Source organism: Peromyscus eremicus, chromosome 5, assembly GCF_949786415.1.
Source record: "Peromyscus eremicus chromosome 5, PerEre_H2_v1, whole genome shotgun sequence".
NCBI lineage: Eukaryota > Metazoa > Chordata > Mammalia > Rodentia > Cricetidae > Peromyscus > Peromyscus eremicus.
This window is the reverse complement of record NC_081420.1, coordinates 117,591,625-117,735,803: the sequence shown is the minus strand read 5'-3', so window position 1 is coordinate 117,735,803 and position 144,179 is coordinate 117,591,625. Positions and strand designations below refer to the sequence as shown.

Here is a 144,179-nt window from a genome sequence, read left to right as displayed (position 1 = left end):
AGCTCTTTCATCCTAATAATCTTGCTCTGTCTCAATTTGTAAAAGCTCACCTGCAGCCCACCTCAGAGGATTTACAGTTCTTAAGAACTATTACTGCCTCTTGTGAGATCTGCCAAAAAACAGATCCCAATACCAAGTACAGGAGTCAGCCTTTTCCCACCCACCAGGCTAGAGGTTCCCTACCAGGGACTGACTGGCAGCTCGATTTTACTCATATGCCCACCGTCAGGAAAGTTAAGTATCTCCTTGTGATGGTGGACTCATTTTCAAATTGGGTGGAGGCATATCCGGTTTCTAATAAGCGGGCTCAGACAGTTGCAGACCTCCTTCTCCGAGAAATTATTCCTCGGTTCGGAGTCCCTGCTTCTCTCCAGTCTGACAATGGCCCAGAATTCACTTCTCAGGTTTCTCAGACACTAGCTAAGGCGTTAAATATTCCCTGGAATTTTCATATCCCATACCGTCCTCAATCCTCAGGAAAGGTGGAGCGTACCAACCGGTCTTTAAAAACTATCCTTACTAAGATGTCACAGGAACTTCATCTCGACTGGGTAAGATTATTGCCTCTAGCTCTTCTCAGGCTCAGGGCTCTTCCTAAAAAGCCTCTTTCAATCTCTCCATTTGAACTAATGTATGGAAGGCCAGTTCTAACACCAGGTCTTTTATCCAAACCTCCAACTGTTCCAGATAGTCTGTTAACTCCTCTTTTATGTCACCTGAGGTCTATTCTATGGAGCTGTGCAGACTGTTCATTACCTCAGCCGTGTGACAATAATTGTCCACTTCCAATCCACATCGGGGATCAGGTTCTTCTCTTCCCTCCAGGCCAGCGCCCTTCACCCCTTTCCCCCAAGTGGCAGGGACCCTTCAAGGTAATTCTTGTGACTCCTACAGCTGCTAAACTCGAGGGCTTTCCTCACTGGGTCCACCTGTCTCATCTAAAACCTTTTATCTCACCTCCATCCCAGAAAAATCTCTCTTCATATACAGTGAAACAAACAGGGCCTCTCACTCTCAAGCTCCAGAGGACACCAGGATCCACTGCCTTGTCACCAATTCCAGAGGAATAAGGTATCACCCCTTCATTTCCCAACCAGGGCCACACAGAGCCGGAGGCAAAAAGGACCATCAATATCCAGGCGTTAAGGAATAATGTAATACAATAATCTATCATTCTTCAATACTCAGCAACTGATCACCTGCGTTTCCTAAATGCTAACCTAATAAGGGAAACAGGTGCCTTAAATAAACTACCTCTAATAAGGCTTGTCTCAGATAAAAATTAAGCAGAGTACTAAGGCCAGATCTACCTCAGGTAAATATCACATGTCTCTATCTGGACAAGCCAGATCTACCTCAGACAAATGCAAACTCCAAAATAAAATAATAATGATTCTTTCTCTCTAAGTCTTTTCTATGTCAACAGTATCTTGTCAAACAGAAGGTTCCTAGCCACAGCACGGAAGGTTCTCAGCCACAGCACGGATGGACAGCTGCAGAACGAGGGGACGGCAGAACTTTATTCCAGGACCTGCCCACCATCATTCCAGGACTTCACAAGATACTCTCTCATCCCCCTGCCCCCAAGAGCCAACCAACGCCCACTATTCAGCTGGAAGCAGTCTTTGAGAGAAACGTCGCCCCCATACCCAGTCAACCACAATTTTTTTCTTTTTTAAAAAGAAAGAGTCAGGAATGAAAGATTTACAACACGCCCCCACGGTCAGGCGTGTTCGCATATGCCTGGCGGACACTTCCGCCTAGCCAGGCCCAGGTCAGGATAGCCATTTCCGGGTCAGGGCATCTCGCGTGACCGAGATGCGTGACGTTTCACTAGCCACGTAAGCGCGCAACGTGGCCATGTGATCTACGCGCTTGCGTGTAGTAGTGACGCTGATCTGTCCACGCCCAGCCTTTAAAATCAGGCGCCATGTTCCCGGTTCCTCCCTCTCCACACACGTGTTTCCCGCAGGCCTGTTCACTCTCTGTCCCTTTACCTTTAATAAAACTCTTTGTTAGCGGATTCTGTCGTGTTTCGTGGCATTTCCTTGCAGGGTAAGAACACAATGCAGCCAAAAAACTAACAGTCAAAGGGGAAAGTTAGGGTGACATCGTGACTTCTTTAGGTTTACTGAAAATCTGGTGTTCTCAGCTTGAAGCTCAAGGTCACTAGAAAGCCAGTGTTGTCTGGTTTTGTCCTGGTCGGTGTTTCCAGTCTTTGCTGTCCTGTGCTGCTCATCTTGATTTCTCCTCATGCTGTGGCAACCACAGCTTCTTTCCAATCACGGCTTCTGCCTCCTTGAACTCTTCACTCAGAGGCCTTCACCTCCAGACCTCTCTCAGTCTTGCCCGATGCTGTTTCTCCTGTGTAGATACTCACTCTTCTGTCGAGTTCCTTATAGAGTTGGATTGGCCCAGCAATGCAGCGGAGTCTGTGTTTGGGAAAGGTGGTCAAACCTGGCTCTTGCTGGCCCTTCCTTGGCTAGCCTGACTGTTTGCTGCCTCTGGACATGGAGCCTGTTGCTGCCTAGTAAGCCTGTGACACCTGACAGGTTTGTGTGGAATTGCCACCTCAGCAGGGCTCGGAAGAATGGGGCCAGGTCGATTGAGAGACCAGGGACTTGACAGATTATGGGGCATTTACCCACCAACCCCACAGATCCCCAGAGTTTTCTTGAGTGTGAGCAGCAGGAAATATTAGATAGAAGGATTTATTGCAGAGATAAACAGATAGAAAATAAAGGATAGCCTCGAGAGGGCCTGGAACCTATTCCAACGGGCCCCGACTGTCTCTGCCCCAGGGTATTTATAGAGATGCCAAGGGGTGGGGCAAAAGACCTCCTCCCCACTGCACAGTCAAGTGCAGACCATCTCAGACACCTGCACTCAGGCCCGTGGTCCTAATCATCCTCTATGTGGACCTGCTGGGTAAAGCCATGAGGAACCCGAGAATGGGCTCCCACAACAGATACAAGCCCAACAGTTGTGCCGTAGCTTGCTGTGTGCATCTGTTAGTCTGCAAATGCTTTATTTATGGAAAATAACTGTTTTCTCCCTCATTCTATGAAGACTAGAGGGCAGACACACATGTCTATAGACTTGCGATTAGCACTTTTTAGTCTGCTTTTTTGAGATACAAAGCGTATCTCATGATCCATTTACTTAAAACATACAATTTGGTGGCTTTTCCTTTTCCTCCTCTGGTTTTTTGAGACAGGCTTTCTCTGTGTAACATCCCTGCCTGTCCTGGAACATGCTGTATAGACCAGGCTCTTTTGACGTTGATAATGTGTAGGGGTAGTACAGAGTTCATGCTTCAGTGCTCTGCTCAAATAGGTGCTCGCCTTCCCTAGACATCTTCCCTGGCCTGCCTATTTCAGCCCTTCTGTGTATCTCCTGGGGCGAGGTGATTTTTATGTCTGCTGTTGTCTGTTTTTCTAGGAAGGTCAGCCTTAGGGAGATGGGTCTGGGTTACAGTGTTCAGTGTGTGGTAGGTCATACTAAGCTGTTTGCAGGATGCACTGTAGAGCTGGTATCTGGAGCTGGTGAGGTGGCTCCGGAGACCTGAGTTTGATCCCTGAATCCAGGTAAAGGTGGGGGACGAAAACTGGTGCCACAGATTTGTCCTTTGACCTCCAGATGTGTGCCACCCCCCCAGTGATGTTAATTTTAAAATTTTAAAGCTGGTTTCTTCATTTTACTCAGAGGGGAAACTGAGGCTGAAAGATAACTGGCAGAACGAATTTATGCATCAAAGTGTATCTCCTTGCTTCTATTAAAAATACCGCATGAACTGTATCATTAGCTATTTTCTAGTAATCACTAGAGGAAGGTGAAGTGCATGTAGTGTGTCCACAACACTGCCACTTAGGTGTGCAATCAGCATGAAAGTTATGAGGCACTTTGTACAACCCTCCCTTTTCAGGTGGAATATTTGAGTCTACTGTGCATCTCTGGCTTACGGTTTATCTCCATACGTCGATGGTCAGTGTGGACAGTCGTCATTCCATACGTCGATGGTCAGTGTGGACAGTCGTCATTTCATACGTCGATGGTCAGTGTGGACAGTCATCATTCCATACGTCGATGGTCAGTGTGGACAGTCGTGATTCCATACGTCGATGGTCAGTGTGGACAGTCGTGATTCCATACGTCGATGGTCAGTGTGGACAGTCGTCATTCCATACGTAGATGGTTAGTGTGGACAGTCGTGATTCCATACGTCGATGGTCAGTGTGGACAATCATCATTTCATACGTCGATGGTCAGTGTGGACAGTCGTCATTTCATACGTAGATGGTCAGTGTGGACAGTCGTCATTTCATACGTCGATGGTCAGTGTGGACAGTCGTGATTCCATATGTCGATGGTCAGTGTGGACAGTCGTCATTTCATATGTGATGGTCAGTGTGGACAGTCGTCATTCCATACGTCGATGGTCAGTGTGGACAGTCGTCATTTCATATGTGATGGTCAGTGTGGACAGTCGTCATTTCATACGTCGATGGTCAGTGTGGACAGTCGTGATTCCATATGTCGATGGTCAGTGTGGACAGTCGTCATTTCATATGTGATGGTCAGTGTGGACAGTCGTCATTCCATACGTCGATGGTCAGTGTGGACAGTCGTCATTTCATATGTGATGGTCAGTGTGGACAGTCATGATTCCATATGTCGATGGTCAGTGTGGACAGTCATCATTTCATACGTCGATGGTCAGTGTGGACAGTCGTGATTCCATATGTCAATGGTCAGTGTGGACAGTCGTCATTTCATATGTGATGGTCAGTGTGGACAGTCGTGATTCCATACGTCGATGGTCAGTGTGGACAGTCGTCATTCCATACGTCGATGGTCAGTGTGGACAGTCGTGATTCCATACGTCGATGATCAGTGTGGACAGTCGTCATTCCATACGTCGATGGTCAGTGTGGACAGTCGTCATTTCATATGTGATGGTCAGTGTGGACAGTCGTCATTTCATATGTGATGGTCAGTGTGGACAGTCGTCATTTCATATGTGATGGTCAGTGTGGACAGTCGTCATTCCATACGTCGATGGTCAGTGTGGACAGTCGTGATTCCATACGTCGATGATCAGTGTGGACAGTCGTCATTCCATACGTCGATGGTCAGTGTGGACAGTCGTGATTCCATATGTCGATGGTCATTGTGGACAGTCGTATTTCCATACGTCAATGGTCAGTGTGGACAGTCGTCATTTCATACGTCGATGGTCAGTGTGGACAGTCGTGATTCCATACGTCGATGGTCAGTGTGGACAGTCGTGATTCCATACGTCGATGGTCAGTGTGGAGAGTCGTGATTCCATACGTCGATGGTCAGTGTGGACAGTTGTGATTCCATACGTCGATGGTCAGTGTGGACAGTCGTGATTCCATACGTCGTCGATGCTCAGTGTGGAGAGTTGGTTGTCACTTCATATATAGACGGTTGTGTCCCATGAAATCATCACAGAGGTTTGGCTCATAGGTGACTATTAAATGATGATTATTTCCTTAACCTCTAGGTATGCAAACCACTTTCTCTTTTCACAATTTATCAATGAATAAAAAATAAGTCTAACTACTAGGAAAAAAAACTGTACGAACTCCTTTTACCGGACAAACTTGTTTTCTGGCATTTTGAAAGTTGAGGTTATGGGCTGGAGAGATGGCTCAGTAGTTAAGAGCATTTGTTCTTGCAGAGGACCCAGGTTCAATTTCCAGCACCCATGTGGAGGCTTGTCTCATTCCAGTTCCGGGGGATCTGATTCCCTCTTAGTGGGCACCAGGCACATAGGTGGTACACAGACATACATACGAGCAAAACACTTATACACATAAAATAAATCTTAGAAGAAAGAAAGAAGATTAAGATCAGTTTGTCCACATTTATTGGCAAGAATTTTTCTGGGGTGGATCATTTGAAAGGTTTGTCTCCCTATTTTTCCCTGTTCAGAGAAGGGCAGAGGGACCCCGGACTGTGGACAGAGCCAGGGAGCATGCAAGCAGTTTTGTTCTGTCAGACTGCTGTTGTGTATAGGAGTTGGCGGGAGTAGAGGCCAGCCTGTCACTGCTTGTCACATTTCCCTGAGTCTGGAAACACTAGCATTTCCCCTTACATTGCCAGCAACCCACCCCTGAGACTGGGAACAAGCTGGCTTGTGGTAGTGGGGAAGAATTTCTTCTTCTCTTTCCAGTTACTCTTTCTTCTCTGAACCAGGACACTTTCCCATCACTGGGAGCAGAAGCGGGGAAAGTCCGCGAAACAGCAGTAGGGAAGGAGTTGTAGCATTTGAAGCTGGATTTCATCATGGAGTCCTGAGTCCCAGCTTCACTCCCGGCCAAGGCCCAGGTTTTTGAGGATTCCGGGTCAGTTTCAGCCATGTTAAGGAGGGCTCCCTTTCAAAAACAAAAAACAAGGCTGAGCCTGGCAGTGCGTGTTTGCACTGGGGTTTGAGAGACCGAAGTTAGTTAAATGGTGACCAGTTCAAAGTCAGACTAGTACACAGAGACAGTCCACATCCGATTGTCTCCCTCTCTTCCTGACCCCCAGAGTCTGCTCGGCTCTCCCTGCTCTGATACTGTCCCCACGAAGGTCACACTCCTGACCTCCTTGGATTCAGTGCTGTGCACACTAGCTGCTTGGCTTCAGTTCTTGGCAGAATTGGCTGCGTTGTAAGTCACTCCTTTGTTATTGAGCACTCTCTTCTATGTCCGGAAGGGCTTGGAGTGCTGATCCCCGTGCCCGGGAAGTTTAATCTTTTGCTCACTACACTCACCTCTTTCTTTAACCAGTAGCCAAAATGAAAGCCCATGAGGCTCTAACAGAGTTCTGGAATTGAGAGAGGAGTTTGAGGCTGCAGGGCCAGGTGGGATACCTTTCAGGGGAAGTACTATTACTTTTTTTTTTTTTTCTTTTGCTAACTGGTTCCTGAGAGACACTTGGCTGGGAATGTTTCAGTGAGTAAAGATGGGTGTAAACAGGATTAAGAAGGAAGAGTTTCAACATTGGAAACCTCCAGAGTAAAACATCAGCAGAGGGAGGAGCCAGAGTTTGGGGAGGTAAACAGGGATCATCCTTTGGCGTGGGTGGAGTGATAGGAGTGGGCGGGGCGGGAGCAGAGCCAGTGGCCTGCAGGGGTGAATAGCAGCTAAGGAATTGGGGCTGAGCTCACCAGGCAGAGGATGAGCCCCGATGGCTGGGGCGGGAAGGCAGTAGTTTGGTGTGTGGGAATAGAATGAAGTAAATCTCATTTGGTCTCACCTCAGTACCACCTCTAGGGCATTTTGGCTCATGTTCAAGCTTACTGCCTCCTTGCTTCCCTGGGATCAACTCTTAGGACCAGTTTCTTCTTCACCAGGGCCTCCTGGCCTCATGACCAGGACCATAAATCTTGTCACCTTGTGTACACGACCTAGGGAACCAGTCAGTGACAGCCCTGACTGTTCTGATAACAGGCACGCTGATAATACTAGAGTGACCATACTTCCTTCTGGGAAACAGTCTTGTCCTTGGGATATCGTGAGGAACAGGCCTTTGGACTGAGTAGCTGTGGTTTAGGAAGTGCATGAAGACCCTGCCTTTGATAGGGTTCGAGATAAAGAGAGTACATTTTAAACCCAACAATTTCCTTCCATCAAACTTGACGGGAATTTACTTTAGGTTTACTGTCTAACATGTGTCTTTTCTTGTCTCCACGAGCCTGACACACCTCTAAGATCTCACACCAGCGCTGCGCTCTTGTTTTTGGTTTTAGGGTGGGCACTTTGAAGCCTGTCCAAAGCCACGTGAAAGCATAAAGGAATGTGAGGTGCCTGTGTGTGCAAACCTCGCGGAGCCACAAAGGGCAGACCCGCCCACCTCACCCTTGGTGCCGACTCCTTCACCCTGTGCACTCAGCAGTGTTCTCTGTGTGTAATTTGAGCAGTGGCTAATAAATACTCTGTACCATCTCAGCAAATGTTTTGGTAAAAGTGGGGAAATGCATCCTGAGGTACTTTACTGTGAGTTGTAATTATCAGTCGTCTGGGCAGTCCTTACAGCATCAGGAAAGCCGAGCGTGCTTGGGAGGCTGATGTTTCCTTATTCACTGTGTATGTCTCTGTAACCTCTGGACAGTCCCTCACAGAGTCACATTGTCAGTTAACACAGGGCAGTGAGGTATAAGTCCTTTTGTAGCAGTGGTGGCTGCTTTCTTCAGCTAATGGCATTTTCCTGAGCCAAGTGACAGGCGCAGCTATGACTGCCTTTCGGAGGAGCGCCTCCCCCCCCCAGAAGCCCCACCTTTTTGTGAGTAAGCCCTTGAAAAGTGGAAATGGATAGAACTGCCATCTTATATTTAGCATGGTATAATTTTCTAAGCAATGTTTTGTGAATGTGTTTTTATACACCCTGGTGCCACCTGACTATGCTCTCCATATATTTTAAGTGAGAGGTGTGTCTATTCCTGATATATCTTATCTAGATTACCTGGACCAGACTCATGTTTTCTGTCATGGTGTAGGCAGATAACTGGCCATGTAGGGCCACACAGTTAGATGATATCGGAGCTGAGTCCTTTTAGATTTCCTTTCCCATTGGAGACTTTCCTAGATACATTACAGATCTAATACTAATCCAGAGACACTGGCACAGGGGCCAGGATTCAAATGGCATATGAGAGTCTTGTTGGCCAGGAAGGGCTCCCTTTCTTGTTTCTTGGGTTTCACTCTATAGCCCAGGCTGGTCCTGTGAGTCTCTGGAGTGCCGGGATTACAGGCATGCACTCCTGTTCACGTCAAGAGCTTTCCCAGCACCTCAGAAAGACCTGTTATTTATGAACAGAGAGCTCTTTTTATTTCAGGGCTGAGGACTGAACCCAGGGCCTTGGGCTTGCTAGGCAAGTGCTCTACCACTGAGCTAAATCCCCAACCCCCAGAGAGCTCTTTTTAAGTCCCATTGTCTTAGTCTTATCTGGATGCTATAACACAGTACCACAGACTGGGTTGGGTATGGCATAAAAGCAGCAGGCACTTAGCTCTTAGGATTCTGGAGGCTGGAAAGGTCAAGATCTAGGTGCCCTAATATGCTTGGTTTGGAGTGGGACCCCTTCGTAGCTCACATTCATCACTGTATCCCCCATTGAGGACACTAATTCCATTACTGTGGTGCCACTCTGCCCCTCTCATGGTGTCATTTACCTCTAACCACTTCCCACAGTCTCCATCCCCAATACCATCCCATGGGGGTGGGGTGGGGGGCGGTGTTTAGGACTTCAATTTAGGAATTTTGTGGGAACATAGACATTTGGTCCATAACTCCTAAAATGCCTTTTTTTTAAAAAAATTTTATTGTTTTATTTATTTATTTTTTTTAAAAAGCTGTCTAGTCATATGTGGTTGCATGTGCTTGTTCTCACAGCACCTAGCAGGCTGAGGCAATGGACTCTTGAGATTGAGGGCAGCCTGGGCCACGTGTCACAGAGCCTCTCTGGACAGCAGAACGTTGCATTATCTGGTGGAAAGTTTATTCTCTATTGACGAGCCAACCTGGTGTGTTATTGATAACTATTCATACAGATACTTAAACACACGATTATATATATTTAAAACTACATGGAGATGAGTAGAATAATGATTGAATCTTTTCCTAACTGCTTGTCCAGTTCTTTAAGCAAATACTTGGGCGTGTCTTGTGAGTGTGGCTGTGGCGCTCACATTCGCTAACTAGTTCTAACGCGACACACTAACAGTTTTCTTCTAATCCTCTTTTGAATAAGTTTTTAGTCAAGTTGCATTAATTCTTTTATTTTCTTTTTGATGGAACATTTTACTACTTGTGTAGAAAATTATAATGAATTCCCAAGTCTGCACAGATCTAAATATTTAAAAGATATGTGTCAAAAATATCTTCCCAGTATATGAGATGGACATCACCCCAGGCTGAAGACCCCTGGACATCCCCTTCTGTCCCTTTCTGGAAGAAGGAACCATTATCCTAGAATTGGGATGTGGCATTGCCACACATATTTTATACTTTTATCACACATACCTTTGTAAGAAATACAAATATTTTAAAGCTTTATGAAAGTGATAGCAAACTATATTTTAAGAGAAAAAGCCATGCTTTAGAAATGATCTCATTTTGACTTATCACTGGGGTATTTTTAAACATATCATTTCATTGTATGATTATTCTACAGTGTGTTTACCTGTGAGATTTTTAAGGCTGTTTCCAAATTTTCACTAGGGATCCTTTTGGTATGTTTCCATGTAGCTGCTGATACACATAGATGCGTTTCTCTGGGTATGCATTCCTTTACAGAGCAGCGGTCTATGATGTGTGATGTCACTGACCAGTGTCTTTTCACACATACATTGGCCTTTCAGTGTGTGTGTGCATGAGTGCATGTGTGCGTGTGTGCGTGTGTGTGTGTGTGTGTGTGTGTATGTGTGTGTGTGTGTGTGCAGATTTAATTATTTTATGTGCTTGAGTGTTTGGCTTGCATGTACATATGCATCATATGCGTGCCTGGTGTCCATGGAGTTCAGAAAATGGTATCAGGTCCCCTCGAACTGGAATTATGGATGGGATGGTTATGAACTGTATGGGTGCTGGGAACTGAAACTTGGTCCTGCGAGAACAGCAAGTGCTCTTAACTGCCGACTGAGCAGTGCCGACTGTGGATCCTTCTGTCCCCTTCCTCCGTGTGCTGGGATTACAGACGTGTCTTTTATTTGACTTATGCTGGGGGGAGGGGCATGTCACTGACTGAGCCATCTCCCCAGGCCCCGCCTCCTTTTTGATTTGTCTGTTTATAATGTCCGTGATGGAGTGATTCAGTACAGAGAACTGGATAAGTCAGTGATTTTTGACTTAGGACTCATGATCTTGGCTCTTGCTCATTTTTTACTCACACTTCTAATGCATTGAACTGAAGTAAACTCAGCAAAACTTCAAACTAACAACTTATAGTGTCTTGGATGTTATTATTGTTGTTTGATTCTCTGTGGTTTTTGGATCTTTCTTCAAAAATAATTAATGTCTTAATTGTAGTTTCATGACCCCAGTTCATTTATAAAGCTGTTTTATAATGTAGTAGTGCATGTACATGTGACACTGAAATACTGAAGAAAGAACTTACGTGATTATTTTTATCTCTTTTTTTTGTTATTAAGAAGTTTTCTATTCACTTTACATACCAACCACAGATTTCCCCCCTCTTCTCCCTTCCCGCCCGCTAGCCTTCCCCCCAAACCCACCCCCCATCCCCACATTTTCCAAGTCAAGGTCTCTCATGGGGAGTCAGCAGAGCCTGGCACACTCAGCTGGTGATTATTTAAATATACCAGCATAATAGATCTTTTTCCAACATAAAGAAGTCCCCCATATGAACTTGTTTGTATTTGGGAGTTTGTGTGTGTGCATATGTGTAATGTATCCCTCAGCTGAGCCGCTGCGTCTCTGCATGTTGTATTTCCAGAGGCAGAGTAGCTTAAATGGGAGCAAATAACCTGACTTCTTAAGGAATAAACCACACAGAAGTAGGTAAATACTAAAGGTGCTAACGTCTGATTCTGTAGATCTTTCTTTCCAATCTTTTAAGTGCAGAAATATGTCTTCTGGGTGTGTGTGCATCAAGCCACTTTTACCTGAGGCTGTTAGAGCTAAAGGATGGGCTATTGCTATTCCATAAAAAGCCTTGGGGTACGAAGATCTAAGATAGGCCAGGTGAGCTGTTTATGTCTTCAGCCTCACTGAAGAAATAGACTGGATTATCTAAGTCATGTGACCTCACGTGTTGACATTGGCCATCAGGTGTCTCACGTAATTCTGTTCTCTTCCTTCTTACATTGTGTGCTCTATCATTTTTGTAACTGGGGCACAGTGGGAGGCTCAGCCACTCTAAGCATGCTTAATGTACTTCATTACTATCTGAACTGAAGAGTTTACTCTCGTGCCACACTCAACTGATTGTTGCCTGTTATTATTACTATTTCATCACCTAAAAAGGAATCAGTCCAGCTAGAGAAGCAGGGAGGGCCTTGTCCTGCACTTCAGCTCACTGAGAAACGGAGCACCTCACTTTGGGAACAGGTCGCCACTCCTAGAGCCAAGCATGGACTTAGCCCCAGCAGGCCTTCTGCAAGCCTGCTTTTCAGCAGTAAGTTGTTTTTGTGGAATTTTAGCTTTGTAGTTTTTGGCTTTGTGTAGTCTCCCCTCCAGCTTCCTTCTGTGTGCGGTATATAAACCAGGTGTGCTGTAGGTCCTGGGACTTTGAGCAGTGCCGTTTTGTCTGTGATAGAAGGCTTCGTGTTTGCCTTGTGGAAGCTGCCGCCCTGTCTGCCCTCCACTTATCAGAGACACATTGATCAGCTGTGAGTTTTCTGGGAGTTCCTCCAGGAATGGACGATGGACAGTAGTGACTTGGGTATCTGTTGGGCGATCTCCCATGTGCAGGCCAGCGCGCCATGTAAATGTGCCAGTTCTTACTTAGGCCCTGCATTTCTTTATTTTTTGGATAAAAATTGCTGTGTATATGTGTGGGTACCCTTGCCATGGTGCTTGGGTGGAGGACTTGGTTCTTTCCTCCACTCTGACGAGGGTTCGGGGTCCTTAGGCCTCAGTGCTCTCTGCTCAGCCGCCCCTTTGTGTCCCTGGCCTTGCGTTTCTCGTTGCCACTGTTAGTGTGATGAACCCAGTTTTCCCGTTGTCTTCGGCTCATTGACTTTAGTGCTGTGTACCATTCTCCTGTGTGCATACTGCTGTCAGCTGACGGTGGGGTGAGGAGCGGGGCTGTTGAAGGAAAAGTTATTGCATGAACATTCCTTTGAAGGAATCTGAGTGTGTGCACGTGCGCATGCATGCATGCATGTGAGTGCAGGTATTCAGGTGTCATGCTTCACCCTTGGCCTTGTTTGAGAGGAGGTATCTCGATGCTCCAGGCTGGCTCACCTTTGACCTTCTGAGGCACTCTCTTCCGCTGCCTCCCATCTGTTACAGGATCCCTGGAATTACAGACGTGTGCTGCAGCGTCTAGCTTTACATGTGTTCTGGGTCCTCAGGTTTGTGTGGCAAGTGCCCTAAGCTGTGGACCCATTGCCCTAGTCCTGGACATTAATGTGTATTGTAGATTGTATAAAAACAATTGTATTGTTTTTAATATATGTCACACACGTGCACACACGCACACGCACATGCACACACAAATCTTGCTGTATGGCCTCTCATTTTATTTGGCCAGGGAGTGCTCAATGAGGTGTCTGATCTGGTGTTTAACCCCCCCCCCCCATACTAATTTATAGTCCCCTAAGCAATGAGCAAGGGAGCAGGTTGTTTTAAAATTTCTTCCCAATGAGTACTTAAATTTAGGTGTGTGATGTCCCTAGGAAACCTTTTGGTTTCGGTGGGTAAAGTGGCAGTACCAGCTGGTGTGGCGAGGTGGTAAGGGTTCACCTGAACTTATGCTGCGTGCTGCTGAAGGCTGTCAGGGTTTATGGAAGGAGCTGGACACTGGTTGGATGGCCAGGTGAGCTGGTTTGTATTCCCAGTCTTTGCTGATGTTTGGTCCTCGAGACTGTTCCCTTCTAAGTTCAGACTCTCTCTCAGAGGACTCTTTCTTCAGTTCAGAATGTCCATGGAGCTCCCTGCTCTTTGGCAATGTCTGTTCTGTTCTTGGTGGGCGTTTGACTTGTGTGCTTTTTAGTTAGAGATTTTGAGTTCAGACAGTTAAGCATTGTGAACTTGTGGTAGTGCTGTGAGGGTCTGGGTCAAAGGTGTTTTTAAAATTTAGATGTTTTGTACACATGGATGTCCGTGTGAGGGTGTCAGGTCCTCTGGAACAGGAGTCATGGGCAGTTGTGAGCTGCTATGTGGGTGCTGGGAATTGAACCCAGGTCCTCTGGAAGAACAGCCAGTGCTCTTAACCCCTGAGATGGTGGCACATGCCTTTAATCCCAGCACTTGGGAGGCAGAGCCAGGCGGATCTCTGTGAGTTCGAGGTCAGCCTGGGTTACCAAGTGAGTTCCAGGAAAGGTGCAAAGCTACACAGAGAAACCCTGTCTTGAAAAACCAAAAAAAAAAAAAAAAAAACAACAACAAACAAACAAAAAAAAATTAGATGTTTTGGTTTCCATGATATTAAACTATATTGTACAGTAGACATCATTTTGAATATGCAGTTGTTATTATTTAAAAAAAAAAGCAAAGGGGAGCTGGAGAGATGCCTCAGTGGTTAAGAGCACTGGCTGCTTTTCCAGAGGACCTGAGTTCAGTTCCCACCACATACAGGGCTAGAGAAGATCTATAACTCCCATCTAGGGGACCAGAAGCCCTCTTCTGAGCTCTGTGGGCACCTGAATGCATGTGGTGCACTGAAATACACTCAGTTCCATACATATACACACACTATAATGTAATAAATCTTAAAGGATACATTTCTAGAGTCTGACAGTCTAGGAGATGAGCACTGGAGTCCTAACTCCACTGTCTATAGAAGGAGTGGGCCTTTGTGCACAAGAGAGGGAGGCGGGCCCTCACGAGAGGGAGGCGGGCCCTCACAAGAGAGGGAGGCGGACCCTCACAAGAGAGGGAGGCGGGCCTTCACAAGAGAGGGAGGCGGGCCCTCACAAGAGAGGGAGGCGGGCCCTCACAAGAGAGGGAGGCGGGTCTTCACAAGAGAGGGAAGCGGGCCCTCACAAGAGAGGGAGGCGGGACCCTCAAAAGAGGGAGGCGGGCCTTCACAAGAGAGGGAGGCGGGCCTCCCATTAGTGGTCCCTCAGCCTGAGATGCAGATGGTCTGTTGGCTTCTTGCTTTAAGTGTTAGTCCCTCTTACTGCTGAGGTTCCGTAGGTATGTCATTCCAGTTGTCCGGGATCTACCCCTTCAGAGTTATACATTAGAGTGACCCAGACCTGCAGTGTCTTCCCCTTAGCAGCTAGCCTCTCAGAGTTCGGGAACCTTGTGTCTGTGTGTGTAGACTGAGTGAATGAGCAAACAGGTAGGAACACTGGCATTTTACCTATGAAGCAAATTGCCAGCACTTAGCCAGCAAGGTTGAGGATATTGTGTTTGTTCTAAGGCTTTTCCAGTCATTCTGTTAGCATATTCTGCAAGCGCAGGGTGGGATACTGCTGAGCATCTCCTGTTCCATGTTGGGAGTATGCAAAGACCAGCATGTGCTTGAGTCTTTGAGGGTACAGCAGGGCAGGCTGGGACATAATCATGGTGTAAGTTGTAAAGTCAGTGTCCTAGTTAACTTCCCTGGTGGCTTTGCTGTTACAGAGGTTGTGCTGTGCTTCACCTGGGAAGATGCTTCAACCAGCGAACACTGCCTGAAGCTGCAGAAGGGCAGACTGAAAGAGGGCCTGACGGTAACTGTGCGGCCACTTGTGTATCAGGCAGAAAACTTCAGTGTGGACTTAATTCTTGTAACCCAATTTTAGTTCATACAATGCAGATAATATTATAATTATCATTACCCCTACTTAAAATGCTTCTTACTGAGCTGTTCACGGTCCTAGAGGAGTGTGCCTACAAGTGTACACCTGGGTGGATTGTTACAAATCATATGCATCCTAGAGAACCGGAACCCAAGGCAAAACCAGAGCAAGTGTGCCTTGAAGCGTGTAGTACATCTGTATTTACTTATATGCACGTGCAGGTGTATTGCCTGCACGTGTGTCTGTGTATCACATTCGTGCCCGGTGCCCGTGGGGGCCAGAAGTGAGTGCCATGTCCCCCAGGGCTGGAGCTACAGAAGGTAGAGAGCTGCCAAGTGGTTCTGGAATCGAGTTCTGCAGTCCATGCTGTTAACTGCTGAGCCGTCTCTCCAGCCCCAGCACACAGTCTTTGGTCACGGTGAGTTAACTTTCCTGGGGAGACGTGAACAAATGTCTGCTCACTCTAGAGCAGTGGTTCTCAACCTTCCCGATGCTGCCACCCTCTAACACAGTTCCTCATGCTGTGGGGGCCCCAAACCATAAAATTATTTTCATTGCTACTTTAGAACTATAACTCTGCTACTATTATAATCATGATATAAATATCTGATATACAGGATATCTGATATGTGACCCTTGCGGAAAGGTTGTTTGACCCCCAAAGGGGTTATGACCCCACAGGTTGAGAACCACGCTCTAGATAGAGCACTAGCAATAGACGAAAGTAATGATTCCACTCAAGTCCAGTTTTGACTTACAGTAGCATGGGTAACTCCCTGTGGAGGGTTAAAGAAAATGGCCCCCAAAGGGAGTGGCACTATTAGGAGGCATGGCCTTATTGGAGGAAGTGTGTCACTGTGAGGGTGAGCTTTGAGGTCTCTTTAGTTCAAGCTTCCCTCAGTGTGACTGTCAGTCAGTTTCCTGTTTCCTACAAGACACAGCACTCTCAGCTCCAGCTCCACATCTGCCTGCTCCCCATGTTCCCCATGTTCCCATCATGATGATAATGGACTGAACCTCTGAAACTGTAAGTGAGTCACCCCAATTAAGTGCTTTCTTTAGAAGAGTTGCGTGGTCATGGGGTCTCTTCACAGCAATAAAACCCCCAACAAAGACAGAAGTTGGTACCAGGGACTGGGGAATTGTTGTGATTTGCCTGGACCATGTGTTTGTTTGGAGGAATTTGGACTTTGGTTTAGGAAAGCAATGGGTTGCTTTAAGCGCTGCTTAATGGGCCGTAGTAGTAGGAGCTTGGGAGTCCGAAACACTGAGAGTTGTTTGAACTGTCATTCAAGAGGTTTCGGAGGAGAAGAATTTTAGGGTGTTGCCTAGAGATCATTTTTGATATTTTGGTGAAGTGGCTGCTTTTTGCCCTTGTCTGAAGAGTTTGTCTGAGGCTAACGAGTTTTGGATTAATTCGTTGGCAGAAGAAATTTTTTTTTTTTTTTTTTGGTTTTTTGAGACAGGGTTTCTCTGTGTAGCTTTGGAGCCTGTCCTGGAACTCGCTCTGTAGCCCAGGCTGGCCTCGAACTCACAGAGATCCACCTGTCTCTGTCTCTTGAGTGCTGGGATTAAAGGTGTGTGCCACCACCACCTGGCTTTTTTTTTTTTTTTTTTTTGGCATAAGAAATCTTAAAACAACCTAGTATAGACTCTGTCGTGTGGTTTTTAGTTGTTAACTCTAATGAAGATTTATAATGAAAGGAGCAGGCTGAGCAGGGTAAATTATACGTGAAAATTTTGAGGAGACAAAGAGCACCAGGAAGTGGAATGGAGCCAAATCCTGTGTTCAAGGGGATAAATAGATTAAGAGATGGAATAAAGGGGGTGGTGACCTCAGGGCAGGATCCCACCCAGCTAAGTTTCCAGCTTGTGGAAAGGAACCAAGGGAAAGTTTAGTGCACACCTTTAATCCCGGCACTGGGAAGCCAGAAGCTGGTGGATCTCTGAGTTTGAGGCCAGCCTGGTCTACAGATCCAGTTTCAGGACAGTCAAGCTTAGGCAGTGAAGGACAGAAAGCTGGTGAAGATGTCATTGAATAAGGGGGCCGTGTTCCAGCCCCAGCAAGCAGCAGACCTTGGCAGCTTTGGCTTTAGAGTTAAGGTTAGAAGGAAGAAGTTACGGAATAAAGCTGCATGTGTCAGGGGTGTCCCTGAACGGACACCCCGTTGTGTGAAGCTGTGAAGTGGAATCCTGGATTGACTTGGAGAACCAAAGATGTTAGAGATGCCAGAGCCGTGGGGTACCTGCTGAGGAGAGCCACTAATGGAGTGGAACCAGCCCGAGAGAAAGAGTGTGCTGCAGTGAACGAAGCTGAGCAGAGTTGGAGATCTGCAGAGCGTGGTGACATCAGACATAAAGCTGCAGAGTTTGGAGTTTGTGCAGCTGGTTTTTAAGTCTTGCTTTGATCCAGTGTTTCTCACTATGCTCCTTTCCTTATGTTTTGGAATGGTAATATATATCCTGTGCCATTATATGTTGGAAATATGTGATCTGTTTTTGATTTTGATTTTATGGGAGATTATAGTTAAGAGATTGTATGAAATGAATCTCAAAGAGACTTCAAATTTTGGACTTTTAAACATTGTTGTGATTGTGATAGACTATGGGGACTTTTGAAGTTGGACTAAATGCATTTTTTATTATGGTATTGTTATAAGCTTATGGGTGCCAGGGAGTGGAATGTGGTAGTTTGAATGTAATTGGCCCCAAAATCTCATAGAGTGGCACTATTGGGAGGTGTGACTTTGTTGGAGTGGGTATGGCCTTGTTGGAGGAAGTGTATTACTGTGGGGGTGGGCTTTGGGGTGTCTTATGCTCAGGATATCACCCAGTGGGTCAGTTGACTTCCTGTTGCCTGCAAGAAGGAGGACTCTCAGCTCTGGCACCATATGTGCCTGCAGGCCACCACGCTCCCCACCTTGATGATAATGGACTGAACCTCGGAACTGTAAGCCAGCCCCTCACTTAAGTGTTTGCTTCAGAAGAGTTGCCATAGTCATCTGATCTCTTCACGGCTGTAAAACCGTAACTAAGACACTCCCCAACCACTCCCATCATTGAAAGTCTCACTCCAGGATGAGTGACAGCTTCCCCATAGCTACCCAGATAAGAGCTCACTCTTCTGTTAATTTTCTATGTTCCTACATGAGATCGCTTCTCCCTAGATCATGTGCTTCTGGGACCACATGGCCTACAACAAGGAGGGGTGTGAGTGCAGAGCCGATTGAGTGGCTGAAATCTCAGATGAGGGTCTCATGACCCTTCCTGTTTCCTCTCTCTGTGAGGGGACATTAACAGGGTCAGTCTTGTTGAAGGTCTTGGGGTAATCACAGATGCTGTGATTAGTATGGTAATGGCTACCGTGTGTTCTGTTACTGTGTGTCGTTGTAGATTGTTCAACCTATTGTGTTCTGTTGTCCCCAGTTTACAGGTGATGGAATGGAGGCTGAGAGTTCAGAATAGCTCACGGCTGCAGTGGGTAGCTCTTCTACCCACTTGAAGCACCGCCCCTAGTGAGGTAGCAGGTAACTGTTACACCTGCCTGGGACCTTGAAGTACACGCCTCTGGGGCGTGGCCACTTGGGACCCTTAGGACCTGGGCTGCACTAAGTGGCACTCTCTTCTCTTCCTCGTGGGACTTGGATGCTGGGACCATCTCAGGTGGAGGAAGAGCATGGGGCCGTGCCTCGCCCTTCCAGGATCCTGGGACACAGCCGTGAAGCGAGTGATGGATACAGCAGTGTCGGCAGGAGCTTTGGGCAGCGTGGTTTTCACTGTCCTTTCAAGTATCCAGGAACGCTGGAATTATTTAAGCAGACTCCTTTGATGGACCGCTAGGTTGTTTCCACCACATCACTGTTTATGTTTCACTATTAAAAAAATCAGTATTTAGAGCATGTCTTGAGGTTTCTTACCATCTGTGCCATTGTCTGTAATCTGTTCTGGGTAGTGCAGCAGCTGGCAGACTTTAATCTCCCCATGATTGTGGCAGCTTGGGGTCAGTATTGGCGCTCACAGATTTTATGTGCTGTGTACTTGACCTTCTGAAAGTACTCGGCAAAAGTGTGTTGCGTTCTTGCATTTCTCCTTTTATCCCACGTGTCCACAGCTACCTAGCCCACTATTTACCAGAAAACTTCCCGTGAGAAACATCTCAGCTCTGTTGCGGATTAAAATCACATCCCTTTGCCAGCGGGGTCCGTCCGTCTGCTTCGGGCCTGCTGGCAGATGGTGTTGACTTTGAGATCCGCCTTTCTGTGAATTCCTATAGTGTAGGAATTTACAAAAGCAACTTCTGGAAGGTGAATCCTTGAAGACAGGGTGTGCATCTTTCACCATGGTGTCTGGCACATGGAGGTACTGAGTGAATGTCAGGCAAGCAGAGAGGACCTGTTGGAATCTCACACTTGTCTTTTGATGGACCTTTGTGATGTGATCGATGCTAGAGGGTCTGATTGATTTGCTGTGTGCTGCACATAGAAGTGGAGTGTGTGGAGATGTTTGTGTTCCTGTTTTCCTTTTCTTGTAGAGGAGGAATGATCTAGGAATATAATAGAGAAAAGTTATCAATTTTATCAATATTTGTTGAAATTATACTGGTGCCGTCCAACAGAAAGGAAGTTGGGTGTACCAGTGTGTGTAATCCACAGCAGAGACCAACACGTGTGGTGTAGCAGTGTTGTGGTAAAGGATGTGCACAGGCGTGGAACGGGCTAGTGTTCATTGTCTGCGTTGAGGCAGGACACCTGGTGAAGTGTGTGGCGAAGGGAGCTGCTTGCCTCACATTGGCTGGGGGGAAGCCGGAGAGGGCAGGAAGGCCGGGGACAGAACCTTCTCAAAGCCACGCCTCCAGTGGCCTTCTGCAATCTACTGGACACCCTCTTCTAATGAATAGTCCATCCGACTACAAATTAGCCCACGTATTGATCCACCGATGAATTTAGAGTGCTCACGATCTGTTAATATCCAAAGGCCCCAATCCTGACCGTTGACGCATTAGGGAGCAAGCCTTCATTACTGGAGTCTTTTCAGAGACGTGAGATTTAACTGTAACACTGCGCTTGCATCCCTTTGCAGTCCTGGTTTGCAGACCTCATTCTTGTCTCCCCATGCTGCGTGGTTTGTCTTTGCAGGATTGTGCTCCGGATGTCTTGATGATGTCGTGCTCTTTCTCTCGTGTCCTGCTCATGTGTTGTGTGTTAAGCATGGAAGCTGGAGCCTGGCACTGTGGGGTTCTAAGATGCTCAACCGAGATGGACAGGACGAGCGCCCTGCTCTTCTGGCCTCGGCATCGTTTGGTTTTGTACGGCAGCACCAAAGTTACTAAAATGTGTGTGTGTGTGTGTGTGTGTGTGTGTGTGTGTGTGTGTGTGTGTGTGTTTTCTCTTTAAAATTTGTAGGCCGGGCAATAGTGGCACAATCTAATCCCAGCACTGGGTAGGCAGAGGCAGGTGGATCTCTGTGAGTTTGAGGCCAGCCTGGTCTACAGAATGAGTTCCAGGTCACCCAGGGCTACACAGAGAAACCCTGTGTCAAAAGAAAAGAAAAGAAAAGGGAGGAGGAAGGGGAAGGAAGTCAAGTCTTTCATTATCTCCTTTACTCTGCACTCCCCAGGAGTTCCCACTGTGATATGTCCTGTTTAGAGGGTTTTTTTTTTTTTTTTAAATCAACCTGACACAAGCCAGGGTCATCTGGGAAGAGGGGACTTCAACTGAGAAAATGGAGAGATGGCACAGACATTAAGAGCATTGGCTGCTGCTCTTCCAGAGGTCCTGAGTTCAATTCCCAGCAACCACATGGTGGCTCACAACCATCTGTAATGAGATCTGGCTCCCTCTTCTGGCGTGCAGGGATACATGTAGGCAGAACTTTGTATCCATAATAAATAAATCAAGGGGGGGGGGGAGAAAGAGAAGAAATAGGAGGAGGGGGGAAGAGAGGAGGGGAGAAGAAGAGAGAGAGAATATGTATCCATTAGATTGGCCTGCAGGCAAATCTGTAGGGCAGTTTTTAGATGGACTGCTGCGGGAGGGTCCAGCTGCCTTTGGCAATGCTACCCTTGCCGGTTGATTACTGGGTGCATTAGACGGCAGAATGAGTGAGCTGGGAGGAGCAAGCCAGTGAGCAGCACTTCTCCTTTGCCTCTGCTTCAGTTCATGACTCAAAGTTCCTGTGGTAACTGTCAGCTGGAAGAAACCCCTTCCTCCCCAGCTCGTGTTTGGTTGTGGTCCTTGTCCCAGCAGCAGAAAACAAACCAGGACATCACACCATTCTCATCCTTGGAGGCACAAAACAACTGTCATCCGTGAAATTTATGATAGTTATGAATTTCCCAGGAAGGATCTGCTGTATCTCCTCAAAGTCTGGTGACAAAGACCTCTTATGGTATCCATCTTATTGTCTCTCTTCCCCTCATGCCAGTGTGTGAGTGAGTGAGTGTGTGTGTGTGTGTGTGTGTGTGTGTGCTCGTGCACGTACATGCTCACACATGTATTTTCCTTTGTGTTTTTTTCATGAGGGACAAACCCTTTGAAAGCTCTGTTTTATGTTGTTTATTACTCAAAGCATTTTGCATGTGTCATGTCAATTTAGTAAGAGATCATCTATGTAGAAAAGTTTATTGAAATATGAAATTCTTTTTCTAATATTGGTAGCAACATTTTTAGTTTTTCCTCTTCTGAGTCTGTCCCCTGCTCTCAAAGGATAGTTTTGCTGGGTATAGAATTTATATTCATTTATTTCAGCTTTTAAAAACTCATGCCCTCTGCAAGATCACTATATGTCCAGCCCCTGAGCCATCTGTTGCCCTTGTGAGTCTGCTCAAAGAAGCTTTGCTTCTTTGCTGAGATTTTAAAAAATTTTCCTACTTCAACAGATTTTCTATATTTGATTGTTGAAGCCATGTTATGGTGGCTGCTTTAAAATATTTTAGACTTGATTTGCTCCAGGGCTAGTGCCTGCTGATTGGCTTTCTCATTCAGATGGTGCCTTTCCTGGCTCTTCTGATGGTTGATTTTCAGTTGTATCCTGGATACACTGCCTATGAAGATACCCTGGGTTCTGTGCAGATCTTGAGTTACAGCAGGTAACAAATAAAATAATACAAATTTTATTTTATCAAATAAAATAATACAAATCGTTGTAGAGCTTTGTAAGATGTATGATTAGTCCTTATTTTTGTTTGGCCCCGAAGAACTCCCAGGATCACACATGAAGCCAACTCATTGGACAGATTGAGCAGCTCTGTTCATTAGTCTTACCAGGTGCTTGCTTAGTGCCCAGCTGGTTTCCCAGGTTGCATGCATTTCTATATTTGTTTAAATTATGTCTTCAGACACCAAAGTTATATGTGTATATTGTCGCAGTTTCTAAACTGTTAGTCTCGTTTCGACTTTGTTAGTTTGTTCACTTGTATTTCAGTATTCTGTTACAGTAGAACCCTAAGCATCTTCAGCTCACCTATCTTCTGTGTTCTATCTTCCATTGACAATATGCTGATGTCTGTTGGGTTCTGACATGCCCTGGGCCACCTTGAGCTGCTGCTCTTGTTAGTGCTCTTCCAAGTGTGGTTGTTAGACCCTTGGCAATCTTCTCAGAGCACATGCTTGCCATGTGATAGAGAGTTTGCTTTTCAACAAGGAAGTTTTGTTTTCTTGTTTGGGGAAAAATAAAAGCCAGGTCCCCAAACAGCTTAGGGGCTCAGTTAACTTACATTCTGCCCGGATTCCCTGTGTAACCTGAAGGTAGGAAGGAGGCTGTGAGTGGTGGTGGACGGGTACAGAGGGTAGGGCTGGGGTGAGGAGACATGGGGAAGGGTTCCACAATGGAAGCCAGTATTCTTTATGCCAATAAAAAAATCAAAGTAATGAAAGATAACCCTCTGTCCTAATTTCTTGTCTCAAAGGAACCAAGAAAAGGTACCAAGCCACATGGCTAAGCATAGATAAGAATTATGGGTTAATTTAAGTGTAGGAGCTAGTCAGTAACAAGTCTGAGCTAATGGCCGAGGAGTTATAATTAATATAAGCCTCTGTGTGGTTTTATAGGTTCTGCCTTGTCATCTTGCTTCCTCTGTGTCTGGCTGGAGACTCCTGACTCAGCCTTCCTCTTTCCAGAATTCTCCTAGTCTGCCTATCCCGCCTATACTTCCTGCCTAGCTACTGGCCAATCAGCATTTTATTAAACCAGTGTACAAGAGCATTATCCCACAGCACCCCACCCCCACCCCCACCCCCACCCCCCCTCCCCCGCGGCTGGATAAAGTTTTTTGTTTTTTGTGTTTTTTTTCAAATAAAATACCCAGTATAGTAGTTTCTCATAAGTAAGAATTGTGAATTAATAACCAAAGAAAATCATAGAAAAGAAAAATAATAAGTATGGTTGATTATATTAGGTAACACAATTGTGATGATTAGAATGGTTGAAAATATGTTACATAACGAAATGATAATTCAAAAATCAAATACTTTTTAAAATCAAATTTTGGACAGAAAAACAATTGGAATAGTTACAAGACCCGGAATTTATACTGGAATGTTTCGGTGTGAATGATTTGTAGTGCACTCTCTCTACTTGTGGGTTTGCTGTGAAGTAACTTTAAGTACTTTTTCCTCTGATGCTCTCTTTTGGGTCGTACCCTTGAATTCTGTGTACTTTTAGGTAATGAAGTTGTTTTCCTTATTTTAAAGATGACAGCTTTCTGTCATTTTTACACTTAAAAACACATGCCTCATCACATCCCTCTCCAATCAGGGGACAGCAGGATTGGCGCTGTACCGATGCCTGAGATACTGACGTGAGTCAATCTCACAGGGAGTGCAGGAAGTGGGGAGACTCAAACACGACTTGCTGATTTACCAGAGAACACTTCCTTACCAAGCCTGACAGCCTAAAGCAATGTTTTGTTATTATTCCTGTTTGTAAGACAGGTTTTTTTTTTTCCAAGACAGGTTTCCCTCTGTAGCCCTGGCTGTCCTGAAACTCGCTCTGTAGACCAGGCTGACCTTGAACTCAGAGATCTGCTTGCTTCTGCCTCCCAAGTGCTGGGATTAAAGGCGTGTGCCACCACCCTGGCTGTGGGAGCCCGTTCCTGGGTTCCTCTTGGCTTTACCCAGCAGGTCCACATAGAGGATGATTAGACCACGGGCCTGAGTGCAGGTGTCTGAGATGGTCTGCACTTCGCTGTGCTGGGGGAGGAGGTCTTTTGCTCCACCCCTTGGCGTCTCTATAAAAACCCTGGGGCAGAGGCAGTCAGGGCCCGTTGGAATAGGTTCCAGGCCCTCTCGAGGCTATCCTTTATTTTCTATCTGTTTATCTCCGCGATATTCTCCGCAATAAATCCTTCTATCTAATATTTCCTGCTGCTCGCACTCAAGAAAACTCTGGGGAACTGTGCGGGTGGTTGGGTAAACGCCCACACCTGGCTTAATTATTATTTCGTTAAAGCATCATGAGCTGTCTGGAGCTCCATGCCCGGTGTTGCCGCCAGCTGCTGCCTCTGCCACCGTTTATGCCCTTCACGACTGTCTTGTCTCTTTGTTCTCCTTAAAATGTTGTTTGGCATTTCACTTTGATCTCCCTTCTGCAGGTAACTGACAGTTAAACTCTCAGGCCATGGCTTCATCTGCAGCTTCTTGCAGAATTGCTCCATTCTGCCGTTATGAAATGGCTAGCATGCAGTTCTTTTTCTGCACCTTACATTGGTTTCTTGTCTTTACTTCCTGTTTTCTTTTCTCCCACTTGTCATTCTGTTAGCCGGACAGGATAATTTAGTAATCCTTGATCCATTGTTTTACTTTCCTACAAGTTGTTGTAGAAACTTCATCTTTATCCTCAAGTTGACAAGGAAGAAATGTAAGATGAAAAGGACATTATGTACTCAAAGGTGCATGGCTAGGTGCTGCTGATACTGGTGAGGGGGCATAGGCTGACCCAGGACCTCTGTGCTGTGTTCTAGGCCAAGTTACTTTGTGACAAGGTCTTTCCAAAACAAGTAGCCTTACTTTTGTAAAACCTGCTTGAGATCGTCAGGGTTAGACTCCCGCTGCTGATGGTCATGCCAGCTGCCATGTGTCTGCTCTGTAAAGACTGTGTTACACACTTTCTTATGGACATAGAAAGGCCCCGCAAGTTACTAGTCCAGCTGTTTCAGTCGTTCTCCCCATTCTCAGTCATCATTGATCTCCAGATCTAGGACCTGGTAAAGAATGAACTAAAAGGTACAATCGATTGCCTCACCTTTGTGTCTTGTAAAGGACTTGTGTGGTACTTGTGTGCAGGTGGCGGGGAGCAGTCCCCAGGTAGAGGAGAGAGCAGCTTAGTCAGAATCTGTCCTGGGCCTGAGGTGATGGTGCACGGTGAGCGTGCTTGTGCAAACGCAAACCCACGTGCAATTGTGCCATCGCTCCTAAGAGGCTGCGGGTGATAGTTATCGCCCTGAACTTAGGCCCCGATCTTCAAGGACTTGCTCTTTTGAGGAAAGAGCTCAGGCTTTTGGTTTTCTGGACATTAATCTCTGGAGACTTCCTGGGGCCATCTTGCATGACAAATTCTGTCTTTTATTTTTAATTATTTATTTTAAAAAGTTTAAAAATTATTATTTTATGTGTATGGGTATTTTGCCTGCATATAGGTATGTGCACCACCTATGTGCCTGGAGTCCTTCCAGGTCAGAAGAGAGCGGGTGATAACCCTGGACTAGAGTTACAGATGGTTCTGAGCAGCCAGTGGGTGGTGGGAATTGAACCTGGGTCCTTTGGAAGAGCAGCAGTTCTCTTAACCACTGAGCCATCTCTCCAGTCCCTCCGTCACTTCATTAACAACAACAGTGAGCACCTACTCTGTGTTCAGCGTTTCATTCTAGACCTGGGATAGAAGAAGTGACCACATTTAATAGGCTAGTTCCAGACTTTTCAGATTTGCATTAGAGGGGCAGCTGGTCGACTCCGGGGCACTGTGTTCTGTCACCTCCTTTTGCTTCTTGGTTTGCTCTCTCCATCTACTCTTTCATGTGATTCTTAGTCAGCTCTGGATTCGTCTTCCTGACCAGTGTTCTGTAAAGTACAATCGCTTTTTGCAGTCCGCATTATCTCTTGTTGTTGGTTTCAACATTTCCTAACTCTAACCATTACATCCTGCCTTAATTAAGTCTGGCTGAGAAGTGCTGGGCCCAGGCCTTCTTCAGTGTCCTCCTGAGGAAAGTCCTCCTTCTCCTGTCCTCCCCTCCCCTCCCCTCCCCTCCCCTCTCCCCTCCCCTCCCCTTCCCTCCCCTCCTTTCCCGAGGGAATGCAAAATAAATATCAGGTGGTTATTATACTCCCCAGGCATTTGGGAGCACTGTTTGAAATAAATTTCAAGCTAGTTGTAAGTGTTAAAATGGCTTCATTGTGATGGTTAATCCTAATTATCAATTTGACAGGATTGAGACGTGCTCAGGAGATCAGTGAAGTGCACCAATGGTTATAGACTGTCTTCAGAGGGGCCTGACCCGGGGAAGGAAGCCCGCTTTCAAAGTGGGCAGCACCGACCCTGTAGTTGGAGGGAGGGGCAAAGGAGAAAATCCACTAGCCACGCTTTCTTTTTGGTTGTGCTTCTTGGCCACCAGGGTGTGTTACATGAGCTGCTTTGTCACTTGTGGCGTTCTGGTTATTCTCAATTTGTAAAAGGTAAATCTAAGTTGAGTGTGGTGGCACACACCTTTAATTCAGCACCCAGGAGGCAGAGGTAGGAGGATCTCTGTGAGTTCAAGGCCAGCAGGCTTGTCTCAACCCTCCAAAAGAGGTAAATCTGTAAATGGCAAAGCTTGTGTCTTGGCCCAGATCTCCTGCCCTCTGATGCACAGTCGATGTTAGACCAGTCTATCTGGAGCGATCGAATGCCTTTCTCCTCTTCATGAGCCACATTGCCCATCTGCTGATTTCTCTCCTATGGTGAAGTAGTTTCATTACATTATATTGCCTCTAAGATCAGGTTCCCACCCCAAATCCTTTAAATTAGGCCTGGACTTGAGAATCCGAATGCTGTTAGGCATTTGTGAGGCTGTTGTTGTGGAAGTATAACCAATGTTAGCATTTAGGCATCTGCACTGGCCTGCCCTTAGGGTCCTGACAGGCTACACCTCAGCTGCAGCTACTAAGAGTACCCCCTGTGTGCATTCACTATGTTTCCTTAGAAAAGGTGGGCCTTGTACACCTCCCATCTCTCTCTCCTTTCTCGTCCATCCGCAGGGACTGTTCCCTGCCCCCTTCCCCGCCCCCTTCCCTACCCCTTCTCTCTCCTCTTCCCCTCAGTAAACCTCCTACATGGGCCCTGTTGTATGGTGTGACTCCTTTCCGCCATTTTTAAAATACAACAACCAGAGCATCTGAGAGAGTCAGAAGGAAATTTAATGAAAGTAAGAGCCAAATAAATAATTCTGTAGGACCCAGTTTTTTAAGCCTGTATTTAGTTACTACCCTAGAATTGCCAAGTTAATTTTCATCAAGCAGTCTTGCCATCCTTGTTTATGATGTGCAATTGAACTGGAGACTGGGATTGAACTGGCCCATGCATTTGCCCCCAAAACCTGGCCGTGACTCTTTACTCCCAAACACATGTTGATTCTTCAGGCATGCATGCAAACACCTGAGTGCATGTCCCTAGCTGCCTGTCTTTGGGGTGTGCTCTTTGTTGGACTGTGTATCCTTTGCACACAGGAGTGCCTGCTCTTGCCACTCTGTACCTCCAGAGATTATGCCAAAAACCGCAAACAGTTCTGACATGCCTGAGCGAGAACAGGCCTGGTCCCTGGTAGAGTTCCCCTAGAATGGGTGTGTGACATTGAGTTGGTCACTCAGTGTGATGCCTTTGTTCCTTGGACAGTCAAGTGAAGATGTGTCAGGTGTTTTCAGATTGGGCAAGCCTCTGACCTCATCAGGGTCCTCTGGGAGGCGGCTACTGGTGGAGCCAGTCTGTCACCCTCCCTCCACCTGAGCAGCCTTTCTGATCTCTGACACTTCTCGGGTTATAGGAATTTGAGCAAGTGGCCGAAACTGCGTCTTCACGGTTGTGTGTGCGCAATGCACGAGCTGTTAGCTGAGTTGATGTAATAGCGCATGCCACACGAGCTGTTAGCTGAGTTGATGTGATAGTGCATGCTGCACAAGCTGTTAGCTGAGTTGATGTGATAGTGCATGCTGCACGAGCTGTTAGCTGAGTTGATGTAATAGCGCATGCCGCACGAGCTGTTAGCTGAGTTGATGTGATAGCGCATGCCGCACGAGCTGTTAGCTGAGTTGATGTGATGGCGCATGCCGCACGAGCTGTGAATGCAGGGTGGTCCTTGGAGCTCCTTCCATTGTGAGGGCCTGCACTTGAAAACTGAAGGAAAACCTTGAAGATGCCACTAAATTATGGATCCTGGATTGTCCTTGGGCCAAACACAGTTCTGGTGGGTCCTAAAAAGTCGCAGAAGGGCATGTGAGGACAGAATTCAGAGTGAGGCCATTGGTGCTGCGACCCGTGAGCCAAGGAATGTGGGCATCCTCTAGAAGGTGGGACCCTAGACCCTTCAGAGGGAGTGAAGCCTTGTGTGTACTTTGATTTTTAGCCCTCTAAACCATTGCATGACTCACTGCTTTTTCAGTTGTTAGAGCACAGGTTCTTGACCTCCATGAACTTAGTGATAATAAAGCCACTGTACTGTGGTCACTTTTGTAGTATCACTGATAGGAAACACGTTACCTGTTTGATCTTTGCGTGGTGTGTGTGTGTGCGCGCGCGCGCGTGCGTGCGTGCGTGCGTGCGTGCGTGCGTGCGTGTGTGTGTGTGTGTGTGTGTGTGTGTGTGTGTGTGTGCACGTGCGTGCGGGTGTATGGGCATGTGCGTGTGCCTGCTTTTACTATAAGTAAGGTTTTCTTTAACAAAAGAACCTGTCCTCCGACAGTTGGAAAGCCAGTGGCCTGGACGTTGCCAACATCCCTTTCCCGTTCGGTAGTTGGTTGTGGCAGAGGCTCCATTCTGCACCCAGCCATAGTTGCTCCTTCTGAGGAATGTGTACACTGCATCTGAATTGCACATGGTTTAGGGAAGATTGATGGTGCTATTTTTATAGGGGGACGTCCAAAGAGTTTTTATAACTAGTAGATTATTTTGTATTTGGTTGTTAAGTGGTATGCTAGGTTTTAAGTGTCCTCCTTCAGGTGTATGTATTTGTTTTGGGACATATGTTCCTTTGTAGGTTCAATCTGATGTCCCTTTACCCCAGCAGTGTGTCATTTCCAGTCATTCCAGTGACTTCAGATACTATTTATTCTGTGAATAAGAAATTCGTTCATAGACCACTCACACCACTCAGATTTCGGAAGTTAAGGCCATGAACACTTAACTCGATGTTACCAGATCCTGTTGGCCCTTGAGTGCTCTTAGCACAGTCTCCAGTATGGCCTTCAGGCCTAGACTAGCTCAAGAATGCATTGTGGGCTCACGAGGATGTTTGCACTATTATTTTTTTAAAGCTTGCAAAATGAGTTATTTACTTTCCTTTTTTGACTTGTAGAAAGAAGCCACAGTGCTCTTAGTGTATGGTGCTGCTGCTGTTGTCAGAAGACATGGAAGTTTGAAGGCAGCTCACAGTCCTGGAGGGGTTTTGTTTTACTTCCAAGTTTCATGGGTTAACATCAGCATTATTTCCTTGGCAAGAATCTGACGCAAAACTACCAAGTTCTTAGAATTTGCACCCTGTTCTATAAATCATACATCCGTGGATTTGGGTTCTGGCTTGAATGTGCATGATAGGCATCAGCTTCCTTGGTGGACTCTTATGCAATTGACAGTCTGATTGTTTAGGTTTCTATATGCCAAGGAATACAAGCTACTTCTAGGTGCAGTTTCTCTATTTAACAAGGGTGGTGGAGCCCGATATGATTTGTAAAATGCCTGCACTTTACTGAGTATCGTAGTCAGGGTTGCTGTTTTTGTGATGAAACACCACATCCAAGGCATCTTGGGGAGGAAAGGGTTTGTTTGGCTTATACTTCCATATCACTGTTCATCACTGGAGGAAGTCAGGACAGGAACTCAAGCAGGGCAGGAACCTGGAGGCAGGAGCTGGTGCAGAGGTCATGGAGGAGTCCTGCTTATTGGCTTGCTTTCCCTGGCTTTCTCCGCCTGCTTTCTTATAGAACCTAGGACCACCAGACCGGGGTGGCACCACCCACCATGGGCTGGGGGACGGTCCTTCCCTCCACTAATTACACAAATGCCCTGCAGGCTCTCCTGCAGCATGATCTTGTGGAGACATTTCTTCTCTCTCTCTCTCTCTCTCTCTCTCTCTCTCTCTCTCTCTCTCTCTCTCTCTCTCTCTCTTATGTATACAGTGTTCTGTCTGCATGATTGCCTGCAGACCAGAAGAGGGCGCCAGATCTCATTATAGATGGTTGTGAGCCACCATGTGGTTGCTGGGAATTGAACTCAGGACTTCTGGAAGAATAGCCAATGATCTTAACCCCTGAGCCATCTCTCCAGCACCCCTCCTTTTTTTTGTGACATTTTCTTTTTTTTTTTTTTTTTTTTTGGTTTTTCGAGACAGGGTTTCTCTGCGTAGCTTTGCGCCTTTCCTGGAACTCACTTGGTAGTCCAGGCTGGCCTCGAACTCACAGAGATCCGCCTGGCTCTGCCTCCCGAGTGCTGGGATTAAAGGCGTGCGCCACCACCGCCCGGCTTGTGACATTTTCTTAATTGAAGTTCCCTCCTAGATGACTGTACCTGTGTCAAGTTGACATAAAACTAACCAGCACACTGAGAAAAGCACGCTATACTCATTGTTCATTTTCTTTTCAAGTTTAGGATGATGGAGTATGCCATAGTTCTTCAAGCATCCCACTGGTACTTCAGATGTTAGGAGTAGAAGCTGTGGGAGATTTAGGGGTATGTGCTAGTCAGGTCTAGGTTGTGTCAAGTTGGCAAGAGATAACCTTAGTTTCTCCATCATTTTGGCCTGTGGGTGTGTCTGTGAATCATTCCTTGATTCTTCATGACAAGGGGGTGCCTGGCCCTGGGTGGGCGGTCCTCTGTTGTATGTGAAAGGCAGCTGCACAACCATGGAGAACAAGCAAGTCAATAACCGTGATCCTCCCCAGCCTGTGCTTCAGTTCCGCCTCCAGGTTCTTCTCTGCGTTCCTGCCTCGGCTTTTCTTCATGATGAGCTGAAAAGCCTTTCTTCCCCAAGTTGATTTTAGTTAGTGTTCTCTCACAGCAACAGAAACCCTCACTAGGTAGTGAGTCTTTCATGGCCAATGTCACACTTTGCAACTTCAGGGTTGCCTACAGGAGCCTAATCAGGGAGGCCAGGCTCTGACTTTGTCTGTTGTTTCATGGTTTTAACTAAACGTTGTTAATAAGTAGATGGATCTGCCATAAAGAATCACTTTTCTCATGTAGAAAGTTACCATTGGCACACAGAGGCCATCGTGTGGGGGTCCGGGGGCTTCCCAAACCAGATTGTGAGCTGAGGCTGTGAAAGGATTTCTTAGCAGTTGTTAAGAACAAATGTATATCAACAAGTGTGATAAAGGAGAGAAAACCATAAGCATTGCTGGACATGTACTTCTACCAAGATGAAATCCTGAAGGAGGAAACCTGAGCAGACACAGCAAACAGCCTGGACACTTGCATGCTTCCCAGTTTAACCATCAGGAAATAGAAAACCCGTGAGCAGATCAGTACGCAGCGGAAGGTTGAGTCAGCAATTAGAAACCACCCATCGGAGTGAATACCAAGAGCATGGTGTGGTGGGTGACTCAGTCCTGCGAACCTACTGTCAGGAAGTTGAGGCAGGAGGAATCACTGTGAGTTTTAGGCTGACTTGGGCTGTGAAAGAGAGATCTGTTTCTAAAATGAAATGAATAAATGTTAAGCCTTAGGGCCAGGCAGTTTTTCTGTTGAACATCATAAAAACAGTGAAGACCACTTCTTTAGTTATTCCAGGAAGTTGAAGAGGAAGGAATTCTTCTCAGTGTGTTCCACAGGATTGCATTCCTTTAACATCAAAGCCAGGCCAGGGCACAGGGATGAAATGGGCGGTGAGATGGCTCAGTGGGGGGAGGTGCTGTGCACAGTCCTGACAACCTGAGTGTGACCCTTGGATCCTGAAAGGTAGCAGGAGAGAGCTGACACCAATGTTCTAATCCCACATGCGCACCTGCACTCACACATGTATACTTTAAAACCAAAACGATTGAATCGATTCAAGAAAGAATAAAACTGTAGGATATTATCTTTGAACCTAGATGTGCAGATTTCAACAAAACACTACCAATTCCAGTCTATGGAGTATTACAAAGATATGCACTGTGATCAAGTAGAATTTATCACAGGCATGATTCGGCATCTGCAAATTAATATGTATATGAAATCAACCAGTGAAGAACAAAACTCTATAGTTCTTTATATAGAGGAAGAGCTTGGTAAAAGTCAGCATTCTTTCATGGTGAAAACAGCGTTAGATATTAGATACAGAAGCAATGTACCTGAACGCAATCCAGAAGACAGGCCGCAGCTGTCATTGTCTCTCATGGTGAAAACAGCGTTAGATATTAGATACAGAAGCAATGTACCTGAACGCGATCCAGAAGACAGGCCGCAGCTGTCATTGTCTCTCATGGTGAAAACAGCGTTAGATATTAGATACAGAAGGAATGTACCTGAACGCGATCCAGAAGACAGGCCACAGCTGTCATTGTCTCTCATGGTGAAAACAGCGTTAGGTATTAGATACAGAAGCAATGTACCTGAACGCGATCCAGAAGACAGGCCGCAGCTGTCATTGTCTCTCATGGTGAAAACAGCGTTAGGTATTAGATACAGAAGCAATGTACCTGAACGCGATCCAGAAGACAGGCCACAGCTGTCATTGTCTCTCATGGTGAAAACAGCGTTAGGTATTAGATACAGAAGCAATGTACCTGAACGCGATCCAGAAGACAGGCCGCAGCTGTCATTGTCTCTCATGGTGAAAACAGCGTTAGGTATTAGATACAGAAGCAATGTACCTGAACGCGATCCAGAAGACAGGCCGCAGCTGTCATTGTCTCTCATGGTGAAAACAGCGTTAGGTATTAGATACAGAAGCAATGTACCTGAACGCGATCCAGAAGACAGGCCGCAGCTGTCATTGTCTCTCATGGTGAAAACAGCGTTAGATATTAGATACAGAAGCAATGTACCTGAACGCGATCCAGAAGACAGGCCGCAGCTGTCATTGTCTCTCATGGTGAAAACAGCGTTAGGTATTAGATACAGAAGCAATGTACCTGAACACGATCCAGAAGACAGGCCGCAGCTGTCATTGTCTCTCATGGTGAAAACAGCGTTAGGTATTAGATACAGAAGCAATGTACCTGAACGCGATCCAGAAGACAGGCCACAGCTGTCATTGTCTCTCATGGTGAAAACAGCGTTAGGTATTAGATACAGAAGCAATGTACCTGAACGCGATCCAGAAGACAGGCCGCAGCTGTCATTGTCTCTCATGGTGAAAACAGCATTAGGTATTAGATACAGAAGCAATGTACCTGAACGCGATCCAGAAGACAGGCCGCAGCTGTCATTGTCTCTCATGGTGAAAACAGCGTTAGGTATTAGATACAGAAGGAATGTACCTGAACGCGATCCAGAAGACAGGCCGCAGCTGTCATTGTCTCTCATGGTGAAAACAGCGTTAGGTATTAGATACAGAAGCAATGTACCTGAACGCGATCCAGAAGACAGGCCGCAGCTGTCATTGTCTCTCATGGTGAAAACAGCGTTAGGTATTAGATACAGAAGGAATGTACCTGAACGCGATCCAGAAGACAGGCCGCAGCTGTCATTGTCTCTCATGGTGAAAACAGCGTTAGATATTAGATACAGAAGGAATGTACCTGAACGCGATCCAGAAGACAGGCCGCAGCTGTCATTGTCTCTCATGGTGAAAACAGCGTTAGGTATTAGATACAGAAGCAATGTACCTGAACGCGATCCAGAAGACAGGCCGCAGCTGTCACTGCACTCGGCAAATGCTGACAGCTTTCTAAGGTTTGTAACAAGTCACAGGCCTCTGCTCTCACCACTTTCATTGCTGGAAGTCTTGGAGTCATCAGAGAAGCAAAAGCAGTGAGATATTCAAGTTACAAAAGAGGAAGTCGCATTGTCACACTTGCCACAGGACCTTCGGTATGGAGAACCTTAAAAGCACTCTCGGCCTTCTTAGACCAGATACACAAATTCAGCAACATTGCAGGACATGACACTGGCGCCACAGTGCCAGGGTGAACGGTGGTGCCACAGTGTCAGGGTGAACGGTGGTGCCACAGTGTCAGTAGTGAACCTGCAGAAATGGAATCTGGGCCTAGGACCTGGGAATAATGTGAAATGCCTTGGAAGTTGAAATGGCGTCAGGAAGGGACTTGTGTGGAGGTCTGAGACACTCTGAGCAGTCCAAAGATGTCAGCTGCCCTGGTTAGGTTCCTGATCTATCTGTAAATCTTAATACGCCACACACATCAGTACCAGCCTGCCAGCTCATGAGAAATCCGTGAAATAATAGTGGAAGTCCGTGTCAGTAAAGGAAACTTTCCTCCAGTGGCCTCCTCCTGTCCTTCCCTAGTAGAGGACTGGAGCTGGCCTTTGTAACTAGTCATCAGAAACTGGTTGGGTTTCACATGTGCTGCTGCTAGAGAGAAAAAGCTTTTGATGGGCTACATTAAATTTACTAAACTGAAACCACGCCTTCTGTTGTTTGGAAAAGCAGCATAGATCTGAAATTGGAAAAACACATGAATTTAAAATGTTCTCAGTAGAGGTGGGGTGTAGTATGCACAAGCCCTGGCTTCCTTCTTCACCTCAGACAGAAAAAGGAAAGCTAAAATATTCTAAGCAGTGGAAAAGTAGTTACATTTGTAATTGTTAAAAAGAGCAGATTTTGATGTGGTCAGATGTTTAAATGGTACAAACATGAGCTCCGTCACTAGAAGATCAACCAAAACTGAAAATAAATTCGTTAAAAGAAAAAGAAAAGCCTAAATGTTTAACACAAGGAAGGTATTACGTTTGGGAGGAGCAATGTTAGATTAGCTATGCAAATAACATGAGGAATTAGAAAAAAAATTTTTTTTTTTTGTTTTTTTTTGAGACAGAGTTTCTCTGTGTTACAGCCCTAGCTATCCTGAAACTCACTTTGAAGATCAGGCTGGCCTCGAACTCACAGAGGTCTGTCTGCCTTTGCCTCCAGAGTGCTTAAAGGCATGGGCCATCACGCCCAGCTGGAATTAGAACATTAATGTTGCAAAACTGTTATTTAAAAAGTATCATTCTATAACATTTAATTCTGTCCTTACAACATACTGTCTTTAAATGGAAGACCTTTGCTCTTTCAGTGGTAATCTGGATATTGAGGAAACAGCTTCAGATTATATGTATACACGCTCAGATTCAAAGGAACATTTTTAACAGCTTAAATGCATGCATACAGATATGACTGACTTGCGTGATGCTCTTCTCTGTTGGGGTTGGATGGGGTTATGAGATAGTTTCTCTGTTGTCCAGTGTCCATGAGCTCATTGCAGTTCTCTTGTCCCTATCTCCCAAGTCTGGAATCATAGCCACGGGCCGCCATATCTGGCGCAGTGTGTTCTGACAGCTAAGTGAATAACAGAGGTGTCAAAAGTGAGGCTGCAGTCCACCAGTACTTAAAAGAAGTGCGTGGCATGAAGTAGAAGAGGAAGCCTCCATCATGTCTTCTCTACAGTGAGAGCGTTCTTCTTCCTCTCCCAGTTGTGAGAGTTACCTCCATGTTAGTCTTCTGTGCTTCACTTGTGCGGCTATGTAGGATGTTCGTTGTTCTTGTATTTGGTGCTGTTCGCAGATAGTCCCGACTCAGTTTCCAGGGATGAGTCTTTCTGAGAGTTCTCTGTTGCATACGGCAAATATCCATGTGTAAGAGTTTTATCTTAGAAATCTACCTAACTTTCTGGGTCATAGGACTTCATCAAATTTACCTGAAATTGCTAAACTACCAAAACAATTATGCCAATTTTGCCAGCGAGAGGTTAGTTTCTTCATAGACTTTGGCAGTTAGGAGACTCAGCTGTCTGAGGTCTTTGTTTTAGATTTCTGACCACTGAAGACGGAGCACCTTTTCATGTGGCTACAGGCCACTTTAATTTCTTTCACTTCCTCTTGTGATGTGCATGCTTTGCCAAATTAAGAAAAAGTTCAGTTTTTAAAGCAGTTATTTATATTTTGCGGTTGTATGCTTATTTTCAGTCCTCTTTAGAGTTTCGGCTTAATCAGCATCATTAGTCCTGTATTAGTCAGCTTTTTCTATGTGAGGAATTATGCCAAAACCTTGTTGGGGTGTTGGTAGTGGGGGGTTTTGGTGATGGCAGTATCAGTTCAGAGGATGTGGTTAGCTGTCTAGATCTTCCATAGTCCTGAGGAGTGCTATCAGATGGATGCTAATTACCTTGTGAACTTCAGAATAAATTCTGCCCTGACTGAGGAAAGTGCTGAGAGATGTGCAGTGATCAGCTGGGGAAAGCGGGCAGGGGTGGGGTTACGGTGGGTTTTCTAGTGTGGAGGGAGACAGGTGACCCGGGTATGTGCCAGATGGAGAGCGATGGGTTGGATCATGCCTTTTCACATGCTGAGTGGTGCAATCCTAACAGTCTACCAATCCCAACAGAAATGGATTTTGTGATAGTCCTTGGCTTTAAAGCAAGGGCCCTGTTCATCTCTGTGCCTTTCTTTCTAGGTGTTTCTGCAGCCCAGCGGAAGTTTGCTCATTCGCTCAGAGACTTTAAGTTCGAGTTTATTGGGGACGCCGAGACTGACGATGAGCGATGCATAGGTAAAAAAGGCATGAGGTCTGGTTTGCTTTCCTCTGCCACACTCAACACAAACTCATCATGCCTTTCTCCTTACAGATGCTTCCTTACAGGAATTTTCCAACTTTTTGAAGAATCTTGAAGAACAGAGAGAGATCATGGTGAGTATCAGGAATGTGAATGTACTGATTAGCAGATTTCTAGGAGGGGACAGTCTGGGCTGTGAAGCTGGACAGAAGTTTTGATGAACTTAGTGCTTATAAGGGGGGAGCTTTGGATGGGGTTTCAAAGCTCTGGTTTCTGGGTCCATGGTGGTTCTGGTAGTGATCAGTTCTTGGGCAAGGTTCTGGACCTCAGGCAGTCTTTTTTCACTTGTAAAGTAAAGGTGGGTGCTGGTTTGCCTTTTGTTAGCAGAGCCTTTGGCTTATGTAAATGCCATGCAGGGGCTGAACATACCCTAAAGCTGAAGGAAGAGATGTGCACTTGGAGGTAGAGGGAGTGGAAGGATGGTTTTGAGCCGTAGCTCTGGGTTTCTAGTCTGTGAGGGTGGACAGAGCTCTGGGTTTCTAGTCTGTGAGGATGGACAGAGCTCTGGGTTTCTAGTCTGTGAGGGTGGACAGAGCTCTGGGTTTCTAGTCTGAGGGTGGACAGAGCTGAGACCTGGCCGTCTCTGAAGTTCCTCTGCAGTGACATAGTGTGATCCTGATTCTAATGAGGGCTGCTTCTCCATGCAGCATACTCTGAGTGCCTGGTGCTTTGTGAATACCTGTGAACTCAGCAATGACATTTCAGGGGGGATTAGATGATATTTGCCTTTCTTGTAAGTTTGTGTGTCTTTTCCAGTTAAACAAAGGCTCACAGTGTGATTACTACCGGGTTTCCACATACTGTTCTCACTGCCCCCCACCTACCATTTTAAAATAATTAGAACTTGCAGAAGACACTGGGTTCAGTGTCCCACAGAAACAATATAATAAAATACCGTTCTTGGTTCTCCAGAATAAACACTGCCTAGAATTACGCTGATGTGTGAGTGGGTTCCGAGGTGATAACGCTACTGGTACTGAGCACGGTAACTGGAACAGTTAGCCATGACTGTATGCTGGCGTGGCTCTCAGCTATTTACCTCACTTTAAGTCTTTTGGTTATCATGCCAAGTCTGTAAAGAAGATAATCCCTCCACTCTGTTTTATAAACTGAGGCACATGGTCTGCCCAAGGTCTCATGATGAAGTAGGAGCTAGAACCCTGAGCTTCCCCGATTACCCTGTAGCCAGCTGCCCACCCACATGCTTTAGTTTCCCAGGTGGTGGCTAGTGGAGTTTCTGTCAGGAGCATGTGCGTTAGGGGCAAAACCAAAGGATGGAATTCATTTTGATTTTAGGAGTAGCACAAACACGTTTTCTAAAATCTCATAATTTGCACTATGCCCTACATTCTGAGATATTTTCTGGATGTTAAAAATTCCACAGAGGGTGGGCAGAGGTGGCATTTTATCCCAGCACTTTTATCCCAGCACTCGGGAGGCAGAGGCAGGTGGATCTCTGTGAGTTTGAGGCCAGCCTGGTCTACAGAGTGAGTTCCAGGACAGCCAGGGGTACACAGAGAAACCCTGTCTCAAAATGCAAAAACAAAAACAAACAAAATCCTCGCACGGAGCTGGGACGATGTCTCATTTGGTAAAGTGCTTGCCGCTCACATGCAGGAAGGCCAAGGGTGCATCAGTGTGCACATGCCATCCTAGTGCCTGAGGGGTGGAGACGGGAGGATCCTGGGGCTTGCTTGCTAGCGAGGGACTGAATTGGTAGTGAGCTGCAGGTTCAGTGAGACCCGCTCTCAAAAATGAAGGGGAGGAGGTAACGCCTGCCGTCAACCTTGGGCCCATGTACACATCTGTGTAAACACATGGATCTGCAAACAGGTGTGTACACCTAAGAACATGTACACAAACATACTCAGAATTTCATGGTGTGCATGTGAAGGTAGTGTTATCACATGGGCTTTTCCTGGCACACACTGGTAAGTTCAATTAGTGTTTGTATAATGTTATAGTCACTCATTTCTCAGCTGTTCAGTAAAAACTAAATATGACATTTGATCCAAATAGTGCCACGAGACCACCTTTCCACACTGTGAAGTGGAGGCATGTGGGGTGGTAATGGAATGTCTTTTTTTTTTTTCCTTTTGGTTTTTTTGAAACAGGGTTTCTCTGTGTAGCTTTGCACCTTTCCTGGAACTCGCTTTGTAGACCAGGCTGGCCTCGAACTCACAGAGATCCACCTGCCTCTGCCTCCCGAGTGCTGGGATTAAAGGCGTGCACCACCACCACCGCCCGGCTGGAATGTCTTGGTTTATGTTACATAAGAGCTGTGTGCATGTACTTTCTTTGATGTTTAGACATTCTTTTCTGGGATCTCGAGCATGTGGCCAGCATTTATTGACATTTTATGTTCTTTTTATTGGTTGGAATCTGAGGGCTAGGTAGCAAACTTTGTGAAGTACCTGCATCCACTGTTTTATTTGCTAGCGAGGGAGGTAATGAGTAAACATGTGCCATCAGGCAGTGAAGAGTGCTATAGTTCAGAACAGAGATGGGTAAGGAGCTGTGGGTGAGCTGGGCAGAGAGGTAGTGGTTAAGTGTTGAGGGCCTTTTTGGTAAAGGACTGTTAGATATCCTGGTGTGTGCAGGAACGGGGTTCTAGGTAGAATGGGGCTGGAGTTTAGACTTTTACAGAAATACCATGTGACCACTCTCCGCCTTGATGGTCGAGTTTTGTATTCAGTTTCTTGGAGTAAATCGATGAGGTCAAGAAACTGGAATGTGGTCTTAGATTCTGATGTAGATAGCGTGGTTCATAGAGATGCTGCTAGCTGACTGATGATTTAATCTTGGCTGTGGTGGCAGTTGACCGTGTGTCTGTCTGAGGTAAGAGGAGTGTAGGAAGGTTGGGTTCCTGGGGCAGGGCAGATGTCAGAGTAGGATTGTGTCTGTGGAAGGCCTTGAACCCCAGAAGAATGGTACAGCATGTTAAAACTGACATGTGGGCCAGGTGTGGTGGCGCACACCTTTAATCCCAGCACTTGGGAGGCAGAGGCTGGTGGATCTCTGTGATTTGGAGGCCAGCCTGGTCTACAGAGTGAGTTCCAGGACACAGAGAAATCCTGTCTTGAAAAATGAAACCAAACCCACCCAAACCTACAAAACTGAGACGTGGGACCGAAATACCTGCCGGAGAGGAAGCAGTGGGAAGCACAGGCACCCGACGATGTGACCAGGATACTCCAGTTTAGTTTGGGAAATGGAAAGCATTACTAGAATATAGTGTTAAATTACTTGTTCTCAGCACTCAGCGTCACATCTGATCCTGTTTATCCCGTATTCCTAATCCCCCTGCTGCCATTTTGACTCAAAGCCCAGCATCGGGTCATCTCATGTACGAACATACACATTTCAAGTACGAATACCTCAGGATGTGTGGGCGAGGTGCCACTTTAACAACAACATGGACAAAACGCCTTTATTCCAGGAAACAGTTCAGGTTCAGAGTCATCCCTCTGTGTCTCTCTCAGTAGCAGTTGGTCCCTCTGCAGCATCATTCAAATAGATGACATTTGATGGTAAATTTCCAAGTCACTGCAAATTTGTAGGGTTTTCACCTTTTCCCCTAACCAGAATTTATAATTTATGTGTTTTTGGGGGGGACAAGGCTTCCTTGTAGCCTAGGTTGTTCTCAAGCTTGTAGTCACCCTGCTTTCCCTCTGAGTGCTGGGAGATAGCAATGGATCAACACACGCAGCCTTCTGAATGCTGGAGGATAGGCATGCACCACCACATGCAGCCTCCTTAATGCTGGAGGATAGGCATGCATCACCACATGCAGCCTCCTTAATGCTGGAGGATAGGCATGCATCACCACATGCAGCCTCCTTAATGCTGGAGGATAGGCATGTATCACCACATGCAGCCTCCTTAATGCTGGAGGATAGGCATGCACCGTCACATGCAGCCCCTCCAGTGCTAGGCGTAGATGTGCACCATCACATGCAACCTCCTGAGTGCTGGGGGATAGGCATGCACCGTCACATGCAGAGAGCCAATACTCTCTACTGGCATCTTTAGAAGTAGAAGTCTCCCAAGTCACCATAGAGTCAGCAGTGAAGTTAATAAAAGTTGAAAGGCGTGTGCCATTTATCCAACTGACATTGAGTGATTTTCTGTGATCTTCTGAGATCACCTCTTTTGAAGCAGGAAAACTGGATAAAATCATCATGTGTCTTTGAGATCTTTTGAAAGCTTTTGAAGAAACGGTTGTGACATTTGGAGACCAAGGCAGCTGTAAACTTAGAATGAGAACAGATATGCAAGAAACGTTCAGTGTGGTCCTGGAGAGGAGCTGGTAATTAGCAAGTTAATTAAAATAGACAAAGGTATGAAGTGTGGTCATCAGGGAGAGGAGGTCAGCTAAGCCTGTGGCTGTTGGGGACAGGAGCTGTCCTGAAGCTGGGAGCAGTGGCCTGAGGCCCAAGGAGGTCCTTAGTGCTCTTGGGGCAGCAAGGAGGGGCCTGAGCAGCTAGACTGAATGCAGGTGCATTCTGGGAACTCAGAACAAAATTCAGTCTCCAAGCCTCTTACAGTTAGTGTAAGCTGGCAGCTAAAGGCCGCGGGTGGGAAAAGAAAGCAGAATGAGCCAGCTGTGAGATCCTTTCTGAGAAGGTTAGTGTAATTTTAGTGATTATTAAATCTTCAAAAATAATCAGTATTTTCCATTGTCTGACATTAATTAACAGTGAAGCATGATCATTGGAAAATAAGCATGACCATATTCATAGTTAAGGCTAAATCAGTAAAGGGAAAAAAAGTTAAAATCTGTAGAAGGCTAAGACCAAAGCCAAATGTTGTAGAAAGTTTTTTTACTGAACAAGTATTCTGTAGGACTTTGGGCTTTAAAGGGTAAATACACGTGTTTAGAAGTGCAGCCATCGGCCAAGAACCCCATCCGATGAAGCTGACGGCCATATGCTCTTGTGCCTTGTGTATGCCTAAGCGGGGCTGTGTTTAGTTCAGCCAGTACCTCTGTGTGCTTACTACATCCAGGGGCCGGTTGTGACAGCAATGACAGCTCTTCCTTGAGTAGTGGATATCCCCGGGAGATGGGCGAGAGCCTGTGTACTCAGTCATTTTGCAGTAACAGAGGCACAGGAATTCAGGGAGGTCTCCTGGAGAGCGGGTGATGAGCCATTAGCCAGTTAAGCCCAGATGAGCTGGAATGCCGGGGCCTCCTTGAGGGAAAACCAGTTCCACTTGGGAAAGAGGGAAGGCTGTTTGAGTCTGCCATGTCCTCTTCCTTTGCTACTAAATACATTCCTGAGATTGTGGGTGTGGCTTAGTGGTGGAGTGTGCTCAGTATGAAAGTTCAGTCCCTGGTCAAGCAAAACTAGGAACTGAAATCCAGTGACTCACTGGAAAGGGAAGTAGACAGAATACCGGTTTAGGAAAATAAGTCACTATTGGCCTCCACACCCAGGGTTTGGTCTCCACGAGTGGACATGCCCCACCCTCTAGACAGATATCACAGTGGTGTCAGGAGAGGGCTTCTAAGTGAGTAGTTTTTCTCCTAGTGTTTCTAACCTGACTGTGGATGTGAGGAACCTAAACTAGAGCTGGGCCTGACCCAGCCAGAGGCCAGCACTGGCAGGCTTGTGTCTGTGCATGCTGTGAGGGAAGCGCGGCCAGCATTCCTGCGCTGCTCCTCCGTGTGGCCTGACAGCACACGGTGTACTTATCTGAGGTGGGCAGCTGTCCAGGAGTCTAGGGACTTTTAAAATAGTGCTGCGGCATTTATGAGCATCTCCGAACGGCCCTTCACACTGTGTTTACTTCTCTGAGTAAATCCTTTGAACAGACTGATCTTGGTTTTCTTGCCAGCCTGCAAGGGCTCAGTTTCTGAGGATTTGGACAAATCAGAGTAAGGGTGTGGACCAGAGGGTTAGAAAAGCTTTGAGGAACAGTGCCTTTGGGAGATGGAAGGCAGAGCTTTCCAGTGGTGTCCAGAGGTCCTTAGACATCAGTGTTCAGTACCTCCTTTTTATACTGGAAGTGCGGGACAGGCAGGACAACTTGTCTACCTAAAAAATATATTCTCAGCTCTGCTACTCTCGTTTTTGTTCTAAACTATTACTGTTTTTCTATAAGAGTGTTTCATGATGTCACTGAAATAATGTTCATTAAAGTAAATGAATGTTTTTACTCTTTGGGAGAAAACTTGTTCGCATTCCTTCTTAGTGTGTGTCACAGCAGGTGTTCTCTACACATGGGGACTGGGCCAGCATCACCTTCCTGTAGTAAGGGCTGGTTTCCATGACAACTGGACAGGATTTGGAATCATCTAGGAGACCCAGCGGCTTGACCATGGGTGTGTTTCTAGAAAGGATTGACTGAGGGGGCAGTGTCCACCCTGAATGTGGGGCGCACTGTCTGTGGGCCCTTGACCGACTGGAGTGGGGGGAGAAAGAAGAGGCTAGCTGAGAGCCAGTGCTCAGTCCTGGGGGAGGTGTGTGTGTGTGTGTGTGTGTGTGTGTGTGTGTGTGTGTGTGTCCACTGTTTCATTTGCCTCCGTGCTTCTCCACGCTGCCTGTGCACTCTTACACCTCGAGCCACAATGAACCTGTTTCCCCACAAAGTCTTCTGTATCTTCTGTAAGATACTTTGTCACAGTATCAAGGAAGTGATTAATATCCTGGGGGATATGCTAGAAGTGCCCGTTCTCAGGCTGCACCCCAGACCTGATGAATTCCAAAATCTTCGGGGGTATGTTAGAAATGCCCATTCTCAGGCTGCACCCCAGACCTGATGAATTCTGAAATCTTCGGGGATATGTTAGAAATGCCCATTCTCAGGCTGCACCCCAGACCTGATGAATTCTGAAATCTTTGGGGATATGTTAGAAATGCCCATTCTCAGGCTGCACCCCAGACCTGATGAATTCTGAAATCTGAACCACTAGCCCATGAAATCTCCTTTGCCCTAGAGTTAGTTCTCTGTAAAAGTTAAACCATGGTTTTTGCTGGCCTTATGGCACCCGGGGGATTAAAAGACTCAACAGGTAAAGTTTTTATCTGTCGTTTTCAGAGGCTGGAAACTATACCCATGTCTGATTTGTCTTAATGCAGCAGGCTTCTACTTGCTAGTAGTTTCAGTGTTGCATGATAATGGTTAGTGTTGTTTATGCATGTGAATGTATGAGATAAGTGGCATAAACATCAGGCATTATCGGGCAGTCTGTGCCTTCTGTTTACTCTTACAAGTCATATTTATAATAACAAATGTGTAGTCCGTTCTGCAGATAAAAATGACACGTTTGTCTGTGATTCTGTTGGCAGGGATGTTTACAATGGGAGAAATCGTAGCTGTCCTTCATGAAGACATTTCTTAGTTTGCTTTAAGAGCTGCCCATGACAGTGCCAGGCATAGTGGAACACACCTTTAATCTCAGCACTCAGGAGGCAGAGGCAGGTGCAGATCTGAGTTTGAGGCCAGCTTGGTCTATAGAGCGAGTTCCAGGACAGCCAGGGTTACACAGAGAAACCCTGTTTCAGAAAACCTAAAAGACAAAACAAAAACAAAAATAAAAAGCCTAGAACTTACCCGTGACTTAATTTCACAAAGACTTGCTTCCTGTCTTTGGAGATGATCTTTACCATTTGATATATTTTATCATTTTATCCTGTAAGCCCATTACAGTCTAGCTAGATATGCATGCTACGCTGTAAATCCTGCTGCAGGAACGTCCCAGGTGAGGATTTATTTTTACATATCTAGAATACTTGAGGAATTTAAGAATTTGGGAGAAGCCTTGTGCCATGAGTCAGAATCCTCTCTGTTGATGACTCATCGTTGTCTGTGACCCTCCAGCCTGTCCTCCTGAGATTCTACTTCCCTTTTGGAGCTCACGTTTCCTCTATTTCATATCCTTGGGGTTTCTAAGGAATTGTTTTACTTTGGATTTTACATGCATACTCTCCTCTCTCTCTCTCTCTCTCTCTCTCTCTCTCTCTCTCTCTCTCTCTCTCTCTCTCTCTGTCTCTCTCTCTCTCTCCCACTCTCCTACTCATTCACCCACTCACCCAAAGAGACACCAGAATATTTCCAGTTCATTCCTATAATTGCCTAAACTTGGCTATTTTTGTGAATCAGCTGGAACTACTATTTCATGGCACGTACTTTTTGATGCGCTAGGGCATTTGGATCATGCATGAGTTGGGAAAATAGGAAATTGGAGCCCACTGAAGTGAGTGGTTTGTTATGCATCACTGAGTTAGGAACCACTGCTCTCTTTAGGACCCTCAGACAAGAGAAACCTTGTTTCTTCTTTCTCTTCAGCTGTTTGTAACTTTTGTCTTTTTCTGTTTGTAACTTTTGTCTTTTTCTCCACCTCTTTTGGGGGCGCATAGACTGGAGAGTGAATCCTGGGCCTTGTGCTCACTAAGGACACGTCCTCTGAGTGGTCTACATTGTCAGCTCCTTCCCTCCAACTTTGAACCCGAGTGAAATGTGTATAATCTCATCATGTGGCTGCCGTGAACCAGGCAGCAGCCTGAGGAGATGTGAGTTTGGGTATCCGCTTCTTGCCTGTGTGAACAACTGCAAGCTGTCAGTATTCCAGCTCAGTCATTAAATAAGGGCTGCTTACAGAGGGATGACGAGTCTCTGTAGCTGCTTGGAAACCTTGTTTAGAGAACTTGTTAAGTCAAGGAGGTTCCATAACTTCTGTCTCAAACGTGGGTGCTACCACCTTGGGAGTAAGTCCAGGATATTGAAGTGGGGTACACTTTAAAGAAGTGATATGCCGCCCAGGACTTCCCTTCTGAAGCACAGGTGAGTGCCCTAGCTTGCCCCCGACCCCATCCCTGGGCACCAGCCACTCCGGGGAAGACCTGCCCAACTTGGCCCCAGGTTCTGGTCCCCGGGCAGGTGCCCTTCTACCACAACCGGGAAGGATCCCCTTCTCCAAGACCCCTGGCAGACCCTGCAGTCTCCACGCCCTGCCCCCACGCCCATCTGCCTGAGCCCCAAGCCTCTTCCTGAGACTTAGAGGCCAGGCCCCCCAGCTCCCATCTTGCCCAGGACTTCCCTTCTGAAGCACAGAGGCTGGCCCCCAGCTCCCATCTTGCCGTGGATTTCCCATCTGGAGGAGAGAGAGAGAGAGAGAGAGAGAGAGAGAGAGAGAGAGAGAGAGAGAGAGAGAGAGGAGAGCACCCATCCTCCCCCGGACTTCCCTTCTGAACAAGAGCTTCCATCCTGTCCCGGACTTCCAATTTGGACAAGAGAGCTCCCATCTGGACAAGAGAGAGAGACTTCCTGAATCTGTCAGCTCTGAACCAAGTGTGCGAATAAGGCCAGGAACGAACCACAAGGAGATGGGCAGACGTCAAGGCAGAAACACATACAACAAAATGAATAGTAATACACCATCACCAGGCCCTAGCCCTCCTCCAACACCTAGACCTGAACATCAGAAATTGGAAGAAGCAGAAGAAAATAGCCTTATGAATGTCATCATGAAGAAGCTAGAGGCTCGTGTAGAGGAAAAGACAAAAAAATGTGAAGAACGCTGTAAACAACTAGAGGAAAGGGCAAACAAATTAGAAGAAATCAATAAAGTCCTGGAAGAGAACAATAAAATACTGAAAGAAAATCAAGAAAAATCAATGAAACAAATGAAGGAAACAGTCCAAGACCTGAAAAGGGAAATAGAAAAAATGAAGAAGACACAAACAGAGGGAATGCTGGAAATAGAAAATCTGAGAAAACGATTGGGAACTTCAGATGCAAGTATAATCAACAGAATGCAAGAGATGGAAGAGAGGATCTCTAGCGTTGAAGATACAATAGAAGAAATGGATTCATCAGTCAAAGAAAACACTAAAGTCAACAAAGTCATGAACCAAAATGTCCAAGAAATTTGGGACACCATGAAAAGACCAAACCTACGAATAATAGGGGTAGAAGAAGGAGAAGAATACCAACTCAAGGGCACAGAAAATATATTCAACAAGATCATAGAAGAAAACTTTCCCAACTTAAAGAAGGAAATGCCTATGAAGATACAGGAAGCCTATAGAACACCAAACAGACTAGACCCCCAAAAAAAGTCCCCTCGCCACATAATAATTAAACAATTAAACGTACAGAATAAAGAAAGAATATTAAGAGCAGCAAAGGAAAAAGGCCAAGTGACATATAAAGGCAAACCTATCAGAATAACACCCGATTTCTCAATGGAGACTTTGAAAGCCAGAAGGTCCTGGACAGATGTAATGCAGACATTAAGAGACCATGGATGTCAGCCTAGACTAATATACCCAGCAAAACTTTCAATCGTCATAGATGGAGTGAACAAGACATTCCATGACAAAGCCAGATTTAAACAATATTTATCCACAAACCCAGCCCTACAGAAAGCACTAGAAGGAAAATTCCAACCTAAGGAAATCAGATACAACCTCGAAAACACAGGCAATAGATAAAGCCACAGCAGTAGACCCCAACGAAGAAAAGTACACACACATCACCACCAAAAAATAACAGGAATGAACAATCACTGGACATTAATATCCCTCAATATCAATGGACTTAATTCACCTATAAAAAGACATAGGCTTACAGAATGGATACGAAAGCAGGAACCATTTTTCTGCTGCATACAAGAAACACATCTCAAATTCAAAGATAGACACTACCTAAAAATAAAAGGCTGGGAAAAGACTTTCCAATCAAACGGTCTTAAGAAACAAGCGGGTGTAGCCATCCTGATATCCAGCAAAATAGACTTCAAACTAAAATCAATCAAAAGAGATCAAGAAGGGCATTACATACTCATCACAGGAAAGATCCACCAAGATGAAGTCTCAATCCTGAACATTTATGCCCCAAACACAAGGGCACCCACATATGTAAAAGAAACATTATTCAAGCTTAAATCACATATAAAACCCCACACATTAATAGTGGGAGACCTCAACACCCCACTTTCACCACTGGACAGATCCCCCAAATCGAAACTTAACAGAGAAATAAAGGACTTAATTGATGTCATGACTCAAATAGACTTAATCGACATCTACAGAACATTCTATCCTAACAAAAAAGATTATACCTTCTTCTCAGCACCCCATGGAACCTTCTCTAAAATCGACCACATACTTGGTCACAAAGCAAATCTAAACAGATACAAAACAATTAGAATAACCTCCTGTGTTCTATCAGACCACCATGGTCTAAAGTTGGATTTCAACAACAACAAAAACTACAGAAAACCTACAATCTCATGGAAAGTGAACAATACCCACCTGAATCACCAATGGGTTAAGGAAGAAATAAAGAAAGAAATTAAAGACTTCCTCTTCCTAGAGATCAACGAAAATGAAGACACCACATATCCAAACCTATGGGACACTATGAAAGCAGTACTAAGAGGGAAATTCATAGCACTAAACGCCCACATAAATAAGCTGGAGAAATCTCACACTAGTGACTTAACAGCACACCTGAAAGTTCTAGAACAGGAAGAAGCAAAGTCTCCCAGGAAAAATAGATGCCAGGAAATTATCAAAGTGAGAGCTGAAATCAATAAAATAGAAACAAAGAGAACAATACAAAAAATTAATGAAACAAAGAGTTGGTTCTTTGAGAAAATCAACAAGATAGACAAGCCCTTATTCAAACTAACCAAAAGACAGAGAGAGAGCATCCAAATCAACAAAATCAGAAATGAAAAGGGGGACATAACAACAGACATTGAGGAAATCCAGAGAATCATCAGGTCATACTTCAAAAACCTCTATTCCACAAAACTGGAAAACCTAAAAGAAATGGATAATTTTCTGGATAGGTACCACATACCTAAATTAAATCAAGACCAGATAAACTATTTAAATAGTCCAATAACCCCTAACGAAATAGAAACAGTCATTAAAAGTCTCCCAACCAAAAAAAGCCCAGGACCAGATGGTTTCAGTGCAGAATTCTACCAGATCTTCAAAGAAGAGTTAATACCAATACTCTCTAAATTGTTCCATACAATAGAAACAGAAGGAACATTACCAAACTCCTTCTATGAGGCTACAATTACCCTGATTCCCAAACCAAACAAGGATACAACAAAGAAAGAGAACTACAGACCGATCTCCCTCATGAACATTGATGCAAAAATACTCAATAAAATACTGGCAAACAGACTCCAAGACCACATCAAAACAATTATCCACCATGATCAAGTAGGATTCATTCCAGGGATGCAAGGATGGTTCAACATACGAAAGTCTGTCAATGTGATACACCATATAAACAAACTCAAAGAAAAAAACCACATGATCATCTCACTAGATGCTGAAAAGGCATTTGACAAAATCCAACACCCCTTCATGATAAAGGTCTTGGAGCGATCAGGAATACAGGGAACATACCTAAACATAATAAAGGCAATTTACAGCAAGCCAACAGCCAACATCAAATTAAATGGAGAGAAACTCAAAGCAATTCCACTAAAATCAGGAACGAGGCAAGGCTGTCCGCTCTCCCCATACTTATTCAATATAGTACTTGAAGTTCTAGCCAGAGCAATAAGACAACATAAGGAGATTAAGGGGATACAAATTGGAAAGGAAGAAGTCAAGCTTTCCCTATTTGCAGATGACATGATAGTATACTTGAGCAACCCCAAAGATTCCACCAAGGAACTGATACAGCTTATAAACACCTTCAGCAACATAGCAGGATACAAGATCAACTCCAAAAAATCAGTAGCCCTCCTATATACAATGGACAAAAAAGCGGAGAAGGAAATCAGAGATACATCACCCTTTACTATAGCCACAAATGACATAAAATACCTTGGGGTAATACTAACCAAGCAAGTGAAGGACCTATATGACAAGAACTTTAAGTCCCTGAAAAAAGAAATTGAAGAAGATGTCAGAAAATGGAAAGATCTCCCATGCTCATGGATAGGCAGAACTAACATAGTAAAAATGGCAATCTTACCAAAAGCAATCTACAGATTCAATGCAATCCCCATCAAAATACCAACACAATTCTTCACAGACCTGGAAAGAATAATACTCAACTTCATATGGAAAAACAAAAAACCCAGGATAGCCAAAAGAATCCTGTACAATAAAACAATCTCTGGAGGCATCACGATCCCTGACTTCAAGCTGTACTATAGAGCTACAGTAATAAAAACAGCTTGGTACTGGCATAAAAACCGACATGTGGACCAATGGAATCGAATTGAAGACCCTGATATTAATCCGCACACCTATGAACAAATAATTTTTGACAAAGAAGCCAAAAGTGCACAATGGAAAAAAGAAAGCATCTTCAAAAAATGGTGCTGGCAAAACTGGATATCAACATGTAGAAGGCTGCAAATAGATCCATATCTATCACCGTGCACAAAACTTAAGTCCAAGTGGATCAAGGACCTCAACATAAATCCAGCTACTCTGAACCTGCTAGAAGAGAAAGTAGGAAGTAGTCTTGAACACATTGGCATAGGAGACCACTTTCTAAATAGAACACCAGTAGCACAGACACTGAGAGAAACAATCAATCAGTGGGACCTCTTGAAACTGAGAAGCTTTTGTAGGGCAAAGGAAACGGTCAACAAAGCAAAGCGACAGCCTACAGAATGGGAAAAGATCTTCACCAATCCCACATCTGACAGAGGACTGATATCCAGAATATATAAGGAACTCAAGAAATTAGACATCAAAATGCCCAACAGTCCAATTAAGAAATGGGCTATAGAACTAAACAGAGAATTCTCAACAGAGGAAACTCAAATGGCTGAAAGACATTTAAGGAATTGCTCAACATCCCTAATCATCAGGGAAATGCAAATCAAAACAACTCTGAGATACCACCTTACGCCTGTCAGAATGGCTAAGATCAAAAACACTGAAGACACCTTATGCTGGAGAGGATGTGGAGCTAGGGGAACTCTCCTCCACTGCTGGTGGGAATGCAAGCTTGTACAACCACTTTGGAAATCAATATGGCGATTTCTTAGAAAATTGGGAATCCATCTCCCCCAAGATCCAGCTATACCACTCTTGGGCATATACCCAAGGAATGCTCAACCACACCACAAGAGCACTTGTTCAGCTATGTTCATATCAGCGTTGTTTGTAATAGCCAGAACATGGAAACAACCTAGATGCCCTTCAACTGAAGAATGGATAAACAAAATGTGGTACATATACACAATGGAATACTACTCAGCAGAGAAAAACAATGACATCATGAGGTTTGCAGACAAATGGATGGATCTAGAAAAAATCATCCTGAGTGAGGTATCCCAGACTCAGAAAGACAAACATGGTATGTACTCACTCATAACAGGATACTAGATGTGGAACAAGGATGACTGGACTGCTACTCACATCACCAGGCAGGCTACCTGGAAAACAGGACCCCAAGAAAGACACAGGGATCGCCCAACGACAGAGAAATGGAATGAGATCTACATGAACAGCCTGGACAGGAGTGGGGGTAGTGAAGGGCGAGGGTCGAGGGAAAGAGAGCTTGGGTGAGTGGGAGATCCCAGCTGGATCAAAAACAGAGAGGGAGAACAAGGAATAGGAGACCATGGTAAATGAAGACCACATGAGAATAGGAAGAAACAAAGTGCTAGAGAGGCCCACAGAAATCCACAAAGATACCCCCACAACAGACTGCTGGCAATGGTCGAGAGACAATCCGAACTGACCTACTCTGGTGATGGGATGGCCAAACACCCTAATTGTCGTGCTAGAAACCTCATCCAACTACTGATGGATCTGGAGGCAGAGATCCATGACTAGGCCCCAGGTGGATCTCTGGGAGTCCAATTAGCGAGAATGAGGAGGGTTTATATGAGAGAGAATTGTTGAGACCAAGGTCGGATAAAGCACAGAGACAAATAGCCAAACAAACGGAAACACATGAAATATGAACCAATGACTGAGGGGTCACCAACTGGATCAGGCCCTCTGAGTGGGTGAGACAGTTGATTGGCCTGATCTGTTTGGGAGGCATCCAGGCAGTGGGACCGGGTCCTGTGCTCATTGCATGAGTTGGCTGTTTGAAACCTGGGGCCTATGCAGGGTCCCTTGGCTCAGCATGGGAGGAGGGGACTGGACCTACCTGGACTGAGTCCACCAGGTTGATCTCAGTCTGTGGGGAAGGCTTTGCCCTGGAGGAGATTGGAATGGGGGGCGGGCTGGGGGGAAGGTGAGGGGGGCGGGAGGGGGGAGAACAAGGGAATCTGTGGCTGATATGTAGAACTGAATTGTATTGCAAAATAAAAATTAAAAAAAAAAAAAAAAAAAAAAGAAGTGATATGCCTCCAGTATTCTTGGAGGCACAAAGATAAAAATATTTGTGGGGGAAACCAGATTTTCATGACTAAGATGGAAAGTGATTTAGAAGTGTTTGGGCTCTGAAGAAGTTTTAGAAATATCTTAATACAAGTAGTTTATTTCCTTTTTCATGTGTATACACAGTGATGAAAATAAGCCAACTCTCAAGGAACTCTTTCAATAAACTAAAATATAAATGCTGAGTTCATATATAATTAGACTTATTAAACATTTTTTTTTCATTGTAGTATATGAGATGCTGGAGTGTTTTCCACGTTGTGGTATCTGTAGTTGATAGAAATGGTTTTATATTGATGGTGGGGTTTGTTTGAGGTCAGAGGGATTCCCAGTGGCCATGATACTGTGGAGGACTCTGGGAATTTTGCCAGTCACTGGTGATGCAGGGAAAGGGAGAAGGTTGTGGACTTCATCGCGTTAGTGTGAAGGCCAGGCTTCCTCCAACTGCCCACAGCTTGTGACCACCCACTGCATCGCCAGGGAAGGGGACTGGGTCCTGATGGACAGCCTCGTTCAGCTTCTCCTGGAGATACCTTGCAGCCTGATAAGCACAGTTCAGCCTTCCTCTCTCCCTGTCTTTCTTGGGGTCAGATCTGTATCCATAACCCAAAGGTCTTCCTCCAGCTTTCTGGGCTCCCTCTTCTCTCCTTCTCAAACCCTTCCCCTAATACAGTTCTTGGATTTCTAAGCTTTTGTTTTCTGTGTCTTTGTATTAGAGGATTCTGACTAGGAAAAAAAAATTTTGTAGCAGAGATTTGTTCATGGGCACAGTTGTGTTTGTTATTATCAACATCAGTAGGACATTTTGTGTGTGTTCTTTAAATTGTCTAAGTTGCTAAAGCTTTATTCCTAAAGCAGATAGTTTAAAAGCCTGCTCTGTGCTTGGCCGTGTTCTAGCACCTGAGGATGCAGTGGGGAATTGGTTTCTTGTTCCGGACAGGTGCTTAGCTGGTGGCCACCCAGGAGGCTGAATACCAGGCTGGCCTTTCAGCCCAGGTGGTGGCCTCTTCCCAGTCAGGGGTGACCCAAGCATCCCAAGAGGTTGGAGATCAGGATCCTGTTTGTCATTGACTAGATGCTTTCTTTGAAAAGCTCTCTCTCTCTCTCCCTCCCTCCCTCTCTCCCCCCTCCCCCTCCCCTCCCTTTCTCTCTCTCATCTCTTTTTAAATTTAGCAGTTTGTTGCCTTATTGAATATGCTTCTAGCTTTGTCCATATTATCCCTGATTTAAGAAACTATAATTTTCTTTTTTTGACTTAAAACAGGAAAGCCCAACTTTCAAATTCTGTCTGATGATGCTTTTGTAGCCTGTAGCCTGACAGACTATTCCCTCACTTATTTCCGTGGTTTTAAATTCCTTCTCATAGTGTTCTGCCCAAGTATTTATTTTCTTAAAAAAATAGAAGCAGGGTCCTTACTGTCCCACACGCAGAGAGGAAAGAGGGCCAAGGTTAAACAAGGTTAACCGTCCCAAGTGTCCTTATTAGGCTCAGGCCCTCTTGAAGGCACAGCAGCTTTTGAGTTCCAGTTTTATTATTTACTAAGCCTAAGTTAAAACATTATTACCAACAAAGGGCATTAGGTTTTTAAAATTACAGTCAAAGGACCAGTTTTTTCCTTCAGAGTCCATTATTGATTTGCTCTGTTCCTTTCCCTGTTAGCCAACATTCGCCAGGCGTGTGTGTGTGTGTGTGTGTGTGTGTGTGTGTGTGTGTGTGTGAACCTAAAGACTGGAGAGCACAGACTCTAAAGGAATCTTAAACCTCGGTAATGCAGACTTGTCTTCCGTTTTCTCTTTTGCTGTTTTAACCTGAGCCTAGGCCACAGCCAGTGTCCGGGAAGTTGGTCTGGAACTGAGGCTCTCAGAACTTCAGTGCTAACCCTCTTGTTTTGTTGGTCTCAAGCTAATTGGGATTTAGGATTGGAAACTGACAAACATTCTCACTGGATACTTTTTGTTCTTTGTGGAATGCAAGCAGAAATGTGGTAATTGAACTCATTAATTGGGACCGTTCATTGTAGGGATGCACCCTGCACCGAGGTGGCCGTGGACTGAAGCCTTGGGCTTTCAGAAACGTTGTGTTCTAGCTCCTTCCTGATTTCCAGGTTGATACCCTGTTGAGTGTGCAGCACCCCTGTCCTTAGGTCCTAATTCTTCCTGTGAGCTAATTAAAATTCGCACCCTTTCGCCCTTGGTGGTGGTATGCACCTTTAATCCCAGGTAGAGGCGGGCGGATCTCTGAGTTTGAGGTTAGCTTGGTCTACAGAGTGAGTTCCAGGACAGCCAGGCCCACACAGGAAGCCCCAGTCTCAGGGAAAAATTCTCACTGGCTCTAATGATTTTAGGCTAGTGGTTTCGAGCTTTTACTGTACAACTTAATATTGTTTTTAGTTTGTTTTCCTACCAGGCCTAAGAGACCAGTTTAAGCTGACCTTAAAAACAAAATGCTGTCCTGGGATTTATTTGGCAGCTGAATTCCTTCCTGGGCAGCACTCTCTTTCCTCACAGGTGCGAGGTATGGAGTGCCCTTCCTTCCTTATGGTTGAAGGTATTTGGATAACAAAGGGAATTGTTTTCTCTGCGGTGAAAAGATAGAACTCCTTAGGGCAGAGCCAAAATCAGCCAAGGGCACCCTCCGTCCCCACAGTGGCAGGGCACTTTGAGCACTGCTGACATGAAGACTTTCGTACTCTCTCAATGCCAGTCTGTGACTCTGTTCTTTTATTAGTTCAACCATTTTGATATTCTCATGGAAATTTGGATGTACCTTGATAGGGAAAGCTATAATATAGGAGAGCAGCCAGCTAAATGGAGAAAGGGATCACAGCATGAGTGTGGATGGAGAGGATTGAACTGTTTAATAACGACTTGGTTCAGCTGGGGAATATTTGTATGGCAATATGTATTTCCTTGTATGGTTACACACGACAACACTCTGTGGGAAGAGGGGGACTGACACATGGGGCAGTGGAGATAAGGGAGGGGTGGAAATGACCAAGTGAGATGATGCCTTGTGTATGAAGGATGTCATAATGAAACCTAGTATCCTGTGTGCTGAGTGACGATAACACGTAAGAGCAATGTCGACTTTAGAACTATTTTACACGTGTTTCATAAAGAGTTGTCTAAGCTCTGATGCTTAGGCAGCAGCACACGAGTGTGCCACTGGCACACGTAGTCTGGCAGCACAGCTTCTGAGATCGCTGTGGTGGCCACATCTGAGGGTGTGCCTCCTTTTTGTTTTAAGGCACTCCACTTTCTTAAATCTTTCTGATGCTTTCAGAGGGAATATCCTCTGAAGCCCCAAGGGCCTATTGACAGCACAGGTGAACAGGTTGTTAAAACTGAGCCCCGAGGTGCATTTCCATGGTTGTCTCAGTGTACCTGCTAGTCTTGTTCCCTGTGTTTCAATCTCATATTCTCTTTGTCTCTGTTTCTCTCTCTCTCTGTGTGTGTGTGTGTGTGTGTGTGTGTGTGTGTGTGTGTGTGTCAGACAGAGAGAGGGAGAGGGAGAGGGAGAGAGAGAGAGAGAGAGATTTCACAAGCAAGTAGCCATGCATTTTGTGTGGATACATAGGTAGGTGCTGGTGGAGGGCAGAGGATAACACTGTTCCCAAGGAACCATCCATCTTGCTTTATTTGGTGGCAGGGTCTCTCGCTGGCCCAGAGCTGTGGATTTGGCCAGTCTGGCTGGCGTGCTTCAGGGTCCCTCCAGTCTCCGCCTTCACAGTCCCAGGATTATAAACGTGTGCCACCACACCTGGCCTTGTTCTGGGGATTGTTATATTGCTCTTGTTTTGTAACCCAATCCAATTTGTGATCTCAAAGTATCTGAAAGTAGATTTGATAGGCACTGTTTTGGGCTAGGGTTCTTCAAACAGTTGTTTGGTGATCCAAATAATGAAAAGTGGGATGGGCACTTGAAATTTGGGTTTGATCCTGGGGACCCACATGGAGACTCCCGCAAGTCCTCTGACCTGCACACGTGTGATGTTACATACACCCACCTCCCCAATAATACATGAAAAAAGAAAATTCAGTAATAAAAAGCACATTCCCTGGGGAGATTTACAGAATAAAGTCTTTAGATGTAGCAATCCTTTTTTGGAAAAGTATTTCTCATTTTGGGAAAGTTGTTTTGTTCAGATAGAGAAATCCTTGGCCCCCTTTCTTGAGGTTCTGTTTCCGGAAAAGTAAACACTGTCTCAGCTCAGTGGTTCCTTTGCTGCTATCTGTGACACTGAAGTAGAAAAGTGGAGTTTTCCCTTTAGTGCAATAAAACAAAGTGTCTGGAAGGTCGTGGGAGAAAACAGTGGAAAGTCTCTTATGCCCTCAGATTATGCATTCCTTTAGCGGTCACAAGCGCTTGGAATCCAGGCCTTAAATAATGAGGGCTGTGGGGAGTGAAGATAATTCCTTCTGGTTCTTTTATGCGCAGGCTGGCTAATAAGGTAGCTCCTTATTAGAAAGACATGGTTTGGTGTCTATCCCAACTGGTTCTCTGTTTCCCCTGGGCCTTGCTTTAGAAAATTGTTACTAATATTACCCGGGTATGTGCTTCCTAGTCACACCATTTTACTGTGTGTGGGTCTTTGGCCAGAAGTCTTATTCTCTTCGACTCTACAGCCTCACAGCTCACCTTTGATCGCCAAGGTGGGAGGAATTGCCAGCTGCTACGGAGGCTCCCGTGCTAGAACCCGGCCCTGTGCTCTGTCACCGTGCTAGAACCCGGCCCTGTGCTCTGTCACCGTGCTAGAACCCGGCCCTGTGCTCTGTCACCGTGCTAGAACCCGGCCCTGTGCTCTGTCACCGTGCTAGAACCCGGCCCTGTGCTCTGTCACCGTGCTAGAACCCGGCCCTGTGCTCTGTCACCGTGCTAGAACCCGGCCCTGTGCTCTGTCACCGTGCTAGAACCCGGCCCTGTGCTCTGTCACCGTGCTAGAACCCGGCCCTGTGCTCTGTCACCGTGCTAGAACCCGGCCCTGTGCTCTGTCACCGTGCTAGAACCCGGCCCTGTGCTCTGTCACCGTGCTAGAACCCGGTCCTGTGCTCTGTTATTATTAGCAGGTTTCTTAGCTCCTCTTGAGCTGGAAGGTTGCCCAAGATAAGTTTCCTTTTCCTTTTCTGTTTTTGACACAGTACTGTGATTTGATACTGCCTACCAGGTACTCCGCCATGGAACTACGTCCACAGCCATCTTTTTATATTACTATTATTATTATTATTATTATTATTATTATTATTATTATTTGGTTTTTTGAGACAAGGTTTCTTCGTGTAGCTCTGGCTGTCCTGGAACTTGTTCTAGAGACCAGACTTGCCTTGAACCCAGATCTGTATGCGTCTGCTTCCTGAGTGCTGGGATTAAAGGTGTGCTGCACCACTGCCCAGCTCATCTTTCAGTTCTTTGAAACTATTCAAGATTTTTAGAGCCAAATATCTAATGAGAAGAGCTCTAAAGCCAGAGTCCTCATTGGAAACACCACTGAAAAGTCTATAGTCATTTTAATCTTCACATTGTGCTGTGAATCTCTGAGTCTGGAGTTTGCTGTCTTGCGAAGTAACATGGAAATACGGTTTGTGTCTTGCCTTTCCCCAGCTCATCTAGAATCCCAGGATTGAGGATAAATTAGGACCTCAGGTTTCTTGGGCTAACTTTCTGTGGAGAAGGCCATGGCAGACATTGGCTGGACATTGGATGCTAGCTTCTTCATGTTTATATAGAGGTAGTTAGTCACGTCTCCCTTGGAAGGCAGCTGGGTCACTAGGCTCTTAATCAATTCTTGTAATGGAGAGACCAAACACGGAAGCTCCGTGACTCTACCCATTACATCTTGTTTTGCACTTTGAGCAAATCAAAATCTGTTTTCTTCCTATCATTTAAATACTCAAAGACAGTCTTTGTGTTCTTCTAAATGTTCTCTCTTCCCTGTTTCCATTAAACGCTGCTGCCTGTAGTTAGTTCTCTCCACCCACCTTGACTTGCGCAGCAGGTGCCTTTCCCTGCTGAACCATCTCACTGGCTGGATCCTCTTTAGCATCCTAATTAGGAACATCTCTGTGAAGTATTTTGCTGCCCTGTTGAGATGGGTTCTTTTTAGACGTAACTGCAGAGTTGAGCCCCATGTGTAGCAAGGAACAAGGTTTGTTCCTTCATCGTCTGATGGGACATGTTTGGTTAAGTGAACATTTTAGGACTCAAAACTCATTACTGAATTCACACAAACTCTCAAGATGTCCCGTACACTTGAGCAACTGCCTTTCAGCACTCGAGTCCAGCAGCTTTCTCAGACTTCGTGGATCACGTTGGAATCCCCTTTTCAAGTGTGAGAGGTACTGAACGGTAGTGCTTCAGCAGGCCTTCTGCTGGCCCCAGTGTTGGGTCCAGGGTCTCATAATAATGGGGGACAGACCACCAAAGTCTATTAAACCAGAAGCAAACTTTATTCCAGAAAATAAAAAAAAATAAAAATAAAAATAAAAAAAAAAAAAAAAAAAACACCGTGGGGCACAAAAGCTTATCAGCTAGCTGAGACTGCAGCCAATGTTGGAATTCTGGGGCTGTGGCCGTGGAGGTGGGTACTGGCCCCCTTTTATAGTATCAGGCATGGGATGCATGCTAGGAGTCACATAGAAACAACTATTAAAAGTTAACTTTGGTCCAGGCAGTTGTTGGCTATAAGGGCCAAGGGGGTTAAAAGTTAACCCCTGGCTGTTGCAGAGGAGCTGGCTGTAAGCAGACAGCCATTGTTAGCAGTTAACCTTTAGAGTGATGACTGTCAGCTTTCATCTCTTAAGCTTATAATTTTGTATTCCATATTCCCGGACCCTTCACCAGCCTCTGTCAGCAGCAAACGTGGGAGGCGTCTGTGGAGAGTACACGCTGATGGGGTGGCTCTCCAGGCTGGGTTGGCAGCCTGGCCCAGGGGCAGGTCCATCTTGCCTCCTGTGTGTGTGCAGGGTTGGCTGGGAACACAGCTGCTTCTGCGCATCACTTTCTGCCCGGGGCTGATTTTGTGCTCTGGTGCCAGGGGCCTCAGAGCTGCAGATTGTTGCCTGGCCTTGCATTGAAAAGGTTGGCTGGTTGCTGCTATCCGACAAGGGCTGAGTCCTTAGCATGTTTTGTGTTCCTGGGGTTGCCTTTTGTTTGTAAGACCATCTAAAGCCCTTCCCAAGGCTCAGGAATGAAGGGATTCTGCGATTTCTTTCTACCAGAATGATTGATTACAACATCCTTTATGTGCTTGTAAAATCACATTCTGTATTTGTGCTTTTCATCTCATTTTTGACACATGGAAGTCTTTCTCATTATCATTAATTCAGTTGTCTTTAATGCAGAAGGTGTCATCACAGATGGCCTTGGGAGCCGGAGGGTAGTCTGTTGAAGATTTAGTACTCATCTGTCTCTGGGGAGGAGCAGTGTTTAGTATTAGGAGTACTCATCTGTCTCTGGGAAGGAGCAGTGTTTGGTATTAGGAGTACTCATTTGTCTGGGGAGGTGTAGTGTTTGGTATTAGGAGTACTCATTTGTCTCTGGGGAGGAGCAGTGTTTGGTATTAGGAGTACTCATCTGTGTCTGGGGAGGAGCAGTGTTTGGTATTAGGAGTACTCATTTGTCTGGGGAGGAGCATGTTTGGTATTAGGAGTACTCATCTGTCTCTCAGGAGGAGCAGTGTTTGGTATTAGGAGTCCTCATTTGTCTGTGGGGAGATGTAGTGTTTGGTATTAGGAGTACTCATCTGTGTCTGGGGAGGAGCAGTGTTTGGTATTAGGAGTACTCATTTGTCTGGGGAGGTGTAGTGTTTGGTATTAGGAGTACTCATTTGTCTGGGGAGGTGTAGTGTTTGGTATTAGGAGTACTCATTTGTCTGGGGAGGAGCATGTTTGGTATTAGGAGTACTCATCTGTCTGTGGGGAGATGTAGTGTTTGGTATTAGGAGTACTCATCTGTCTCTGGGGAGGAGCAGTGTTTGGTATTAGGCGTACTCATTTGTCTCGGGAGGAGCAGTGTTTGGTATTAGGAGTACTCATTTGTCTCTGGGGAGGTATAGTGTTTGGTATTAGGAGTACTCATCTGTCTCTGGGGAGGAGCAGTGTTTGGTATTAGGAAATACGAGTAATACTCTACAGTGACAACGCTATATTTCTGTGAAATAATGAAGGTAACGTGAGATTCCATGGGGCCCCCAGTCTCTTTTGAGAGAAAGAAGAAAACAAAACAGCCCTTGTTCTGCGACCAGCAGTACTTACAAAAATGACTGTTGGCTTACTTTGTTCTTAAAGAAAGTATTTTAGGCTGTGTTCTAGAGTTACCGACTAGACTTTCCAGGGGTCGACAACCTAATGATGGATTTTAAGCTTTACAGAATGCTTTCAGTTAATGAACAAAACAAAGCCGAGACCCGTGTGTACTGTTGGCTGTGCCCGCTCCTCCTCTGCTTTGGGAGCTTGCTGTTGACTTCAGCAGGAAGAGGCCCCCAGACGCCTTCCATCTTCCTTTTTAGCTCCTGGTGGCCAGGCAGATGTCTGTGTATCAGACCAGTTCTCTAAAGGAAGGAAAATTCCATGACCTAAAATGACTCTTGAGCTAGCTTCTGGGTCTCCTTTTTTGAGGGGTGTTTGCTGTGGAGTCTAGGGTTTGAGGAGACTGTCACACACCCGTGTTACCGATGTCTGTCATTCCTGGAGCATTTCCTTGGTACTGTTTTGATGGTGACAGATGACATCTGATGTCCCTAGCCTCCTGTGGCCCTCTTGCATTAACACTGAACCGCTAGGAGCTCCATCCTCAAGCTGCTGTTTTTCTTTCCACTCGGAGGAGCTTTCTGAGTTTTACCTTTGCCTGGAAAGCACCTGTTGTCCGCTCTAAGCTTGGTCCCTGCTCATGCTCTCTCACTGGGGATTTCCTTCTTTGTGACTTGGAGATGCCTGCAGCTCAGCTCAGCTCAGCAGCATCCCAGGTACCCCGGCTTGGGATGCTGATGCATTTGTATCTCTAGGAAATGCTTCCATCTGGGATGAACCTTATCTCTCATCTTGTCTCTTCATTGTGAGAGAAAAATCCTACAATAAGGCAGGTGAAAACTCAAGCTCACTTCTCCAGCAGGACTTGAGCCCTGCCCAGGGATGTTCCTGGTTCCATAGGCAGTGATCCTCATTTGAAGCCTGCCTGCGCCCCACCCCCCATCTTCACATTATTCTCAGGCCTGAACTCTTTGTAAACGTTGTTGTCTTGTACCTCACAGAGAAATAACCATCTGTAGTCCTTCCCACAGCTCCTTCATGACGTCTGCAGACATAGGGATACTGGCTCTCGTTAGAAGGAAAGGAAAGATCTCAGGACAGGGTAGCTCCCCATGCAGTGTCAGCATTCGGGGGTCTTCCCATGTCCTGTGTAGCCTTTCAGCCTCTTTTGTGGGCTCTTCACAGGACATTTGCACATGCTCTCGTCTCTTATGTACTGATTTCCGTCTTTAAAGATGAAACAAAACACCCCAGGAGAAGTCCTACCTCTTCCTGTGTGCTCATAGTCATCATGGTTGTCCCTCTGAAGAATGGCTGTTCCCAAGATACTCCCACCTTTCCGTTACGATCACCTGCTGTCTGGCCTTTCCCATAGATATTGCTAACATGACTGAGTTTACACAGTGTCCTATAGACACAGTTATATGACATCTGTTCCAGCTTTTGTGTCTGGATCTATCCTACTACTGTGTCTGAACGACCCTATAGATTATATGTTTTCTGCAGAGGCTGGCATCTCAGGAGAGAAGTCAGCTCCCATTGTAGGCTGGTGTAACATTTAACAGATACATATGCTCACACAGCCACACCTCCTCCTTCATTTATCCAACACCATGCTTTAGCAGCATACTCTGCCTCACATTTTCACACGTTTTGGTTCATGACTGCTTGGCTCCTTTGCTTTCGTGCTGATGCTGAGCAGCGCATCATGGCAGGATGGTCAGGTGGAGCAGAGCTGTTCAATTTATGTTGAGCAGGAAGCCCAAAAGAGAAGGGGCTGGAATTCCAGTCTCCCCTTCCCAGTGACCTGCCGACTTCATCCACACCTCCTCTTGTTAAGGTTCTGCTAGTGCCTCTGCTGCTGGTGGACCCTTCAGCGGATGGACCTTTGAGGCCGTTAAGGATCAAAACAGTAACAGTGCTCTCAGGTAGCTGTTTGCTCATACAAAGTCTGGAAGCAATTACAGATACTTCCTTTTTTCCCCACACTCAGGTGTGTCTCAAATCTACTTGCTTCTTTTTGTGTCTACATCTGTGTGAGCCACAGTCCTGTCTTGTCTCCTGGGGAAACCTCCTGGGAAGAGTTTCTTCTTCCAGTCTCCCCCCTAAGTCCTTTGCTCAGAGCAGGGGATCTTTAAAACGTACAACAATCAGTCTATCAGTTCTCTGTTTAAAACCATCCAGTGCCTTCCATCCCCTGGGGTTCTCCCTGCAGGTATTCTGGCCTCTGCTGGCACTCAGCTCCCCTGTCCCTCCAGTGTTGTATGCCCAGCCACACCTCCCCTTTGACATGGGCTGTCAGAGGCAGTACTTCCTTTTGCTTTAATCCTGTGCCTCTGCTGGCTCCAGGCTGGAATCCCCTCCTCTTGATCCTCCTGTTCCCGATTTCCTCTCCTCTTTCAGCTCATAGCTTCTGTGCCACTGCTCTGATGAAGCTCATACTGAGCACATTCCTCCTATTGCCTCGATGAAGCCCTTGCCACACTTGGCCCACACTTTTCCACTGGAAATTTGCACGTGTTCCTCCCCCACTAATCAGCAGATTTCTTGAGGGCTGGGGGCCTTCTCATTCTTGTGTCCATCTCACAGCCCCAGTGCTCACACCAGGCTCTGGTAAGATGGCTCTCTTGGATGGGGAGTCCCCACTTGGGACTTTGACTGCACTGTTCTCTGGGGTTGTTGATCCCTGTATCTCTCATTTGTGACCATAAGATTTGTCAGCCTCTGTTACACTGGCGTGCTTTGCCAGGCATCCTTCTTTCCTGAGCATGTCAGCCTCTGTAGAAGATGTATTTATTATGTATGGGTTTATTCTGCAACAGTAATAGGCTAGATCTGGAGAGAGAAGCTTTTAAAATGACACAGGTGTCATATATATTTCCTTGAAAATTATACTTATTTATTCAATTTGTATGTGTGATGGAGGGGCGCACACATACCACTGTGCATATGTAGAGATCAGAGAACAATTTGGGGAGTCAGTTCTCTCCAACCATATGGATCTTCGGGATTGAACTCCGGTTGTCTGGCTTGGTGGCATGTGCCTTTGCAGGCCCAAGTATCTTAATTTCTGGAAATTGTCTGTGGATTGGATCACCTTGAAAACTGTTGGCAGATCCTCTGATGACTGCTTTCTGAGATACAGCATGGGCCATCCCAGACCTTACTTGGCTGGCCAGGACCCCTGCTCCATGTCACTCTGTGTCTGTTGTCTTCAGTACAGGATGCTCTCTGGATTGTCACTATTTCCAGTCACATGGTCCTAAGTGTGGAACATTTGAATTTAACATTCAGAATACTTAAAATGAATGCGTTTGGAAGATGAACCCATTCTGTCTCTGGACTATTCTTTTCCTTTGGGTCTATTACCTAGCTCTTGTGTAGCAAAGTAGCAAACTTTCCAAGTGGGTGAGTAGTACTCAGGAGGAGCCCTTGTGTTTGAAGGGACATTTACATATTTTGTATTTACATTGTATTAGGAGTGTTTACTTTAAAAGAAATCCTTATGAAATAAATGAGTGCAAAGGAGCCTGTGGTTAAATTAAGAATCTCAAGGCCAGGGAGTATAGCCCCTGGAAGAGCACTTGCCTAAACTGCTAAGGGTAGGGCAGGGTACTGGATTTGATTTCTGACATGTTCCTCTTAAAAGCATTTACCATTTTTTTCCTTTATTTTAAGCTTCAGTTCTTTTTCTCTTCCTTCCTTCCTTCCTCCCTCCCTCCCTTCCTCCCTCCCTCCTTCCCTTCCTCCCTCCCTCCCTTCTTCCTTCCTTCCTTCCTTCCTTCCTTCTTTCCTTCCTTCCATCCTTCCTTCCTTCCTTCCTTCCTTCTGTTTTGGAGGGGGCTTTGTAAAAGGTAGATGACACATTCTTGCATAGTGTTTTAAGGTCTTTCCATCATTCTGGATATTTCTGCATTTTGGAGTTGGAGGCTGAGAAAGCCACTGTTCAGTAGCATACTGTTACCAAGTATGCTTTCCTTAGGTAAATAATCCTTTTATTTGCGTTTTCAGCATTTTGTGGCTTTGAATAAAAAGCCTAAGTGAGTCAGGGTAAGACATGAGTGAGATTGTGGTCGGAGTGCACGTGGCCTGTCACTCTCCCTGATGTGACATTTGCCAGCATGCCTGAGCACTTGGTGTGACTTCTGCTAATGTACCTTCCACCCTCACCAGGACAGGAATTGTCAGTGGTGATGTCAGACTACTTGTATAAGAAGAATACGCACAGTTCTGAGTCTTTCCTTAGTGCGGTCTGGTTACCAGTGAAGGAACGTCATTGAACTTTAGATTTCTGAGGAGGAGGTGATCTCAAACACGAGTGTTCTTTCTGTAGTGGGTGTCATAGAGCCCTTTGTTCACTCATAGCTGGTCGTGGAGAGCTGTGGGCTGAGTTGCGTGTTCTCTGCCAGCTGCTTCAACTCTCTTCCCTGAAAACATTTACAGACATGGAGCTCTTTAATACGTTATACAGCGCCTTAGTTGTTATATTGGCAGAATGAGATCAAACAGCTAAACATGTTGTTCACTTTACTTTTGGTGGAGTGCAGGAGGGAAATGAAGTACTGTGTCTTCCTAATGCTGTGTTCTTTTGTTCTTTCTTCTTCTTCTCCAGGCATTGAGTGTTACTGAGACCCTGATTAAACCCTTGGAAAAATTCAGAAAGGAACAACTCGGAGCTGTAAAGGTTGGTGTCTAACTTGAGCACACTTGTAAACAGACCACGCTGGCGCCTTAGCTGCTTCTGTAGTCTTTATTCACGTTTGGCAGCGTGGCGGGCTTGCAGGGGAGACCATCTGTTGTTTGATGTTTTAAATGCACTTTTCCCCCTGGGGGAGGCGAAATTGAAAACAAAACAAAAACACCTGGATGCGGAGTAAAACAACTAGTCATCTCCTTTGCCTAAACCTTTCCAGGGAGCTCAAGTTTCCCTCTCTGGACAGAAGGCGCTCGCTCTGCTGTAGTCACAGCTGTGTGCACGCCTCTCTGTTGTAGGAGAACTGTGACCATGCCAGGCTTTGATTAGGGACTCTGCTCCCACAGGATGTCGTGAAAACTAGGAAGAGGTTACTGTTGTTGGGATGTGATTTCCCTGACTCTAGCAAAAGTTTATTGAGCTTCTACTATGTGCAAGTGTTTATTGTAACAGTGACCTACAGCTTCACAGGGAAGGATCTGGGACGTAGCCAGGATTTCCCGGAATAATATAGCAAGCAGCTTTGCCACAGCAGAGTCTGAATGTATTTAGCAACTTCTAGAGTTTGTGATCTCAGCCTTGAAGTTAACCTAGCAAAATAATTTCCACCAGTCTTTTTCTTTGTCTTTTTTAATGTGAGGGAGAAGAAGTACCCTTGTGTCTTGTTGGCCATTCTTGACCTAGACCAAAGAGAAGAGAATAACTCATTTTAAGTAGGGAAGAGAACTGTCTTGTTTGCCACTTTTCATAGGTAGAAAAAAGTCAAAATCCTTTGGAACGAGTAAACCTTGTACCTCAGTAGCTGTGACTGCACAGGTAGACCCAACACACTCCAGTATTTTTGTTTGCTATTTATAGACTCCTTTCTCCTTTAAGTCCTTTGTCGTATTGGCATTTTTATTTGGTCTGATAATGTACAGAAAGACTGTAAATTGAGGATAGTGGGTGTCTGGGGTGCCCCACCCCTTCTCCTGACAGTAAATGAGCTTTAGCTTCCTGACTGCAGCAGCTGATCGGATGCACCTTCCCACTCTTGGACAAATCCTCGCCTTTCCTGTCCAGTGAAGGACCTGGTGTCCTGCTCTCCTCTGGAGTCTTCTAGTTTGAAGCTTGAACATGCTTCTGTGTCATTGGCAGGCACTACATGCTTACAGCATTCAGTTCATGCTTTCATTAGTTAGTGGGTGAGGGAGGGCAGGGGCTGTATTGCCCTAAGCAAGTGACTTAACCAGTACATGGCTTATGTTTTATTGTCCCTTTACCCCGCTAGGTTTTGTACATTTCTTCCTTCTGTCAGTGCCTTTCCTGGCTCCAGGTTTCCCTCATGTTCGCTCTTGTTTGTTCAGTGAAGCGACTTGTAAAATAAGCAGCCCCTTAAAGGGAGAGATTCCTGCAGTGATGTAGCGTATGACTCAGGCTGGGTAGTGACCAATGCTGCCCGGAAGGCCATTGATTTACAGTTTCAGTGTGTTTCTGGCAGTAGGTTTTGAAGGATTTAGCTCCATTCTTGGTGAGTACAGTATTGTTGCTGTCTTGTCTGTTGATATCCCCGGAGAAACCAGATGGGACCCTGGGAGAACTCCCCCCTTTTAACATAATAAATAGAGGTGGTTCCCTCTATAATGTAGTAACACAGAAATGGCGATCTCTTGCATCACACTGTTAAATCTTTCAAGACCGTGCATCATTTTTCTTTAACTTCCAGAATTCTCCACCTTGCCTTTTTGTAGAAGATGTCTAGAAAAGAGCTTATTTGGTTTATAATAATTCTGTAAGAACCAAAGAGGAACTTGCAGTTTAGGTACCTGCTCACATGCCTCTGTGCGCGCGTGCGCTCGTGTGCGTCTGTACGTGCGTATGCGTGTGTCCCTCTCTGTCTGCGTGTCTGCTTCCTGGACACCCAGTCCTGTTTTGACAAGCACACACTTGTGTTCCGTTGCAATGTGCTTTAAAAAACTTTCAACTCTTAGTTTGTGGCCGTTTTGACAACCATCACGGAGCAGTTTTCGTGTGGAGATGAAAACAGCACATTTAGAAGTTGACCACATCAGGGTTTTTAGACGTCATTGTTAGTGTTTAGCTCCTCTCCTCTCCTCCTTTTCCCGTGTGCTGATTTCACCCCGTTTGCTTTTCTGTGGAGCTCTTGGTTCCCTCCGTGCCCGCCTTCTCTAGTTTCTAGAAGCCTTAATTACACGTTGAACTGTGGTGTAAGTGTAATCTAAGTTGCTAGGTGGTTTTTGTAAATTGGATTTTGAAAAACCTCCGAGGTGCTCCTGACGATTCTGTTGTGTTTTGATGTGCCTGCCTTGAGTCATGTCTGCTGGGTTTGGGCTTGTTTCTGTTTTGAAGACTCTTCTGTGTTTTCCTGTGTGTCTGCTGGAGTCAGACCCTGGGTCCTGGCACTTTGGGCTGTGCTGCAGTGCCCGTGGGAGTTTACTCAGGGGTTGCTGCGCTTCTGAACTCGTTCCCGCTTTTCCCTTTTCTGTACAGAGTTGGCTTTTATCTGCAGTGCGCCCAGCACCTTAAAAGCCATCGCTTACTGGAGGCAAAGTACAATGAGTAAAATGTGCAAGGACTAGTGGGAGAATCGAAAATTGTTTTCTCAGACACCTCACCAGTCGGGTCATAGTGCAAACTGGGTCTAGAACAGTAGCAGCAGTGTGTTAAGTGTCAAATAGATGCCACTAAACTGTCCTGACGGATTATAAGACAACCTCGGAGAGAGCAGAGTTTGATTTTACCCAGTAGACCCAAGCTTTTAACACAAGATATGAAACAAATGTTTGCTTCATATTATTGTGACTTTACACTTCACCCCAGGACCAAGCTTGCAGTCACATTTAGAAAACATTTCTTTCTAAGAATATGTCTAATGAGCATACTTAATAAAAACTGGCCCAGATTTTGTAAATAATTGCAGAGCATGAGTAGAACCAAACCTCTCCGAGTACCTTATCATGTCAGGTGGTTTGGAAAAAGCGGGGTGTCGCTTCAATTTAATCCTGTTACTTTTCTTTTGCTTATAAAGCACATACCCGTGTCTGTCACACAGCAAATTAACACACTGCCTGGCCTTCAGCAAGGCTGTGGGAGAGTAAGAGACGGGAAAGTGGTGGGATACGCTGAGCTGAGGTCTGAGCTGAGGTCTGGGATCTACCCCAGATGGCTGTGGCACACACTCGGCCCCTGCAGGGAGACCACCCCGAGTGATCTGTGATTTGGGACCAGCTACTTCAGGCGCTGTTCCTCAGTTTCCCGGTCTGTCTCAGAAGGGGATTTCCAGAATTAAAAGGACCTTGAAATACCCACTGCGTGTCAGGTTTGGGGCCGGATGCTTATGGTCGCAGTTGCTGCCTTCCTACTTGTGGTTTACTCCCCATGGCTTGCCAAAAAGAATCGCTCAGGTTTTTAATCCACTCTTCATTCTGGAGTGCCAGCGATTTGTCTGCAGACACTGGTTAGGTGAACCTACAGCAGGTATTCAGGTGCTGTGTGGCTCTGGTCAGTGTCGGGCCTGGGATACTGTGCTGGCTACTCATTTGTCCTCTGACAGCGCTGGATGAGGGGCCGGGCATTGGATTGGGGTAGGGAGCGGGAGGGGGGTGACTTCTCTCTTTAGAAAGGCTAAAGGCAGTTGGAGGAGGATTGTAAATGGGGCTGGGTAGCTCATTGGGATGCCAAGTGTGAAGAGAGGAAAGGAGGAGTTAAGGGAGGTGCACGCACTTGTCTACACACACACACACACACACACACACACACACACACACACACACACTCAGAATGGGAAAAGGAGTTGCTTCCTGGAAGTGAGTCTGACCCAGCAGTAAGATGTTGTTGCAGCTTGGAGCTGGAGCATGGGGTCAGAGCCAGCAGGATCCTGCGTAGGGGGAGTATGTAGGGAGGGGCAGGGGACTGTTTAAAGAGGTCCCTTGGTGATTGCTGCCTGTCTTTGCAGCCTTGTGTCCTGTGTGGAGTATAGTTCCCCTCCTTATTAAGTAAAAAGAGAAGAACTGAAATCCCCTAAGGAGGTGTTGAAATCATCTAGACTACTCAAACATTGAATATTATTTAATGTGTACAGCTGGAAAGGAAAACCTGTTTCCCAAGAAAAGTTGTAAAATGTAGACAACTACACAAAGATAGTCATATTGAAGTGAACATAATAAAAACACCTTCCTCTTCCAAAAGACACCAAAAACTCTGGGGTGATTTACAGATATGTGCATATTTTTATTATTATTTCCTGTTTTCATGGAAGCGTTGAGAATGCCTGATCCACGCTAACACTGGCTGCAGTTCCCCTGATGTGATGTTTACCCCTTTAACTGGAGTGCTGTCCACGTTTTGGAACTCTGGAGTGTCTCTTTGGGCTTTTGCCTGTTGTTTGCTTAGGTGGTGTGTGTTTTATTTTAAGATCTGATGACAATCTCTTTATTATAGCTTCATTTTTAACTCGTGACTTTTTCAGCCCATCTGGAATTAATTTTGATATGGGTGGGGCTCTGTTTCTGTTTCCCAGTTAAATAGTTACAGCAATCCCACTAGTTAAATAATGCATTTTAAAACGGTGTGCTTTCTGCGGGGACCTTTGTATATATTTCCTTTCTTTCTTTCTTTCTTTTTTTTTTTTTTTTCTTCGAGACAGGGTTTCTCTGTTTAGCCCTGGCTGTCCTGGAACTCACTCTGTAGACCAGGCTGGCCTCGAACTCACAGAGATCCACCTGCCTCTGCCTCCTGAGTGCTGGGATTAAAGGTGTGTGTCACTGCCGCCCAGCTATATTTTATTTTTTAATGATATTTAAGAGTTCCACTAATTTGAGTTGTGGGCCTTAGGTTCATGAATTTCCTCTTCCTATTATACATTTATATTGGTCCTGTTTTATCCCACATTACTATTTTAAGTCACATCTCCACTTTTTTTATGTGTGCAATTTTATAACAGATAACTTATAGATAACTTCCTATGAGCCGTATTTAATCTGTAAACAAAGTTGTCTGGCTTGCTGGTGCGGTATTTTAACCTCTTTTCAAGCCAGTCACACCTCACTGGAGGACCAACTGGCTCAGACTCTCCCAAGTTTATAATGTCTGCTCCCTAAGAAACGTTTGCTTCTCGCAGCGAAGTTGAACTCCAGGATTCTGCTGCCATGTGTATTCTATCCGTCTCCTGTGTGCAGCGTTGGAAAGAACGTGTTCTATTCTCACTGGTTGCTCCCGGCCACAGTCCTTAAGATTGATATCACTTTAGCACAAGACATGAACACAAAGAACAGATGTGCTGCAGCCACACTCAGAATAAACGCAGGGGAAATAATTGTCTGGGTTGAGGTTCCTGGAGCAGAGGCAGCAGCACCTGTGCAGTGCTGTGGAACGTGGCCAGCCTGAGTTTCTTTTCAGTAGGTGGGTGTGACTGGTTCCTAGATAAAACTCTTAGTTAAGAAAGCCTAAGCTGGCGGCGGTGGCGCACACCTTTAATCCCAGCATTCGGGAGGCAGAGGCAGGTGGATCTCTGAGTTTGAGGCCAGCCTAGTCTACAGAGAGAGTTCCAGGACAGGCACCAAAACTACACAGAGAAACCCTGTCTCGGAAAACAAACAACAACAACAAACAGAAAAGAAAGCCTTTGTGCTGCTGTTTTCTTTCATCCCCAACTTTACCCACACATTAATTCACATACTCATGTTGCTGAGTGTGCTGGGGGTTTTGGCTGTTGAATCCAGTTCTGTGATTTGGATGGAGTCAGAGAAGCAAGTAAAACTTGGCCTAGTCCTCGCCTGTAAAGACTGTACTCCTTAGGATGGAGTTATGCATTGTGGACACGCTGTGGTAAATGCAGAGGCATGGCTTGCCCTTCCTGACTAAGTGGAGAGGCACGTCCCGAGAGAGTGGTGTGTGGCTGTCCTGCAGGTGTACAGCACACTGAGTGGGCAGGGCATATCCATGCCATAGTACGCTCTCCATGCTGTCGGCTTTCTAAATGGGTGGTGATGTGAAGGCAGCGATGTGGATTGTACTTTATTTCCTGCTGTTAAAATAGTTGACAAGCGTAAGGAGAAACAGAAAAGATAGTAACCAACTGTAACTGTAAGCAGTACCGTACACTTACAGAAATGCTGTACACTGAGAGAGAAGCCTACCCAGGGCCTAAGACAAAGAAAGTGCTTCCGTTTCAGCAGAAGCGTGACAACTTGGAAATGTGAGAGGAAAGCTACCTGCCTGACTCCTGCTTTGTCCCTCACACACCCAAGGACCATGGGCTCTCCACAGATGAGTCAGCACAAAATACTCCCAGATCATTCTGAAGAAAACTTAGGTTCTCCTTGTCAGACCTTTTGGGAGATTACTTATTATTTTACTTTATATATCTGAGTGTTGGGCTTACATGTGTGTCTGTGAATCATGTGCGTATAGCACTCACAGACAACAGAGGAGGACACCAGGACCCCTTGGACTGAGTCGCACTTGTGAGCCTCTGTTTGGGTTCTAGGAAAGGAACCTGGGTCCTCTGGAAAAGGACCATCTCTCTGGTCCTGAAATTTTTGTTTTCAGGCTTTTCAAGTTGGTAGTTAGAACTGGGAAGAAACACCAATTCCTGAGTCTCTCCTTCATCAGAATGGGAACTAACTTATGGTCTTAAGTGATGACGCAGAGGCCGTGATGTCCTAGGCTCCCAGAACTCAACCTGTAGCCCTGTGCAGTGGGGACGTGAATGCCAGGATGCAGAAACCACATCCTTTGTTTCATCTTCCACTAAAAGAGAAAACTGGCTAGAAAAGACTAGGGTAGTTCACTATCTTTGATTTAGAAAAAAATAGAAAATAAGGAAGGAGATGTGCCTGGGCGTGGTGAGAGTAGGGGGGTTTGGTGCAGATGGACTTATTTCTAACATCCCCAAGACAGGCTTCAAAATGTTCGTTAGAAGTGTGGGAGCCGAGCGAGGGCTGCTCTGCCATCTTCACCCGCAGGAGCTGGTGACTTGTTCTCTCAAAAGGCCTTTGTAGCAAAGCAAAGCAAATCCAAGCTCAAGGCCATGCCCGAGAAGTGTGTGTGGAATCAACCAAACCGCTTTCCGTAGTCCATCAGCATTGTGTTGGGGTCTGTTGACCACTGATGCTGTGCTAGGTGGTGTATGAATCCTTGTAAGTTCAGGAAACTCAGTAGCAGTTCTGGGTAGAGTGTCCTTATATTCATATTGGACTATTGATGACTTTCTTCCCTGAGATGTTCTAGAATTATTACGAGTAAAAATTTGTGTGGCTAAACTGACTGAGTCTAACATGAATTTCATCTCTGCGCAAAGTCCCGAGAAAGCTTGTTCCTTGAGCTTAGCCCCTTATGTGTCTTTCTTTTTTGTGAGAGAAGAGTGAGGTGATTTAACTCCGGTGAAGAGTTGAACATAAGGAAAGGGTTGGGAAGAAACTCCTGAGAGGAGGGATGCAGGAGAGTGTCTCCGTGGCCCCGTGGCCCTGGTGCAGACTCTGATCCGTAGCAGTGGCTTGGGGACAGGAGGCTTGGGGACAGGGGCCTTGCCTCAGCAGTGCCTTCACAGTAGTGCTTCTTCGCTTTTTTTTTTTAAAAACATTTTTCGTATTTTTAGCCTCCAGTAGATGTAACTGTGCATGTGATTTATGTGTGTTATGTATAATCAACATTGCCTGGTTTTTCTTTGTAGGAAGAAAAGAAGAAGTTTGACAAAGAGACAGAAAAAAATTACAGTCTAATTGATAAACACTTGACTCTCTCTGCCAAGAAGACTCACATTTGCAAGAGGTATTCTTTTCATGTTGCTCTTGATATATGTAGTGACCTCTTTCTTTTTAAAAATTTCTTTCCTTGTGAAAACTTCACCTGAGATTGTATAGACATGGGGAAAATAGATACTGCAATGAATTAAGAGCAGAGTTCTGTGAATGAGGCAACAATGAATGTGTGTGTGTGTGTGTGTGTGTGTGTGTGTGTGTGTGTGTGTGTCCCGAAGCTGAGGACCGAACCCAGGGCAAGCGCTCTACCACTGAGCTAAATCCCCAACCCCATGAATGTCTTACAGTATTGATCAAGTATGGAGTTATAGCAGTAACTTTTAGGCTCTGAGTTTTTCACAGGAGCAATGTTAGTATTATAAAGAACTTACACAGCCAGGCGTGATGGCAACACAAAAGCCTTTAATCCCAGCACCCAGGATGCAGAATCTCTGTGAGTTTGAGACCAGCATAGTCTATAGAGTAAGTTCCAGGGCTATGAAACCCTGTCTTGAAAAACTGAACAAACAAACAACCCCTCCCCCGCCCCCACCCCATTCTTCTTTGCAGGGACAGGCCTGTTCTTGGCTTTCGGGTCTCCTTGATGAACTGAACTGAATGAGCTCACACACTGTTTTATGTATGTGATAGCAGCATTAATCTAACTGAGCGCTGAGCTGGGGGGGTCTTGTTGGAAAGAGTGAATCTGTTCTACTTGTGCTAATAGACAGGTGGTTGTTTTTTTTTTTTGGAAAGCAGTATGTAAGCAGAAAGGAATTTATATCTTACCTCTCATTTTCTCCATTTCTTTGTAAATTTCTAGACTATTTTCCTCTCTCTCATAGGCTTGAATAGAAACTTCATTTATTCACAATATGGAACATAGACTTTTAAAAGATTTCTTTGAATTTTTAAAAATAATACATGTATGTATATGGGGGATATATGTGCACATGAGTGTAGGGGCCCACACAGGCCAGAAGAGAGTGACGGGTCCTCCGGAGCTGGAGTTACAGCTGGCTGGGAGCTACTTCCTAGAAGTGCTGGGAACTGAACCTGTGCAAGAACAGTATGCACTCCTTTGTTCAGAAGAAAATGGTTCTTTATCCTTGAGATAAACACATGTGCATACATGCACACACAGACTCCCCCCTCACTCTGACACCACATACACATACACATGCACATTTGCGCACACACACACACACACACGTGCACACATACACTGTAGGGCCATAATACTCCCTATTTTCCCCCAGCTACCAAGGACCTCAGTACCTTCCCTTAAACACCCAGCCGTCTCCTCAGCCCCAGATCATGGAGTTGATTAGCAATAATGTGGCACGTAGTTGAGGTTGTAACTTAGAACAGAACACTGCCTTCCTCCCTTTGTTGGCTTTTGAGCACACATGAATCTGTACATAATGCTCTGTTACATATGTACTTGTTGACATATCATCCGGATGATAATAGTATGAAACCAGCTTTATATACAGACTGCATGTGTGCATACATCATTGGCTTGACATCTACAAGTGACAGTTTGTAGATGTAATTCTGAACGGTTTTATTAAATAAGAAACACAGAGCCAAATGCAGAGTTGAAAGCCCAAGAGGTCAGAGCAGCAGCCAAGAGCTAAGACCAAGACCGCCTTCTTACCCCTCACTGTCTGCTGTCATCCTTCCCCTCAGAAAGAGACCTACTTCCTGTGTGTCTGTCTGTTTATTGATTTTCTGTTCTGCCTTCTCATTGGTTGTAAACCCAACCACATGACCTCCTCGTCCACAGACCTCCAGGTGTCTATGGTTGGTATTGAGATTAGAGGTGTGTGTCTCCATGCTGGCTGTGTCCTTGAACACACAGAGATTCTGCCTGTCATGTGATTGGGATTAAGGGCATGTGCTACCACTGCCAGACTTCTGCTAAATGGCTTGCTATTAGCTCTGACCCCCAGACAACTTTATTTGTTAACATACAAATAAAATCACATTTCAGCACAAATAAAATATCACCATATTTCCCCTTTCGATTCTAATAAAAAGAAAAAAGGAAAAAAGTTATAACTAATATAAGAAAAACTATATACAATAAGTACAATAACTATATACCATATATATAAGCAATAAATACCTAAACAATGTCTAGTCCATTTGCATTTGACAAACTCAGAGAAAATAATTCCATTATGTATCCTATTTTGGTAAGTCCAAAATGTGCCTGATTCACTTTCTATTCTAACTTATATTACTAACAGAACTATCTTATAATGTCTTTCAAATCTATACACTTACACCTCTTTAGTGAGTTTCTTTTCTAAAATTCTTAATAAGGAAAACTATAACTATCTAATCTTCAACTCCTCCAGAGACCCAAGAAGGAAATAATATTACCTAAAAAACAAACAAACAAAAAAAAAAAAAAACCCAGAAAGTGCAAACAAGCGACTTCCAAAAAAATGTGAGTTGACAGAAACAGCCAGCTGCCTGGACAGTCACCTGATATTTCTCCGCAATGTTGGGCATCATCTTCAGCCTATAGGCTTTGCGTATCTGACAGACTCATTTGTGAAGTAGGATGTACACAAGGTCAACAGTTTGACTTCACATTTGGTGAGAGCAGTCCATGTACCAGAAACACCTGAATTCCACTAGTGTCATGTCATGATTCAGGATTTTATTTTTATTTTTTTTTAAACGTTTAGTGGGGAGAGGTGTTAGATCAGTTTTTTTTTTTTTTTTGAAAGATTTATTTATTTATTATGTATACAGCATGTATGACTGCAGGCCAGAAGAGGGCACCAGATCTCATTACAGATGGTTGTAAGCCACCATGTGGTTGCTGGGAATTGAACTCAGGACCTCTGGAAGAGCAGTCAGTGCTCTTAACCTCTGAGCCATCTCTCCAGCCCATGATTCAGGATTTTAAATTCTGGAAATTGTTGATGGTTTTTGAATTCAGCTGTCCATTCTTCTTGGCTTGTGTGTGTGGCTTCAACAGTTTCTTTGGGGTTTCTTATACCTGTGACATTTGGATGACATTTACTACTTTATAAAGAGAAAAATAGCCTTTATACCACTTAATCCTCACAACAATGCTCGAGGTGTAGGGCTCTGCTCTCTTCTTAGTTATTGCGTTCTATGTAGGAAGCCATACGGTGGGTTCTCACTGCCCCCCGAGTCTGTTTTGCAAGGACAGTGGCTGAATTTTATGCCTGCTGCTCTTTGTTACCTCTCTTCTCCGTTATCTCTACTTTCAATTATTTCAAAGACAATTTTTATGCCTCAAGTCACTTTCCACCTCCACATCACTCTAATTAGCCATCTACTCCTGAATGTTCCTTGTGTGTAATGTAGGAGGCATCTTCAGCTCCCACACTCCACTCTCATCCATCAGCATGTGGCCCCTTCTCATGCTCCGTTTTCTTTTGAAAGCTCTGCTGATGGCACATGCAGAAGCCGTGGGACCCAGGACCCTATGTGCTATGCATTGCTCACTCAGGGCAGACAGGTTTCTTGCTGGGGCGCTTTGCATTTCTTCTTCTTGCTGCTTAGAATATGGTATTTTTTTTTTTTTGTTTTAATCTGGTGCATTGGTAATTGAAGTCAGGGCCACGTACATTCCAGGAATACACTTCACTACTGAGCACACCCTAACCCCTGTCCAGTGTGTTCCAGCCCAGACCCACCAGTCTGCCTCCTTCAGATACTGTCCCAGATACCCTTTACTCAGGCCATGTGTTAGGAAAACTTCTTCCTGCTGTCTGTAAGGATGACCTTCTTCCTCTGGCTTACTGTTTTTCTTCCTCTTATTATGTACTGTTGCATGGCTTCTTTCAACGGCTATAAGCCCTGTGAAGGCTACAGTCTTGCTTTAATTCGGTCCCCTGTCTGCCTAGTAGTTTGTATGAGCATACAAACAGGATGTGTGCACAGTGAGCTATGGCTTTGGCCATGTCTCCAATCCCAAAGACAGTTAAGCTGCAAGTCATGACTTTGAAGAGGCCCCAAAGATGAATGGTTTCAGTTTCCATTTCAACTGACCGTCTTTTCTCTCTTGTTCTGTTTATTCTTCATAAACATAGACTTCCATTCGAAACAGCCTTCTTGCAAGCATGTAGACATTAGAAGGGAAGAGGCATTTAAAGAGGAAAAGGCTTGGTTCTGAATGCTCATTGCTTTTTCGAGCTGCTAATGTGTGGCTGATCTTCATCGAATTGACTTTAGTTCAGGAGATTAATTAAGGTTGCTGGGGATGACCCTGAGCAGAGAAGCAGAAAGGTGTGGGCGTCATTCTCAATTCTTGTTGAAAGGGAAGAACAGAGTCCTGTAGTGTTCCCTGCTGACCACTTTGTTCTTCTCCTAGGAGCTGCTGCTCCCACTCTATGGGTACCATACACAGGAACTCTCACCTTCCCTAAATTCCAGGGTGGGGGAGAAGATTTCCATTTTTCTTATTTTTTAATGTTTGTTTCCCTCCCGTAGACCAAGGGTACTATTTCAGTTTAAATATCACTGGAGAAGTAACACTTTAATAATAATTTTATGTGGGACTCATCTTCTGTCTTCTACTTGTGTAGAGCTCCAATTGGGTAATAAAATGCAGTTGTTTATCAAAAGCGAACAACTTTGGCTTAGTATATGTGTTACTCCATTTTGTGTTGCTGTTACAAAACACATGGATGTGTGGTTTATACACAAAACAGATTTGTTTAGCCCATAGTTGTGGAGATCTGAGAGCATGACATTGGCATCTGCTTGGCTTTGATGTGAAGGGCCTCACCATAGCTATGTGCTTCATGTGATGATGTGTGTTTAAGAGACTCGGGAGGTGCCGGGCTCCTTAAAGCAGCCTAGTTACTTGGGAATTCCATGAGGTCTTCATTAATCCCTTCCAAAAATAGTGCCTCCATGACCTGATAACCCTGTAGCAAGGCCTCATTTCTTGACTCTATCACCCCAAGAATGACATATCAGAGGCCAGGCTTTCCAGTACATTAAAGTTTGTCTGGCACAGGTAAGCTACATCCAAATCATAATATGTGGGAGAAACTTAGTGAGAGCATTTTAGACTTGGGCAGGGTGAGAGTAATCATTCTGTACCCACAAGTACAGCTGGAATATTGTGGTATTGTTGTAAGTTATGAGTGAACTGTGGCCTGGGGACTGTGGTGATTGAATCGTAAAGCACATGGCCCAGTCCTTCTGGATGTCCAGAACATTAGGGGTGGCGATGGAAGATGACCAGCAGTATGAGGCGAGTGCCACAGCAAGAGCAGCTGGAGTCGTCCCGTCTCACACATAATCCCCAGTGGTGATAAACGAAGGAACACTCCTTTGAGTTTCTTAGCTGCTCAGCATGATTGCAGGGTTTTAGCTGTGGGTTCCTCTGTTGGTAGGTGAATAATCAGACTGATTATTGGGGTGTAAAGTCATGATTTTTAAGTAGAAACTCTCATTTGGTAACTTTACATTTAAACTTTATTTTACTTAAAGCATTTTAATTGTTTTTAGAAACTCCTGAAATTTTGTTGTACACTCTTTATCTTCCAGTTTGTTTTAGCTGGAACTGTACAAGGTCGTTGGCTTCTTAATGCTTTACTTGGCTGTGCAGCCCATTCCCACCCTTGTCTCCAGGGCTTACAGGAACCCTTTGCCTGTGAAGACTCCCCCAAGGCTTCCAGCAGCACCGTCGTTCAGACGGTCACTCTGTCTGTCGGTCTTAGGTAGTTCATGTATTTGGAGTTTCTGTTTTTATGTCTGATGTATTTAGTACGAGAGGCTAACTGTTCACCCTCCCCTTCCCTCCCCTCCCTTTCCTTTCCTTTTTAGACAGAATTTCTCGGTGTAGTCCTGGCTGACCCGGAACTCGCTCTGTAGACCAGGCTGGCCTCCAACTCTCAGAGATCTGCCTGCCTCTGCCTCCTGAGTGCTGGGATTAAAGTCGTGTGTCACCACTGCCCGGCTGCTTTCTTTTCTTTTTAAAGCCACAGTCTTGCTGTGTAGCCCAGGCTAGCCTCTCACTTGCCCTGCTGCCTTAGCTGTGGTTACAGGAGTTCATGTCACCACTATGGTTTGCCTCCTTTTGTTATAGTTCACTGTGTGGTGTGTGGGGAGTGTGCACACCTGTGTGCAGAGGCCAAAGCAAGGGGCAGGACATCGGGTGTCCTGCTCTAATTCTGGCTGCCCTGTTGCCTTGAACCTGGGGCTATGCTGAAGGCCAGCAAACCCCAGCAATCCTCCTGCCTCCACCCCCTGAAGGAGAAAATGTAGGCATGACCTGTTGGCACACTGCGCCTCTAGATAAGAAGCGGCCCACCATGCCCCCGAAGTCAGAACTCTGAGTGGCGTGAGTAGCCGGTAGCTGGCCTGTGGACGAGCCTGCACTCTCCATCTCCTTTATGTGCTGCTTCTGTGTAGAGACCCTGGTGGTGTGAGCGCTCACTGTCTCACAGTCCATAGGCTTCCGCTGTCTGAGTGGTTGCTCACATGCAATCAAACAGATGCTGTTCCCTGAAAACCTGCCCTGGAGTGGTTTATCTCTGCATCCTTTAGTGCCCACAGCCATTGTGGTCTTGTAAGGGGACGCCCCACTGCGACGCCATCCCCCATACACAAAGTTTGTGTTAGAGGCATGTGTATGGCCACACCTGACATTTTATGTAGGTGGTGCTGGGGTCCTCGTGTTTGTTCAGCAGCCATTTTTAACCACTGAACTAGCCTCTGGCCCATTTCATTTTAAAGGGCGGATTATATCTCCGTGCACATTTTTCCTGTCCATAGAATCTTCAGTTGTTTCTACGTTGGAGCAGTTGTGAATAACACTGCTGTGCTCGCGGCTGTACACCGCTGTGCTCTCGTGGCTGTACCATGTGACACCGGCTGTGCACGGCTGTACCATGTGACACCGGCTGTGCACGGGTGTCCCATGGGACACCGCTGGCTGTACCATGTGACACCACTGTGCTCGCGACTGTACACCGCTGTGCTTGAGGCTGTACCATGTGACACCGCTGGCTGTACCATGTGACACCACTGTGCTCGAGGCTGTACACTGCTGTGCTCCTGGCTGTACCATGTCTTTTTGAGTCCGTGTTTTCAGGTATTTTGCATATGTACTCCAAAGTGTGTTTGGTGGATAACAGCATCATCCCCTTTTTGTGGTGTTTGGACCTGCCGTGCTGTTTTCTGCGGTGAGCACACACGGCATATTTATTGCCCTCACTAGTATTCAAGGGTCCTGGTTTGGCCTCAGCAGCACTTCTGCCTCCCTCCTGGCAGCCGCTGGGTGGATGTGAGGTGGCGGCTCATTGTACTTCCCTCATGGCTGGTCCTCATTGCATACGCTTTTCCATCTGTGCAGCTCTGTTGGAGACAGGCCCGGATGAATGCTTCAAAAGAAAATTAGCCAAGTTCTAATTGGCGTTGCTTGATGCCTCTCAGGATGTCTTCCGGGATGAGGTTTCCCACAGTCCTCTCTGGCACTGTGTTCCCTCTGTCCTTCCCATCGAGGCAGGATAAGTTGGAATAGTGTTTGAATAGTCTCCTGACCAGCTGGCAGCCCCTAGGCCCTGGGGATCTGGCATTATGTGGGTTTAGGAAAATGCCCACCTCCACATGGGCCTGAAGCCCTGGCTGTCACGCCTCAAGTGTTGTCCCTCATCCAGTGTGGAGGGAACTGGAGCTTCCCCCGTCTTCCAGTGGCAGGCTGACTCCATTCTTAGAGGGCTTGCTCGTGCTTAGAGTGTTGTTGTTGGGACTTTTGACCCAGTTCCATGAAGAAGTGTACCCCTTAATCTTCAGTCTTTGGGGGTTATCAGCTTTTCTTTAGAGTCTGGGGAGAGTCAGTTCAGACTTTTGTGTGTGCTCCTGTGGCTGGAGAGAACAGTCACATGTTCTAATACAGGTTTATAAAAGCAGTGCCCCATGGATTGGAGTTCACTGACCTGTGGGTTGAGTTTGATAGTCCCTGTCTTGGGGTCAGCTGACAGTGGTTGTTTTAACACAGGCAGATCTCCAAGTGGAGCAGACGCGCCAGCACTTCTACGAACTCTCTCTTGAGTATGTGTGCAAGCTGCAGGAAATCCAGGAAAGAAAGAAGTTTGAGTTTGTGGAACCGGTGAGTAGCAGAGCAAGCTTTGCTGTGGATCCTCGGGAATAGTGTTGGGAAAGACAAAGCGAGGCCTCCTCCATTGGAACAGGTGGACACAGCTAGTCAGAGTCTAGGAAAACATCTAGATGAGGGGAGCCTTGTCCGCACAGCCCCATGCGAAGGGTGCACTTCCTACCGTGGTCTCCCACCCTGCAGTCAGCACGGATTCGGTCACCCTCTGCCACTGCAGGGAAGGTGAGTGACAGTGCTAATCTTTATGACATAATAGTTTTCAGTTTCTTAGAGTAAGTTTATGTGTTTAAACGGGCTTTTGTTTCAAACATTTATATTTCTAAGTCATGCTGCAGCATGTGAGTAGCTAACGCTAGCTTTTAAATTTATTTTAGCTCTACTTCATCTCCTGTGTGTACTTGTGTGTGGGTGTATGGGTGTGAGTGCAGGTGTCAGTGGAGCCTAGAGGTGTCGGGTCTCCCTAGAGCTGGGGTGATAGGTGGCTTGCCACTCAACGTGGGTGCTGGGAATTTAGTTGGATTCCTCTAGAAGAGCAGAATGTGTTCACTGAGCCATCTCTCCAGACCCTGGAAACACCCGTTTTGTGATTATATAGATGTCTTCTAATAAGTTCAGTTACTTACATATTAATATGCATATATCGGGTGTGGATGTAAACATCTTAAGTGTAGATGGCATTTCATACAATGGGTTTTAGCAAAATATCACCTGATAATTTTAATATAGTTTGCATATGCCCTTGCTTTATCCATTTAGTTCGTTATCTGCAAGGTGAGAAACAAAGGAATAATCAAATAATACTTAAAAGAATATTCAGGAATAACAGAATCAACCTGAATCAAATAATCAGAGGAAATTCAACCTGACAACGTTCTTTCATGTTGAAATAACTGTAGTGTGCGTGATTGGTGACGTCATTGCTCCCCCTCACTCTACACAGTACTCAGTCAGACACCCATGCCGCCCAGTGCAGCCGGTAAAGGAATGGAAGGGGAGTTCAGTGATTCACCAAACAAGCGACTGAAGGGTGTTGATCCAGACTGGCCGTTCCGCACCAGGGCCTTTTATTGCTTATACCTGCAGTATTCTGAAGAATATAAATTCAGGATTTTAAATTTCTTTTCCCCAGTCACTTTTACTCACTTTAGAGATATACTTACCTGTGGGTAGAAGCAGCTCCCTTCTAAGAAGGGGTCGGTTGGGGGTGGTAGAAAGCTAAGGTCTTAGTTACTGACTGCCCCGACCTCCCATCCCTGGGCACCTTTGCGAAGGTTCCTGGAAGCTGTTAGACCCTCATGCTTTCTCTGACCCGACCTTCCTGTGTGTTGGCTTGGCCTACAGTGCTCAGGTTTCAGTTATAAGTGACGGTCAGGATTCTCTTGACTGATGAGGTGCAAGTGGATGACTTAGAGTTGGATTTTTCTTGGAGAACAGTACATAAATATTGTTTAATGATGCTGGTATTTGTGAACAATAGCATTCTTCATTTTCAGCACAGACCAATGAGTAGGTAATGAATGGCCTTACAAGTTTTTAAGTTCCTGTGACTTCTTTGAGGCTCCTTTCTGTCAGTGGAATGGGCCCGGGAGGTGGTTGGTGTCACCTGTGGTTCTTATTTCCTCTATTATCGGTTTCTTGGTGTGCATTAATGCTCCTTTTCTCCTTTATTGTAGATGCTGTCCTTTTTTCAGGGAATGTTTACTTTCTACCATCAGGGGCATGAACTTTCCAAAGACTTCAATCACTACAAAATGGAACTACAGATCAACATCCAGAATGTAAGGAACGGAGAGCGAGGACGTTTGGGTTGTTCCTCCTGCTCACTGTCTGCAAGGCCTTAAGACTAGGCCGGTACTGGGAAAGTGGGGATGTGTTGCCACCTAGTGGTTAGCTCCTGGTGGAACAAACTTCTCTTCAGCTAAGGGAGGCTCAAGAAATCCTACCCTTTGGAGGCTTGTCCTGACCTTTCCGTGGGCAGGTCTCACGGTAAACTTTGCTGTGTTAACTCTGAATCGTTTGTGTGAGAAACTGCAGTCCTAGCATCCCACCTAGGCTTGGATGTTAACGGTTGGTTACGGTTTTCCCTTCCAGACTGTGGAATAGCGTCCCTACACCTCAGGCATGGTGTTCACCGATGTGTTGGTGTTCACCGATGTGCCATTTACTTTCATCGCTGTCCTTTGTATAATGTGTGCTTTCAGCCTGATCTTGGAAAATGAGATTTAGAGATTCTCACTAAAGTTCTTTGACGCTGAGAAGATGGCTCCGTGGGTAAAGCTCTTGCTGTGTAACCCCAAGAACCTGAGTTTGAATCCCCAGAACCCACGTAGAGCCAAACAGACCTGCAAATTCGTGTGTACAAGTGTGTTCTGGTGACCTCAGCTTGTTGGTGTCGGTACCAGAGTGAGTTAGTGTGTGTGGGTGCACATGCAGGCCACAGGCTGACATCTTATGTCCTCCTCAGTTGCTCCCCACCGTATTTTGAGACAGGGTCTCTCCTTGAGTCTGGAGCTCACTGATCGTCTAGGGTGGTTGATCAGAGCTGCAGAGGTCCACTTACCTCACTTCCCTCCTATCCTACCACGACCCCTACCCCTGCAGTGTTACAGACATGAGACAGACCTTTATGTGGGTGCTAGGGATTCAAGTTCCATCTTTGTTGGCGCAGCAGGCACCTCACTGACGGAGCCTTGTCTCCAGCCCACTTTTAATGAAATGATTTGTTTTTCAGAGTACCTTGCAGGCTGTAAAACACGGTGAAAACAGCACCAATTGATGAGATTAGATTATATAATGACCTTCACTCCCAACTGGGTGTATAATTGTAGAATTAACCTTTTCTTTCTAGACTTCATCATCAACTTCAGGGCTGATCAGATGAGAATCCCGTTAGGTCTGGTGTGTGCTTTGTGGGACTAATGTAAAATGAAAGCATAGGATCCCACTTAAAAACAATGAAGACTTTCAAGCTGGTGGATCACCTAAACTAGTGGATCACCTAAGATGGTGGATTGTTAAGCTCAGTGTGATGGTTCTCCCTTGTCATCCCAGCACTTGGGAGGTGGCAGCAGGAGGGTCAGGAATTCAGGGCCAACCTCAACTCTGTAGTGAGTTTGAAGCCATCTTGACTCACGTGAAGCACTTAGGCAGCACTCCCAACCCCATCATATAGTAGAACATCCAGCCTATCAGAAGATCCTGTAGCACAGGCCATATGTGACTGTATAAGCCACCTGCCCATGAAGCCATCTAGATGTATCTCAGGCTCTCGAGTGACAGAGGAACACATCAGTCTCCTGGGCTTTGACCAAACTATCCTCACATCCCTGGCTATGGAGAGAAGACCTTTTATAACGTATCTGCCGGGACGAGGGAGACGAGCTTATCTATACCAAAATCAGTCCAGAAACACTCAGCGTGCAAGGGGGACTGAGTCATATTGAGTCATGAGATGATGATGAGCAAAGCCCAAAGTTAGGCTTAATCTCCAAATGTCCCACAGTGACCTTGAAATATGTTGATGAACTAAGAGCCTACACATTTGCCAACAACACTCATTCTTTGTTATGGACAAATGGGCACGTAACTTTCTGAAAGGGGAGATTTTTTTCTATATATTTAGGAACCCAATGATATTCATTCATCAGGGAATTGCCCTCAATCCTCAATCTTCAGCATATTCCTGATTCCAGCTGCCTCTGTAAATATCCCTCTCAGTTTTATTCTGGTTGTTCCTGAGGCTACGTGGGTGCTGCTGTTTCAGACTCTCTTTCTTCTGCCTCATTGGCAGTACCAAGGGTACTTGTTCTGTGTGCTCCAGCCCTCCTTCCTCCCCAAGGATAGAACCGAGGGCACAAGCTAGCCAGGTGCTCAACTATATTCTTGGCTGGTCTCGCCCTCTTGGGTTGAGTCAGTACCCGGCTTTATCCTCCCAGCCGGTGCCGAAGAGTGCAGGCGTGGACCGTCTGCCCTGCCCTGCCCTGTCTGGCTTTCAGCCACTTTCCCCCTCTGAAGTCAGGCCCCTTCAGGTCACACACTGTCCATCCCTTCCCTCGCTGTACTTCCAAAGTGCAGCCACTTAGTTTGTCTTTTTGGCCATTCATCTTATTCCCTGGTGATTTAATATAATAGCAGAGTACTGACTATGTAAAGCTACACATTTCTGAAAGAAAGCCCTAGTTATCTGTCTGTCTGTCTATCTATCTATCTATCTATCTATCTATCTATCTATCTATCTATCTATTTTTTGAGCTGAGGATCGAACCCAGGGCCTTGTGCTTGCTAAATCCCCAACCCAAGTTATTTATTTTTTAATGTGATCACTGAAATGATAAAACCGAATTTTAGGGTTAGGTATCTTTACATTTTAATAGTATAGTTAATTTTGTCAACTGTTCAGAATTTTAGTATAGTAATAAAATAGTTTAAATTTAAGATGACTTTTATAATCAGGACGAGATAAATTTTATTTAAAGTCGAAAGCAACCTATTTCCTGCCCACGAGCCATGCCTTTATATTGTAACAATGGCCTGACTCACTCTTTACCCGTCTTCTGTAGTCTGGAGTACTAACCAGAAAGCAGGAGAGGAGCGGGGTGGCTTTCAGGAAGTCGTTTTCTTTTCTTCGGAAGAGAGGAAACTATCAAAATTAAAGGATACATGAAATCACTAACTTTGCACTTTCATGATCCTGTCCCCAGAAGACTGGGTTGAGAGAGACTGGGCTGGAAGTCCTGGCAGAAGGAACAGATTAAGGATGTTAAGCTGAGTAGGAAGAACCTCTGGATGGTAATAAGCATGACTAGGAAGTAGTTAAGAATGTGGGCAGATAGTTTCCCTTTGGTAGGAAATAATTATGGGTTTTGACTAGCATAACTATAAAATAATAAAAATTATTTCCCTCTGCTGCTGTTGTGCTAAGTGACTTACTCCACTGTGTACAGATGGCATAACTTCTGAGACACAGGGATGCACAGGAAGAGACATTCTCTTCTTTCAGACCCTCTCCTTGGAGGGCAATGCCGTCAAGGGGCTTGAGAGTTGACCGAGTTCTCGGCCTGCTCTGGTCAGCTTCAGATTTAATGTGGGGCTAGAAAATGGGCCACACCTGGTATATCTGGGGTCAGTAAGTGCAGGATTTGAGGGAGCATCCTGGCAAGGCTAGCTGCCCTCTCTGGACTTTAAAACTGGTGGGGAACACGGGACTCTCACTAAGGGTAAGGGCTGAGATTTGGGCACTGCTGGCAGACCTTGCCTCTGATGCTTGGGGTCCAGAGGTCCCCAATGTGCTTTGCTCTGTGTTTTTGTGTATTAAGACCTGATTGACTGTTCCCTATGATCTACCAGCTCACTCTTTCTTTTGTATCCACCTCCATATGTATAGAATTCTTGAGAAGAGGTGAGGTGTTAGTGAAGTCTGTCTGTCTGTCTGTCTGTCTGTCTGTCTGTCAGGGGACCCTACTTTGCTTTTTTTGGTAAGCTGAAACCCTCTTCATGCTGTTAATCAACCTCTGCCTTCTTTTGCTCCGTGAATGATGTCATGGGGCTGAGGCGGAAAAACATGACTAGAAGATGGTAGTCTACTCTCTTGCCCCCACCTTCAAAGGCTTATTTGAGGATGTCTTAGTTGCTGCGGTAAGACACAGTGGCCTCGACAACTTGCAGAAGAAGGGTTTATTTGGAGTCCGCGATGGTGGAGCAGAGGTGGCGGGCGCTGAGGGTTTACACTGTGGACCAGAAGTACAAACAGAGTGCAAACTAGGAATGACAGTCAAAGCCCCGGGGACCGACTCCTGCGGCCTTCTTCTCGGGGCGCGTCTGGAATGGGGCCCTGAGCTGGAGATCCCTGACAGAAAGGGAACATTTGTTTTGAGACAGGGTTTCTCTGTAGCCCTAGCTGTCCTAGAACTCACTCAACCCCTAGAACTCCCCACCCCCTCATTAAAGGGCATACAAAGTTTGTTTGTTTGTTTTTTTTTCCTATATTGGCTCTTAGTTTCTGGAAATAGTCTTCCTTTTTACAGCCTCCCCATGTCCATAGGAGAAAGGTACCATTCTGCCAGCTTTTCTATTTTTTCACCCTTATGGGCTTTGACAACCATTTTCATGGTAGGGAGGAGAGAGGAGAAATTTCAATAATTTTCTGTCTGGGCCCCGTTGCAGTTTCACACCAGCAGGTTTTTGGTTTTAATGTAGTTATTTTTGACTCTGGCTGGAAGAATGTCCATAAACTGGGTTGTGATGACTCTGGACGACTATGACAACTCTATCGCTTCAGCTCACACGATGGGTCAGAGCCCGCTTGACAGATATTGGCAGCATGTCTCCTGGGTTTCTGAAATGTGATTAGCCTCTTTAGATGCGTGGACATTATTTGCTGGTGAGCTCTTCCTCCTCCTCCTCCTCCTCCTGCTCTTCCTCCTCCTCCTCCTCCTCCTCTTCCTCAGGGAAGAAATGTCCTTGTCTACTGTAGTTACCAGTCTGGAGGAATGGGCACTGACTTTTTGTTAGCTTGCAAAGTATAATTCTTTTCAGGTTCACAGTGCTCACGTTGCTGCTGTGATAGAAACAGCACGGGTCAGGTTGACTGTTGCCAACACCTTTTATTTTCCAGGTGGATGGATACTTGATGGCTTATCTGCTCCTAAAATCTAAGATGTCACACCAACAGGAATTTTATGGTGGGGAGACCTGCTCCTGCGGTCTGCACTGAAGCAACCAGATCTTTTTCATGGCCTGTCCTCTGTATTGGCTACTTTACCATCCGATTTTGTTGTCTTTGAATATAAATCTCAATAAGGAGACACACTGGAAAGAATAGGATTTTTTTGAGTTCTGCTGATTTAATTTTAGTTACACAAAGTCATTAAAATATACGCACACAAAAAAATCATAGAAGTTGGAATTTATCTCTTTTTTTTTTTGTTGTTGTTTCAGACACGGAATCGATTTGAGGGAACCAGGTCAGAAGTGGAAGAACTTATGAATAAAATCAGACAAAACCCCAAGGACCACAAGCGAGCAAGCCAGTTCACAGCAGAAGGCTACCTGTATGTCCAGGAGAAAAGTAAGTGTTTTAACAGGGTGAGTGGCTGGTTAAAATCCATGTTACAGTCTGAGCTCTGTGCTTTCAAGGGCTTCCCATGAGTGCAACCAACAGAGAGTGAAAAGATTTGAGCAGAACGGTAAAAACCAAACTACGCCACTGCATCTGTGGAGTATACACACACAGACAGTGACTCATGTTTGAGACATCTTACTGCATAACTGAAGTGGCCTTGAATTCCCTGGATAGCCCAGGCTGGCCTCAACCTACATCTTGGAGTCCTGCTATGTGCTACTACACCTAGCTCCAGAGTTTTCTTTTTCTTTTCATTTCCAGACCAACACAGTTTAGCGGTTTCTGTAGCATGTGCATTATTGTATTATGTCCTGTTAGTAGTTGGAGAGGGTGTGTGCAGGCCCTATGATACTGTGATTAAGACAGGAGAGGCCGCCGGGTGGTGGTGGCGGCGCACGCCTGTAATCCCAGCACTCGGGAGGCAGCGGCAGGTGGATCTCTGTGAGTTCAAGGCCAGCCTGGTCTACAGAGCTAGTCCAGGACAGGCTCCAAAGCTACAGAGAAACCCTGTCCCTGTCTCAGAAAAAAAAAAAAAAAAAAGAGAGGCCAAAGATTCCGGTGTCTGTGAATCATATCCCCACTGACACCTGGGAAAAGTCTATTTGAACCATTGCAATACTGTGATGGTTGGGAATTACCCCAGTACTGTTTCTGTCCGCTGTGATCTTGAAGGCATATTTAAATAAAAATCCATACATTTATTTATTTTTTTTAATGGATGGATGTGTGTGTTGAGTGTGTGAACTACATGTTCCGGAGCCCAAAGAGGGTGTTGGCTCCCCTGGATCTGGAGTTTTGGATGGTTGTAAACCAAACCCAGGAACTCTGCAAGAGCAGCAAGTGCTCTTAACCGCTGAGCCGTCTCTCCAGCCCCTTGGTGCGCACATTTCTGCTTTGGTGTTCTCACGGTGTTCTCTGACCATGCTGCCATGCTGTCGCATGCTGTGTTCCAGGAGTCTGTTTCTAAGGGAGCCAAGGTTGGAAGTACAACATCCAGGAGAGACCTTGTTACCGGCACCTTTCTCCTATCTCCTCTTCTCACTCCTTATCAGTTCCGGCTTATCAGTGCTGTGACTGTTTCTCTGCCATTGTCTTCCTGTGTCCACATCGCCACATCCTCTCCCACCTCCTCGTAACTGTGCCACTCATATAAGTCACCGGGGCCATCTTGTTCCTTCAGATCATTCTGAGATAGGTTGTTTTTATTAAAGTTATTAGGAAAGGGGTTAGAGAGATGGCTCAGCAGTTAAGAGCACTTCTTGCTCTTCCTGAGGACCAGGGTGCACTGCCTGGCACCCATACTTTGTGGCTCACAGCTGTTTTCTTTCTTTGGTTACGTGTGTCAGCTTTCTGATGTGCACACTGACCAGCTGGAATAGAGGCTTGAGGGAGCGGCAGTGCTCGCTACACATTGCTGTGCTTCCTCTGTTGAATCTGGAACGCCTGAGTAACTCCTGGGTTTTCTAGCACGTGAAAAGCGTGCGTTTCTTAGGATTTAGTTATTGAGTGTGAGTGTGGATGCTCCATGCAGTGGGGCATATGGGGAGGAGTTGGCCCTCTTTTTCTGCTGTGGGATTCTGGGACTGAGCTTAGGTTGGCGGGTTTGGGCTGTCAGTACTTTACACACACACACACACACACACACACACACACACACCTGAGTGACTTTAAGTCAGGTCTCGAGTGTTCTGAGGGGCTCCCTGCCGCCGCCGGTCCCTCCGTTCTGTTGGCTCCTGCATTTTATGCTTTGCCTGGCTGAGCTGTGCAGTAATGTGCTACCACTGTGCATGTCTGCCTCCTCATGAGGAAAACCACAGAGATCTGTGCTTTATTTTAGGGCCGGCTCCATTTGGGTCTAGCTGGGTCAAACACTATTGCATGTATCGGAAAACAGCCAAGAAATTCAACATGATCCCGTTTGAGCACAGGTCTGGGGGGAAACTGGTAAGTACTTGACGTTAGTTTTTGCATTTTTATGAGAGGTCCTTCTTGGGTCTGTCATTTCAGTAGTTTCATATTGACTATTGAGAAATCTGGTTTTAGGATTAAAATCTTTGTCTTGTTTCTAAATCGTACTCCTGGGTCTTTACAGTTAGATTTTAAAACAGAAATCATTGTTTTAGAGGGGAAGGTAATTCCTGCACTAAGCTGTCGTGACTCATTGATCACCCATATTTATGCAGGAGATCCAGCTTGTTCACATATTGTATATTCACAGTCTTCAGAAACTGGAAGGGGAGGTGATCATTCAGTTAGGCACATAGTTTTCACATGGTTGTTCCCTGTTTAGCTAGCTGCTCATCCCAAAGAGATGAATAACAGAGCCAAGCCTGGTAGTAAGACCTTGGGAACGGGCTGTGCAAGGGAGGCGACCTGCCTGGCCAGTGAACAGTCGCAGGAGGCGGCTCGTAGCGAGCGTCGGTCCCTGAGCGTGAAGCTCTTCCCACTAGCAGTGAGCATAACTGGCCACACAGTCTAAACGCAGGGCAGTTTGTTGCTTGCTGGGTGGTTGGATGACGTTTTGCTTAGGTGAATTCAGAATTAATCTAAACTGACTTCTATCTACGTACGCTTTGCTTCTTCCAGAGACAGACAGACGGCAGGCAGGCAGGCAAACAGACAAACAAACGTTAAAGCAGGCAGTAAGAAGGAGCCTCTGTAATGCCGTGGAGAAGAGGCTGAAGCAGGCTGCCTGTCACTTGTGGAAGGCAGGGCTTGAAGCATTCGCTTTGAGCCTGAGTTTGCAGGTTCTCAGGCGTTCCTACCTCGCGATTGCTTTCTATGCTAGGCTCCAAATGATGACCCAGTGTGTCATAGAAATAGCTGTGATGTTCTGAATGCACACCGTGGGTCTTTTAAAATATTATTTACAGATCCTCAATTTCTGGAAAATCCTAAGTATGGACTCAGACTTCTTCTTTATTACTATTATTATTATTATTATTATTATTATTATTATTATTATTTGTTTTTTCGAAACAGGGTTTCTCAGTGTAGTTTTGGTGCCAGTCCTGGATCTCACTCTGTAGCCCAGGCTGGCCTTGAACTCACAGAGATCCTCCTGGCTCTGCCTCCCGAGTGCTGGGATTAAAGGTATGTGCCACCCCCGCCTGGCTGGACTCAGACTTTTTAGCGTTGCTCTTTGTGAGCCTGTGCTGCCTCTGTCTCTGCCCCAGTTCTGATGCTCTTAGGAGGCCGGTGGCAAGAGACGAAGTGCCGTTGTAGTAGAAGGGAAAACGTGAGGAAACAGGGTGGCTCCCTTAGGAAGCAGGAGTACCTCCGTGTTGGTGGATAAACACGTGTGATCTCAGCCCTTGGCGTGCTTTCACGTCAGTCCTTATGTCATCACAGTGTTTATAGGCTAGTAGTGGTCACACCGTAGTGGTCACACCGTAGTGGTCACACTGATATGGACACAGGGTGTAATATAGTGTGATACCAAAGCAGATTTTGACTCTACAAAAGAGTGTGTCAACAGGCAGGCCGTCCTTGAGTGCCTGGACACTGCTGGTAATCTGTCCTGCAGTTAGCATTTGTGAAGTCTGCTTAACGGTAGGTGCCACCATCAGGAAGAACCAGAGGGCAGGACCAAGCAGCTGCTGAGTATTGTGCTTGTTTGCAGGGGGATGGAGAGGTGTTCTTTTTGAAAGAATGCACCAGAAGGTATACCGACTCCATTGACAGAAGGTTTTGCTTTGACATTGAAGCTGCTGACAGGTAAGTTATTGGAAGTAATTAGATATGACATTAAAACTCATTTGATTTTTTTTAAACGAGTTGTAGGAGTGATTTCTGTGAACTAGAAAAAAATGTCATCTTTTTGTGTTTCCAGGTTGTCTTCCTTATAAACTGTTGTTGGTCACTGTGTAGTGGTGGGGTCATAGTTCTTTATCTTGGCCAGAGGCTGGAATCATTCTAACTGGTCCTGTCACCTAACAAGACATGTTGAGCATTTCCTTGTTGATGCGCTTTTGATTGACAGAGGGAAGAAAAGAATGAGAGAGTGTGGGTGGTGTGTGGTTGAGTTACAGTGCGTGTCGTAGTAGTGTGGGGACAGTATTCCTTCCTGTGCGTGTGCGTTGAGTGTATGTTCTCGGTGTGTGGCAGAGGTCTAGACAAACCCTTTCCCTGTCGTCAAAGGCTTTTCTTACTAAATAACTTACAGGCATTCAGTTTTACAAGAGTCTTTGGCAGGAAGGCAGAAAGAAAAGAGATGGTTCCTGGTGCTGATGTTCGTGTCCTCTGGGAGCACTCTGCTGCCTGGACGGTGACTCCATGCCACCCCTGGTGTGGTTGCGGTAGTTTGTAGATAAGGCTGTTTGATGTATGTGTAATACAAGTTTTCCAAAGTAGAGGACTGAGAACGAAACTGTTCCAGGTCACCCTAACTGTTGCTGCTTTCTTCATCTGATCTAGCGGATGCTGTGGAGCTGCTGCAGAGGGAAAGGCCTGTGAGTGAGTTCACTGAAGACCAGCTGCATGACAGTGTGCCCTTGAGCGCCCTGACAAATCTGTCAGTACTGTGACGAGGACATAGAAGGAGGGTTTTGCTGAGATAGTAACAGAAAGAGTATTGCTTGAAAAGAGGCTAAAATTTAAGTCACTTATGAACTGGTCAGTAACCTGTAAGACCCCTTGTGTGTTCTCAAGAAGAGCATATGCCCACAGTTGCCCTCTACCCAGTCCTTCCTGGTTCCGGGGTATTTTCTGTCATGTAATCCCCGCCCCCCCCCCCAGATGAGAAAGTGAAGCTCCAGTGCTTGAGTGAGGCCCTGGAGGTCTTGTAGATACCAAGTGGAAGGGCTGAGATCTGAACTTGTACTTTTAACTTAGAAAGGCCAGTCTAACTACTGTGAGGTCAGGCTGCTTCTGAAATAATCGACATAGACGAATCAGAAGTCTAGTTTGCTAGATGGTGCTTAGCTGGAGTAACCCACTGCTTTGAGAGCAGGGATCTCTAGTACTTCCATGACCGTTTCAATGCAGTTTTCACGATCCTTGCTGAAGCTCCTATTTTTGGTGACATTGATGATGCTGAATGAGCTTTGTTGGACGTGATCTTTATGTGATTGTAAATTATAACCTTTTCTGCTACTCAAAAAGATAGCTGAGGGATTACTACTACGTCACCTTTATACAGAAAGAGTAATGTGGTGATACTTTATTTGTGCACCCCAATAAAGTTTATCTGAGGATCAGAGGAAAAAGCCAGCCACTATAATAAACATAGAAGTCAGTCAATGGTAGCACACACCTTTAATCATATCACTTGAGAGGCAGAGATCTGTCTGGATCTCTGTGAGTTCAAGGCCACGCTGGGAACAGAGCCAAGTGTGGTGGCACACACCCTTTAATCTCATTACTAACCATAGAGGTCTGTACAGACAGATAGGAAGTGACAGAGCTGGGCTGGAAGAGGAAGTGATGTAGTTGGACAGATAGAGCAAATGAGATAGCAGAACAGAAAGACATATAGGTGTGGATATACAGGAAGTATCTCTCTTTGGAGACTGAGGTGTCTGTGAGGTGAGGTTATCTTGTTGCTTTTCCTATTCCTCTGATCTCTCAGGTCTTCACCCCTATATCTGGCTCTGGGTTTTTGTTTAATAAGACGGTCTAGCAAGTCGAATACAGGGTAACTTTTTGAGATAAGATCTTGTGAGGTGGAGTAGGCTAGCCCACAGTCTCTCTTTCTCTGTCTCTCCAGTGCTGAGATAACAGACGTATACCTCATCTCTGACTAGGATAATAACTGGAACTGAACTTACAGGAAACCTCTTCTAGTGGTTTTAAATTTCTTTATAAGATCTCCTTTTGAAATAAAATTGACATTTACACGTATGTAAATCAGCTTTAAAGAGATTTTCTTATTGAAGAGAAGATGCCCCATTCTTCGAGCTGCTATTCTTGCCGGTGTCCACATCAGTCTGTAAGGTCGGTTACAACCAGAGCTCCTGCCTGCCTGCCTCCCTCCCCCTTCTTCCCTCCCTTTCTAAATAGAATCTCAGGTAACCAAGTCTGGTGTTTAGCTCCCCCTTTCCCCTGGCTCTACTTCCTAAGTGCTTGTGGGTTCCAGGCGTGTGTTACTGTGCCAGGCTGTGACCCATTCTTTACTGACGCCAGCCGTTGCTCCCATCCTTCCTAACTCTGGTTGTTAGTGGGACTGTGGTCCCTCCCTGCTTTAGTCAGGGTTCTCTAGGGGAACAGAATGAATCTCTCTCTATATAGGGGACTTACAGGATGCAGTCCTAGCTCATCCAACAATGTTTTCTGTGAACAGAAAATGTGGTGATACTTTAATTGTGCTGAAATGTGATATTTTATTTGTATGTTAATAAATAAAGTTTGCCTGGACATCAGAAGTCAGTGAGCCATAAGCAGAGTCAGGCTGTGGTAGCCCATGCCCTTAATCTGATCACATGGCAGGCAGAGTCTCTGTGTGGTCAAGGACACAGCCAAGCGTGGTGACACGAGCCTTTAATCCCAGTACCAACCATAGAGACCTGGAGGTCTGTATAGACAGGCAGTGATGAGGAAATCATGTGGCTGGGGTTAGAGCCAATGAGAAGGCAGAACAGGAAAGCAATAAAAGCGGAGGTCAGACAGGAAGAAACTCTCTCCGTGGAAGCTACTGTGTGGTGGTAAGATAAGGTAGTCATGGCTGTTCGCTCTGATTTCTTAGTTGCTCAGTCCACAAGGCTGGATGTCTCAGCTGGTCTTCAGTATGTGCTGGGATCCCCAAGAAGTAGGCCCCAATGCCAGTGAAGGAATGGATGTGCTGGCAAGGTGAGGGCGAGCCAAGAGCAAGAGCTTCCTCCTTCATGTCCTTGTGCAGACTTCCGGCAGAAGGGGTGGCCCAGATTAAAGGTGTGGCCTTCCCACCTCAAGATCTGGATCAAAGATGTCTGTCTTCCTACCTCAAAGGTCTGGACTAGAAGTGGATTCACCCACTTCAAACCAAGCAGAAAAGGCCTCACAGGTGTGCCCTCCATTCCTGGATTGCAGTTCATTCCAGATGTAGTCAAGTTGACCACCAGTGATAGTCATCATACTCCCTTGGTGATGTCTGTTGCGTACTTCCCTGCTCCCTTTAATGTTTGTTTAAATAAATGGAGGCCAGAAGAGGGCATCGGATCCTCTGGAACTGGAGTTACAGATGGTTGTGAGCTGCCAAGTGGATGCTGGGAATTGAACCTGGGTCTTCTGCAAGAGCAACAAGTGCTTTCAACTATGAGCCATCTTTATAGCCTCTATTTATTTTTATGTTATGTGTTAGAGTGTTTGGATGGATGGATGTGCAGCATATGCATGCTGTGCCGGAAGGGGCCAGAAGAGGGCGTCCGATCCCCTGGAACTGGCATTAAAGATGGTTGTTAGCTGCCATGTGAGTGTTGGGAACCAAAACCAGGTCCTCTGCAAAAGCAGCCAGTGCTTTTAACTGCTAACCCATCCTTCCAGCCCCACCTATGTTTTTTTATTAAATGCCATAGAGACTTTTAAAGACTGTGTGTAAAGAGAATTTGTATACTATCTGTAGTCATTGGTACCACCATTCCTTGCCTCCACCCACTTGCCTTTAAATTTCCTAACAGAAATTTTCAGTTTTGTAACCAGTCTTCATTCAGACTGATACTGCCTCCGTATTATCTCAAGTCTTTAAAAAACGTTGTTACCATGCTATCAGTGAGCCCTTTCCTTCTTCTACTGCCTATTTATTTTGTTCCATAATCAGCAACATTCTTCAGAAAGCTATCATGTTGATGTCTCAGATGACTCTCTCCTGTCCTGTCAGGCTGCGGGACAGGCTTTTGGGGCCTCCTCCCCTGCGGGTTCGTCCTGGAGGTCTTCTGTGCGGTGCTGTCTGCTCAGGGCCCCTCTCCCCATGGCGCAGTTGGCTTGGTTGCTTCAGGGACACTGTGCTTCTGACTCTCCTGCCGCTGCCCTTTTTGTTTTACCTGGTTCTCCAGCTCTTGTCCCAGATCCTGTGGCACTGGAGTTTTCTGGGTTAATCTTTGAACTCCTTTCTTCCTGTAGCATTCCCTTACGACCTTGTCTAGCTCCATAGATATATTGGTGATGGCTGGATGCGTTTCCCCTCCTAAACTTCAGGGTCTTCTCTCTGGCCACCTTTCTGTATTCCTGCTGGGATGGCTCAGAGGCATTCACAGTTGGAGGTCATGTGTTGCTGCTTCTTTTACAATTTTTCCAAGGATCTTTTAAATTCTCGTTGTTTGGGTGCTGCTGCTGGTGCTGCAGCCCAGGGTTTTATATGCAGTGGGAAGTACCGAACCACTAAGCCATTCGCCTCATTCCAAACTTTTTTGTTTTGAGGGGAAAGTATCCTTTGTTGATGAGATCCAACATTTTATATATGCATATGAATTCAGTCTTAAAAGTATTATTTGCTTAAGTCTTACCTTTCCCCAACTCTCTGGTTAATTTGGAAAATTACTTGTAATCATAATATATTTTCTTTATGATTTCCTTAGGTTTTCAGAATGAATCCCATTTTTATTTTTGGATTAGAGTCTTAATTGCTTTTGGCTTATTTCTTCATTTCTCATTACAGAAATATCTATTTGTATTTGTTTTTACCAGTAGTGGTTTAGGGTGCAGGATCCTCTCACCCCAAAAAGTGGAGCAAACGCTAGTGGGTTGGGGCTGGAGGGATGGCTCAGTAGTTTGTCAGAGGATTGGAGTTTGATTCCCAGCACCCAAATAAGGCAGTTTACAACTGTCTGTAACTTCTGTTCTGGGGGATCTGGCGCCCTCTTCTGGCCTCCATAGGTAGTGTACTTTGGTGTACATATCTCCACCCCAACATAAACACATAATTAAAAAAAAATCTTAGGAAAAAAACTAGTGGGCTGGATATGAGGGGCGAATGTATGTTGAAATCTCTGTAATTCTGAAGCCCTAAGGTAGTACTTAGAAGTTCAAATGTGATGGACCCTGCTTTTGTTTATTCTCCCGATTTCTGTCCCAGAAGACTGCTAGGAGTTACAGGTAACTTGTTCTCCCTCTGTTAGACTATGCATTCCATGAGAGTGGGGTCCTGTTTCACTTAGCAGTTCCAGATGGAGTGCTGTGTGTGTGGTGGACATTCACCGCTTTGTACTGTACACTTGCTGCTCAGAGGAGACAGGACTGGGTCAGATTCAGTCAGCAGCAGCTCTCTTCTGCACTGCACTCGGGCAGCCTGAGCCCAGGCTTGCATTCTGCTTAGAGAAAAATAAATTTAGCCCATTTTGGAGTGTGTGGGCATTGTAAATAAGATTCTGCACAGTTCCTGTTGGAATCTTTTGAATAGCAATTTCATAGCTGATTGCATTCCTTTAATCTAAATTTTGCCTTCTTTCCAAGTATCTGGTTTGTGTTTTTGAATGTTAGAAGAAGTGCCATTGTGGTGAGACTCCTGAGCTGGGAAGATATTTGCTCTTCTTGCACAAGAGTCAAGAGCTTCTCTACAGTTGTGATCTTTAGTTGAGATCAGGTTGGTTAGATTGGTTAATTTTGAAAAGAGTCAGCAAGGCTGTAAATAGTGTTAGTTTATCTTTTTCTTGTTGGGGATTCCACAGGCAGCCAGGTCAGGGTTGATGCTAACATTGTGTGTCGGATCCTGCTTTCTTGGGCCTGGCTTAGTTTCTCAGGTGTCTCAGGCTCACGGTGCCTGCTCCCATTTTCCTGATAGTTACAAACATTTCCAGAGGTTGCTCACACTGGCGCATCAGTGTTCACAGTTACAGCTGGTCTCATAGGGCACATTCACATCTTGAATCCATGTGTTGATGCTTAGGTGGCTCACTACTGAGAACTAAGGGGTCAGGGAGCAGCAGGGAGCTAGGTGGAGATCAACAGGCCATTCTTACTGTTTCCTTTTCTAGGCAGATATATACACTGTCTCCCCCTCCCTCCCAATTCACAAAAAGGAAGCTTTGAATGTTTTCTTTGATAGAGAGAAACATTTAAGAGCATGTGCTAAAAGACCATTAAATATACCAAAAGAAGTAGAAAGTTGAATGGATTTTTGTAGGATTCTTAGAACTAATAATTAAAAGATATAACATTCAAAAGTGGGTAAAAGTTGTTTTTCTAGGAAAATACACATGTGCCATGTGCATATAAGCACACAAAAAGATCTTGAACATGATTAGTTACTCGGGAAATGCAAGTCAAAACCACACTGAAGTAATACTTGATGTCCACTGGGACAGCTGTATTAATGAGGTATATAGCAAGTGTTGCCAAAGGTGTGGAACCATGGGAGCCTCATATGTTAAGATGGGATTATGAATGGTGTAGCTGCTTTGGGAAACAGTTTGGTAGCTCTTCCAAACATAAAGCATTACATTGCCACCTGACTCAGAAATTTTACATTTGTATACATATATGTCCATGTAGTTTATAGGTGTATATACATATATTTGAATGTAGTAAAACATATGTCTGTGCAAAACATTCAAATGATTATTCATGGAAGCATATTCATGGATCATAGGATCACCAAAATAGGAATTGAATGTTTCTATGTTGGTGAGTGGGCAAATAAACATGGTGCATTCCTACAGAGGACAGTGGCATCCAACTAGAAGGAAGAGTGAGTGTATGTTGGAGTGTTTGGAACTAACCTTGAAGGCGCTCGAGTAAAAGAAGCCTGTCATAAACTAACACGCATCATATAATTCCACGTGTGCACATGTCCGGAGCAGAGCCGTCTGTTTGGATAAGAGCAGAGTAGGGGCCGCCTAGGTCTGGGGGCTGCACAGAAATGGATGCCCGCTGGGGACAGAACTGTTCCTCATGCATGATTAACATGTTTTAAAATTGACTTTGGTGATGTTTACACAAGTCTGAGATACTCACAGTGAATGAGGTTTACGCTGTGAATTATGTCACAGAAAAGCTTCAAACACAAACAAGGGGCACAGCCGCAAGTAAAGGACCGTTTTAAAGTGACTCTAAACACGGCCTTCCTTATGCCAGCCGCATTTCACATACCACGGACTGTGAATGGTGAGGTCACTCTTGGTTCTGGAAATAGACTTTAATAGTTGTTTGGTTCAGCGCAGGCCGCAGTCTATCAGGAGATGTAACTTTCTTCTATGGAAGACACTTACCCCCCACCCCCACCTCAGCGCTTTGATTCTGTAGCTTGTTGGCATGTCTCCCATGTGCTGTGGTATACTGGGGCCCTCCCTGTCCCCTCACGTCAGCCTGATAAGTAATTACTCTCCTGACCTTTCTCTGGCACATCACATTCAGGATGTGCTTCGGGATGCTTCTGCTTTGCTAACCCATTGCTGTAGACTTTGGTACTTGTTGTGGTTTTACGGAGTCCTCGTGTGTCACCCCTGAAAGTAGGGTGAGGTGCTTCTTACCTGTGTGATTACCTGTTCAGGTTTTAGTTCCTCTGATCAGTGTGGTGGTTTCCTGCGACTCTGAAGCATTAGGTGGTGTGGAATGCTTGTTCACCAGCGACTGAGTCGTCCTCCGATTGAGAGAGTTAGAGCGTGTTTCTTCTAGACGTTCATACAATTGGCTTGAACAGTAGTGAGAATGCTTGTGTTACACGTCCCGTGGAGTAGTAACTGTTAGCATCATCTCACCCAGGCTCATGCACAACCGTTAGTTGATCTGAGGGTGGGGACGAGCTAAGAGTAAAAGAATAAATTGATGAAAGGCCAGACTTTCAGCAAATGTGCAGGGTAGGAGGGCTTCTAAAACTTCGCATGGGAATGGAGACACTTTAGTGGCTTAGGCTAGGGGACCAGTCTTACTAGAGGATTTTTTTTTTTTTTTTTTTTTGGTCTTTTGAGACAGGATTTCTCTATGTAGCCCTGCCTGTCCTGGAACTCTGTAGACCTCTGTAGATCAGGCTGGCCTTGAATCAGAGAGTTACCTGCCTCTGTCTCCTGAGTGCTGGGACTAAAGACGCATGCTGCCACACCTGACTCAATTCTTTTCTTTTTTTTTATTCTTGTTGAAGTGAGGTTAGCATTCACAGCGTTGCAAATGCTATACAAGTGCTTTGCCATTGAGCCTCTATGCTACAACCCTGGTGTTCCCCCGACCTTTTCTGAGACAGGACCTTGCTGAGTTGCCCGGGTTGTCCTCAAACTGCTCTTCCTATGTACTCCTGGAGTTACAGGTGGATACTGTTGCATCCTGCTGAGAAATGATGTCTAAATACATTCTTTCTGTGTTGGAGACTAGCTTTGGGCATGCTATACATATGGTCTATCAGTGAATGGCACTCTTAAGTCCTAAACTGCCTTTTGCAGAGTAGGTAATAGTTGGGAAACTCAGAAATAGAAGTCCAAGGCCAAATGAGTCACGGGAGGTGCCGAGCTGAGCCCTGCCGGTCAGCAGTTCTCAACGTGCAGTGTTGTACATTTGGCTGCGTCTAGAGATACCTTCAAACTGATCAGTTTGTGTTTGAGGGTGAGGTAGAGTTTCGAGGAGGGTTGGGGGCAACAGTAGGTGGTGGTTGGGGGTTAGTGGATGGTGGGGGAGAAGGTAGACCATTGCTGCAGACATCTCATGGGCAGAGGCTTGAACCGCATCCAGATGCACGCTGCCATCTGTTCAGTACACAGTGGCATTACAGTTGAGAAGTTGCTGCGTTTGCTGAGACAGATGCCAACAATGTTTGCAGGATTATATTGTTTCATGTCAATATATGTATGCAGTATGTATTTCATTAACAGTGCAGCTTCACTTTAATTTGGCTACAGTACAAATAATGACTTAAAGGCAAATGGCGAGTCTTACAAAACGTTTAAGTTCCTGTTTAGAGAGACTAAGAAAGCTAGTTATTTTTTTTTTAAAAATTCTTTGCAGAAGGTAGAGCACGGACCAGGTAGAACTAGGAACATTTCCTGTGCTGAGGCTTCTGTGCTTTTCAGGGTATACAGTTTTCTACTGAAAGTGATGTTATTGATAGTGGGGCATCGATAGCCATATTTTTGATTCTGGTATTTAAAAAGGAAATCCGAGTTGACATTAGTATGGGGCTAGTCTTGAAATGTGTGCTGAAGGGCAGTGCCATAGGGGATGAAGAAATGATTGGCTTTGTGAAGAAAGCATTTAGCACCAGGGTTTTATGGGGACAAGCTTTCATTTTCCGTTTGTGAGGTAAACACCCACAATGGGAGGGGCTTTACATACTGTGGCTATGACTCCTTTATCAAATATAAAAAAAAAATCACTGGTAGAACGTTCTACTCTATGAGATCTTTGTGTATACCAAGTTCAAAAGGAGCTTTCTGTTTTAACAAGTGGAAACCGCTGTAATTCATGTACAACTTGCAAAGATTTGGCAGTGCTATGGATGATAAGAGTCCTATTTATTTTTCTCATACAGATAACTAGTATTTCTAGCACCAAATGTTGGCGTAGACTTCAATTGGATTTAACTCTCTTGATTCTGTTTTCAGTAATGCTTTGGCTAGGTGTGGGTCAGTAGTGAGGGACAGGGACACAGATCCATGCTGTCACCCTTAGCAGTCTGAGGAGCTCCCCAAGTCTCTCAGGGACCTCAGCTCAGCCAAGCCAAGGATTCGTGGCTTTGACCCAGAAAGGAATCTCAGGACTAGCCAACATGAAGCGGAATCATTCCATTAAAAATAGAAATGTGCACAAGGAACAAAAACACGCCCAAGGACATGGGTGCAGGCTTCTGAAAGAAGAGTCTCAGTTTATTCAAAGACATTTTCTGGGGCTGAACAGATGGCTCAGTGGTTTAGAGTAGAGAAGACTGGGTTCAGTTCCCAGCACCTACATGTCACAACATCTGTAGGTCCAGCCCTAGGGAGTCTCATGTTCTCTGCCAGCTTCTGAGAGCACCTGGCATGCCTGTGGTGCACATACATACGAATAGGCAAACATAACAATAAAAAAGGAAAAATTTAAATGTATGGGTCAGAGAAATAGATGCATAGGAAAAGTGTAAGATGTACCCAGGTATACCCAGGATGGGCTCTGGAAGGAGAGTCCCAGTTCAACGTCCTCGCATTAGCTATCTGTACCATTTTGCTGACTCTCAAGTTACATCCCATAAGATTGCTCAGGACACCCCCACCCCAGATGTGAAATTATAGGGTGGCTCCAGGGTTAACTTGGATGGAATTAAAGTCTGATAACAAAACCAGGAGCCACTCAGGGTGCACAAATGGACAGGTTGTCAGCTGCAAAGGGAGAAAGGCTTCACCAAGCTGGTAATTGTGCTAGAATGCTTGTTTCTCAGCTAGTGGGATGCTTCAATTAAATTCCTCTCCTGCCTCAGTTTCCCCTTCTGAGATTTCAGTCTTTGATCTTAGGGATTGTTGAGGACAGAGGATCTGGAGAAGAAGATGTCGTCACCTAATACATCAAACTGAACACACAGTAAAGCATAGAGTAGTTTGTTATAATGGAGAGTGGACCCAGAACAGCAGGACCTCTGCACCTTTCCTTGAGGTACCTTGCAGCCACAATGCTAGCAAGCAGCCAGAATTCAATGCAGAATCAGGAATTCATTTAATTTGGGTGTAGATCAGAGGACTGAGGACACCATGCCTGAGCACTTGCCCGAGAGCATGCCTCGAAAGCCACCAGGTCTTGTAAGATAGTTGGGGAGTGTGACTTCATGGTCTGTAAAAAGAACATACTAATAGTTACATACTGATACCATGACAAAACATAAAAGAATGATTTTAAGAAGGAATCCAGTGGTGGAATAAATTGAAAGGAAACAGTGTGAGTCATTGAGTGTGTCAATGGGATCAGAAAAATGGTAAAGCAAACAGCAAAATAAGGTTGTCATTATCGAGACACTTGTGAGTAGGAGTTACCCTTGTACTATGAAGTCCATTTCTTGATTGAAGGGAACTCCTGAGCTTTAATGTTTTAGTAACACACCCCTCTCACCCAGTATTCTGGAGGTGAATCATAGGGATGGTTGTACAATAATGTATTTATGTGTAAAAACTGCCTAGATAGCAAATTTTACATTATATGTTTTTTATTGTAGTTGAAATTAATGAAAACATTTAGTCCCTGTGATCAAGCGTCTGGAAACAGAAGAGGAGGTTTTGCGTTGGCACTGGTGACCTGATGTTTTCCTGTTGTCTTCAGACCTGGCGTCCCCTTGACTGTGCAGGCGTTTTCAGAAGAGGAGAGGAAGCAGTGGCTGGAAGCTCTGGGTGGAACAGAAGCTGTAAGAATATCAGAGCTTTATTTCCAATCCGTACAGCGGACTTGGTCCATTTCCAAGTTACCTTTGTTTTGATAACTAGTGTTTGAGAACAGTTCCTTGCTGGACTGGTGCTTAAACTCATCTGGGAGCCATGCAGCACTCTAGTCGATTGTCTTGGGCGGCAATAGTGTACCCACGGCTGGGGCACTGCTCATTTTCAGTTCTGGTCCTCCTAGACTGTGTCCTTCTGATTGACTTTGCTTTGAAGGAGTCAGCAAAACTCTCAACTTCAGTTCTGCCTGACAGTTTTGGGTGGCAAGTACATTGAGGGACTGTCGTGTAGTGTAGCTTCTGGAGATGGGGCGGTAAGTACGTGGCAGCTGAGAACCACTGCCCACGTGTGCCTGATGTTTGATGGTGTATAATAGTATAACAGTTTCTACTTTGCAGTGTAGAGTAGCCTTAGAGACTGGGCCTCTGTATTGATATTGTTTCAAAGAATAGACTAAAGGTTGTGGCATGGCTTCCGAGGCACCTGAATTCTGTCTGGTGGCACTCAGTTCCAGCACTGCTTTCTTTGCTGTGTGCTGCTGGAGTTTGGGGCTCAGAATCAGGCAGATCATGTACTGAGTTGGGGGTTTAGTAAAGACAACTTCAGGAAAAAAAAATCACAGATGCACATGCGGTATGCCGCCATGTAAAGTGTTAGGTAGGAGTCTTAGGAAGCTGCTGGAGCAGGCACCACCAGGCGTACCAAGCGATTTTGAAGATTTAGGAGAAAGGATGATTTTGGAAGAGGGGTTCTATACAGTAGGGACGGAGGCCTCAGAATACAGCTTTATAGGGAGTAACGCGGTACTACTTTAGGCCAGTTGGACTACGGTGAGCCCAACTGCAAACGCGTTGTCAGAAGTGTAGGGAATGAGAGGCTGGCGGGTGGTGTGGGTGTGGTGGTCCTGACGTGTCTGAAAATGAAAGCCTGGCTACTGTGTTCTAAAGCTTGATGCTGTTTAAGAGAATGTATCACCCTGGAAGAATGACCCAGAATTAGATTTGTGTGTTGTCTTACCGTATCTGAGCTGGATTCAGACTCTTTTTTGTTGTTGTTTCCGGGTTGTTGTTTTTTTTTGTGGTAAGGATGGAATCCAGGGTCTCACTGTGGTGAGCATGACCTCTTTCACTGGGATGTACATGGCTTTCATTCTGTTCATGCTTAATTAGTTCTTAGAAGTGTTAGCTGGGAGTTTTGATAGTGGCCTGGAGAGGTGCTCCAGGGGTTAAGAGTGCACACTGCCCTTGCAGAGGCCGACACAGATCCCAGCACAGATCCCAGCACCCACGTTGGTCCGCTTACCACCTGTAACTCCAGCTCCAGAGGGTCGAATGCCTCTGGCTTCCGCAGACACCTAAACTCACACACACACACACACACACACACACCCCTACACACAGATACATAATTAGAAAATTTTCTAAAGAGTTTTGAGGCTGGCCAGTGGTGGCGCACGCCTTTTAATCCCAGCACTTGGGAGGCAGAGGCAGGTGGATCTGTGAGTTCAAGGCCAACCTGGCTTATATAGAGAGTTTCAGGACAGTCAGGGCTACCGAGAAAGATCCTCTCTCCACCAATAAAAGAGTTTTGATAGTATGGAGATATAGTTATGCTAATCCTTTAGTCCTTTTTAGTAAAGACATTTCCTTAACCGTGATAATCTCTCAGAGCTTTAAGTAGTACTTTAGAAAGTGAACTTCCATAGCAAAGATACCACACAGTTGAATCTTTGAGAAAAGTGGGTTTCCAGTTTGGTTTAGTCTCGAACTCATGATCAGTTTGTCTTCCCCTGTATAGAACCAGGCCATTAACAGACAACAGCAAGAATGTGGAAAGACTGCTCAGTGATACGTTTGATGGGGACTATAAGGTGTAGCACACTTCTTACAGGTACTGTGAGCCTTGCAAATAGTGAGTCAGTGCTAGGATTCTGAGAAGCCGGATCATTTCGTGCTGGCTCAAACTATGGGCAAGGATCATCTTCTGCTGTCATGAATATCAGGAACAGTCAGGGGACAGGGAGCTAGACATTATTGGTTGGATTGCAGCAGTTTGTCAGCCTGTCTGTAAGGTGGAGCATTCCGTATACACAGACTTGTAACAAGTTCCTTAAAGACTGCACACTCTTTCATCTCATTTTGCCAGTTTGGCATGCCTCTGTAAGAGAAAAGTAGACCAGAGAAGTCCTGTTTGCCTTACTTACTTTTACATATAATAGCATATCATTAACCACGGACAGCACATCTCTCCTGCCTTCTCCTGCAGACTCCACACGGGGGTTTTCCCACACTGACTAGTTTTGACACCAGCTGGATCGTCCTAACAGTTCATTTCAACTCTGACACTGTTGTCTGGAGTGTTGGTGGTAGATCTTACAAGCTGGGCATTTGCATCTAGGTAACTGCCCCTGCTTGAGTTCTGCCAGTGACAAGTCCTGGTCTTTGTAGCAGTGTGGTGTGAAATGGGGATTGCCGCGCCCCCCTTCCTTGGGTGTAGTAATGGGCTCACAGTGCTAGGAGTGAAGGTACACTTGGCGGTGTCTTATGGAGCAGGCGCGCTGAAGCAGGGCGTAGGGCTGGGTGTAGTGAGGGTCAGTGTTGAAGAGCTCCCATGGGCCTGTGGGAGTGCCACCACCCCAGCGTTTGATGCCCTCTGGGGGAAGCTCATCAAAGCCTGTTGGTTGATCTTACAGAGTTGAAACTCATTCCTCAGGTGGTCAGGGGATGAGGCCAGTGCTAATTCTTTTCATCTTTATGCTACGTAGGTTTTGTTTGCTAAGCTGCTTGTTGAGCATAAATTCAGAGCTGTCCCAAAGGGCTCTTGAATAGCAAAACATTTCTATTAGGAAGTTCCAGGTGTGTGGGAACTCTGTTCTATAAAGCAGGGGCAAGACTAAATGTAGATTCTCTGTGCTACATTATCTAATATTGTTTATAAAATGGAAAGTTTGCATGTTCTTACTTGACTGACTCTTACTGATTTGCTGAAAGTGTTGTTTTCTCCCTCTTTCTTTTACCAGCTGTTCCATACTTTGAATAGAGCGATCCTCCCGAGACCAGAAGGAGGTAAGTGTCCATTTATCCTGTTGATCACCAACCCAAAGCTGTGCCTGGGGCTCCGTCTGCACCCTCTTTAACACTCCTAGGGTAGCCCTCATTGCCCCCTCTGAGCTTTACTGTGAGTTCTCCTCCACAGTCATTTCACTGTTTATGTCTACAGACATGAAGGATGATGGGAATGTTTCCAGGAGCCTTTGGAAGGGGCGCTCTTTGGCTCTCTACTTTCAGGCTTCCTCATCCTGTCACTTGTCATTCTAGATAGAGAGAAGTGGATTCTCTAGAACATAATGATGTTTGGTTGAGAATAGCTGGATGCTGCAAAGGTCCTACACGCTGTAGCAAACTATGGGCCTGTTCAGTAAGCGTGAGAAAAGGAGAACATTCTTAAGGCAAATGTGAGAAGAATTACTTCAGATATTTTGAAAAAATAATCCTTGGCCATAGTGAGTAATAAATAACAAGAGTGGCCCCAACCTGACAGTGAACCCCTAGTTGCAATGGCCACGACTATTTAGTAGCAGAGCTTTATTAGGAGGAAGCCTGGGAAAGGAGCACGTGCAGAGAGAGGGAAAGATGGTGGGGGGAAGAGACAGAATAGAAAGAGAGAGGGTGGGGTCTGAGTCACGGCTCTTTAAGGCACAAGTGGACCTACAGTGGGCCTACAGAGCTACACCACGCATGCGCTGACTGCGTGATCACTGCATGACCACTCCGCAAGCACGTAGTCACCAGCGTACACTGATGATGTAAGACGCAAGACCCTTTGCTTAACTCCTGAACTGTGCATGTGCAGCAACAATTACCATGCCTAAGAGATCCATGAAACAAAAATGCCTCTGATATGCAAGCCCCTAGCCAAGGACAGATAGTTCGTGAAAGGCTGGAGGCTATTGTTTATGGGCGATAACAAGCCACATGTTTTCACTCCCCTAAACAAGTTTATCTGACCCATCTGCACTGGATATGCTTGATCACATGTGGGCGGGAGGCTCACAGGCTGGAGGTATGTCAGGATGTGTGCTTGCCCCTGAGTGGACTTGATGGGAAGTGCAATGAATTATGGATTTTCCTTCTTAAACCATTACAAACTGTGATTCTGGGTCATTTCCTGGGACAGGGGGTATGAACCTGGCCACTTGACCAGTATTTAATTAAAGCTTGCTTCAAATTTGGCTTTAAACTGTGGTAGTAGGCTTAACAGTCACAGCAACAGGAAAAGAAACTGAGACAAAGACTGGTGTTTGTTTGACACTTAGTCCCTGGCTGGTGGCGCTCTCCGGGAAGATGGGTCACTGAAGTCCACCCTTAGGGTTTAATAGGCTAGCCCACCTCTCCCTTCTTGACAAGAGATCAGCTGCCTCTGGTTCTTGCCACCAGGCCTTCCTGGCTATGGAGGGTTGTGTTCCCTAAAACTGTGAGCAGAAATAAAACCTTCTTCCCATAAGATACTTGTCAGGTATCTCCATAGCAACAAGAAAAGTAACTAATACAGGAAAAATCATTCGAATCACCACATGAGTTTCTGCTTCACCTGAATTATTTCATTTTGTAAGTTATCTTCTACTATGGGCATGATTTCCCCTTCCACAGGGTAACTTCTCTTTTGGTCTTTTTTTTTTAATCTGCTCGGTGCCTTGGCCTGACCCAAGTACCTAAAACAACTAGACTACATTGTTCTAGAATATTAGTTAAAGATGTGTTACATATGTTTATGTTGTAAAACATTTGTTTAATAATGCAAAGATGTGTTGCGTTCTTTTATGTTGCATTGTCTAATTCCATGAAACTGTGTTACTTTGACTGTCTAAAACACCTGATTGGTCTATTAAAGTGTTGAATGGCCAATAGCTAGGCAGGAGAAAGGATAGGTAGGGCTGCCAGGCAGAGAGAATAAATAGGAGGAGAAATCTGGGAAGTGAAAAGATCAAGGAATGAGAAAAAGAAGAGGCCAGCCACACAGCGAGACATGGAATCAGAAGGAAAGAAAAGATATATAGAAACAGAAAGGTAAAGCCCAGAGACAAAGGGTAGATGGATTAATTTAAGAAAAGCTGCCTAGAAATAAGCCAAGCTAAGGCCTGGCATTCATAAGAAAGAATAATCCCCCGTGTATTTATTTGGGAGCTAGGTGGTGGGCCCCCCAAAGAGAAAAAAAAGAGTAAAAACAACCAACAACAGTACATGAATGAAACTGAGAAGGGACATGATTCCTTGAAAGTAACAGGAGGGAAAGGACAAACCATAGAGAACTAAAATTTCTGCGGGAAATTAATGGTCCAGTGCCTGTTCTCTACTGTAGAATTCCTAATATGCCCAGCAAAGTGTGCCAGTTAGATCTTCATCAAGTCAGTGTTGGTAAGAGTTGGAGGGTGGGGCTGGAGCCATGGTTCAGTGGTTTAGAGAATGTACTGCTCTTCTAGCAGACAAGTTCAGTTTCCAGCATCCACGTCAGATGGTTTACAAACTTCTCTAACTCTGGTTCTGGGGGATCTGACTTTGCCTCCAAGAACGTAATTCATAATACATATAATTAAAAATAATAAAAACTTAATCTTTGGGGCTAGAGATGGCTCAGTGGTTAAGAGCACTGGCTGCGCTTCCTGAGAACCTGAGTTTGATTCCTAGCAACCACATGGTGGCTGACAACTCTTTATTGCAGGATCTGATGGCCTCTGCTGTCATGCAGGCATACATGCAAATAGAGCACTCATATACATAAAATACACAAATAAATAAATCTAAAAATAATTGAAATCTTTTAAAGGAGAGAGATGGAGAAGACACTAGGCAAGAAGTGTAGAAAGAACAAGAAAATAATTAAAGAAGCTGGGTGTGGTTATTTTTCTCATCACCTCTAAGATTAACCTATGGACGGTGACTACTGTAGCATGAATCTTTTTTTTTTTTTTTTTTTTTTTTTTTTTTCCTTAAACTGCTCGGCCATTAGCTCAGGCCTACCATTGTCTAGCTCTTACTCTTTTTTTTTTTTTTTTTGAATTTTTTTTTCAATGCCGAATGCTGGTTATTGAAGGAGGGAGGAGGTCTTAAATACAAGCTTACAGCACAATGGGAGAACCCTGGAGGGCAGAAGTTCGCTACAGATGTTTTACAATCTTGTAGCATGAATCTTAACAGGTCTTATTAATAAAATCAAACCTGGTGCCAGTTATTGTGGTGAATGCTGGAAGATCAGAGAGACAGAACAAGTCACAGCTACCTCACCTCGCCAGTTCCTCAGCTGATCCTGTTTCCTCAGACTGGAAGACTCTGAGTCCTCATCAAGAATGAGTCTCAGCTGAACTGCTGCTCCAAAGCCTGAAAGCTTAACCAGCCAAATGCTTCTAGTTTCTGGTCCTCACGCCTTATATACCTTTCTGCTTTCTACCATCATTCCCTGGGATTAAAGGCTCGCTTTCTGGGATTAAAGGCATGAGTCACCATGCTTGGCTATATCCTTGAACGCATGGATTTCTGCCTCTGGAATGCTAGGATTAAAGGCGTGTGCTACCACTGCCTGTCCTCTATGTTTAATATTGTGGCTGTTCTGTCTCTGACCCCAGATAAGTTTATTAGGGTGCACAATATTTCGGGGAACACAATACCACCATAGACTATGGTAAAAAGGAGAATGATAGTCTTCCTGCCTCTTCTAAAATACCTCAGATAACCATGAGCTACCAGATCTCACTAAAACAAGATGTAAGTAAACTAGGTTTAGCACAGATCATTTGTGCTTCTTTATGTAATATAGTTTACAGACACTGTAGGAGGTCTTTTGCAAAAATACAACTGACAAAGTATAAGGCCTGGTTGTCATAAGAAACCACAATAGAGCTGAGTGTAACAGTGCACTCAGGAGGCCCTGCTCTCTGAGACAGAACCCACTAGCACCAATTGGACTAAGCTGCTCCCAAAGAAACAGAGCCCATCAGCACTGATTTGACCAAGAACTCCCAGTGGACCAAGACTATCAATTGGAACAAGAGAGGCACCCTCAGACACAGACACCACCTGCACTGAGCAAAGGAGAGATGAGTAGATTCCAGTGCAAAAATACAGGCAACAACATAAAGACCTATTTGACAGACACCATCAGAACCTGCAAGACCTGAACATACCAATGCAAAAGAAGCAGAAGAAATCAATCCTAAAAATGACGTTAAGAACATGATAGAGGCCTTTAAAGAGGAAATGAAAAATTCCCTTAAAGAAATGGAAGGAAAAACAAACAAAAAAATTAGAAGAAATCAAAGAAAGACAAGAAAAAGCAATTAAACAGATGGAGGAAACAGTTCAAGATTTGAAAATTGAAATCGAAACAATAAAGACGACACAAACTAGCCGGGCGGTGGTGGCACACACCTTTAATCCCAGCACTCGGGAGGCAGAGCCAGGCGGATCTCCGTGAGTTGAGGCCAGCCTGGGCTACCAAGTGAGTTCCAGGAAAGGCGCAAAGCTACATGGGGAAACAAGGAAACCCTGTCTCAAAAAACCAAAAAAAAAAAAAAAAAAAAAAAAGACACAAACTGAGGGAATGCTGGAAATAAAAATCCTGACTGAATGAACAGGAACTAACTATAGATGCAAGCATAACCAATAGAATGCAAGAAATGGAACAAAGAATCTCTGAAGTTAAAGACACAATGAGAAAATAGATGTGTCAGTCAAAGAAAACATTAAAACCAAAAAAGTCGTAACACAAAACATCCAGAAAATTTGGATGAAAAGATCAAACTTAAGAATAATAGGGATAGAAGAAGGAGAAGAATACCAACTCAAAGACACAGGCTGACAGAATGGATACGAAAATAGGATCCATCCTTCTGCTGCAAGCAAGAAACACACCTAAACTTCAAAGACAGACACTACCTCAGAGTAAAGGGCTGGGAAAAGGTTTTCCAATCAAATGGACTTAAGAAGCAAGCTGGTGTAGCTATCCTAATATCTAATAAAACAGACTTCAAACTAAAATAAATTGAAAGAGATCAGAAAGGACATTACATATTTGTCACAGGGAAAATCCACCAAGATGAAGTCTCAATTCTGAACATTTATGCCCCAAATACAAAGGCACCCATATTTATAAAAGAAACATTACTAAAGCTTAAAATGCACATCAAACCCCACACATTAGTAGTGGGAGATTTCAACACACCAATCTCATCAAAAGACAGATCTACCAGACTGAAATTTAACAAAGAAATAAAGGACCTAACAGATGTTATGACACAAATGGACTTAATAGATATCTACAGAACATTTCATCCTAACACAAAAGATGAACCTTCTTCTCAGCACCCCAGAGAACCTTCTCAAAAATTGACCACATGCTTGGTCACAAAACAAATCTCAACAGATACAAAAAACATTGGAATAACCTCCTGTATCTTATAGGGCCACCATGCCTTAAAGTTAGACTTCAACAACAAAAATTATAGAAAGCCTACAATCTCATGGAAACTGAATAATGCCCACCTGAAACATCAATGGGTCAAGGAAGAAATAAAGAAAGAAATTAAAGATTTCCTAGAATTCAATGAAAATGAAAGTACAACATACCCAAACTTATGGGATAGTATGAAAGCAGTGCTAAGAGGAAAATTCATAGCATTAAATGTACACATAAAGAAGTTGGAGAAATCTCACACTAGTGACTTAACAGCACAACTGAAAGCTCTAGAACAAAAAGAAACAAACTCACCCAGGAGGAATAAACACCAGGAAATAATAAAATTGAGGGCTGAAATCAATAAAATAGAAACCAAGAGAACAATACAAAGAATCAATGAAACAGACATGCCAAGCCCACCCCTCCTCTTCTCTCCCATGCTCCAGGCCCATCAGCAGGTTCCCTTGTCCTCTGGATTCTACTAGATCTCACCAGCAGAGAGCAAGAATGGGTGGAAAACACCACTCCACTGGTGGGTGTGTCTGGGCACAGGTCAACACTCTCTGTTCAGATGGCCTTGCACACAGCTTGTCTTCAGATGGCCTTGCACACAGTCTGTCTTCAGATGGCCTTGCACACAGCCTGCCTTCAGATGGCCTTGCACATAGCCTGTCTTCAGATGGCCTTGCACACAGCCTGTCTTCAGATGGCCTTGCACACAGTCTGTCTTCAGATGGCCTTGCACACAGCCTGTCTTCAGATGGCCTTGCACACAACCTGTCTTCAGATGGCCTTGCACACAGCCTGTCTTCAGATGGCCTTGCACACAGCCTGTCTTCAGATGGCCTTGCACACAGGTTGTCTTCAGATGGCCTTGTACACTGCCTGTCTTCAGATGGCCTTGCACACAACCTGTCTAACTCCACATTCTAGTGACACGTTGCACAACTGTCTCAAACGGCTTCTGTGTTCCTTGCTGACGCCTTTTGTAAATAGTCCCTCCACGGAACTCTCCTCTATTCAGTTGATTTAATTTATCATGTGTTTTTAGCTGGAATCCTGAATGAAATAGTCAGAAATCATGTTTCAGATTGTGGGGCAATTAGTATACATTCAAAAACAGTTGTTGGGCAGTAACAAGAAGTGTGACTATTTCTCTTTACTCTATTAATAGTTTCCTTGACAAGCCTGAGGGGTACAGACCTTTGATACTATCTCTCAACTCTTCTTTAAAGTTATACGGCCTCACTTTTATTAAAATGACTCTTTGTTTATGTGCTGTCTTGGGGAGTGGAGAGCAAGCAAGCAACTTTGCCAGATTGACTTGAGTTGGTTTTCTATCCACCCACTGTACTCTCTCTCTCTCTCTCTCTCTCTCTCTCTCTCTCTCTCTCTCTCTCTCTCTCTCTCTCTCTGTGTGTGTGTGTGTGTGTGTGTGTGTGTGTGTGTGTGTGTGTGTGTGAGTGTGTGTGACAGGGATGGAGGGGCAGGAAGAGAAGAAGCAAGTAAGTCTGGTTTTTGAGTTTAATTCTTTTTTTTAACTTGTTTCTTTAGTATTAGTGCTAGGATTTTAGTTATGGTGAGTTTTAGACTTAGAGTAAACTTAGAGCTGGTGTTAGAAATAGGGTTAGATACAAACTTAAAATGGAGCCATGTGAACATTAAATTTAAAGTTCATATGGTTAGGGTTAGGGACAGATATTGGTGTAACACTGGGATGTGGGTATAATTACTGTTGAAAATGATTTACAGTTAGTTTTAGTCCTAGTTTTACTACTTGGGTTATACGTCCAGTTAGGCTAGTTTAATTCTTATTGGGAGGGAATTCCCAGGACAATGTTACCTGGGTTCTATCAGCTTTTATTCTAGAATATTTTTTCAGGGGTATTTATAGACAGCCTCAGGCAGGGAGCACAGATTTTCCTAAGCTGTAAGAGAAGACAATGTCTCCCTCCAGGACATGCTTGGTCAGGTTAGCTCGTGGTTCACCAGAGAAGACTGGACGTTCTAAGCTTGGAGTTTCTCAGCTATGCCCACTGTACCTGAAGCATACAAGTGGCCTCTTCACACGACCTTTGGGACTTGAAAGACAAGGGGCACTAATGCAAGCCCACTCCTGTTCATTCTGACTGCTGTCTTATGAGTAAACGCGGCCTGTGTTTCATGTCCTCTGCTAACACCTATGAATTGTAGGAGGCTAAACTGCTAGGTTAAGTGTCGGTCACTCTCCTGTCACTGTAACAAATCCCCAGATAACTAACTAATAAGGAGAAAGGGCATATCTTAGCTCACAAATGACAAGGCTGATGGAGTGGACCCGTAGATTCTGAGGCCTCTGGCACTGTTGTTAAAACCACAGCAGGATGCACAGGGCACAGAAAACAGCTGATCCCATGGCCAAGAAGCAAATAACAGGAAGGGGCCCATTTGAGAGCAGGCCCCCGGGGTCCTCAGGACCTACCACCACTGCCCAGTAGCACCATCCTAGAGACCAAGCCTTTCAACATGGGGGCCTTTGGGAGACATTCATCACTCAAATTATAGCAGTTTGCTATAGAGTCATATCTCATGCCCTTCACAGCCCTTGCCAGCCAATGGCATCCTTTGATTAGTTTCCATCCTGAAGTTGGGTCATTTTGTACCAGGCCTGCTGCCCTATACAACTGTAACCACTTTCCCTCGAGATACTCTGGGCCATGAAGTGTCGCTCGTTGGTTTTTTCTGTCTCTGTCCTCCGCCTTCATTGATTAGAGAGCCTAAACTCATTACACTGCTCTCCAGTAGCAGCCACAATCACAGGAAATGGCCTCTAACGCAGTGTGAAGGCCACAGCACTTCTTTTACCAATGCTTTTCTCGGGCCCCATTTGGAGAAATAAAGGCAGAACTTGACGCCTAGGTTAGCAACACATGAAAAATCCACTCCCGTGCCCCTCTCTTCCTGGTCTTTAAGTTCTTTCCTCCAGGGCTGGGGAGATGGTAGTTAACACTGGCTGCTCTTCCAGAGGACCTGGGTTTGCTCCCAGTAACCACATGGCAGCTCACATCCATTCCTCACTCCAGTTTCAGGGAATCTGATGCCCTCTTCTGTCCTCCATGGGCAGCAGGCACAGACATTCCTGCAGACAACGCACCCATGCACATAAAAAATAAAATAAAAATTCTTTCCTGTATATTATGTGAAGGAAATGTCAGGGCTTGGCTACTTTCAGTGTGGAACCACCTGTTCTGTTAGCATGGCTTCCTGGAGTCCAGGAAGAGAATGCTGGGAGGATCCATCAGGGTTTTTTGTTTGTTTGTTTGTTTGTGGTATTGTATTCCCCCAAATATTGTGCATGCTAATAAACTTATCTGGGGTCAGAGACAAAGCAGCCACAATATTAAACATAGAAGTTAGGCAGTGGTAGCACACGCCTTTAATCCTAGCATTCCAGAGGCAGAAATCCATCTGGGATCTCTGTGAGTTCAAGGCCACATTGGAAAGAGCCAGGCATGGTGACTCACACCTGTAATCCCAGGGAATAAGCCTTTAATCCCAGGGAGTGGTGGTAGAAGGCAGAAAGATATATAAGACGTGAGGACCAGGAACTAGAAGCATTTGGCTGGTTAAACTTTCAGGCTTTGGAGCAACACAGTTCAGCTGAGATTCATTCTGGATGAAGACTCAGGCTTCCAGTCTGAGGAAACAGGACCAGCTGAGGAATTGGCAAGGTGAGATAGCTGTGGCTTGTTCTGTTTCTCTGATCTACCAGCATTGACCCCAATAACTGGCCTCGGGTTTGATTTTATTAATAAGACTCTCTAAGATTCGTGCTACATTTGTTTGTTTGTTTGTTTGATTTTTTTGTCTTGTTCCTATGGCTTGCTCGGCTTTCTTTCTTTCTTTCTTTTTTTTTTTAATGCCCAATGCCATTTATTGAAGGAGGGAGGAGGTCTTAAATACAGGCTTACAGCACAATGGGAGAACCCCAGAGGGCAGAAGCTCGATACCTATGTTTTACAATCTTGCATCTAAGGTGTTAACGCCCATTATGCAGACAAGGAACTTCCCTTAAGCATTCAGGAGGGTGGAACCCAGCAGGGAATTACCATAGGGAGGATATCAAAGTCAAGGTCAGCAAGCAAGGCAAGTTACCCAAAACGGGGGCCAGGGTCCTACAGGTCCTCCCCTTTACTAATAAATGAGCTTCTGACTTAGGTTGCGTGGGATGTCAGCAGGTCACCTTACCCATCATGGAGATGCCTGCCCAGGCTATACAGGTGCTCTGTCTTAGGTTGGTGAGCGCCCCCCCCCCCAGGTATTACCCATCTCTGAATACTCATTATCATACAGGCTCAATCGTGGGTGAGCTGCAGAGTTAACTGCTGCCAAAGATCTCAAAGTGGCACTGGGCTTGCAATCTGTGTGTTCAACACAGAAAAGACCAACAGAAGTCCTAACCCACCCATAGTCAGTAGGCTAAAGGCAACTGAGCCATTCCCTTCCTTAACGAGCCTTACTGCAAATTGGAGTCCTTGGAAGGTGGTATCCCAAAAGCAAATGGTACTTGAGTTTTGTGCATGGTGACAGTTATGGATCTATTTGTAATCTTTTACATATTGACATCCAGTTATGCCAGCACCATTTGTTGAAGATACTTTCTTTTTTCCATTGTATAGTTTTGGCTTCTCTGTCAAAAATCAGGTGTTCATATGTGCGTGGATTAATGTCAGGGTCTTCAATTGGATTCCATTGGTCTGTATGTCAGTTTTTATGCCAGTACCAAGCTGTTTTTATTACTATAGCTCTATAGTAGAGCTTGAGTCAGGGATGGTGATTCCTCCAGAGGTTGCTTTATCATACAGGATTCTTTTAGCTATCCTGGGTCTTTTGTTTTTCCATATGAAGTTGAGTATTTTTCTTTCCAAGTTTGTGAAGAATTGTGTTAGGATTTTGATGGGGATTGCATTGAATCTGTAGATTGTTTTTGATAAGATTGTCATTTTTACTATGTTAATCCTACCTATCCATGAGCATGGGAGATCCTTCCATTTTCTGATATCTTCTTCAATTTCTTTCTTTAGAGATTTAAAGTTCTTATCAAAAAGGTCCTTCACTTGTTTAGTTAGTGTTATCCCAAAGTGTTTTATATTTTTTGTGGCTATTGTAAAGGGTGATGTTTCTCTGACTTCTTTCTCAGCCCTTTTATCATTTGTGTATAGGAGGGCTATTGATTTTTTTGAGTTGATCTTGTATCCTGCCACTTTACTGAAGAGTTTATCAGCTGTAGGAGTTCCCTGGTAGAATTTTTGGGGTCACTAATGTATACTATCACATCATCTACAAATAGTGAAAGTTTGACTTCTTCCTTTCCAATTTGTATCCCTTGGATATCCTTTTGTTGTCTTATTGCTCTAGCTAGAACTTCTAGTACTATATTGAATAAATATGGGGAGAGTGGACAGCCTTGTCTTGTTCCTGATTTTAGTGGTATCGCTTTGAGTTTCTCTCCGTTTAATTTGATATTGGCTGTCGGCTTGCTGTAAATTGCCCTTATTATGTTTAGGAATGTTGCTTGTATTCCTGATCTCTCTAAGACCTTTATCATGAAGGGGTGTTGGATTTTGTCAAAGGCTTTTTCAGCATCTAATGAGATGATCATGTGGGTTTTTTCTTTCAATTTGTTTATATGATGTATTATATTGATAGATTTTCGTATGTTGAACCATCCTTGCATCCCTGGGATGAAACCTACTTGGTCATGATGGATAATTTTTTTTTTTGATGTATTCTGTTTGCCAATAGTTTGTTGAGTATTTTTGCATCAATGTTCATGAGGGAGATTGGTCTGTAATTCTCTTTCTTTGTTGCATCTTTGTGTAGTTTGGGTATCAGGGTAATTGTAGCCTCATAAAAAGAGTTTGGTAGTGTTCCTTCTGTTTCTATTGTGTCGAACAATTTTTTTTGGTTTTTCGAGACAGGGTTTCTCTGTAGCTTTGGAGCCTGTCCTGGACTAGCTCTGTAGACCAGGCTGGCCTCGAACTCACAGAGATCTGCCTGCCTCTGCCTCCTGAGTGCTAGGATTGCAGGCGTGCACCACCACCACCAGGCTGTGTGGAACAATTTGAAGAGTATTGTTATTAGTTCTTCTTTGAAAGTCTGGTAGAATTCTTCACTGAAACCATCTGGTCCTGGGCTTTTTTTTTGGTTGGGAGACTTTTGATGACTGTTTCTATTTCTTTAAAGGTTATTGTTCTATTTAAATGGTTTATCTGGTCTTGATTTAATTTTGGGATGTAGTATCTGTCCAGAAAATTGTCCATTTCTTTTAGATTTTCCATTTTTGTAGAGCACAGGTTTTTGAAGTATGACCTGATGATTCTCTGGATTTCCTTGTTGTCTGTTGTTATGTCTCCCTTTTCTTTTCTGATTTTGTTAATTTGGATGCTCTCTCTCTCTATCTTTGCCTTTTGTTTAATTTGGATAGGGGTTTGTCTATCTTGTTGATTTTTTTCAAAGAACCAAGTCTTTGTTTCATTGATTTTTTTTTATTGTTCTCTTGGTTTCTATTTTATTGATTTCAGCCCTCAATTTTATTATTTCCTGGTGTCTGTTCCTCCTGGGTGAGTTTGTTTCTTTTTGTTCTAGAGCATTCAGGTGTGCTGTTAATCCATTCGTACGAGATTTCTCCATCTTCTTTATGTGTGCATTTGGAGCCATGTATTTTCCCCTTAGCACTGCTTTCATAGTGTCCCATAAGTTTGGGTATGTTGTACTTTCATTTTCATTGAATTCTAGGAAATCTTTAATTTCTTTCTTTATTTCTTCCTTGACCCATTGATGTTTCAGGTGGGCATTATTCAGTTTCCATGAGATTGTAGGCTTTCTATAATTTTTGTTGTTGAAGTCTAACTTTAAGGCATGGTGGTCCTATAAGATACAGGAGGTTATTCCAATGTTTTTTGTATCTGTTGAGATTTGTTTTGTGACCAAGCATGTGGCCAATTTTTGAGAAGGTTCTCTGGGGTGCTGAGAAGAAAGTTCATCTTTTGTGTTAGGATGAAATGTTCTGTAGATATCTATTAAGTCCATTTGCATCATAGGTCTTTTATTTCTTTGTTAAATTTCAGTCTGGTAGATCTGTCTTTTGATGAGATTGGTGTGTTGAAATCTCTCACTACTAATGTGTGGGGTTTGATGTGCATTTTAAGCTTTAGTAATGTTTCTTTTATGAATGTGGGTCCCTTGTATTTGGGGCATAAATGTTCAGAATTGAGACTTCATCTTGGCAGATTTGCCCTGTGATAAATATGTAATGTCCTTCCTGAATTCTTTTGATTGATTTTAGTTTGAAGTCTATTTTATTAGATATTAGGATAGCTATACCAGCTTGTTTCTTAGGTCCATTTGCTTGGAAAGCCTTTTCCCAGCCCTTTACTCTGAGGTAGTGTCTGTCTTTGAAGTTAAGGTGTGTTTCTTGTATGCAGCAGATGGATGGATCCTGTTTTCTTACCCATTCTGCTAGTCTGTGTCTTTTTATAGGTGAGTTGAGACCATTGATATTGATGGATATTAATGACCAGTGATTGTTAATTCCTGGTTTGTTTGTTTTTTTGTGGTCATGTTGTGTTGTCCTTCTTTGGTGTTTATTGGTGTGGGATTATCTATTGCCTGAGTTTTCATGGGTGTGTTTAGCTTCTTTCGGTTGGATTTATCCTTCTATTGCTTTCTGTAGGGCTGGATTTGTGGACAGGTATTTATTAAATCTGGTTTTATCATGGAATATTTTGTTTACTCCGTCTATGGTGATTGAGAGTTTTGCTGAGTATAATAGTCTGGGTTGGCATGTGTGGTCTCTTACTGTCTGCATAACACTTGTCCAGGACCTTCTAGCTTTCATAGTCTCTATTGAGAAGTCTGGTGTTATTCTGATGGGTTTGCCTTTATATGTTACTTGGTCTTTTTCCTTTGCTGCTCTTAATATTTTTTCTTTGTTCTGTATGTTTAGTGTTTTGATTATTATGTGGTGAGGGGAATTTTTTTTGCATCTAACCTATTTGTGTTCTGTAAGCTTCTTGTATCTTCATAGGTATTTCTTTCTTTAGGTTAGGAAAATTTTCTTCTATGATTTTGTTGAATATATTTTCTGTGCCTTTGAGTTGGTATTCTTCTACTTCTTCTATCCCTATTATTCTTAGGTTTGGTCTTTTCATGGTGTCCCAAATTTCTTGGACGTTTTGTGTTACGATTTTTTTGGTTTTAGTGTTTTCTTTGACTGACACATCTGTTTTCTCTATTGTGTCTTCAGTGTCAGAGATTCTCTGTTCCATCTCTTGCATTCAGTTGGTTATGCTTGTTTCTGTAGTTCCTGTTCATTTAGTCAGGATTTCTATTTCCAGCATTCCCTCAGTTTGTGTTTTCTTTATTGTCTCAATTTCATTTTTCAAATCTTGGATTGTTTCCTTCATCTGTTTAATTACTTTTTCTTGGCTCTCTTTGATTTCTTCCAATTTTTTGTTTGTTTTTTCTTCCATTTCTTTAAGGGAATTTTTATTTCCTCTTTAAGGGAGTTTTTCATTTCCTCTTTAAGGGAGTTTTTCATTTCCTCTTTAAGGGAATTTTTTATTTCCTCTTTAAGGGAATTTTTTATTTCTTCTTTAAGGGCCTCTATCATCTTAAAGTCATTTTTAGGAGAGATTTCTTCTGTTTCTTCTGCCTTGGTATGTTCAGGTCTTGCAGGTGTAGAATCACTAGGTTCTGATGGTGTCATATAGGTCTTTATGTTGTTGCCTGTATTTTTGCACTGGCGTCTACTCATCTCTCAGGCAGTGTCTGTGTCTGAAGGTGCCTCTCTTGTTCTAATTGTTAGTCTTGGTTCACTAGGAGTTCTTGGTTAAATTGGTGCTGTTGGGCTGTTTCTTCAGGAGCAGCTTAGCAGTGTTAGTGGGTTCTGTCTCTGGGAGCACTTGTTCCCAGTTGGTGTAGGGTGTGCTTATGGTTTCAGTGGTTGTTAGGTTTGGAGGTGTTAATTTGTTTGTTTGTTTGTTTGTTTGTTTGTTTGTTTGTTTTTGGAGGGGGGGTCGGTGGGAGAGCAGGGAAAGGTAACTGTCTGGTCGCTGGGACTCCGATGGGTAGGGCCTAGGGGCTAGAGACCTGATCTGTAGGTCTGGATATGGGAGCTTACCTGTTCTCAGTTGGTGAAGTGCATACATACGATTCCGGTGATCTGTTTGGGTGGCTGGGCAGGGCCTTCTTTTGTGTGCTCATTCATCAACTCCCCAGCTGATCTTGTTTCCTCAGACTTCAAACTGTAGGATTCTGAATCCTCTCCCAGATGGATTTCAGCTGAGCAGGGTAGTCTCACCAATACCTCCAAGTTGTTGGGTTTTGCAGGATCAGCAGCTGGGCCCTGGGTTGGCCTCAGACAGTGTTCAGATCTGTTCTGGTCTCGTCCCACAAAGCCGGCTCCTTCCTCAGGTGTTGGGATTAAAGGTGTCCCTGTTCCAAGCTCTTGATTAAGAGCTTGTTTTCACTAACTCTTCTTGCTTGTGTTTTTAAGAGCACGTTCTGGTGTTCGCTTCAGCAACACATATACTACAACTGGAATGATACAGAGAAGATTAGCATGGCCCCTGCACAAGGATAACACACAAATTCATGAAGCGTTCCATATTAAAATAAAAAAGAATGCTTCCTGGTCCTGCCGGGATTGTCTAATTGCTGCTTGTTTTATAATGGAATGTTGGTGAGTGTGCCCAGTTTTACCGTTTAGTGACAATAGCTGGGTTTTGGTGGTTCAGGCTGCCTGGTCACTTACTGTCCCCAGGTGTGACGTTTCACTTCTATCAGGACCCAGCAGTGAGCTAAGAGCAGCTTTTCAAATGAGGAATAGCGACAGTGTGGGCTTCTTCCACAGCCAACAGTGCTTTCTCTGCAGTTTGGCGGTCTCCAAGCGACACCTTTGCTGCTTATGCACGTCCAGTGATGTTGGACGGGCTGGCCCAGACATGCGGTTTGTCCTCATCCAGGGGTTCACTTCAAGCAGGAATATTATGGGTTGTCATAGCTTGGTGCAATGGGCCCAAATGTGGTCTATGTTCTCATCAGAACCCAAGGAGGCTTGTCACATGCTGTATTTCTCTGTGGAGTATTGTGGGAGATGCTACTACCTGCTCTCCATAGAAAGGATTTCCGGGGCTAGAGAGATGGCTCAGAGGTTAAGAGCACCAACTGCTCTTCCAGAGGTCCTGAGTTCAATTCCTAGCAACCACATGGTGGCTCACAGCCATCTGTAATGAGATCTGGCGCCCTCCTCTGTGTACATAATAAATAAAAAAAAAAAATCTTAAAAAAAAAAAAAAAGAAAGAAAAGAAAGGATTTCTGACTGTGCCTCAGGCCCCTGGACTCCTTGAAACATCAAAGAGGTAGGGCTCTGAACTTTCATAGGATTTATTTCCTATCCTTTTTAATTTTATTATTATTATTCTAATTTTCTTTGTGTGTGCAAACGAGGGCAGTTGCTCACAGAGTCCAGAAGTGAGAGTTGGATTCTCCATAGCTGGAATTACAGGCAGTTGTGAGCTACCTGACATCAGTGCTGGAAGCTGAAATTCATCCTCTGCAAAAGTATGCACTCTTTTTTTTTTTTTTTAATTTATGTGCACTGGTGTCTTGTCTGCATGTATGTCTGTGTGAGGGTGTCGGGTTCCCTGGAACTGGAGCTACAGACAGTTGTGTGAGCTGCCATGTGGGTGCTGGGAATTGAACCTGGGACCTCTGGAAGAACGGTCAGTGCTTTTAACCACTGAGCCATCTCTCCAGCATTCACTCTTAGCCACTGAGTCATCTTCCAGGCCCGTCAGTCTTTTACTGGCCAAACAGGATGTTCCAAGCAGATACAGACATTACTACCCTACCTGTTTGCTGTCCAAACTAAACTGCTCAAGGTGTGATTCATAGGCACTGCTTATATTAGCAGTAACAGTGAAAGTGGGCATTCTACTCCTTCCCCAAGCTACTCTCAGCAAGGATGCATGGTGGGTTTTGTGGCCTTTGGGCTGGCCGATGTCAAACCCATGCATCTTCCTGTGCTGGTGGTCTAGGCTGCTGGTGCACTTGGGATCAAGAGTTCTACCTTTATGGTCTCTATCAATGAGGAGAAGCTCTGAGTCTCTACCAGGAATCTTCAACCCAGCAAGAATTCCAGCCACTCAGGCTTGCTGTATGCCCACCTTTAGGATTAGCAGTTTACAGTCATATGGTGCACTTCCTTATGGGACTTGTCTTGGTGTGGCCATCTTTTCCAGTCTCACACTTTATCTGCCTGGGTGGAGTGAGAGCCCTGAAGAGTACAGAGAGGCATCAGCAGAGGACTCTAAGAAGAAAGCACATCTCATCAGACTGCTTCCTTCTCCATAGTTCCTGGATTTTCTTGTTTGTACCCATGTTGGCTTACCTCATAGCCACCACCAAACAGAGGGAAGGAGCCCTTCCCCACAGCCTCTTATGGGTTATGTTGCTTATGATTTACTAGCATAATATGTCATGTGGAAGGAGGGTTCCCCCCACCTCGGAGCTGAAGACCGAACCCAGGGCCTTGAGCTTGCTAGGCAAGCGCTCTACCACTGAGCTAAATCCCCAACCCTGTTTTTTTTTTTTTAAAGATTTATTTATTATGTACACAGTAATCTGCCTGCATGTATGCCTGCACACCAGCAGAGGGCATCATATCTCATTATAGATGGTTGTAAGCCATCATGAGGGTTCTGGGATTGAATTCAGGACCTCTGGAAGAGCACCCAGTGCTCTTATCCTCTGAGCCATCTCTCTAGCCCTCTGGAATGAGTTTTAAAGGCCACAGGACACGGTTATTCCTTTCATAATAACCCTCTCTCCACAAGCAGGAAATCAGACTGATATACTACTGGTTAGCTGCAGGTGCATTTATGTATACACACATGTGTATACATACATGTGTGTCTGAAGTGTGTGCACATGTGTATGTGTGCAGGGCTCCTCAGCAGTATATCTGGCCTTCACCTATCCGTACATGTGCTTAGTTCTTAGCTACTACAAGGCAGATCTCAAGCTATTCCTTCTCCTATGAAAGGTGGATACTCATTGGGCCAGCCATTGATTGTACTTCATAGCCAATGAGATGTTACCATTCTTTCTCTGTACCACATGAGTTGCTATATTCTTCCATCTAGGGAGAAGAAAGAAAACTCTACTCATCCCCTTCCCTTTAACTGTGTCCCTCCTCTTATCCTGTATGCTATAAAAGAGTTGTCTTTAGACACTTCTCTTCTTGGCTGTGAGCCTAGCCTTTAATGGCTGAGCCATCTCTCCAGCCCCAGACACTTCCCAGTGAATGCACAAGGCACAAAGCCTGGATAATGATGCATTACATATACAGCTGAGTGCTGACAGACGGGTGGAAGTTGAAGACTGTTTCCAAGTGACATCATTTTGAATGTCACTAGGTGTGTTAGACTGAACAATGAATCTCCAAAGATTTCTGCACATGTGACTATGTTATCTTTCAGGACAAAAAGGATTTTGCAGGTTGATTAGGAACCTCAAGATATGAAGCCAGGACATGGTTCCCAGGATAAAGACACTTGCCACCAAGCTTCAGTCTGATCCTTGGGACCCACATGGCAGAAGGAGAGACCCAATCCCCCCCCCCAAGTTGTCCTCTGGCTTCCACCAATGCACTGTGGTACATGGCCATAATACACACAAATAAAACAAACAAATAAATAAATAAAATGCCAGACGTGGTGGCACACACTTTTAATCTCAGCACTCGGGAGGCGGAGGCAGGCAGATCTCCATGAGCTCAAGGGCAGTCTGGTCTATGTGGTGAGTTCCAGTATATCTAGGACCCACATAATGAGAACCTGTCTCAAAAATAAAAACAAAAAAGTGTAAGATGGAGGAATAAGTATCTCCTGTTGCTGGCTTCAAAGTTGGAGGAGACAGATCAATAGCAAGTGTTATGCCCACATCATGAGCCCCCCAGAGACCACCAGGAGTCTGAGTTCATATACAAAAGCAAAGAGCCTTTATTGCAAGCTTGAGCTTGGGCTCTCTGTCTGTTCCAACACAGCGGCTGGATCAGGGAAAGCCCTGAGCTCAGTTATGGCAGGGTTTTTAAAGAGTAAAGGATTGTGGGGGTAGGGGAATTCCAGATTCAGATGGGGTTTGAACTCCTGACTGGGTAGGAGTGGGGCACAGAAGTCTTGTCAAACAAGGATTGATACTGGCATTGCTGCAAGGAAATTAGCAACTGATATACAAGTGATGTGAGCTGTCCTTAATGTTCTGGAGCATCTAGTACTTGTTTGTCTCAATTCTGATTGGTCCCCCACAGGGTACAGTTTGTGGCTTTTCCTGGTTATTGTAATGGTGAGGCCTAGTCCCAATATTGTTAGTCTGCAGCCTATCATGGCTGCACTCATGTTAAGTTAGACCTCTTCACAAGGAGTGTGTACATTCTCTGAAAACTTTGAACTGTCGGCAGCTGTTGTCCAGAAAGGAAGGAACAGGGTTCTAACAATGACTCCAGTGAACCAGAAGAGGAATTCTCCCCTAGAGCATCCAGAAAATAACACAGTGCTGTCAACCTCTTGTTTTCAGCCCTCTGAGACCCATTGCCCCAGATTCTAACTTCTGCAACAAGGAAATAAAATGAACAAACATTTAAGCCACTAAGTCAGTGGTTTTTATTATGACAGCAGAAAAAATTACAAGCAAGCAAGATACCGTGTCCCTCAAGTCTTTCTCCCTGGGGACAACTCTGAGAATGTGGGAGCACTGAAAGCTCTGACTGATTTTTATCCTGACCTAGAGAAGGTTCCAGGAAATGACCAAGTTGGAAAGGAAAACACAAGCCAGTGTTCCCCTCTTTCCCTCTTTTTCCAGGAGAGGAACATGGGAAGTACACAGCAGAACATATACTGTACAAGATATTAGTTGTTTCTCCGTGACTGCAGCAAAATCCTGATGCAGAAAGACTTACCATGGAGAAAGCTTTTGGCTCACAGTTTCTGGGGTTCCATGGCTGCTGGACTCCATGAACTCGGGAAGAACATCAAGAAGCAGAGGGAGGAGACACAAACTGGGAAGAAGTGTAACCTTCAAGGCATGTCCCCAAGCACCCTACTTCTGCCAGCCAGGTTCTACTTCCAAAAGTTCCACAGCTTCCCACAGTAGCACTGCCAATAAGGGGAGCGCTTAATCACTCACATTTCCTATAGAAACAAGAACAAGTAGACTCAAAGAGAAAGCCTGTCTCAAAAACCAAGAAGAAGGAGGAGGAAGAAGAGGAGGAGGAAGAGGAAGAGAAGGAGGAGGAGGAAGAGGAGGAGAGGAGTCAAATCCAACCCTTATCTACAGAGGGAAGATGTTACATAAACAGGTATTGTTTGCACTAGCTAAGCCTGGTGGACTCCATTCACAGCATGGAACACACAGAGCACTCACTTCCAAATGCAGGATATATGTGCACACACTCATGTCACGTAAATGAGACCATTCAGGATGTATGCTTATGTGTTTACTTACACAAGGGCACTCAGCAGCCCAACATATGTGAGAAAAGTAAAGGCAAAACTTCCACCTCCAAAGAGCATTCTCCTCATAGTTGAAGACAAAACTCACTCTTCGCATTAGCACAAAACCCTCCCTCTAATCTTTTGTGAGAGCCAAAGTCACATTTCGGTTTTTGTTTTGTTTTGTTTTGTTGCGTGGTTGGTTTTTGAGACAGTGTTTCTTTGTGTAGTTTTTTTGGTGCCTGTCCTGGATCTCACTCTGTAGACCAGGCTGCCCTTGAACTCACAGAGATCTGCCTGGTTCTGCCTCCTGAGTGCTGGGATTAAATTCCCCTAAACAAGTTTGGTTGACCTAACTGCACTGGATGTGCTTGATCATGTGGGCAAGAGGCATGCAGACAGGAAGTGCATCAGGATGTATGCTTGCCCTGATTGGACATAGGCAAGAGGTACACAGGGAGGAAGTAGTATGTCAAGCTATATGCTTGCCACTGACTGGACCTGAAGGGAAATACTGTGGCCTTATGGGTTTGTCTTTTTAAGCCTCTGCAAAATGTGACTCCTGGCCATTTTCTGGAAATCCAGGAATGGACCTGGCCAGAGTCCATTGTCCTAATCAGTGTCTAATTAAAGCTTGCTTCAAATTTGGCTCAAAATTGTGGTAGTGGTCTTATTCTCCTCCGGCAGGATTAACATCTCCCCTTGCTTGTACAAGTCAAAGATTTCTTTGGGGGTCACCATGTAATGCACAAATAACATTTCATTTTTATTTAAAATCATAAAAATTTTCAGTATAACTTTTTCATTTCTCATGTTGTTTTTTTTATAATATACGGAATCATCATCCTTGCCACAAAAACTTTTCCTCTCAACTTTTCTAGGTAACACAATTTCTGCTAAGTTAATAGGATTTTTCCCAAATCAGATGTGATGGCTCAAATCTGCAATTCCAGCCCTCGGGAGGCTAAGGCAGGAGAATTACAACGCTTGAGACCAGCCTGAGATACAGAATGAGACCCTGTCTCAAGACACACACACAGGGTCGGGGGGTTCGTTTTCATTTCTTTTAGCCTGCACCTTGATGCTTGACAAGTGTCACTTAAATTGGTCTGAAAACAAAACGCTGGTGGAAATAAGTAAGAGCTGGGCTGTAGTTAGTGCTCAGTCGGTAAAGCAGTCGTCCAGCACACGTGAAGCACCAGGTGCAATCCCAGCACTGCATGAACTGCCCTTGGCACTGCGGCCCTGTAACCCCAGGACTTGGGAGATAGAGAAGGATCAGAAGTTCAAGGATCTTGGATATGTAGCAAGTTTGAGGTCAGCCTGGGATACAAGGGAGCCAGAAAGAGAGAGAGAGGAGGGAAGGGGAGAGGAGAGGAGAGGAGCAGAAAGGAAGGGAAGGAAGGAAGAAGGCTGGAAAGCCGTCTAGAGAGTACTAATTTTTACACGAGGTAATTTATTACTACAGTAGGTTGTTTACACCTTCACAGTATCCCATCCTCAGCTAATCACCTTCATTACAGAAATCTACCGGGCAGGAGAAGGCACTTTGTCAGTTTTGTTGTGAGGAAACTAGAGAAGCCGATAGTCATGGATCCAGTATCTCTAGTAGCACACCTTGAGGATAAGGGCAAGGGAAATTCAAATATTCATTTAAATATTTATCTCAGAGGTTTAACCAAGGAACAAACAAAACCCAGGGTAAAAGTGCGTGTGCCGGGGAAGTAAACCAGAGGAAAAACTGGAAAAGTAAAGCTTGTAAAGCATAGGAAGCCATCAGAAACTGTTCAGATAAGTTCTGCGAATGTGGGGATGGTGTCTGGAATGAAGAAATCAAGACCAAGGAGAAGCATAAATCCAGGTCAGAAACACAGGCGACTGACCTAGGATTACAGCTCCCAGTGTGTGTGCCAACAGAACACAGGCTGCTGGAGCTCACAGAAGTGTCTGAGATACTTTAATCTGTATCTTAAATTTTGGAAAACAGATACAGCTGTCACAGAATACACAAATGTCTACAATTAAACTGTGTGGGCATGTATACTTTTCCCTTCCTTTTTCTTCTGAGGGCTGAAATACCTAAGAAATAGAATAGTTAGGTATCTTTGCTATCACTGCTGGGTGTAATTACACACCTTTAATCCCAGCACTTGGATGGCAGAGGCAGGCAGATCTCTGAGTTCAAGGCCAGCCTGGTCTACAGAGTAAGCTCTAGGACAGCCAGGGCTATATACAGACTCTCTCTCTCTTTCTCTCTCTCTCTCTCTCTCTCTCTTCTCTCTCTCTCTCTCTCTCTCTCTCTCTCTCTCTCTCTCTCTGTGTGTGTGTGTGTGTGTGTGTGTGTGTGTCTCTATTTCTCTCTTTCTCTAGTATAATATTATATTAATGTAATTTTACATATATATATAATATTTCTTTGCTGAGGATATGGGGGGATCAGAACTTCTACATTAGAAACATGCCAGGCAAGGGCAAAGATGCAGCTACTCAGGTGAGAATTAGAAGATTTCATGGGAAACCAGAGTAGAACAAAAGCAAGGGACCAGGGCCTCCAGCATCTATGTACCGAGTGACACAGCTGAGGCCTTTATTCTCAGCCCTGGCTTTACAGGCCCTTGTTTTTTCTCTCTCTCTCTGAATTCATCTCAGAGCCCTGTAAAGTCAGCAGATCTTGCTTTAAAATCAGTGACTATCAACTGTGGGGCATGGTGGCACACACTTTTAATCCTAGCCCTGAGGAAGCAGAAACAGGTGGGTGTCTGTGAGTTCCAGGACAGTCTGGACTACACAGAGAGACTGTCAGGAATGAAAGGGAAAAATAAAGAAAAGGAAGGAAGGAAGAGAAGAAGGAAGGGAGGGAGGGAGGGAGGAAAGAGGGAGAGAGGGAGGGAGGGAGGGAAGGAAGGAAGGAAGGACATCTTCAAAATAAAGCAGAGCCTTTATGAGTGAACATATTTAAATGAAAAACTCACTATTTCTGATTTCTCTGTTGCTGTCTAGATGTTTCATCAAAAATGAATTCCAGCTCAAAAACACATGCAGAGTCACGTCTGCATCTGACACCTTTGTCTCTTCATTGCCTTGGTTTTTAATAATGGCTCTTAATAATTCAAGAATTTTAGCTTTTTCTGAGAAACTCATAGTCTAAGAAAAACAGACAAACATTTAATGGCGGTAACAAAACATGAAGGATGGTGCTAGAGCATTTGAGACAGCTTTCAGAAATTACGTTAAAAATGGTCTTCCATGAGAAAGAACGGGGAAGATGACTGCAGGCAGCAATGAGTGTGTGTGGCTGAACATACAGAAACAGCCCCTGCTAGACTGTCATTTCCAAGAAGTAAATAGTAATGACATTTGGTTACAGAGCAAGAGTTTCTCTTATTTTCTGAACTTTAACAATACACAAGGTATTCACTAAAGATTAGGAATTCCTCCTAACCAGCTGTTTTAGTTTCGACCACACAAAAGTTGTAGTGCCCCTTTAAGGAAAAGTTGCAAAATAGAGATCGTGGAGGAATAGGGGAAAAGACTGTGGAAGTGAGTCTCCAGGCTCTGGGTCACCGTGTGACAAGAATACACTATTCCATCCGTATCTCTGGGAGACTCGGGACCACAGCATTTTGCCCACGTGGCCAAAAGGCAGAATTTCCCTGGTTGCAGATGATGACAAACCAAATATTTAAACATCAAGCAGACTCCAAGGTCAGAGAAAACAGCTAATGTTTGGGCAAATCAATCACTTGAAACTTCTCATCTGTGAAACAGAAAACTGCCTGTCTCTCGGTACTTTTGTGCAGATCAACTCATATTGTTGCTACATGACCACACATGTTCAGTAACCAAGCAAGAGGCTTAGTCATCCCTTATGTCCTATATAATCCCTGAGCTGCATGGTGGTGTAATTTACACAGTGTGATCACGCAGTCTATGTGCATGCATGGCAGAGCTCCTAAGGCCAAATGTTCACGTGCGGGGGCATCCATAAAAAGCAGTTCACAGACTCCTCCCCTCCTCTTCTCCTTCTTCCTCTCTCTCCATGAATAACCTTCCATAGGCCTAAAGCACATTCCCCTCTGTTCCTTCTAATAAACTCCTACAGTGGGTTTTGTCATACCTCCTGGCTTTTCTCTCACAGCAAACAGTGCCGCTTAATGAATAATACAGCACCACATGAAACTAACACTTGTAGGTAAAGAATGTAGGATAGTGTTGATGACGATATAGGCCATATATATTCACATGTCTAATTGACACACAGATGTTTGTTTGCTCCCTTGATTTAGAGAGACCGTACGATCCCATTTGCCATTTGTTTGCTCTGAAAACCTATACAGCTAAAAGCTTTGAGTGCACAGAATGTGGTGTCAGAATTCCAACTTTTTGAATTCTAAATGAGTAGGACTTTTTAACACACGTTCCAAATGTGAACATTTCATATTGGCAGTTACTTCCAAATAAGCTATTTTTTTGAATGATTCTTATACTGGGTTCAGAAATTGTGCTGAGAAATCCCTCCTTAGGGCTCTAAACTCTAGCAACTGACTGAAATCTAAGCAAAGGTTTCCTATTCTGTGTTTTTCCAGCCAGTTTCTAATTCCATCCCTAAAGACAACCAGGGAGCCTTCTCAGAAAACAAGCCTGTGTCAAGTTCCGCTCTGTCCCACACTAAGGCTTTCCTTTAGATGGAACAAAGTCTGAGTAATACAGCACGTGTTTCTGAAACGTCCCCAGTCCCTACAGCTTCCGGAATCCTCCTCAGGATCCACTAAGACCAGCCAAGTTAGCGAAGCCAACAGTCCTCCACTACCCTCCCCGGCATCCCTCCCACCACGCCCTTCGGTAACCTTGGTTACAGTCACGCCCTCCTCCGTAGCTGCCCAATCATAAAGGTCTGAGGTCTGACTTCACAGAAAACAGCTAAAGAAGTGAAAGAGCCAAAATCTTGATTTGGTTCATTTTCTTGGCTGTTCAGTGCTTTTTCACTGATGAAAACGGCCTGTGCGTGCAATAGGAAAAACTGGAGGCGATGGATCCGACCCCTGGTCACACTTATTTATATAGTTATAATTTTAATATTTGTTACGTTGTGTATTTGGAAATTGCATACAGCAGAAAAGGTAAGAGAGTCCAGCACCTCTACCCTTTCTTAGTCTGTTTGACAGAATCCCTTTGTCAGCCTTTAATGCTTGGGGGTCAGAAAAACATTTCATCTCTGAACATTAAACAGACCCGTCTGATCTCACTTTGCCGCTACAAGTGGAGGTGGGACCAGGTGGAGAAAAATAGTTAATGTTGCTGCTTAGAATGCTTCGCAGATACCCATCAGTTCCCAGAAAACTATTCTTGAAATCATATCTGCTGTGCAGATATAGGGCTTGACCAGATCAGATAAACTACCTTGAAAGCTACGTTCTGGATTTTATAAGCTTTTAGCCTGCTTCCTGGAACGAAAGGATTCCCGTTAGTTGGACTTTGCTAATTGTTTTTACGTTTGAAGTTCCGTCTTTTGTTTGTTTCTTTCTTTAATGAGATAAAGTCTCGTGTAGACCGGCTGTTTTGGGACTTGCTTTGTAGCCTAGGATGGTCCTCCAACGTCCACATTCTCAGTGCTTCTGTTTATTCAACGCTGGGGATGGAACCCAGGGCTTTCTTCATTTGAGGCAAGCAAGCATTCTACCAACTGAGTTATGCTGGCCACTTGAAGTTACTCCTCAGTCAAAGCAAAAGTTTTACAAAAGTTCCTCGTGTATTTGTTTCTTTTTTTTTTTTATGTATTTGTTGTTGGTGTATTCGTGGGATGGCCCACTTGTGGAGGTCAGAGGCCGGACCAGTTGGGGGAGTTGTTCTTTCCTTCCATCATGAGTGCTGAGTGAGGACTGAGCTCAAGAGATCAGTGCAGTGTTGGAGGCAAGCCCCTTACCTGACTCATCTCTCCGGCAGCCTTTTGTTACTTGTTGATGTCACAACATGACATCATGTTGTGACATTACTAAAGTATTACAAGCAGAATAACTAACATATCCGTAATATATGTATAAAATGAACTTAGAATTATTAATAATAACCAGAAAGTACTTTATTATTTTAGAAGAGTTATGACATACCACGCACATGACCCCCCGCTTTTGAGTGTGGAAAATATTTTAGTTAAATAATGTGTCCAAATGTGTCTGGAGGGTTATTTTGTTCACTAAACTTTTGTTGGCTTTCTTATTATAGTCCATATAGTTATTTAAGACTCTTACGATATGACATTAAGTATTTCTCATTTGTTCAGTTTTTTGTTATTTAAAATATGTCCACCTAAATTTAGGTATAGCAATCATAATATAAATATAATTTTCTCACTTAGTGTTCCTTGGAGTACTTAATTCACTTAGTATTCTCTTAGCTGTGAGCTTCAAGCGTAGTTTGAAAGTGCCATGAACCTTTAAGACCAATTCTAATCTGCGGTGTAAACTGCTAACACCCCAAGTTGAGTCCCTCAAGTTCTGACAGGGATGTTTAATGGAGGACGTGCGGGTGAGCCTGTCAAATAATGCACTTGGATATGCAAGTCTGGACCTCAGAACAGTTTCAACTGCAGGTACACGTCTTGTTTAATCTACTCTCTGCCATAATAAAGGCCGTAAACTGGGCTGTGGAAGACGGCTCAGCAGGTGGAGCAATAACCAGGAAACCCGACCACCTGAGTTCCCTCTCTGTAACCCACCTGAATGGCATCTATGGCAAGATGGGAGGTGGACACAGAATTGCCTGGAAGCTTGCCAGCCAGCTAGCCTCCACTGTGCAGCACAGCAGCAGAAACAAGAGACCCTGGTTCCTAAGCTGGAAGGAGAGCTGACTTCCCAGAGCTGACCTCTGACCTCCACACATGCACACCTGCACTCACACACACAGAAGCACATGTGTATACCATGAACTGAGTGCCTTCAAGAGGAATTTGTTTTGTCACAGTCTTGAAAATGATTTTGGAGTCAGATATCCTGGGGGCCAGAAGGTTGCTGTCTAGGGAGGGTACTCTCAGGTTGCAGATGGCCATACTCTTGCTGAATCCTCAGGTGGTTGAACAATCTCATTTTGAGATCGCCAGCCCTATGAGACTATGACCTCATTTCATCTAAGTCCCCATCAGCTTTATCTCCAAATATGGCTGTTTGCATTAGGGGTTAAGTTCCGACCTCTGAAAGGGGAACACACCTAGGTACTAATGGTCAGACTTTAGACAGTGTCTGCAGTTAAAGAATGCTTGAGACCAAGGACACAGAGAAGGAACAGCAAAGACCTGGCACCGACATTTCCCAGGAATTCACAAGGAACCAATGAAGTGAATGCCCGGGAGGAGGGTTTCAAGGGGACATTCTGAATACTGTCCACTCTTGCCAACCTGCCTGTCACTCTTCACAAGTAGAAAGGTCAGTGGGAGCTTAGTGATCACTGAAGCTGGAGGACCAAACCCAGAACAGAATTGTTGAAGTACGAATGTGTAGTGGAAACTTAGAATCCGGAGAATATATGAGTTTTGAAGATTTTGACTCCGAAGGAGCCTGAGAAATGATAGCACAATAGGTGGAGGGGACTGAGAAGTTTAAAGGAAGGTTTTGTTTTTGTGTTCAAGGTTAGAGGCTTAACTGGAGCATTTCCTCAAGATAGCTTATAAACAGCAAACAAGAATCAGATACAGAAAGCAAATAACACACTAGGAATGGGCAAAATATTATGTAAATTTTTTTTTTTTTTTTTTTTGATGAAGAGGAGGAGGAGGGTTCTTTTGTCAGGCTGTCCTGGAGCTCACAGAGACCTTCTGCCTCCCAAGTTACTGGGACTAAAGGTGTGTGCTACCACACTCTGTAACACCCTCTTCTGACCTCAGCAGGTACCCACACTTACACATGCACATATTCACACAGACACATACATAGAATTTACTAAAAAGTAAATCTTTTTTTAATTGCTACTAATTATTTGGGAAATACAAAGCAGTATTAGTAATCTAATGAAAATTTAAGACAAAAATATTGATCTTTATAGTTTTAATGTCAGAATCTAAACCAATGTGTTCTTTTGTTTTTCAAGGTTGGAATACACACTAAAGCATGGTTTATTGCTGGTATGTTCATGCTGGTGACGGTACAAGTATCCTTCTGGGGGATTCTGCAACACTTGGTGCATTTCACACAACCTGAACTTCAAAAACCTATTATGAGGTCAAATCTTAATGTATTTGATATTACTACTATTGACTGACTTAAATCATAAACATATTAAGTGTTTTTTATGTTTTACTTTCTGTAGGATTCTTTGGATGGTCCCAATATACAGTTTAGATAGTGTAAGTATGTTTCATTGTATTGCATTAAGAATTCTTGGGCTGGAGAGATGGCTCATTGGTAAAGAGTACTTTGCTCTTCTAGAGGACCCAGGTTCAATTCCCAGCACCCACATGGCAGCTCACAACTATAATTCCAGTCCCAGGGAACCCAATTTCTGATCTCTGTAGGCACTAGGCATGAACATAGCACATATGCATACATGTAGGCAAAACACTCATGCACATAAAATAATAAAGTAAATAAATATTTTTAAAAAATCTTTTATGACACCTTTTTTTCTGGTTTTCTGAAACAGGGTTTTTCCATGTAGCCCTGGCTGTCCTGGAACTCATACTGTAGACCAGGCTGGCCTCATACTCAGAGACCCACGTGCCTCTGTCTCCCCAGTGAGTGCTGGGATCAAAGGCGAGCGCCACAACCACCTTGCTTCTCTTCTGACACTTAACTATGCTTACTAAAGAATGCTTAATAGCCAGGCAGCAGTGGCACATGCCTTTAATCCCAGCACTCGGGAGGCAGAGCCAGGCAGATCTCTGTGAGTTCGAGGCCAGCCTGGTCTACAGAGCAACATCCAGAACAGGCACCAAAACTATACAGAGAAAGCCTGTCTCAAAAAACCAAAAAAAATGCTTAATAAAGTAATAAACACAAAATATTGACTTTTAAAAAGAGATTGGTAGTGAAATTTTTCATGTTTTTTTGTGTTTTTGTTTTAGTTTTAGTTTTTTTTTTTTTTTTTTTTTGAGACAGGGTTTCTCTGTGTAGCCCTGGCTGTCCTGGAACTAACCCTGGAGACCAGGCTGGACTCAAACTCAGAGATCCTCCTGCCTCTGCCACCTGAGTGCTGGGATCAAAGGTATGCACCACCACAACCCAGATTTTTCTTTCTTTCTGTTTTTACTTATTATTTGTTTTTATATTTTTGAGACAGGGTCTCACTATGTAGTTCTGGCTGTCCTGGAACTCACTATGTAGAGCAGGTTGGGCCCGAACTCACAGAGAGCCCCCTGCCTCTGTTTCCCAAGTGCTGGGATTAAAGCCATGCACCACTGCAACTTGGCCAAGTTCACTTATTTTAGTGTTGGTAAGGAAGATATTATAATGAAAAATGCAGATATTTCAAGTATTTTTAATATGTAACTGTTTTCCTTGCTCACTTGCTTAAATTTAAGATTAGGCTCTTAATCTTTTAAAGAATGAAATATTGTAATTACCCTCATCCATACGTAGCCACAAGAGGATACTTTCCACCCCAGGCATCAAAATGTGCTGATGCTCAGTTCCCTTATATAAAATGGTTAGCATCAGCATAGTGTGTCCCCTGTCCTTATGGTCAGCTCTAGATGGTTGATGACACCTGATAGAATATCAGTGCCATAGGCAGGTAAGGGGACCTCCATGAGTTCGAGGCCAGAGTGCAGACCTGGGGTCAGGGGCTGTTACAAATATTTCTGCTCCAGGGTTGGCTGAACCCATAGATGCAGACTCTCATAAGGATGCTGATTGTTCACTATCATGCTTTTTAGTTACTAAGTCTTTTATTTGTACCCCACTCCACCCCAAAAAAGAAAATAAAAGGAAAAAACACTTTCCACAGTAGACACAACTAAAGAAAATGGCTTTAGCCAGATGTGGTGTTGCATCCCTTTAATCCCATCACTCAGGTGGAACTCTTAAGTTGGAGGCCAGCCTGGTCTACATAGTGAGTTGCAGAACCCCCAGGTTACATAGACCCTATCAGGGAAAAAAAAAAAAAAAAAAAGAAAAGAAAAAAGAAAAAAAATGTCTTCAGTAGCATTTTCTGAATCAGTAGCATTTCTCTTTAACATCTGTGCTTTTCCATAGTGGTTGGCCTTAAAATTCCCCAAAGTTGGAATATATGCCGATACCTGTAGAGACTGCTATGAAGCTTACACCATTTATAACTTTATGATCTTCCTTACAAATAATTTAACAATTCGGATCCTGAATATAATGTTACACCTGGAAGCAAAAGATCAGCAACAGCATCCCATTCCACTCTGCTGGTGTCCACCATTGGCGATGGGAGAGTAAGTGTGTTTGGTTTTAACGGGCCTCTGTGTGGGTCTGAAATATCAGTCAGCTCTCTGCAAGGGGTGGGGACAGTAGGCAGAGCCCTTACACTATGTAGCACGTAATACAGTTTGAAAGATAATAAAATACATTTTTACAATGTACATGTTGAGAGGTTTTTTTTATTTATTTTTACATTGCTTACCCCAATAGAAAAGTTCATCAATGTAATGAGGGAGAAAACCTTAGAAAATGTTTAATCAGCATCATTTTTACAGTTGGGAATTGGAGCCTAAATGATCATGCACATGATCATGCAGCTAATTGTCTTGTACTTGTCTCCCTGCTGAGACAAAGTCACTGACAAAAGCAACTTAGGAACACAGTTGAGGGTGCAGTCCCTTATGGTGGGAAAGGCACATGGCAGGTGCATGACGTCATACTGCATCTGCTGTCAGGAAGCAGAGAGGAAAGCCGGAACTCAGCTCACTGCCTCGTGTTCAGTCCAGGGCCCCAGCCTGTGGATGGCCACCCACCCTCAGGGTGGTTTGCCTTGTCCCAGGAAATCTTTCTGTAAACACATTCACCAGGAAGCTGTATCCTAAATGTCAATGCTTTATACACATGCATGTGCACAAGCTCACAGTTCATTTGTGCCTCCGTTTTTCTCCTGTGTTAGTTAGAGCCATCACTATCAATTCTATCAGCAAAGTTCCTGAGACAATCAGTTTTATTTGACTCACAGACTCAGGTCATTTGGTCCTGTTGATTTGCAGTGTATCATGGCAAGAGTGGGAAACAGGAAAAGACCAAGGTCCCAGCACCTTCTTCTGTTCCTTCTGTTCTGGGTTACACTATAGTGGAGCTGAAGGGAGGCTTTAGGAGATAAAGTTATTAAATATTTTCAAAATGCTCTTCAGATTCCATGTTGCCACCACATTCTTACCCTACTATCATTTAGGAGGACGAAATTGGCAGGATTCAATATAATTAGTGTCAGCTGTCAGCGTGATTTTAATTTGGAGGCTTTGCCATGTTCTGATGCCACTGAATAGTTGAGATGTTATGTTCTCTTTCTTTGCAGAACGCTGCTCTTTCGATGCAAACTAGGAGTGCTGCAGTACACTGTGATCAGACCAATTACCACTCTTATAGCATTGTAAGTATGGCCTTCCCTTAGCTTTTTTTCTTTTATCTTCATGATACATGACTGGGAATATAGCTCAGTTGATAAGAGTGTTTGCCTTGTATGCACAAAGCCCTGGGTTTAATTCTCAACAAGATAGAAACCAAGTGAAGTGATTCATGGCAAATAATCCTAGCACTTGAAGGTAGAGGCAGAAGAATTGAGAGTTTAATGCCAGACTAGGCCCTATCTTAAAAACTAATCTATATTCTTAAATGGAAAAAACAAATAGAAAAACAATGTTGATTAATAGTGTAAATACATATATAAAAGCTGGATTCCATTACAATGAACAATGCAAAGGATTGCCACGATTTTCACATTCTTTGAGAGCAGACTATACAACACATCAGAAAAACCAAAATTAGGCTTACTAAAGTAAACAGACTTACTGAAGTAAACAGACTTTACTAAAGTAAACAGACTCTAAATTTTAAGTGTTGCTACCACTACACCTTAAGAATGTGTTCAGGGCTGGAGAGCACTCAGTGGAGCACTCAGTGTTAACAGCACTTGGTACTCTTGCAGAGGTTTAGTGAAATCTAGTTCCAGAGTATCCAGTGCCCTTTTCTGGTCACCAAGGGCATTGCATGCACATTGTGCACAGTATACATGCAGGTAAAACATTCATATGCATAAAATAAGTCTCTAAAGGGTATGTATTAAGATACGGGTTTACTTGGTCAGTCATAAAGTTGATTTTTGCCATTTTTAAGGGTATGTGAGATGGTTGGTGTCTACGATGAAGGGAAATTTGGTTTCTCCAGTGCAAGGACTTACTTGGTTATAAGAAATTATTTGTCACAACTAGTAAGTAAATCTTCATTCTTCTTAATTGTACTAAATTTGTTTCTGTTGCTAAATATTATCAGGCACTATTTCTTGAGGAAAAATTACCTTTTACTTTGTACATGGAACTTGAAACAGCTTTAATGTATACCTTTATACAATATAGAAGTACAGTAATATGTTCATGAATGATTTGGTGACTTACATGCAGAGCTGTTTGCTCTTGTGACCACACAGCCTTGTGGGGATAGGCATGGTGTGCCTTCTAAACAAACAAAACATAATGCAATCAGCCTATTCAGTGAGAGGAAAAAGTCTAATTGGCATGAGAGAATAGAGTTTAAATAAAAACAGAAGAGTTCACCAGGCAGTGGTGGTGCACACCTTTAATCGCAGCACTTGGGAGGCAGAGGCAGGCAGATCTCTGAGTTTGAGGCCAGCCTGGTCTACAAAGTGAGTTCCAGGACAGCCAGGGCTATACAGAGAAACCTTGTCTCAAAACACGAAAGAAAGAAAGAAAGAAAGAAAGAAAGAAAGAAAGAAAGAAAGAAAGAAAGAAAGAAAGAAAGAAAGAAAGAAAGAAAGAAAAAAGAGAGAGAGAGGAAGGGAGGAAAGAGGGAGAGGAGAGAGAGAGAGAGAGAGAGAGAGAGAGAGAGAGAGAGAGAGAGAGAGAGAGGAGAAAGAAAAAAAGAAAGAGGGAGAGAGGGAAGGAAGGAAGGAAGGAAGTTTATAATGGAAATAAATGAGGTCTGTCTCCAGAGCTTTCTCTCATGTTCATCTCCATGACCAGCAGTCTTTTTTCTGGGAATGTACTCTAAAGAAATGGTAGAAGTGTTTTTGCCTTCTGGGATGTAATGCCCATTATAAGAAAGGACTGGAAACACTCTAAACCCGGTGGACATAGTTTGGTCTTCCCATTGGCATTTAGACAGATACTAAAAGTAAACCTTATGAAACATACACAAAAGTTAGCTACTTTCAGTTGAAAAAGATATTGGGGAACAAAATTTCATTTTAGTTCATGACAGATATTAGAAAATTGGGTTATGACTGTGGAATGTGCCTGGAGTGTTTGCCTATCACACAGCCCTGGGTCAGATCCCAGCATAAGGGTCACAGTTCCTATGTACAGAGAAATGGCTCAGTGTTAAGAGTCTGTTTTTAATGGTACTAGAGCTAGAACCCAGGGCCCGGGAGTGTGTGACATGCACCCTGGGTGGTCCTGCTCCAGTGCAAGGGTCTGAACTTGGTTCTTGCTTTACTGCTCTCAGATCCTGAAGTATTTTAAATGAGCATAAAGTATCTCCTGGTCTTAATGGGGAAAGTAAGCTTCCAGAAATGCTTCTTGCTGTTGAAATGCTGGTTGGTTATTATAACTGACTCTAAAGACGTGGGCACTTATTTTAAGAAGTAAGGCCAGTTGGACTTACACACTGCTCTCAAGGAAATTGGTTTGTGTGATGCAGATTTCATGATCACAGTTTTGCTGAAACTCTACTTATTTAACGTGTTGCCTTATAAACTGTGTGTGTGTGTTGTGTAAATGTTACACGAGAGACTAGCTAATAATAATAATCAAGTTTTTATAAAAGTGGTGGTAATTTGTGTTGCCTTTTTTTTTTTTTGACTGAAGGAAACCTTTCATTCATATCATTTGTTTATTGCTTTGAGTTCCAGTATGTGAACACTTAGAAACATATTCAGGAAAAATGTTACATACCTCTCTTGAGAAATCTCACATATATGCATCTTCAGCAACATATTAAAAGCACTAGCCGGGCGGTGGTGGTGCACGCCTTTAATCCCAGCACTCAGGAGGCAGAGCCAGGCAGATCTTTGTGAGTTCGAGACTGGCCTACCAAGTGAGTTCCAGGAAAGGCGCAAAGCTACACAGAGAAAGCCTGTCTCGAAAAACCAAAAAAAAAAAAAAAAAAGCACTAAAACGTCAGTAGACTCTGATTTCGGCCTTAAGGAAAGGTTCTGTCACTGTCTTCCTCACAACCTTCTGTAACTTCAGATCCAAGTGGTTCTAATGGCCTCTTCTAGTATCTGCAGATATTGCACATGTATCATATACATACATGCAGGCAAAATGCATGTATGCAGAATGTTGAATGTTGCTTTTGTTTCTAGATTGTCATGTGCTGCCTCCTGCTGTTTTACAACGTGCTGAAGGAAGAGCTTAGCCCTATAAAACCCGTTGGCAAATTTCTTTGTGTCAAACTTTGTGTCAAGCCTTTGTCTTGTTTTGGTAAGTACTGCTTGCTCTTAAATATTCTCATTTTATAAATGCCAATAAAACTGTTGGTTAAGGGAGTTTTTTAAATAATGTGAATACAATGCCAGGCTCAGTGGTGCCTGTCTGTAATCCCAGCTCTTGGAAGACTGAGGCAGGACTACCATTCAAGGCCAACCTGAACTAGGAAGATGCCTTTGGGGCTGGAGAGAGGCTCAGCAGTTAAGAGAGTGTGCTGCATATCCAGAGGACCGCAGTTTGGTCCCCAGCACCCATGTCTGGCGGCTCACAACCTCATGTAACTCTAGCTCCAAGGGGTCTGAAGTCCTCTTCTGGCCTCTGTGAGCATATGCACATACCTGCAGTCAGACACACACAAGAACGTCATTTTAAAAAAGCCATCCCTTCAGGTATTGTAAGATTTACAAAAACAGGGATGGTGAGATGGCTCAGCAGACAAGAGCGCTTTGCTGCTCTTGCTCAGGACCCAACACTAACAAGATTAGTGGCTCACAACCTTCTGTAACTTCAGATCCAGGTGGTTCTAATGCCCTCTTCTAGTATCTGCAGATACTGCACATGCATCATATACATACATGCAGGCAAAATGCATGCACATTAAAATAAATATTAAATAGTTTTAAAAAGATAAAAAAACAAATAATCTTAGTCATGTGTGGTGGTACATACCTGTAATCCCAGTATTCAGGGCGAGGCAAGAGAATCTCACATTGTGAGTTTGAGGACAGCCTGCTCTATAAAGCAAGTTGTAGACCAGCCTATTGTGCCACATTGTGTTATCTTGTATCTGAACAATCAAAGAAGTAGTCAGATGGCCACTGTGACATTTAAAAGATGAAGATAATTTGAGATAGCCTAAATATCTTGATGCTGGGTGTGGCGGTATGTACCTTTAATCCCAGCACTCCCCGGGGAGGCAGAAGCAGGTGACTCTCTATGAGTTCAAGGCTAGCAGGGTCTACATAGCAAGTTTGAGGCCAGTCCGCTACATAGTGAGACCCTGTCTCAAAATGAATAAATTACCTAAAATCTGTCATAAATAAAACAATATCAATTGGGGAGAAAATATTTAATGACAGGGAATGTTTATCAGTGAGTGTCCTTTAAAACACAAGGTAGGGCTGGAGATCCATCTGTAGCTTAAGTTTTCATGCCTGGCCCACAGTCAGGGCAAATCTCTCTCACCTGCCAGTCCCACAGCCTCAGACCCAACCAAGTAAACACAGAGACTTATATTGCTTTCAAACTGTATGGCCGTGGCAGGCTTCTTTGCTAATTGTTCTTATACCTTAAATTAATCCATTTCCATTAACCTATACCTTGCCACATGGCTCGTGGCTTACCGGCATCTTCACATGCTGTTTCTCATTGTGGTGGCTGGCAGTGTCTCTCTGACTCAGCCTTCCACTTCCCAGCTTTATTCTCCTCCTTGTCCCGCCTACACTTCCTGCCTAGCCAATGGCCAATCAGTGTTTTAATTATTGACTAATTAGCAACACATTTGCCATACAGAACATCCCACAGCACTTCCCCTTTTTTTTTTTTTCCAAAAAGGAAGGTTTTAACCTTAACAAAGTAAAATTACATGTAATTTGGGAATTTGGGCGTAGCATCTCTTACTACTTCCTGCTGGAGGGGGGCGCTGTATCTTATGGGGATACAAAGAAAATTTTAGGATTATGGAATAGTCCATGAGGCTGTATCGTCTGAGCCAGATGCCTTCAAACTGTTCTAGATGTTGGATCATCTGGGCCATGGTGTCATCGGAGACCTTTCAGGGGTTCTTGGCTGGTCAAACCTGATGTATCTTAATCTGGAACAAATCCATAGCCTTTGGCTTTCTGTGGGAACAAAAGCAGAGACTCCTTTCCAAAGTAACATATCCTTTTATCCAAATTTTGAAGTCAAGGTACATTTAAAGTATACATTTTGGCATAACTCAACAGCTTTTACAATCAAATGTTTTTCTGCAGTTAAAAATCCCAAAGACAACACAATCCAGATTCTCTGTGTAATATTCATCCTCACGTGGCTTATTTTTTATATTAATTTTACTGTCTCTTTAAAGACTTTATTTTTTAAAACTATGTATTTGTTTCTATAACTGTATATATCACCTTTTTTGTCTCTTTCAAGCCTACGTAAATTTTAAACACATTGTAAACTATTACATCTGAATCTGTCTTATTGTGAATCTATTGCTTTAAACTGCAGCAGCTGTGGCTGCTGGGTCCGCCCACCTCAGCTTCCCAATATGGCTACGTTTACCACCAGCTCTGGGAGCTATCGTGGGTCTATGCTTTTATCCAAGCAGCGTGTAGCCCAGAAACCTCTTTTTGTTTTGTATTAGCAAAGGCTAAATCCACCACGCAGCTTAATGTGCCACTTGCAGAGGCCTCATTCCTGCCATACTGCAGGTCGAGCGAGCACACCAGGAACCCGCCAGTAGCTCAAACCAGCAGCTGCTGCTGCTCATTTGAGAGAGACAATTAGGAAGCTGTTTTTAGCTCTGTTTTAGAATCTTTTCTCAGGTTTTAGGTGGAAGCTCTTGCCACCACGTTGGACGCCATTTGTAGCTTGAGTTTTCCTGCCTGGCCCACAGTCAGGACAAATCTCTCTCACCTGCCAGTCCCACAGCCGTTCAGACCCAACCAAGTAAACACAAACACTTATATTGCTTACAAACTGTATGGCCATGGCAGGCTTCTTGCTAACTGTTCTTACAGCTTAAATTAATCCATTTCTATAAATCTATACCTTGCC

General features: G+C 44.6%; 1 protein-coding gene, 2 long non-coding RNA genes and 1 other non-coding gene across 4 annotated transcripts; 3 read left to right on the top strand and 1 right to left on the bottom strand.

Moving 5' to 3' along the window:
• The first annotated feature begins 37,364 nt into the window (after positions 1 to 37,364).
• On the top strand, positions 37,365 to 65,615 carry LOC131911872 (uncharacterized). The gene is made up of 2 exons (XR_009379447.1): positions 37,365 to 37,428; positions 65,543 to 65,615. It is a non-coding gene; the product is annotated as an uncharacterized LOC131911872 (long non-coding RNA).
• On the bottom strand, positions 63,808 to 65,476 carry LOC131911871 (uncharacterized). The gene is made up of 2 exons (XR_009379446.1): positions 65,157 to 65,476; positions 63,808 to 64,192 (listed from the first exon to the last, which is right to left on the bottom strand). It is a non-coding gene; the product is annotated as an uncharacterized LOC131911871 (long non-coding RNA).
• Positions 65,616 to 73,387: 7,772 nt separating the features above from the next.
• On the top strand, positions 73,388 to 126,289 carry LOC131911870 (rho GTPase-activating protein 10-like). Its single transcript, XM_059264278.1, has 9 exons — positions 73,388 to 73,393; positions 81,368 to 81,478; positions 83,158 to 83,262; positions 88,421 to 88,550; positions 90,442 to 90,548; positions 92,227 to 92,321; positions 103,719 to 103,800; positions 106,851 to 106,896; positions 126,186 to 126,289. The coding sequence occupies exons 3-9, from the start codon at positions 83,158 to 83,160 to the stop codon at positions 126,248 to 126,250; spliced, it is 630 nt and encodes a 209-aa protein (XP_059120261.1). The 5' UTR covers positions 73,388 to 73,393; positions 81,368 to 81,478; the 3' UTR covers positions 126,251 to 126,289.
• LOC131912182 (U6 spliceosomal RNA) lies at positions 121,829 to 121,935 on the top strand. The gene has a single exon (XR_009379579.1). It is a non-coding gene; the product is annotated as a U6 spliceosomal RNA (small nuclear RNA).
• Positions 126,290 to 144,179: the final 17,890 nt, after the last annotated feature.

Excerpts from the sequence above, each read along its gene's own strand:
- LOC131911870 (XM_059264278.1), top strand. The coding sequence starts at position 83,158 with ATGCTGTCCTTTTTTCAGGGAATGTTTACTTTCTACCATCAGGGGCAT. Across the intron at positions 103,801-106,850 it reads CTCTGGGTGGAACAGAAGCT|CTGTTCCATACTTTGAATAG; the intron begins GTAAGAATATCA and ends TTCTTTTACCAG. Across the intron at positions 106,897-126,185 it reads CCTCCCGAGACCAGAAGGAG|GAGAGGAACATGGGAAGTAC; the intron begins GTAAGTGTCCAT and ends CTCTTTTTCCAG.